This window comes from Barbus barbus (genome assembly GCF_936440315.1).
Source record: "Barbus barbus genome assembly, chromosome: 29".
NCBI classification, from domain to species: domain Eukaryota; kingdom Metazoa; phylum Chordata; class Actinopteri; order Cypriniformes; family Cyprinidae; genus Barbus; species Barbus barbus.
The window spans coordinates 584347-728525 of NC_136757.1; the positions used below are offsets into that span (position 1 = coordinate 584347).

Genomic DNA, 144179 nt, shown 5'->3' on the forward strand with positions numbered 1-144179 from the left:
CAACTAGATTCTAATGAACTGGCAAATTACAGACCCATTTCAAATCTTCCGTTTATGTCTAAAATTTTTGAAAAAGTTGTGTCTGCTCAATTGTGCTCCTTCTTGCAAAAAAATGATCTCCTATGAAGAATTTCAGTCAGGTTTCAGGCCTCACCATAGCACAGAAACAGCACTTGTTAAAATTACAAATGACTTGATTCTTGCTTCAGATCAAGGCTGCATCTCATTGCTAGTATTACTTGATCTTAGTGCTGCGTTCGACACTATAGACCATGATATACTCATAGATTGATTACAAAACTATACTGGTATTCAAGGGCAGGCTTTAAGATGGATTAGATCCTACCTGTCCCATCGCTACTGTTACGAATCTGGTCCATGCACTTCCGTTTACTCACCACCAGAGGTCACCCGCTCACCACATGGACTTTCACACTACACAGCACATTGGACTCCATTTCCCATCATCCATTGCACTCACTAATCACTCACAGCTGTTCATACTGATCACGCCCACACCTGAGAACCATCTCGCAATCACCATCACTCATACACACACTATTTAAGCCTGGGACTTGCTCTTGCTCGCTGCCGAGTATTGTTAGCCAGTCTGCTTTACAAAGCGTTTCCTTTGTAGTCTTGTCTTGTTTATCTTGCCGTGTCTGACCCTGCCCGTGTTTGACCCTGCCTGTGTTTTTGGATTATTCTCTCTGCCTTGCCCTGTCTGGATTTGGTACGCCGATCGTCGACCCACGCTTGCTCCACGGATTGCTCTGTCTTGCCTCTGCCATACCTGTTTGCTGTCTCTCGACCCTGCCTGTATGACCATGTCTTTTAATAAAGCTTTGAAAATGGATCCACACGTCTTACGTCTCGTCACTCCCGTAACAGCTACCACTTTGTTCATTTAAATGGAGAGTCATCTCAATTATCACCAGTAAAGTATGGAGTACCACAAGGATCTTTCCTAGGTCCTCTGCTATTTTCAATATACATGTTGCCCCTTGGTAATATTATTAGAAAATACGGGATTAGTTTTCATTGTTATGCTGATGATACTCAACTATATATCTCAACAAGACCAGATGAAACTTCTAAACTATCTAAGCTAATAGATTGTGTAAAAGATTGGATGACCAATAATTTCCTCCTATTAAATTCAGATAAGACAGAGATATTACTTATTGGACCAAAAAACAGTACACAGAATCTCTTGGATTACAATTTACAACTAGACGGATGCACTGTCACGTCCTCTAAAGTAAAAAATCTGGGTGTTATATTAGACAGCAACTTGTCCTTTGAAAATCATATTTCCCATGTTACAAAAACAGCATTCTTCCATCTTAGAAACATTGCCAAGCTTCGATAAACTTCAATAAACAAGCTACAGATAGTCCAAAATGCAGCGGCTAGAGTTCTTACCAGGTCAAGAAAATATGATCATATTACCCTAATTTTACAATCTCTGCATTGGCTACCTATTCAGTTCCGTATCATTTACAAATTATAATTACTTGCCTATAAGGCCCTAAATGGTTTAGCTCCTGCGTACCTAACTTGTCTTCTACCACGCTACAATCCAACCCGCTCCCTAAGGTCGCAAAACTCTGGACTTTTGGTAGTACCTAGGATAGCAAAGTCCACTAAAGGAGGTAGAGCTTTTTCACATTTGGCTCCCAAACTCTGGAATAGCCTTCCTGATAACGTTCGGGGTTCAGACACACTCTCTCTGTTTAAATCTAGATTAAAGACGCATCTCTTTAGCCAAGCATTCACATAATGCATCTTATAATCTTGTACTGCAGTTATATCTGATCAAATGTATATTATTATTATTCTTTAGCTTGGGTTGAACAAATAATTTCTGCTTAGATGGAACAGCAGCTACGCTAATTATGTCTCTATTTGTTTCTCTGTTTCTGCCATTCTGCCATTAACATCCCGTGGTAACTAGGAATGACAGAAGCTTCAGTCTGGATCCAACCCTTAAATCAGGGGTGTCCAAGCTACGGCCCGCGGGCCATCTGCGGCCCGCTATGACTCCTGTGGCGGCCCGCGAGGGATTTTAAAAAAGATTATATGAATCTGCAGAGGTGGGCAAACTACGGGCGTTTTCATCCAGTCCGTGAGGCAGTTGTTCCAATATGCAATATCAGTAAAATCCAATAGATGATGCTGTAGCCTGTAGTGCAGTATATAACCCCTGATTTACACCATCCCGCCGCTCCAGTCGATCTGCGGCGCGTTTCAGAAGCGGCTCTCCACGCGCGGCTTCACTAAAGACAGGCGCCGCGTCTATTTTTGACGGACGCCGCATTCAAGCCGCACAGCGAATACAAAATAAAAAGTCAAAATGGCTATATACACTACAAAACTGGCACAATAGTAAATAAGTTACATGTTTTAAAAATGTGAAAGTGTTCATTTGTTTTGAAAAATGCCTTGTATTGGAACTGTTTTAAAAATGCTTAAAAGACTTTCCAGTATCAGAACAAATGGCAGTGTTATCCTCCTGCTCACGGGTGCTGTCATTTGGGGAAAATATGGAAATAATTTGACATTTTATCTTGCAAAGATATGATTTCTTCTGTTTCCCACACACATTTTTATTAAAATGGATATAGTACAGTTTTTTCTGGATTACAAATCGCGTTTTTTCATCTGAAACGTGCTGTAATTTCCAAGGTGACTTATATAAAGCAATCAAGGTCAAGCGCAAAGCGTGCTCATCAGGATTGGTGATGAATGAGAAAAGGCAAGTGAGTTTAAATTGTGCATATTCCAGCAACCATGCCGTTACTTTCAGTTTCGCTTTAAATATTTAAGGCTGGGCGTTTATGATATATGTTTATGGTGAATGCCACTATAATTTGTGTTTGTTTTTTACTTATATTTTCGTTCTTTTTTCTATTCTGAACACTGCTAAATTTACAGGACTTTTTGTGGTGTGTAGGGAATATAAAAAAAGTTTCTAATGTTTGTAAACGTTTAATTTATTTTACATTATTTCTGAATGAAATGATAAAAATGTGTCTTATACATAGACTTGTACACCAATGCAACTTATCTGTGTGTCATAAAGTGCTCATAAAAATAGGTAGAGATGGTACAAGAATAGAACTGCCATGTATGTACAAGTATACATAGTACAGTAGTAAGTGAGTGTCAATTTAGAATTAAAAAAAAATATATATCAAATCTTCATGTGTCATAAACATATTATGCGGCCACTCACTTAATGTGGAAAATTTGATGTGGCCCTCGAGTCAAAAAGTTTGCCCACCCCTGCCTTAAATTATCTGAGATGACCGAACACCTGAGAAAAGATAATGCCAACCCCTCAGAGGACCTCAGAGGATGCCAATGCCTAGACAACATACAGAATTACCAAATTTTGCCATAAGTTAAATATATTAAGGTTCTGCAATATAAATATATTGTGGAAACTTAAATTCCTGTAGAGCTGCTTTGCAACGATTTGTATCGTAAAGAGTGCTATACAAATAAACTTGAATTTAATTTAATTATGCTATTATTACGAATAAAACAAACCCTAGACCAGGAGTTATGGGCAGCTTTTCCATCTAAAAGCAATCAGAAGCAACAGCAGGCCGTTGAATGAGTTAAGACTATTATAAACGCTAAACTCAAGTCCGACCGTTCCCCCTTGGTCCGGAGGGGGGCACAGGGATGCCTCTGGCGCTGGGCCTGGTTGCTACATCAAGGCTCTGTTCATTAGAGCAACCTAATTCTGGAATTCACCCTAATTTATTAATATAACTTAACCTTGATGCAAACATAGGCTTCCTTATTGATGCTATACATGTTCATTTGGGAATAAGGGTTGCTATGGCGTTATTACAGATCCAACAAGATGTCACCGCGTATGGCAGTCATTGTGCTTGGCTCTCCAGTTGTTTTAGTGTTTTTGTTCGTTTTTCCTGTTTTTTGTCTAACATGATCAGTTTCACCAAGGAAGAACTGCTGAACATTCGACAGAACACACCACAAAATCTCCAACCGGTTTTCGATTATTCGGATGTTTTGCTGAACATTGTATTCGGTGGAGCTGCAATGCTCTTTAGACGCTTTAGGACGTGCAGACGAGGGAAGAGAGCCGGCACGCTCGTGAAGCTGAGACAGCGTGGATTTCGAATGCCGTTGCCTAGCATCTATCTGGCTAATCTCCGCTCTCTACCCAACAAAACGGACAAACTCCTTCTGCTTTCCCAGTTTAACAAGGACTTTTCAAACTCTGCTGCTCTGTGTTTCACGGAAACCTGGCTGAACAACACCATTCCAGACAGCGCCTTACATCTGCCTAATTTCCAGCTGATCAGAGCAGATCGTGACGCAGAATCAACGGGGAAATCGCGCGGCGGCGGGACATGCTTTTACATCAATGAGAGGTGGTGTACAGATGTAACTGTGTTAAAGAAGATGTGCTGTTCAGATCTAGAAACGCTCTTCATTAACTGCAAGCCATTATATTCGCTGCGGGAGTTCAGCTCGTTCATTCTCGTGAGTGTCTACATTCCACCGCAAGTGCACGTGAGCACAGCTTTACGGAAACTCACTGATATGATCACAGAGAGTGAGCAACAACACACGGACTCTGTTTTAATCATTCTCGGGGACTTTAATAAAGCAAATCTCTCCCGCGAACTGCCAAAATACAGACAGCATGTTACATGTCCCACGAGAGACAGTAATATATTGGATCACTGTTACACAGCGATAAAGGACGCATATCACTCTGTTCCACGAGCAGCTTTAGGACTCTCTGATCACTGTTTGGTTCATCTCATACGACCTACAGGCAGAAACTTAAATCTGTTAAACCTGTATTAAGGACTGTAAAGAGATGGACTAATGAGACAGAGCGGGATTTACAAGCCTGTCTCGACCTTACTGATTGGAGTGTTTTTGAAGCTGCTGATGATCTGGACGAGCTCACAGAGACTGTAACATCTTATATCTGTTTCTGTGAGGATATGTGCATTCCTACCAGGACTCATCTAACTTATAAGAATGACAAACCATGGTTCACTGCAAAACTCAGACAGCTCCGTCAGGCCAAAGAAGATGCTTACAGGAATGGGGACAGAGTCTTGTATAAACAGGCCAAATACACACTGGAAAAGGAGATCAGAGTGGCAAAGAGGAATTATTCTGATAAGTTAAGTATCCAATTGCCATCCAGTGACACGGCTTCAGTGTGGAAAGGTCTGAAAGATATCACCAATTACAAGAGACCATCCCCCAGCACTGTGGAGAATCAACAACTGGCAGACGATCTTAATGAGTTCTATTGTAGGTTTGAAAAAACACCATTCACACCTCCTGCAACCCCACCCCCTCTTAACAGCAGATAAGAGAAGATGACATGCGCCAGGTCTTCAAAAAGAACAAGGGAAGGGAGGCACCAGGCCCAGACAGTGTGACACCAGCCTATCTGAAATCCTGTGCTGACCAGCTAGCCCCCATCTTCACACAGATCTTCAACAGATCACTGGAGCTGTGCGAAGTCCCCTCATGCTTCAAACGCTCCACCATCATCCCCGTCCCAAAGAAAACCAAGATAACAGGACTTAACAACTACAGAGCTGGGGCTCTAACATCTGTGGTCATGAAGTCATTTGAAAAACTGGTTTTGGCTTATCTGAAGGATATCACTGGACCCTTACTGGACCCCCTGCAGTTTGCCTACAGAGCAAACAGGTCTGTGGATGATGCAGTCAACATGGGACTGCATTACACACTGCAACACCTGAACAGACCAGGGACTTATGTGAGGATCTGTTTGTGGACTTCAGCTCGGCCTTTAACACTATCATTCCAGACCTCCTCCTGTCCAAACTAACTCAGCTTTCTGTGCCCACCTCAGTCTGTCAGTGGATCAACAGCTTCCTGACAGACAGGCAGCAGCTAGTGAGGCTGGGAAAATACACATCCAGCACCCGCACCATCAGCACTGGAGCTCCTCAGGGCTGCGTTCTCTCCCCACTGCTCTTCTCCCTCTACACGAACGACTGCACTTCTAAAGTCCCTCTGTCAAGCTCCTGAAATTTGCAGACGACACCACACTGATTGGCCTCATTCAGGACGGTGACGAGTCTGCTTACAGACAGGAGGTTAAGGAGCTGGCTGTCTGGTGCAGTCTTAACAACCTGGAGCTCAACACGCTCAAAACTGTGGAGATGATGGTGGACTTCAGGAGAAACCCCCCTGCACTCCCCCCACTCACCATCATGAACAGCACTGTGAGTCATTCAGGTTCCTGGGCACCACTATTTCTCAGGACCTGAAGTTGGACATTCACACTGAATCTATTGTGAAAAAGGCCCAGCAGAGGTTGTACTTCCTTCGCCAGCCGAGGAAGTTCAACCTGCCACAGGACTTGCTGAAACAGTCCTACTCTGCCATCATTGAATCCATCCTCTGCACTTCAATAACTGTCTGGTTCAGCTCAACTACCAAATCTGACCTCAGAAGACTACAGAGGGTAGTCCGGACTGCTGAGCGAATCATTGGTATAACCCTTCCCACTCTCCAAAAGCTGTACTTATCCAAAGTGAGCAAAGGGGCTGGTAAAATCACTCTGGACCCCTCACATCAGCACACTCCCTCTTTGAACTGTTGCCGTCTAGTCGACGCTACAGAGCTCTGTGCACCAGAACGACCAGACACAGAAACAGTTTCTTCCCTCAGGCAATCCATCTCATGAACACTTGAACTCTTAACAATAAACATGAAACACACAACACTATCATACTTTTACAGGGAAGTCGTGGCCTAATGGTTAGAGAGTCAGACTCTAATCCAAAGGTTGCGGGTTCGAGTCTCAGGCTGGCAGGAATTGTAGGTGGGGGGAGTGAATGTACAGCGCTCTCTCCACCCTCAATACCACGACTGAGGTGCACCTTGAGCAAGGCACCGAACCCCCAACTGCTCCCCGGGCGCCGCAGCATAAGTTGCTGCCCACTGCTCTGGGTGTGTGTTCACTGCTGTGTGTGTGTTCACTGCTGTGTGTGTGTTCTCTGCTGTGTGTGTGCACTTTGGATGGGTTAAAATGCAAAGCACGAATTATAAATCACGAATATCACTTCACTTTTATTTTTATTTTACCCAAATATTTATTACAATTCAAATTTGCACCTAACATACCTGTACACAAGTTCTTTTCTGAACTTGTGTAAGGTTTTCAATCAAACTGGAATCTGAAGAATCCCACCTAAAGTAAAAAAAATATTTTGAAGATTGTGTTAAGAAGAGTCTAATCTATGTTAAATTGCAAAATTGTGGATTTTATTGGTACTTTGTGGAGGTTTTTGGCTTTAGGAGATCTTTGGGCCTAATAGGCCTTGTTGATCAAACCATGCCGCCTAAGGCTACAAACAACAGCACTGAGGAATATGTCACCATGGTGCAAGTGCGTGAACTGTTGGAACAGCAAAAAGATTTCTATAGAACCTTGCTCGAACAACAGGAAAGAAGTTTCAAAACTTGTGTACAAATCATTGTTGACTCCTCAAACAGAAGGATTGATGACCTGTCAAAGCAAGTTTATGATTTTAAGGTGAGTCTAGAAATGACTCAAAATGAACTTGATGATCTTAAAATCTCATGTAAGACATGGTCTTCAAATTGCAATGAAACCAGGACAGATCTGGACACAATCTGCAAAAGTTTGATCACAATTTCAGACAAGACAGAATATCTGGAAGGCCAGGCAAGACGTCAAAATATTGTTGTGGAAGGCATTAAGGAGTCTGTAAGAGAAAAGGTGTCTGAATCAGAAGAAAAAGTGAGAACTCTTCAGTGAAAAATTACAGCTGGATCATCGGAAAATAGAGTTGGATTGGGCTCATAGAGTTGGGAAGTCAGTGGTATCATCAGAGAAACCCCGACCTATTGTTGTCAGATTTTTGCGATTGAAGGATAAACTTGCAGTTTTGGATAAAGCAAATAACTTAAAGGGCTCTGGCATTTTTATTAACGAGGACTTCCCTGAAACCATCCGGCAAAGAAGGAGAGAATTACTTCCAGCAATGAAGGCAGCCCGAGAAAGAGGTGACATTGCATATCTGAAATACGACAAACTTATTGTTCATCCACCTATCCAAAATCCACCAAAACAAAGGAAGGCAAGTTTTCAGAATTTGGTTCAATAGATTTATTATTAGTTATTTGTTGTATTTTGATAAGTTAATCACATCTATTGTATATTTCTTTATATACATTATTGATTCCAATAAATTTGTTTTTGAATCTGAGACCTTTAAGCCATTTGATCTTTCTACAGTTGATTTTTATAACTTGGATGTTGACCCAGATTTAAATTATTTTTCATCATTGAATGCTTCAAACTCTTGTAGTTTTTATACTGAAAATCAGTTTAATGATTTATGTAGATCTTTGCCTTCTAATGTTTTTTCTAGTTTTCATTTGAACATAAGTTTATGTAGGAATTATGATAATTTTTGTTCATTATTTATCTTTACTTAAACATCAGTTTTCTATTATTGCTTTATCTGAAACATGGTTAAATGAAAACTCTAGAGAAATGTTTAAACTATCTAAATATAACTGTGTTCATTATGTTAGAAAGAACAGGTTGGGAGGTGGAGTATCTTTGTTTATTCGTGAAGATTATAAATTTAAAATTAGGGATGATCTTGCCTTAAATTCAGATAGAATTAATGTGGAACATTTATTTGTTGAGCTCTCAATTGGTCATGGAGGAAGAAATATTATTGTTGGTGTTATTTACCGAGCACCTGATTCCAATATTCAATATTTTAATGATACTTTTGCCAATTTACTTGATTTGATAAACAATGAGCATAAATATTGTTATATTTTGGGTGATTTTAACATAAATCTCCTAAAAAAGAAATTTGATACCCCTACTACAGATTTCTTAAATATTCTTTATTCTAGTTATTATTTTCCTCTTATTCATAAACCTACAAGAGTTAAAGAAAATTCTGCAACTTTAATTGATAACATTTTAACACATTCTCTAAGTCAAGGAATTAAATCTGGTGTGTTATGTTCAGACTTGTCTGATCATTTTCCTATATTTCACTGTTCTGATATTAGGGTTAACAGGGTTAAACTATCAAAAGACATTCAGCAAAAGAGAATTATGAGTAAGTTAAATATTTCTAAATTTAAGGATCTGATTTATAGTACCTCTTGGTATGATCTGTATAAGGAATATGATGCTGATAGAGCATATCAACAATTTATGACTGCTATTAGTTCTAGTTTTAATAAATGTTTTCCAGTCAGTAGCTCTGCAAAGAAATTCAGTCAGGACCTTAATAAGTCTTGGTTTACAGTTAGTTTACGGAAAATGTTGAAGACAAAGAACAAACTCTATAGAAAATCTATTTTAAATCCTACTCCTCTCACCTATGGTGTTTATAAATCTTACAGAAATAAATATAACCATTCTATTAGATCAGCAAAAAAGACATACTTTGGTGAAAAAATTAAGAAATGTTCCAATGATATTAAATCCACATGGAAAGTAATAAATCAGTTGCTGCAAAGAGAAAAGACCAACTCGGAATTACCTTCAGACTTTGTGGATGGCAAAAATTATTTTAATGATCAATTTGACATAGCTCATAAATTTAATGAATTTTTTGTTAATGTTGGTCATAAATTAGCTAATAATATCCCTATTGGTAATGGTGTACCCTTGGACTATATATCAGGAAACTTTCCTATTATCTCTATTTTTAAGCCACCTGAAATTCAGGAAATAAGTTAAATTATTGATTAATTAAAATTATCTTCAGCTGGTCATGATAATATGTCTGTATTTCTTGTCAAACGGGTGAAATGTTCAATATTGCAGCCACTTGTTCACATTTTTTCTCTTTCTTTGAAAACAGGCATTGTACCAGAGGATTTAAAAATAGCTAAAATTATTCCTTTGTTTAAAGCAGATGATCCAGAATGTTTTAACAACTATAGACCTATATCTATTTTGCCATATTTCTCAAAAATTTTAGAAAAAATTGTATATAAACGGATTATTTCTCACTTGGACACAAATTCTATTCTTTATAAGCATCAATATGAATTCCGAAAAAACCACTCTACTTATATGGCTTTGCTTCACCTGATTGACATGGTTACCCTTGCACTGGAAAATCAAGAATTTGCTTGTAGCATTTTTTTAGACTTGTCAAAAGCTTTTGATACAGTTAATCATTACATTTTATTGTATAAATATGGTTTTCATAATTTTACATTATAAATGGTTGATGAATTATATTTATAATAGAAGACCGTTTGTTTGTTATAAGGGTTGCTATTCTAGCAAAGCAAGTCTACTCTGTGGGGTTCCTCAGGGGTCCATACTTGAACCATTACTATTTCTTATTTATATCAATGACCTGTCAAATGTTTCAAATATTCTTACTCCAGTAATGTTTGCTGATGATACAACCTTAGTTCTTTCACACTCAAATTTTAATTCATTGATTAAGAATGCAAATAGTGGTTTACTTGCTTATGCAAATTGGTTTAATTTAAACAAATTATCGTTAAATATAATGAAATCAAGTTTTATCATTTTTAGTGGTAAAAAAATATACCCAAAGGATTTATCAAAAATTATTATGGAGTCTATTGAGGTGCCTCAAGTGTCAACTACAAAATTTTTGGGAGTATTTATTGATGAGACTTTGAGTTGGAAAGAACAGGCGGATTACGTGAGCAGAAAAATACATAAATCTACTGGTATAATAAGGAGGGTTAGGCATCTTGTTACTACAGAGTGTCTTCTTATGCTTTATTTTAGTTTAATTTATCCGTATCTTTCATATTGTAATATTGTTTGGGCGAGTACTTTTCCTACTACTCTTCGAAGAATTTTTGTTCTTCAGAAGCATTTTGTTAGGATTGCAACCCGATCAAACAAATATACTTCATCTGCTTCTTTATTTCATAAACTTCAGGTTCTTACCATTTATGATATTAATATTCTTCAAATATGTGTTTTATGTATAAGATATATTCATGTGAGGGTTACATTCCAGAGCAATTTAAAATGTATTTTAAAGTAAATTCACAGGTTCATTGTTATTTAACTCGTCAACTTTCAAATTTTCATTTTCCTAAAGTTCATACTTGTAGAGGACAATACTTGATAAGATTTAGGGGTGTTAAATTATGGAATGATTTATCTCATCTAGCAAAAAAATATGTTATAAAAGAAGAATAAAAGATCATTTAAATGCTGGTTTGTAATAATTTATCTTGTATTTTATGTACCATAGATGGTTTATTTTGAATATATTCTGTTTTTCTTTTTTTTTTTTTTACATATATTGTAATTTGTATCTATATATTTGTTATTGTAATTTAGCTCTTTATTTAGTTTTATGAGTTTAATTGTTTTTCATTGTTTAGGTGGAGGCTCTAAATAAGCTCTTTGGGTTTTCTGCCTCTCCCTGCACAGTATATGGATTTTATTATATATTTATTTAGTTTGTTTGTTTATCATGTTTTTATTGTTTCTATTTACCCTTGTGCAAACTAAACTACATACCGAATTGTCTATTTTGTATATTGTGTTTGTGCTATTTGGCACATTGTCTATTTTTGTATATTTGTACATTATTTTATTTTTTATTTTTATTTTTTTATTATCTGTGTGCTGTCCTGTTGCTGTCATTCTGTCGCACTGTGAAGCTACTGTCACTAAAACAAATTCCTCGTATGTGGAAACATACCTGGCAATAAAGCTCATTCTGATCTTCTGATTCTTCTGATTTTACTGACAAATGTCGAGAGTGCATTTTTGAATGAATGATGCATTTATATAGTGCTTTATTGTGTATTGCTGTACACCCAAAGCGCTTTACAATCATGTGGGGGGGTCTCTCCTCAACCACCACCAGTGTGCAGCATCCACTTGGATGATGTGACTGCAGACACAGCACAACGGCGCCAGTGCGCTCACCACACACCAGCTACAGGTGGAGAGGAGAGAGAGTCATTGAGCCAATCAAGTGTATGGGGATTATTAGGAGGCCATGATAGACAAGGGCCAGTAGAGGGAATTTGGCCAGGACACCGGGGTTACACCCCTACTCTTTACGAGTTTTGTAGCACGAAAGTAGATTAATATAATGCGCTCGCACGTGGATTTCCTTTGCTCTCGCACAAAACCGGACACGCGCTCTTGGATATACACTGCTCTCGCGCAGAGAGAGTGTGCGCGCACTTAAAACGTGTCTCTCCTCTCGCTCAAGTGTGCGTGTATGCGTTCAAACTCTGTCCTGTGCACTCGCACATCTCTCCGTGCTCTTGCGCTAGATATTCATTCTTTTCACATCTGGATTAAACGTCAAAAGTTATCAACCAGTCAGATTTTTCTACGACTGACCTGATGAAAATACTAAGCCTACGTGAAGAGGGAACTGATCCTGGAATTTCTCTACAATTTAATAACATTTAGTCATATCAAATGTATATTAGAAATGGCTAGGAATCGGGTGCTTGGATGATTTATAAAAAAAAAACTAAAAAAAAAACTAGTTTGTCTAATCGTTTGGTCAAACCCCTCTGAGCGATATATTTAAACAAACAACCAAAAAAGTATATGCAGTATTCCCTATATAGCCTACTTATCACGAATCTGGTCTATGAACTTTCGTTTACTCACCACCAGAGGTCACTCACCACATTGACTCTTGCACTACACTACTGTTGCACGTCACCTCTGGACTGCATTTCCCATCATCCACTGCATTGATCACAGCTGTCACCAATCACACATTGCACTGATTACACAGCTGATCTCAACAGACACGCTTTATCAGCATTGGACTTCCTCTCTGTCATGGCCGAGTATTGTATATCGTATATCACTCTCCTAGCGATGGCTATTCTACGGAGCGCACGCAGTTATCGTAGTCTTGCCTTGTGTGTTTTCTCGTGTTTTGATTCTTGCCTGTGTTTCCTGGATTTTCCCTTTGCCTCGCCATTCGGACTCTGTATGCACCTCTCTTGGACTATTGTTCGTGTACCTGGATTATCTCTCTGCCTTGCCCTGTTAGATATTGTTCGCCGATCGTCGACCTACGCTTGCCCTAGGATTACTCTGTGTTGCCTGTGTTTTTCCTGTTTGCCACTGAATGAACCTTGCTTGTTTTGTAACCAAGCCTTTGAATAAAGCTTACAAATGGATCTGCACGTCTCACGTCTCGTTCGCCCCGTAACAGAATACTCGGCCACACAAAGATCCAGCGACTTTTCCAAGGAACATTGGCCAGGTATGGACACGGCAATAATTTTGTTAGCCCTTAAACAAGGCTCGCGATCACTGGAGAACTATATCCGCAAATTTTTAGCCATTGCAAACTACTCTGATCTACCGGACTGTTTGTTAGAGTTTTTTTGTGATGGCATTAATCAGCCACTGCAATCTGAGTTTAGACACGAGGGTCTGCGTTCATCGCTCGCTCAGTTTATGGCATATGCTTTGTTGACTGTTGGCTCTTTGTTTACTGTGGGTTAGGGGTCGACCGATATGTGTTTTTCAGGGCCGATGCCGATACCGATTATTACAGACCAAGTAGACCGATAACCGATATATTGAACCGATATATATATCTGGTGTAAAAATGAAAATCAATGTCAAAATTAAGAATAACAAGGGCTCTGACAAAAACGACCTTCCCTAGTGTTGGTTGCACTTCTTACTCTTGTCTTCCCCCATGCATCCATCTACAATAAGGGTAATATATAAAGAGAGAGTTAAAAGTGGGGCCACTGTATGCTTCATGATTAAGCCTATGAATACTAAATACTACAGCTAAACGTCTTGGGGAAATGTTAGAAATGTATGTGTAATAGCATAACCTCTCATAATTCTTCATTAATTATTTTCAGTTGACTAAATCATAACCTACAAGAGGTGACTATTCAATTCATCATCTAATGCACATCAGTTGATTAATTTAAAAGTGCAATGTATATAATAAGTATAAATAATTTAATTGTCTTCATAGCTCCATTGTAGAAGTTGTGAAGAAGACTGCAACTATTTTAATGAAACTATAACACTAATAGCCTGTTATAGGCTCACTTGGTTCAATAGCCTATTGAAATGTCCCAATTTCTGTCATCATAATCTTGGCCTATGTGACAGTAACTTAATCTTGGCCTATGTGACAGTAATTTCCATTAGTTTTCATTTACAGAGCAGTGCAAATGAAGGCATAAAACATTAATTTAATTTATCTTTTAATCAAATGAGAGTTGAACTCTATTTTTTGGCAAACAAATGGGTTTACTATTAAAATTAAAACATGTAAGAAATAGCGTATTGTGTGATTGTTCTTTTAAACAAAAGTTGTAATAATTGTAGTAGCATTAGTAAATAAACCGAACTTTTATTTTGACGGGTTGCCATGAGGACCTCTTAAGTTTCTGTAGCCTATTTATGATATGACGATCGTTTTACTCAAACGAAACAGTCAAATGCTCATGAAGTAACTCTCAGAGCAGTTCTGGGGATGATGTTCATGTATTTATGTCCTCATTTAGTGGCATGGCAGATGCGGAAAACACTGCGAGCGTCGCGCACTTCAGTGTGTGTGTGTGTGTGTGTGTGTGTGTGTGTCAAAACCGCGCGTCTGTGCCTTTCACATATACAGAGACACGCCGAACATGCAGAATTCATATTTAAATAGTCTTTTAGCAGCTTAATGTTTACAGATAGTCCATATCATGAGTCGATTTAAGTGTACTGACCTACTTTTGATTAATTCATCCAAACTTTGACTAATTCCGTGACTCCGCGTTATACGGTAAATTCCATATGACTGGATTCCGCGATTCCCCTTGCGTTTCCCCCATCTCGGAAATCATAAATAGATAATATTGAGGTTTTTACAACTTCAGTGTAGTGGATTGTAATTTATTGCAACTTGAGCAATGTCTGCTGCTGTCTTTGAGAGAGAACTGATGCGTGATGAAGCAGCACCAGTTAGCAAGCGCTTTCGGTGTGAGAGTGCCTTTAGTCTTCCACGTTGATTGGTCGGACTCCTGACTCTCAACAAATCAGATGCGCGATGGGCGGAGACTGCTCTAGGCCACAGAGTGGTGAGTTCCGACAGGCTGCATCAGAGCCAAATAGCGCGTTTCAAAATTAAATAATTTTATCGGCACATCGGTTTTGAAAATGACCAATGCCGATTATCATAAAAATGCTTAATATCGGTGCCAATAATCGGCCAGGTCGATAATCGGTCGACCCCTACTGTGGGTGTTGCAGAGGAAGAACACGACTCTGCATTTATGACCGAGATAGCAGCTGCGTTAGAGCAAATGGCTGCAACAGCGGATCCCGTTCACAAAATGGCAGCCACAACAACACCCAGTCATGTCATTGCTGCCGCCTCAGAACCCATTAACATCGCGGCTGTTGCATCAGAGCCTGTTTATGTCTCGTATGATCTGCCAGAGTTTGGTCAAGTCACCGCTGATCTTAACCCTCTGGGGTCTGAGGGTGTTTTGGGGGCCTGGAGAACTTTCGACATGCTCTGACATTTGTGCTTTTTTTCAGTTGCTTATAAAAATATAAATGGCTAAAGTCTAATAACACTGTAAACAGCACAAACTGGGCTACTAGGGGTGGCACGGCACATGAAAAAACACCCGAACCGTTCGGTTCGCTTGTCTCGGTTCGGTTCGTGTGTGTGTCGCACAGTTCGATGAATGCGTAATGTAGCCCCATGCTCAGACAGTTTCGCTCGAACATACATATAGACAGTAAAAGTGGAGTAAGGAGTGCTGCAGAAAAGGCAAGTGGAGGAGATAATGAAGGCTGCCCGGAGTTGGCGGATGCCAATAGATTTGTCGTTCAAATCCGGTGTGTGGGAACATTTTGGATTTCATGTTACTTACGATGACAACGGAAATAAAACAGTAGATAGAACTGCGACTGTGTGCAAGTATTGTGCAAAATGCATTCAATATGCTAATGGCAACACTTCTAATATGACAGTTCATTTGAGAAGACATCACGCCAATGTGTCGATAAGCACAAACAGGAGAGAGCCGGTTAGGAAACAACTTCTACTGCCCGCAGCATTTAAGCAACCTCTCAGTGATAAATCGGACAGGGCAATAGTCATAACTAAAGCATTGGGGATGTTTATAGCAAAAGATATGCAACCGTGCAGCGTGATTGAGTGTGAAGGATTTCATCAGCTGATGAATGTACTCGAGCCGTGGTATAATATTCCCTCTCGCCGACACTTCGGCACCACTGTAATTCCAAAACGGTATGACGAGACGAGGAGAAATTGAAAAAGATTTGTCCGACACAGCCCACGTAGCTTTCACTACAGATGGATGGACCTCCAGGGCCACTGAAAGTTTCCTCACGGTGACCGCTCACTATATTACTTCGGAGTGGGAAATGAGAAGCTGTGTTTTGCAAACACGCCCCATTTATGAAAGTCATACCAGTGAGCATCTCTCTGAAATGCTGACAGACGCGGTGGCGGAATGGAAACTGGAGAGGGTAAATAGCATAATTCCTGTTACTACAGATAATGCTAAAAATATAGTGAATGCTATCGATTTAGCAGCAGGACTTGGGCCACAGATCGGGTGCTTTGCACACACAGTTAACCTTGCAGCCAAGAGTGCAATCTCACTAAACCATGTATCCCGACTCTTGGGGAAGGTTAGGAAGGTGGTTAGCATCTTTCACCGAAGCACAACAGCTGCCCATGCCCTGAAAACCAAGCAGGATATGCTGGAATTGCCTGTTCACAAACTAATTCACGACGTAACAACTCGTTGGAACTCCACATATGACATGTTAGAACGTTACGTGGAGCAACAGGCTGCCATCTACTCTGCTGTGATGGACAAGGATATGAAGAAGAAAGTCAAGAACATTGCATTGTTAACTGAAAGTGAGACAAAACTGGCAGAGGGTCTCATTAATATCAATATATTAAAACCTCTGAAGAATGTAATCACCCTCATGAGCACAGAAACATCCCCCTCAGTTTCAATGATTATCCCACTGCAGAAGATGATACTGAAATCCATGACATCAAGTGCAGAGGACAGTACCACCATCAAAGAAGCTAAGGTAGCCATCACTAAAGACCTTAAAGGCAGATACAATGACCCTGGTGTTCATTATCTGCACAGAGCCACAGCACTTGATCCAAGATTCAAGTCCCTGCCTTACCTGGAAGAAGCCTGTTCAGAAAATCTACGAAGATCTAACAACGGACATTGAAAAGCAGGTATTGTGTTTGTTTTTTGTATCTAACTTAAATTTGATTTATTTAATATTTTATAATTTTTTAGTTTTTTATCCTAATGATTAATTAATTGCTGTTTTATTTTTTTATTTTATTTTTTTGACTAAGCCAAGCATATTTAATATATTTGTGCCTTTGTAATATTTTTCTATTCCCCACTGCCCAGTAGAGAATAACTTTTTGCTGCCATGAGAGCTATTTGTTGTTATTAACATTTCCAAAATGTCAATTTTGTCATATACTCATCAGGGTCAAAGCAGTGAAGCCCAAGCATTTTAAAACAGAGGAAAGAAGAACAAAGCCTTTGTCAGACATCATTCATGAAGAGGCCACCTCATACAAGGCCACAGGCTGCATCTCTTTGGATGAAGACCCACTCGCATGGTGGAAGAGCAATGAGCATAAGTATCCTCACATTGCTAAGTTAGCCCAACGTAACCTCGCTGTCCAAGGTACATCTGTGCCAAGTGAACGTGTTTTTTGAAAATGTGGACAAACTGATATTCTTGCAGAAGAATATGAAAATTAAGTGAACAGAGGAGTGTTTTTTTTATGCAACATTTTATAGCAATTTTGATAGCCAGCATTTTTGTTTTTAATATTTAAATATATACAATGGCACTTTAATGTCTAGTTTCCAAATACTGCACTTTAATTCCAAGTGAAAGAAATGTATCCTCACTCTCAGGGAATAGAAGCATTGTTTATACTGTTTTTGTGTTAAGATGGTTAAACTTATGCTTGACTTTATGATTATGGCCTTTGCTATTGTTATAGCCTCATTATATTATGTTATTACATTATATTATATAATTATGTTTAAAGTATTTTGACTTGTTTAAAAGACAGAGCTTGTAAGAGTTCCTCTCTTTCTCTTTTAAAATATTTTTTTTTGTAAGAGCTACACTGAAGTTGGCAGTTTGATATATGCAAGTTAATTTCAATCTTTGTGTGCTATAAAGGCACAAGTTCCTGTAGAGATAACAATACACATTCTCCTTTTTTTTGCCAAATAAACGAAAAGCATGTCATCATCAATGTCTTCTCTCTTGCTGTATCTCAATCTCACCTAGCTTTTACTCAGAGATGGTCCCAATAATGTGCTTAAAGTCAAGTCAAATTCAGTTAGTGCATGATTACATTACAAAAATGTTAATACTGTATCCTAAATTGTGGATAATTAAGCTAATAAGCTATATATCATATGCTGAAGGAAATTTCTGGAGTGTTAAAGATTAAAAGAAAAAATAACAAGAACCGTACAGAACCGAAAACCGTGACCCTAAAACTGTGATACGAACCGAATTGTGGGTTTTGTGAACTGTGCCACCCCTATGGGCTACAATAATATGTTAGCAGCATTTATCTACATGATTGTGTTTTTGAGAAATCAACGTTTATGCGTGGTTAGTGAAAAACTAAAATTTTGAAGTCACTGAAATAAGACCATAAAACACATACAGAACAATTGTTCACAAGACTTTTGAGAACCGGATCTTGTAGCCTAGAATTTTTGCTTCAAAATTATGTGAAAATCATCTTGTTTATTTGCTCACAGAAAACAATACATTGATTTAAATTTTTAAAGACATGTTTTGTGATTGAATGCTAATATGCGAGGGAGTGGTAATAGCCTTGAATATTAAGTGATTCTCACCTGAGAGACAAAGGGCCTCCCCTAAAGCTGCTAATGGGCCATCAGTGTGACTGAGACTGAGGCAGGTAAGAGAGTGTGAGGAGATTGGAAAAAATGTTTTTTTTTTTAATTATTTGTATTTTATTTACAACACAGTATAATCAAAACATACATAATGAAGGTCAAAAGACACATCATTGTGCACACTGATCTACCCACAGAGATGTGAACAGACTTTGAGTCAATCCTGCAACAGATTCTGTTCAACAAGTGAAACAAATAAATCATACCTGATATCTACGTGTGTTATTTGAGTGTTTCTGCTACTTTCCATGGATTCGAGAAGAAAAAAACATTATCAGTAGTGAAGGATCTTGTTTTACCATAGAATATCAGTGTAGTTGAACATCTGATGTTGGTGCAGCGCTCTCAGAGGAAAACAGTTGGAAGAGACAAAGTCAGCAGGATTCATCATCTGTGGTGCAGGTATATGATTCAATAAAATACAAACAACCAAAAAAAGAAAAAACATTTGTGAGCATGTTTATATCAGGAGCATCTGCATGTATATATATATATATATGTATGTATATGTATGTGTATGTGTATGTATATGTATATACAGGTCCTTCTCAAAAAATTAGCATATTGGGATAAAGTTCATTATTTTCTGTAATGTACTGATAAACATTAGACTTTCATATATTTTAGATTCATTACACACAACTGAAGTAGTTCAAGCCTTTTATTGTTTTAATATTGATGATTTTGGCATACAGCTCATGAAAACTCAAAATTCCTATCTCAAAAAATTAGCATATCATGAAAAGGTTCTCTAAACGAGCTATTAACCTAATCATCTGAATCAACTAATTAACTCTAAACACCTGCAAAAGATTCCTGAGGCTTTTAAAAACTCCCAGCCTGGTTCATTACTCAAAACCGCAATCATGGGTAAGACTGCCGACCTGACTGCTGTCCAGAAGGCCATCATTGACAAGAGGGTAAGACACAGAAAGAAATTTCTGAACGAATAGGCTGTTCCCAGAGTGCTGTATCAAGGCACCTCAGTGGGAAGGAAAAAGTGTGGCAGAAAACGCAGCACAACGAGAAGAGGTGACCGGACCCTGAGGAAGATTGTGGAGAAGGACCGATTCCAGACCTTGGGGGACCTGTGGAAGCAGTGGACTGAGTCTGGAGTAGAAACATCCAGAGCCACCGTGTACAGGCGTGTGCAGGAAATGGGCTACAGGTGCCGCATTCCCCAGGTCAAGCCACTTTTGAACCAGAAACAGCGGCAGAAGCGCCTGACCTGGGCTACAGAGAAGCAGCACTGGACTGTTGCTCAGTGGTCCAAAGTACTTTTTTCGGATGAAAGCAAATTTTGCATGTCATTCGGAAATCAAGGTGCCAGAGTCTGGAGGAAGACTGGGGAGAGGGAAATGCCAAAATGCCTGAAGTCCAGTGTCAAGTACCCACAGTCAGTGATGCTGGTGTTGGTCCACTGTGTTTTATCAAGGGCAGGGTCAATGCAGCTAGCTATCAGGAGATTTTGGAGCACTTCATGCTTCCATCTGCTGAAAAGCTTTATGGAGATGAAGATTTCATTTTTCAGCACGACCTGGCACCTGCTCACAGTGCCAAAACCACTGGTAAATGGTTTACTGACCATGGTATTACTGTGCTCAATTGGCCTGCCAACTCTCCTGACCTGAACCCCATAGAGAATCTGTGGGATATTGTGAAGAGAAAGTTGAGAGACGCAAGACCCAACACTCTGGATGAGCTTAAGGCCGCTATCGAAGCATCCTGGGCCTCCATAACACCTCAGCAGTGCCACAGGCTGATTGCCTCCATGCCACGCCGCATTGAAGCAGTCATTTCTGCAAAAGAATGAAATATGAAAGAATATGAAAAGAATGAAATATGGATGAAATATGCAAATTTTTTGAGATAGGAATTTTGGGTTTTCATGAGCTGTATGCCAAAATCATCAATATTAAAACAATAAAAGGCTTGAACTACTTCAGTTGTGTTGTAATGAATCTAAAATATATGAAAGTCTAATGTTTATCAGTACATTACAGAAAATAATGAACTTTATCACAATATGCTAATTTTTTGAGAAGGACCTGTATATGTATGTGTATATGTATATATGTGTATGTATATATATATATATATATATATATATATATGTATGTATATATGTATATATGTGTGTGTGTATATATGTATATGTGTGTATATATATGTATATGTGTGTGTATATATATGTATATGTGTGTGTGTATATATGTATATGTGTGTGTATATATATGTATGTGTGTGTGTGTATATATGTGTGAGTGTATATGTGTATGTATGTGTGTGTGTATGTGTGTATGTATGTGTGTGTATGTGTGTGTGTATATGTGTATGTGTGTGTGTGTGTGTGTGTGTGTGTGTGTATGTGTGTGTGTGTGTGTGTATGTATGTGTGTATGAATGTATGTGTGTATGTATGTATGTGTGTATGTGTGTATGTATGTATGTGTGTATATGTGTATATGTGTATGTATGTGTGTATATGTGTATGTATGTATGTGTGTATATGTGTATGTGTGTATATGTGTATGTATGTATGTGTGTATATGTGTATGTATGTATGTGTGTATATGTGTATGTATGTATGTGTGTATATGTGTATGTGTGTATGTGTGTATATGTGTATGTGTGTGTGTGTGTATATGTGTATGTGTGTATGTGTGTATGCGTGTATATGTGTATATATGTATGTGTGTATGTGTATATATGTATGTGTGTATATGTGTATATATGTATGTGTGTATATGTGTATATATGTATGTGTGTATATGTGTATATATGTATGTGTGTATATGTGTATATATGTATGTGTGTATATGTGTATATATGTATGTGTGTATATGTGTATATGTATGTGTGTATATGTGTATATATGTATGTGTATATATATGTGTATATATGTATGTGTATATATATGTGTATATGGGTTTTGTAGCCATAGACTCATGCATGCTTTGTATTATCGTAAAAAAAAAAAACGCTATTAAATTAGCACGCTATTAAAATCTATTTTTGAACAAAGTAGGCTATTAATCATTAACATGTTCTAAACATACTTAGACTTGTAGCATTCATCATGTTACAATGTACTCTCATATTACTTTTATTGTTTTTTATGGAGCAAGAAAACATACTCGCGCCATAAGAAATTTAAATACAATGAATTGCCCATCATATTCAAAATGTTTTACTAGATTTCAAACATTTTAGTCAGGAATTATAGTTTGGGGAAAACCCAACTATGATTTTGTAGTCATATAGCCATCCTGAACATCATGTATGATTTTATAGTATAGAAGATATAATTCTGCAGTCATAGACTCACACATGCTTTGTACTATAAAAGGATGTACTTCGTACTATAAAAATATATAATTTTATATCTGAGAACTAATTGTTATTGTTTAGCACGCTATTAAAATATATTTGTGAACAGATTATTAATAATAAACATGGTCTAAACTTTCTTAGATGCGTAGCATTCATCGTGTTGTAGTTTGGGAAAAACCCAACTAGTAATGTGTTCAAGTTTGTCACAATAACACGTTAACTAATGCAAAACATAAACATTACTTACTCATCAGATCAATCTTCTCTACTTGATGAACTCTTGTTCTTATTTTGAGGGAAATCCAGCCTTTACTCAGCGCGTCTTCCAGAAACGAACAGTATAGCAGCGATGAACTCTTCACTCCTGACTCCTTGTTTATGTTGGGCGTCTCCACGCGCGCGCGGATCACGTGGTTATTTACATGTGAAGGCGAGGGGGCGGGATCGCATTAAAAATAATGAGTTAGACAGGACAGACTGAACATCGTGTTGGTTTCATACAGATTACTTCATCACAGAATATTTGTTTTCGATATGACTTACATTACTTACGATATTACTTCATTTGAAAGTAGACATTTCAGGCTTTCTATAGATATAACTCCCATGTCTGTGTGTTGAGTATTTGCTGAGTTACAGTTAATTTTAGTGACGCGTTTCTGAAAACAGTTCGCGGAGATGGAGAAGACAGAGAGCGCACCCTGTTTGTTTTCTTTATTCTTCAAAAGCACAAAGATTAGTTGTTATTATGTGTATACAAATAAAAGTAGACCCCTTACAGATTCGAATGGTGTATTGCTGTTATCTGAACGATCAGAAATGGCAGAGTAATTCAAGCTCATTTCTGCCTTATCAGGAAAACGCGTATATGCGTTTGTCGGCCCCAGAGGGTTAAAGATCTATGTAAAGTCACAGTCAATGTTAAAGAGCCAAGTCAAGTTACAGTTGATCGTCATGAGTCAAGCCAAGCCACAGTTGATCATCATGAGTCAAGCCAAGTCACCGTTGATTGTTATGAGCTAAGGTCAAGTCACCGCCGATCTTCCAGAATCTCTTCTCGTCTCAGCTGGTCATCCAGAGTCACACCACGCCACAGCTGGTCATCCAGAGTCACACCACGTCTCAGCTGGTCATCCAGAGTCACACCACGCCTCAGTTGGTCATCCAGAGTCACACCACGTCACAGCTGGTCATCCAGAGTCACACCACGTCACAATTAATCTTCACAAGGCAAGTCACGTCTCCGCCGACCTTCCAGAGTCTCTTCACGTCTCCGCTGACCTTCCAGAGTTTCTCCACGTCTCCGCTGACCATCCAGAACCACATCACATCACAGCTGATCGTCCAGAGTCTTGTGACGTCCTGTCCGTCACACCCAGATATTTAAGGTCAGTGCTTCGATTTTCCAGTCTGGTTTCCAGTGTGAAGGATGCACCGCTGGTGCCTGCACGTGCAGCTGGTATCCCCAAACCCACTTACTTTAATCCTCCTGCTCCTGCACTAATTTCCCTGTCTGACATGCTTCCCATGATGGGGATCACTTTGTGTTGCGTTTGGGCTGCGTACACCACCACAGAACTGCCCGAGGTGATGGCGTCCATTGTGATGTCTCCAGAGGTGGCGGTTGATGCTGCAGAACCTCTTGGGGTAGTGACACTCGCTGCTGTGCTCTCCGACGCGATAGCACTCGCTGCAGCTTCTTCAGAGGTGGTGGCACATGCTGCAGAACCTCCTGAAGTGGCGGTGCTCGCTTCAGCTCCTTGTATGGTGGTGGCGCCCAGCAATGTACTCTCAGCCTGTCGTATTGCGGTCAAAGAGACCGTTACTGAACTCTCCCTGTGTCCGGAGTTTACCACTGTAGAACCCCCAGAGGTGGCGGCATCTGCTGCAGAACCTCCAGAGGTGTTAGTGGTATCCACTTATCTATCCTCGTCCTGTCCGATCACAGCCACTGAGGCCGCTTTTGAACATTTGCCCTGCTCTGAACCGGCAGAGGAGGCTATCTCTGAACTCTCGCCCCATTCTGAACCAACCATGGTAGCTGATTGTGAACTGTCTGTCCGTCTAGCCTCAACTAATGTGTCGGATTTCAAACTGTCTGTCTTGCCTGTCTCTGTCCAGGAATCTAAACCTGAACTGTCTGTCTTGAGCTCAGAAAATATAAATGCACCCCATATCTGTCCCGTTAACCCTATCACTGCCATTGAAGACTTTAATGAACAGCCTACTCATCCTGTGTCATTCACTAGAAAACACACAAGGCAAGGCAAGACTATAATAACTGAGTGGGCTCCGTAGAGTAGCTATCGCTAGGAAATTGATATATGCTATACAATTCTCGGCCGAGAGGAAGAGGAAGTCGATGGTTTAGCCCCCCCCCCCCCCTAAGGAGCGGCTTCCCCGACGTGGCTTGATTCATGACGATCAACTGTGCCTTGGCTTGACTCACGACGATCAACTGTGACTTGGCTGGACTCACGATGATCACCTGTGACTTGGCTGGACTCACGATGATCACCTGTGACTTGGTTGGACTCATGACGATCAGCAGTGTATTGGCTTGATTCAGGGTTGGCAGCTTTGACAGAATGGGATGCTGTTGTGTCTGTCATTTTGTGATCAAGCTCCGCTGTCACCGCCATTTTGTGAGCGAGCTCTGGTGCGGCCGCCATTACACGAGTGAGTAATTCCTCCGCGACACCCACAGTGAACGCTGAAGCAACAGTCAATAAAGCATAGTCCATAAAATCACTTAGAGACTAACGGGGACCTTCAAGGGTTAATCGCGATTTGAGCGGCTGGTTAATGCCCTCACAAAAAAAATCTATGAGCACACAGTCAGGCAAATCAGAATAATAAGTGATCTCTAAATACTCTTGTACATAATCCTCGAGCGATCGCAAGCCCTGCTCGAGGGTTAATAACAGTCTTGCAGTGTCCATGCCTGGCCAATATCCACATGAGAAGCTGCTGGATTCTTGTGTGGCCGAGTATTCTGTTACGGGGCGAACGAGACGAGAGACGTGCGGATCCATTTGCAAGCTTTATTCAAAGGCGTGGTTATAAAACAAGCAAGGTTCATTCAGTGGCAAACAGGAACAACACAGGCAAGATAAAGAGTAATCCTAGGGCAAGCGTTAGAGTTGTGACGTTCGCGAACGAATCGATTCTTTTGAACGGCTCATAAACATGAACGATGGGAGCCGAGTCACGACTGGGGGGGAGCCGTTCTTTCTGTCGTTCTTTTTTTCCTATGCGTGTTTCACACAGATGCACACAAATTAGCTCCTCCGCGAGACAGAACAGTTATAGGGGGAGGGGCGCACCCAGCGCAGGGGTGCTACTGCCTAACAGCATGATGATAGTTGTGCACGCATCCTTCACGTGAGTACTCCAATGGAAAAAAACCCTGCGTGCCTCTGTCATTGGGTAGGAGCGGAGCCATGACTTGTGCACGCTGCCGTCACATGAGGTAATAATCAATATTTCAGAATAATTCAAACTCAGATATTAGTGTGTGATATCTGAGTTTTAATTATTTGACTACAAATCTCACCTCATCATTCCTCCCAGTGATTATTTCCAGGATAAACTGAGATGCCCCCAAGCTGGCTTCTTAAAACTGACTAAATATTTAAAAAGAGCCGTTCTTTTGAACGGCTCTTTGAAAGGAACGGATCGACAAGATCCGGAACCCCTCAAAGAGCCATAAATCCCATCACTAGCAAGCGTGGGTCGACGATCGGCGAACAATATCCAACAGGGCAAGGCAGGGAGGTAATCCAGGTACACGAGCAATAGTCCAAGAGAGGTGCATACAGAGTCCGAATGGCAAGGCAAAGGGTAAATTCAGGAAACACAGGCAAGAATCAAAACACTAGAAAACACGCAAGGCAAGGCAAGGCAAGACTATGATAACTGCGTGGGCTCCGTAGAGTAGCTATCACTAGGAGAGTGATATATGCTGTACAATTCTCGGCCGGGAGGAAGAGGAAGTCCATGGCTGTGTTCGAAATGGCATACTTGCTTACTGCATACTGCTTACTGCCCAGTACACAGTGTATACTGCCTACTATTTTTTAAAGAATAGTGTGTGAAACAGTATACAGTAAGCAACAAATGTTTCAGAGTAGTATGCTTAATTGTCACATGACAAACACTGAATATTAATTCAGCACAGCTGTGAAGGTTGTTACCTTACAAACAAATGTGCTAACTATTATTTTTACAAAGGCTTGTTATTAAGGCTTCATACTAGTAAACAATATTGGCCAATTGAACTAATTTCATAATTGAATAACTTTACAGAGGCTATGAACTGAACTGAATGAGCTGTCTTTAACTGAACAATATTTTTGGCAGTTACACTAAGTGGAAAAAGTGATATAATCTAATTACACTAAGTGCAAATAATGATAAATTATGTTTACAATAAAATAGCAGCATTTTCTTTAGCAACAGGTGTGTAAATAGTAGTTAGGTGGCAGATATTTATACTGTAGTACATTATAAAACAGTATGCAATAACATATTAGACAACAACATTTTAGTGTAAATTATCATAAATTTTATTTGATGAACGCCACTTTATTGGGACAAAAACCTACTAACAGCTAAGCACACTGTATTATTAATGAGGTGTTTAATCTTCACTTTTCAAATATAAATTTTTTATTGAAAATAAATGCCTTTCTGATCTGGTATGGGGTGGTGATGGCGCAGTGGATAAGACACATGCCTTTGGTGTGAGAGACCCGGGTTCGAATCCACTGTGAGACACCAATGTGTCCCTGAGCAAGACACTTAACCCCTAGTTGCTCCAGAGGCGTGCGACCTCTGACATATATAGCAATTGTAAGTCGCTTTGGATAAAAGCGTCAGCTAAATGAATAAATGTAAATGTAAATGGTATGTGATGGGAAAAGGAGTTGCACGAGTTTGAGAAAAGCCGAAATCGAACTCGTATGAACAGCAGCTCGTATCTGTTACTCTCTCCGCCACTGATTCTACAGAAATACACGTGTCTTCTGCAGAGCTGTTTGTCACAGGCAGGCATTGGTGGCTGGAGTTAATGGAAATAGCCTCTGACAACAAATTGGTCTATTTGTCCTTAGAGTAAATACACTCCATTTCTTTTTAGAGCTGTTTGCATCGGAATTTAATTCTGTTTGCTTAATTGAAATATTAATTCTAGTTATATATATAATTTATTTATATATTACTGCAATATTAATATTATTATGTAATATCTTTGAAACAATGTATAAAGCGCAATAGAGATAAAGGTGACGTCATTTGACTTGATCGGAAAAGTGCCGTAGAGATTAAAGTACAATTTATGTCCTACAAATGATATTGTTTTTAAATGCACAGTGATAGTTTGTAGATTACATGTATATGTATAAACATTTATAATTATTATTCCCCGCCTCCAGTTCACTCACGCGTTTGAAGATGAAAGGTCACATGGAGTGCGTTGCATTCTGGGAAACAGTACCCCACGCAGCGTCTTCAGATGCATACATCAAATTTCAGCAAATGTAGCACGTAATCCGGGCATTCCATGCATACAGAAAATTCACATACTATTCACAGTATTCACACAGCATACTGCAGTATAGTAGGAGTTGTATGATAGTATGCCATTCACAGCTTCTGTACTGATTTCAGTGTACTTGAGTTATATTTAGCAGATTCTGCCAAATATAGTAGGTCATCCGGGCATTTCATGCATACAGCAAATGTGCATACTATGAGCAGCATACATACTGGATGCTGCAGAAATAGTAAGAGTAGTATGATAGTATGGCATTTCGAACACAGCCCATGGTTTATGTAGGGTGTGTGATCAGTGCAATCAGCTGTGTGTGTCGTCACTGCAATGGATGATGGGAATTATAGTCTGAAGAGGCGTGCAACAGTTAGTATGGTGCAAGAGTCGAGCGAGTGACCTCTGGTGGTGAGTTAACGGAAGTTCATAGACCAGATTCATGACACATGGACTGTTTTTAGATAAATCGAGGGGTTTGACCAACCATAGTTGGACAGAGGTTATTTATATGTACAAATCATCCAAGCTCCTCATTTCTAGCCATTTCAAATATACATTTGATTAACATTGCTAAACATTATTAAACTGGAAATAAATGACAGATCCTTCTTTAATTGTCAAAATATTTCACAGAAAAGAACAAAATACAAACATAAAGATATAAAGTAAAACAAAGTATCCTACAATAACCAGTGTGTTAAAACAAAAATGAACAAAAAATCAAGGACAGGCCCTAATGAAGAAATCTGTTTCAAGATATTTTTTAAAAGTGCATAATTATAACTTTTGACAACGTTTAATTCAGGTGCGAAAATAATTAATCTTTATATATATATATATATATATATATATATATATATATATATATATATATATATATATATAATATCTCATCCCAAGTACACAATACATGTATGGCCACATGAACTTTAAGAATCATATACTTTTTTGAGGTTTGACCAAATGATTAGACAAACTAGTTGTTTTTTTTATTTTTTTAAAAATCATCCAAGCACCCGATTCCTAGCCATTTCTAATATACATCTGATATGACTAAATATGATTAAATTGTAGAGAAATTCCAGGATCAATTCACTCTTCACGTAGGCCTAGTATTTTCATCGGGTCAGTCCTAGAAAAATCTGATTGGTTGATAACTTTTGTTTAATCCAGGTGTGAAAATAATTAATATCTAGCGCAAGAGCATGGACAGATGTGCGCGTGCACAGGACAGAGTTTGAGCGCGCACACTTGAGCGAGAGGAGAGACACGTTTTAAGTGCGCGCACTCTCTCTGCGCGAGAGCAGCGTATCCGAGAGCGCGCGTCCGGTTTTGTGTGAGAGCAAAGGAAATGCGCGTGCGAGCAGGGAGATTCGTGCTCGTGCATTATATTAATCTACTTTCGCGCTACAAAAATGCGCTCTCAACATTTGGCAGTAAAATAACGCCATAGTTTGGCTCATAGTTTATCCACAACATGCACTTTATATCATGTTTATGCAGATTTATAGATCTGAAAGAGAAACAAAATAATGCATGCATCCTCTTTGATTAAACTGAGTCACTAAAATAAGTGCCCCAGCAACAATGTTTGACCATATTAAATTCTTTAAAATTAAACTGAATATTATCTGAGCTTGCAAGGTTTCACAGATATAGAAAGGATCAAAAGCTTCTCTAATAACACGGTGAACAGCAACAACTAGCTAGTAAGATAGGATTTGGTCAGTAATGTTTTTCACTCACTTGTTACCTTATCAAATAATTATTAATTTTGGACACTGGATATAATATATGCACACTGTCAGATGCCTGGTTACTAGAAATTGTATTTTACACATGACAGATGAATGCACCAAACTGAAAAGTTACATAAGAACTTGTGATTTCATCCAGTAGCTCTCCACCCAAACGTTTGACCCTCTAAACCAATCCAGAAATGTCTGCCCAATGTAAAGCAGAAGTAATAACAACAGAAGACACAAGATCTTTCTTTTCTAGACAAAAGATACAGAGGATATGAGGAGGAGGATAACGTGCTAAATTCACATCATGTGTGTCGTTTTCACAGCATCTCTCCCTTATGTGCTTCTCACACAAACACACGCTCACACTAACATTCTGCTCTTGCACAAGCTGAACCATCTCTCACTTGCCACCCACTCTATTACTGAGCTGTGCAGGCATGAACACACACACACACACACTCCATATATACACAAACCCCTGGCATGCACAAGTATCTCAATACTCAAAGGCAAAGACTTGCACCCTACACACCATTTGCACAAAGTGTGTAACATACACATGCAAGTGAAATGTGTACACACACATTTCTAGAGAATACATTTGTAGATGAAAGGACACATTCCCTCACACACCGCTCTAGTGTTGTCACACGCCAACTAAAACTGCTTCATATCAATATACATTAACAGCATGAGGCATTTTAATGCACAATTTCATTAAACCAAACTATTAAACAAATATCTAAACACACATTATGGTCACATTGATGCATAAGAAAACCTAAAACATACAAAGATAAAAACACAGCTGATGACACATTCCAAGCGCATGTCCACTCACATGGGGACGCGTGCTCTCTCTCTCTCTTTCTCTCTCTCTCTCACACACACACACACACATATTCTCCATTAAAAGCATTTATAACTGCGCAATGTGCTCTGCAAACACGCCCGAAATAAGTAAATCACCGAAATCTGCAGCATTTATAACAACCAGCTGCATTTCACACTCAAACTTATAACATACCTATTAAACCATCACATATATTGCATGCCTATAAAAAACGAATTATTTTAATACTCCTTTCATTACGTATATTTGAATCCCTTTTCATAGTATTATAGGCTTTTAAACACTGCTTTTGTCCTTTATCCCGGCTATAGTTTGTGTAGCATCAGGTATATAGGGTTTGTATACCTACCTTGATGTTTTTCTCTCTGGTGTTTCCCCGTCTTTATGTTGCAGGTTTTAAGATTGTTGAGTTGGCGGTAGCTGGTTGCAGTGTGTCTTTGTCTCGGGAAGGGAATGCGTCTGGGGTTCTGTGTATGTTTTACCTTCTTGTGTTCTTTTCTGTCATTATGTTTGTTGAATTCAGCGTTCTGCAGGTTGTGTGCGATGAGGAAGATGCTTTCATTCTCCTCCCTGAGCGCGCACTGCCCTCCCTCCCAAAATCCCGTAGGAGTGAGTCATCAGCCCTCAGCCAATCAGACGCCGAGAATCTCAATCTAATTACAATCACAAGGAGGCTTGCGAGCAATAGAAGTGGGCCGGGCCGACCATAAAAGCTTGGAAAGGAGAGGAGGATGTGTAATTAATAATGATGATGATGATGATGATAATAATAATAATAATAATAATAATAACAAAAGAAAAGGAAGGAGGGAGGGATAAATTCGAATATAGCATGCAATATCCATTGAAGTGGACTTATAAATGGAAAATAATCGCTCATTTTCAAGGTCATCAAAAAAAGGTAACGAAGAAAAGATAATATACATACAAAACACACTATGTATTTAATAAATATAATACAAATATATGTTTATACTTCCTATTGCAGCTATTACTGTAACACATTTGAAGCTGTACTGTAACTGTCATGCAACATGAATATACTATAACATTTTAGATAAGGGAAAACATATCATTAACTAAGGGTTTTCCCTCTGTAATCTCCTAATTTGATGCTTATTGATAGTAAGTAAGGTAGTTATTGTAGTAGTTATGTTTATAGATATGGGGTAGGATTAAGGGAGAATAAGGCATGTTCTATTATAAGGCTACTAATAATAGTTGCAGATAATACTGTAAGAAAAAGGGAAGAGGACTTTGAAGATCTTGATGAAGAAGTTTATTGCAGCATAGCAGTGACAAAGTACATGTAGTACCTTGGGTTCAATGGAGTCGGAATGAACCCAGGACATCATAAGTTCAAACCTTTTATACATTTCCAGTTTACTACCCTACATGTAAATGAAGTTGCTCCTTTTGTAACAGCTGTAGTCTGTATGTTAATTAAGTTCTGACACCCCTTTGTCTGAGGTGGTTCTCTGTGTCCCACACCTGCTCCCATTTTACACTTGGTCACCTTTTGCTCAGGATGTGATCATCCCAAATGGTCTACAAACAACTGTTGACTTTCTTATTCTCTATAATAATTAAGCCATTTTGGGACATTTTGAGTGGAAGTTGGGTCGAGGCAGACTATAGATTCTTACAATACAAAATTTCCTGTGGTAAATAAAGTAAAATAATAGTCTCTGGTGCTTCTCGCCCCTTTTACTTTGCCATATCTATATTCATACAACAAAATGTGCTAATGTAACATTCACAAGGGCGTGTTTAGAGTTTTCAGGGCCCTAAGCAAGCAGTCCCTGGGTCCCCTTCGGCAGAAATCGTGTTTTTCTGGGGCCCCCTGGACTGTGTGGTTTGCCTGGTGCCTAAACACAGTACTGGACATTCATTACCATAACATTCATAAATACTATAGCTTGTATAATACAATTTATGAAGACATGTAAATTCCACACATCGTTGACTCTAATCTCAGACTCAGAATGCATTTCCTGTCATAGACCCATATTTTGTGTTGATTACGATTACTTGTGTTCATTCAAGTGATGTCTCTAGCAAAAAAATAAGTTTCCTCCTTCTTCTAAAGTCAAGTCTCTCTGGTCAGGAAATTTTGGGATAAATATATAGTATATATATATAGTATTTATATAGTAGTTTAAGGATATCTACCGGTCAACATTAACCTTCCTAACTACACTGCACTTACTTAGTATTTTTGTCTTGTTTCACGAGTTCATCTGCTAATCTGCAAATAGTAAGCATATTTTGGCTTGCTGTCCTGGGGGAGGGCTCTGAGCCCAGAATATGGCTGAACCCAGAGAACTCCCCCTATCACTTATATGGGATAAAAATAGATTAGAGGTGAGGAGTTGGGGTGGAGGAGGGATGCATAATATATATTTTAAAATAAAAGTATTAAAAATACCATTTTTATTTTTACACTTAAAAATACAATGTTAATCTTAACATTTTCATTTTTTTATTTTATCTTTTGTATGAATTTTCATTATTTTCAGACTTAGTTTTTTTCAACCGCTTACACAAATTTTCAAAACTTTGTACGCACAAAATGCAAAATGTCTCACATCTCTTGCAAAATGAAGCACTAAATATCACAAACACATCTCAAAAGCAAACATTTGCAAACACCTTTGCCATAATATTAATTCCTGTTAGATTTGTGTGTTACATAGAGAACTGTGTGGTGTTTTATGCAAAAAGTGTTTTATGAAATTGAAAACCGAGTCAAAGGCAGATTTGGTGTGTGCTTCTGCTGTTGGAAATTGTGTGACAAGTAAAGATTGTGTGTAAGCGGTTAAAAAAAAAACTAAGATAAGCAAGCTGTTACGGGGCGAACAAGACATGCGGATCCATTTGCAAGCTTTATTCAAAGGCAAGGTCATCAAACAGACATGGGTCAAACATTGGCAAACAGGTATATAATGGCAAGACAAAGAGTACTCCTAGGGCAAGCGTGGGTATTCAATCGGCGAACAATATCCAACAGGGGCAAAGCAAGAGAGATAATCCAGGTACACAGCAATAATCCAAACGAGGTGCAAACTTTGAAAGGCTTCCAGACGGCTTGCAGAGCGGCTTCCAGACGCTCCTATACAATCCAGGAGGACGGTGGAGTGGAGGCGGAACAGGGGGAGGGATGGAGGGCCAGGTCCATGTGGAAGTGGAGTGGCCGGGGACCGAGGCAGAGCCGGCAGAGCAGGAAGCCAGGGCAGAGCGGATGGGACTGGAGCCCACCAGGACGGAGCAGCAGATCTCCACGGTAGAGCAGAAGACCACCATGGCGGGCGGAGCAGATGGGACGGAAGACCAACACAGGGAAGCAGACTGAGCAGGAAGCCATGGCAGAGACCGAGATCTAGGGAGAGCAGAGATAGAAAACACAGGCAGTGGGACCGTGGCAGGGAACACAAACTCATCAGTAGGCTCGCTGACTGAAATTGGACAGAATGACAGTTCATAATCGGGTTCATGGGCTGAAACTGGACGTGATAACAGTTCATAAATAGTCTCTATGGCAGTGACAGAGTTAACATGACAGACAGAAAATTCACTTAAAGTTTCCATGATAGTGACAGGCAAGATAGACCGTTCGAACTCAAACACATTAGTAGAGACGAGACGGACAGGCAGTTCACAATATGTTACCTTGGCTAGTTCAGAACAGAGTGATAGTTTAGAGATGGCCTCCTCGGCCGGTTCGGAGCAGGGCAAAGGTTCAAAAGCGGCCTCTGTGGCTGTGACTGAACAATCAGAAAGTTAATATACAGCCTCCATAGCCGTGACGGAATAGGACGAGAGCTCACAGATGGCCTCCATAGCAGTGACAGGGCAGGACGAGGATTCATAGACGGCCTCCATAGCCGTGACGATACAGGACGAGAGCTCATAGACGGCCTCCCTAGCCATGACAGGGCAGGACGAGGACTTATAGGTGGATACCCCTGACACCTCTGGAGGTTCTGCAGCAGATGCCGCCACCTCTAGAGGTTCTACAGCAATACCATCAGAAGTTTCAAATGCAGAGAGTTTAGCATTGGTACCTTCAACCGTGACATGACAGGCTGAGAGTGCATTACTGGGCACCACCACCATGCAAGGAACTGAAGAGAGTACCGCCGCTTCAGGAGGTTCTGCAGCATCAGCTGCCACCTCTGAAGATACGATAGTGGACGCCGCCGCCTCTGGAGACTCAGTGGTGATGTATGCAGCCCAAACACACCAAAAGGCGATCCCCATCAGGGGAAGCGCCTCAGACGGGGGAAATCAGTTCAGGAACATAAGGACTCGAGGGGATAGTGACTGGTTTAGGGGTACCAGCTGCTCGTACTGACACCAGTGGTGGATCCTCCACACTGGATGCCAGCCTGGGGTACTGAAGATGTGACTCTGGGTGATCAGCTGAGACGTGAAGAGACTCTGGAGGGTCGGCGGAGACGCGAAGAGACTCTGGAGGGTCGGCGGAGACGTGAATTGCCTCGTGACGATCAGTTGAGACATGACTTGCCTCGTGAAGATAAATCATGACTAGCGTTGAGTCTGGATGACCAGCTGAGACGTGGCGAGACTCTGGCAGATCAGCTGTACAGTGGCTCAACTCGTGACTATCAGCTGTGAGGTGGTTTGATTCATGATGATCAACAGTGACTTGACTCGTGACGATCAACTGTGAAGTGGCTTGATTCGTGACGATCAGCTGTGAGGTGGTTTGATTCATGACAATCAACAGTGGCTGCATCCGAAACCGCACACTCTCTTGAGTAGGTACTTGTTTTGAATAAGTACATACTTTTCAAGGGTAAAAAAGTGCGTTCTTTCCCTGAATCCGCCATATTAGCTTTGTCACGTGACTAATGACATCATCACAAGCGCAAAGATTTAAAGAGGCCAAGCTAGATTTGCGCAAATACCTTCATCAATTACATGACTTACCTGCTGATTTGATCGCCGCGTTTTCATTTATTATGCCTTTCCAGACCTCAGCACAAAGGAGGCGTCGGGCTGCTGGTCGAAGAGCACGCCTTTGGAGACGTTTGTTGATTTTATATTCAGAAAATGTAAGTTAAAAAGTAGCTATGTATTGCATTCCTGCACCCCCTTACACACAATAATATACTTATTTATGTCACGGTCCTACTCGCCCCGCTCCGAGTGGGATTCGAACTGCGGTCTCCGGCATGGGAGGCGGGCGCTCTAACAAGGAGGTTAATGACCGATAAAGCACCACTTGAGATGGGGAGTGAGGTTTAACCTGCACAGCACTTACCCGCTGGCCTCTGCTACATTTGTAATAGATTGTTTTTAAAATTATAATTAGACAGACAGATGTGTCACATCATGGCAATTTATTGAATTCACAATATTCAACTATAGGCAATTTGAGTAAATGAATAGGTTTAAGATTTTTTCAAGAAAAGACGAATAAAGGTTACTTTTGTTTTACTGAAAAAAACTGAATATGAATAAAATAAAAAAAAAAAAAAGAATAAAAGAAAACATTCCATTGAATAAATACATTTATACACAAGTATTAATTGAACATAAATCAAAACTTACACAGCACAAATGTATTTTTCTAACAAACTATGTACACATCCACAGATGGTGACCCCCACATCATCTTACTGCCACCTGAACAGAACTGTGCCAATCCTGCAGCTGTATTTTGATGAGGCAGTTGACATCCGTAATGTCCTCCGTCTTTCTCGCCAGTCCATCATGTACCTCACTGCTAGGCTGGATTCCGACCATGGGTGGGAAAGGGACATTGAGGTGCTGCTGTTCCTCTTCTGGCTTGGTCATGCGGCATCCTTCAGGGTGGTGTGTCGGACCTTCGATATCCCCAAGTCCTCTGTGCATGTTATTGTGCACAGAGTGAGCAATGCAATCATCAGGATTTTGAGGACGGTGATTGCTTTCCCAACCGGTGATGACCTGGTGGCGGTAGGAGAAGGTTTTGCCCAGCTGGCAGGGTCACCAGCTTCCAGCTCAGCAGTTGGTGCAATTGACGGCCGTCACATCTGTCTTAAACCTCCAGCAACTACTGCACAGTGTTATCTGAACAGGAAGCTGTTTCACTCCATTCAGCTACAGGCCATCACTGACCACTGTGGGAAATTTATTGACATCTTTGTGGGATATCCTGGATCCGTGCATGATGCCAGGGTGCTGAGGAACAGCCCTGTCTACACTGGCGGCCTTTATCCACCTGCAGGCAAGTGCATCCATGGTGGCTACCCTTGCCTGAGTGCACCCATCTAAAAAAAATAATAATATTATATCAATGTTGGTGTATATTTTTTTGATAGCTTATCGTTATCTTGTTTTCATCCAACAGAAGTGATCATTAATTTTTCAATGTGTATAATCGTAGACAAATAAGATCTAAAATTTCTCTTCAGTTGTGTAAATCTGTTTATTTATAATGAGCATTTGTGTGTAATGCAAAGTGCTGACAAAAGCTTAGGCCAAGTCGATAACATTATAACACACATACAGATGTATTTTTTTAAGAGTTTCATCTGCCATGCTGTCTGTAAAATGTCCTCTGTCAAATATTAAACGCACATTTAGGAAATGTTTGTTGCAAAGAGTGCATTCACAATTTTTTATTTTTTTTTTACAAACGTTTATCAGATGTTTGTACACAGTTAAAGCAATCCTTTCAAGAAAACGATGTTTAACAAATCTTGAGAAATATGTGTGCTTAATGAAGCACGAATGGTACTTTAGCTATATGAAAATTAAATGAAATGTTTTACAACAACTTAATATGCAATAAATCAATATTTAATACAGTGTCTTAAAACCAACAGTTTCCTTGTCAGTTGTGAAACTGAAACACAAATAACAGCTTTGTTATACTTACACTTGAAAACAGCTGCGTCTCTGTCCTCTGCCATGTTCATAAATGATGATTCCTTCCCGTTGCCTCATGGGAAATGAAAGTGTCCATCGTATGCACACTTCAGAATCTGGGCGGGAGCAGTAGGCCATCCGGGGATTTCTCGCCTACTGTTTTATAAATACGGAGGTTTCGGACATACTACTCTTTTCACGCACTGTTTTCTCCTACTAATTAGTAGGCAAGCAGGCATATTCGGACGCAACATTAGTATACGCATGTCCGAATCTCGCGAGAATTAGCACATCACCCAGGTATTTCTCGCCTGCTATTTTATGAATACTGAGGATTCGGACATACTATTTGTTTGCCTACTGCTTTTCCCCTACTATATAGTAGAGAAGTATGTGGTTTCGGGAGCAGCCAGTTGACTTGACTCGTGACGATCAGCTGTGACGTGGTGTGACTCAGGATGATGAACGGAGACATGACATGACCCTGGCAGAACAGCTGTCAGATGGGTTGATTCATGACGATCAACGGTGACTTGGCTTGACTCACGAAGATCAACTGGGGCCTGGCTTGACTCGTGACTAGCAGCAATGACATGAAGGGGTGTTGTTGTCACCGCCGCCATCTTGTGAACGGGCTCCGGTGTCACCTCCATTTTGTGAGTGTGCTGCTATCCCATTAGTGAGTGCGGTATCGCGTTCCTCCACAACACCCACAGTGAACGCTGAACCAACAGTCAATAGAGCATAGTCCATAAAATCACTTGGAGACGAACGGGGACCTTCAATTGTTAATCGTGTTTTAAGCGGCTGGTTAATGCCCTCACAAAAAAAGTCTATGAGCACACAGTCAGGCAAATCAGAGTAGTAGGCGACATTTAGATACTCTTGTACATAATCCTCGAGCAATCGTAAGCCCTGTTCGAGGGTTAATGACAGTCTTGCAGTGTCCATACCTGGCCAATATCCACATGAGAAGCTGCTGGATCCTTGTGAGGCCGAGTATTCTGTTACGGGGCGAACAAGACATGAGACGTGCGGATCCATTTGCAAGCTTTATTCAAAGGCAAGGTCATCAAACAGACATGGGTCAAACATTGGCAAACAGGTATATAATGGCAAGACAAAGAGTACTCCTAGGGCAAGCATGGGTATTCAATCGGCGAACAATATCCAACAGGGGCAATAATCCAAACGAGGTGCAGACAAAGTCAGAACGGCAAGGCAAAGGGTTAATCCAGGAAACACGAGAAAACTAACAAGACAAAACTATAACAACTGAGAGGGCTATGTAGAGTAGCTAGCGCTAGGATATATGCTAAACAATACTCAGCAGAGAAGAAGAGGAAGTCCATGGTTTAAGTAAACTGTGTAATCAGTGCAATCAGCTGTGTGTCGTCAGTGCAATGGATTATGGGAATTGTAGTTTGAGGTGAAGTGCAACAGTAGTGTGGTGCAAGAGTCAATGTGGTGAGCGAGTGCCCTCTGGTGGTGAGTAAACAGAAGTTCATAGACCAGATTCGTGACACAAGCTTTTATTTATGCACTGCTGGTTTTAGCGCTGCCAAGTGAAAAGCATAAGTGAAGCGTGTCAGTGAATGAAATGTCAGGTTTACATTTTGCTGTGAAACTGGCATCGCATAGGCTAGATTTAAGATATTAATTTGAATTGAAATATTATACAATATTAAAGTTAGTCGATTAAAAACAGTGATTGTGCATTAACAGCTGTCAAGCATGTTGGTCAGCAAATGAGCGCTCTGAACTTATTTACCCAGTACTTTTTAAAAAAAATAATAATAATTTTTGGTGGTGCATGCACACCTGTACACCTTTGTTCTGTTTCGCCAACAAAATTAGTTAAAGACAAAGCCAAAGTAGAACCGCAGAGTGTCTCTTTGGAACAGTGGTGTTTCATACCTGAATGAATCAGAATGCTTAAACAATCACTCTCTTTGTTCCTTAATGAATTAGCTGGATTGAACAAATTGATTGAATTAATTTTCAATAAATCACTCATTAAGACACCTACTGACAGTTTTAGGGCTGGTCTATATGACAATGTGGCTGGACAGACACACCAAGGTTGAGGATCCAAACACAGTGTTAATTTAAGGGGTGTCTCTTGGTTCTGCTATTAGTCTACATTAGAGTTTAGAGTCTGCTAGTTTAGCTGTATAGTTTCATATAAGTTGTTTAGTTCTGTTGTTTTCTCCTGCATTTCCCTAGTCTTCTGCTTTTGAATTGAAATAAAAATGTTTCTACTTTACATGTGACTATACAGTATTTATACAGGATATGGCACAATGGGAAAAATATCCTAAAATATCTTTTAGAAAACTACAGGCCAGTATCCCTTCTTCCATTCATTGCAAAATTATTGAACGAGTTGTGTTCAACCAAGTCTCGGCTTTTCACACACAGAACAACCTCCTGGGGTGCATTTACCATACAACAGTGTAGCTCGCTGCTTAACTTGCATAGTATGAAGCATTATTAAAGAAATCATCTAGCTCATCTAGGGGATGTTAATCCCGTGGCAGAAACAGAGAAACAAATAGAGACATAGCTGCTGTTCCATCTAATCAAAAATGATTTGTTCAACCCAAGCTAAAGAATAATAATAATGCACATTTGATCAGATAAAACTGCAGTACAAGATTATAAGATGCATTATGTGAATGCTTGGCTAAAGAGATGTGTCTTTAATCTAGATTTAAACAGAGAGAGTGTATCTGAACCCCGAACGTTATCAGGAAGGCTATTCCAGAGTTTGGGAGCCAAATGTGAAAAACCTCTACCTCCTTTAGTGGACTTTGCTATCCTAGGTACTACCAAAAGTTCAGAGTTTTGCGACCTTAGAGAGCGGGTTGGATTGTAGCGTGGTAGAAGACAAGTTAGGTACGTAGGAGCTAAACCATTTAGGGCCTTATAGGCCAGTAATAATATTTTGTAAATGATACGGAACTGAATAGGTAGCCAGTGCAGAGACTGTAAAATTGGGGTAATATGATCATATTTTCTTGATCTGGTAAGAACTCTAGCCGCTGCATTTTGGACTATCTGTAGCTTGTTTATTGAAGATGCAGGACAAGCAGCTAGCAGTGCATTACAATAGTCCAGTCTAGAGGTCATGAATGCATGAACTAGCTTTTCTGCATCAGAAACAGGTAGCATGTTTCGAAGCTTGGCAATGTTTCTAAGATGGAAGAATGCTGTTTTTGTAACATGGGAAATATGATTTTCAAAGGACAAGTTGCTGTCTAATATAACACCCAGATTTTTGACTTTAGAGGACGTGACGGCGCATCCGTCTAGTTGCAAATTGTAATCCAAGAGATTCTGTGTACTGTTTTTTGGTCCAATAAGTAATATCTCTGTCTTATCTGAATTTAACCTGTTAACCTTCGCCCCTCATTTTGGGCCTCACAGGTGAAAATAATCTAGCTAAATTAAAACGGTAACAGTTCCTGACAAAGTGTGCTACACAAACAAATTAGGTATCTTTGGAAAGAAGAGACACTATGCTTTACTATCCATCATCCAGAGTTGATAATGCTCAAAAAGATAAAAAGTTATAGACACTGACGTGCCTTGAAAAACAATTTTGTAGTTCATATACAAATACATGAAATTAGTCCTGGAGCAATCCAGAAAAGTAATGAATTGAAAGCCACATGTCTCATGAGTTTATATTTCAAATTTGAAGAAGATACCATGAAAAATGAGATTCCTGCAATATTGTTTCTGAAACTATTTATAGTCCCCCCCACCCCCCTGTTTGAGGAAAAATAACCACCAAATGGATTGCAGAATTATACAAGCTATTTTAGTCATTATACATGTTCCTGCATAGTTTTTCAATTATAAAATAATAGACAGATTTTTAGACATCATATAAGTGATTTATTTGAGCACTACAAAATACAAAAATAATTATTTGAGTAATAAAAAAAAAAAAAAAAAAAAGAAAAAAAAAAAGCTTTGTATATAGTATGTATACTGAAGTATTCTGATTGCCAGACATGAAGTGATATTGGCAGACATGGTCATACAGTCAGTAAACACACGCTGATGTGCTTCCATTCAGATGATAATCATACAGATGGGCCATATAATCAATAATAGCTGATCAATGAATCACAATGATAGCCGTCATAGAGTCGGTAATAAACACGCTGATGTCCGTCCATACAGATTATAATCATGCAGATACGGCCACATTCCCCACACAACACACACACACACATATAAAAAATGTAGAAGAAAAAAAAATGAAAGTTTTTTATGGAAAAGCAGATCGCTAAGTTACGCCCCGCTCAGATGACAGCTGCGTCACAGCGTGCGTCACTCAGGAGAGAGCGCCAAATTCAAATAAACTATATTCCGCTTTTCTGAGACTTTTTTTTCCGTGGACGGTCTCATTCTGTTTGTAAAACTGTATGCTACAATACCATGTTGAGAGAATGGGTATAACTGTTGTACCATGGCGCAGTACGTTTTTCGCTAACCGTTTTCAATTTGAGGGGGGCAACAGCTTCTAATGTATTAGAGAAGATAGTGCCCATGTTGCTAGTCATTTTGTCTAGTTCATGTGTATTTATGGGTACACAGAGCAGTTGAGATGAATCAGGCAGGTTATTTGTGAATCTGTCTTTGGTGGCTGGAACAATAGTTCTGCCCGGACGATAACGGGGAGCCATATAATTAATATCAGTAATACGCAGCATGCACGATACAAGAAAATGATCAGTAACAGCATCACTTTGAGGTATGATATCTATATCGGTAAGATCAAGCCCATGCGATATAATTAAATCTAGCGTATGATTAAAACGATGAGTGGGCCCGGTGACGTTTCACTTGACTCCAAAAGAGTTTATTAGGTCAGTAAACGCAAGTCCTAACGCATCATTTGTATTATCAACGTGAATGTTAAAATCTCAGACAATCAGCACTTTATCAACATTAACCAATAGATCTGAGAGGAAATCTGCAAATTCTTTTAGGAAATCTGTATATGGCCCTGGCGGTCTATACACAGTAGCCAGAGCAAGAGATAGGCAAGGCAAGGCAAGTTTATTTATATAGCACATTTCATACACAGTGGTAATTCAAAGTGCTTTACATAAAAGAAAGTGAAATAGACATTAAAATCAATAAATACATGGAAATAAGAATAATAAAAACAAGGAATTTTAAAATGATATAGAAAATGATTTAAAATAAATTTAAAGAAAATGATTATACATAAAATGTATTGCAGTCAGTTCGGACATACAGCACAGTGCTCATTCAAATGCACAGTTAAACAGGTGAGTTTTGAGTCTTGATTTAAATGTTGCTAATGTTTTAGCACATCTGATCTCTTCTGGAAGCTGGTTCCAGCTGCGGGCCGCATAATAGCTAAAAGCAGACTCCCCTTGTTTTGTGTGAACCCTTGGTATTTCTAACTGACTCGATCCTAATGATCTGAGTGGCCTGTTAGGTTTATATTCAGTGAGCATATCAGCAATATATTTAGGTCCTAGGCCATTGAGTGACTTATAAACGAGTAAAAGTACTTTAAAATCAATCCTAAATGTAACTGGAAGCCAGTGTAAGGACCTGAGGACTGGTGTGATATGCTCAGATTTTCTGGTTCTAGTCAGAATCCTGGCAGCAGCGTTCTGGATGAGCTGCAGTTGTCTAATGGTCTTCTTGGGAAGGCCGGTGAGGAGACCATTACAGTAATCCACCCTGCTGGTGATAAAGGCATGAACAAGTTTCTCCAAGTCTTGATTGGAGACAAAACATCTAATTCTTGCAATATTTTTGAGATGATAGTATGCTGATTTAGTTATTGCTTTGACATGACTACTGAAACTAAGGTCTGTCTCCAGAATCACCCCAAGATTTCTGACTTGATTTTTAGTTGTTTGACCCCTAGAGTCAAGGTATGCATTCACCTTGAGAACTTCATCTTTGTTTCCAAATGCAATGACTTCAGTTTTCTCCTTGTTTAACTGAAGAAAGTTCTGGCACATCCAACTGTTAATTTCATCAATGCATTGGCAGAGGGAGTCAATGGGGCTGTAGTCATTTGGAGATAAGGCTAGGTAAATCTGAGTATCATCAGCATAGCTGTGATAGGCAATTTGGTTCTTCCTCATTATCTGACTTAGTGGGAGCATATACAGGTTAAACAAGAGCGGTGCAAGAATTGAGCCTTGTGGGACTCCACATGTCATGGCCGTCCACTTAGACTTATGCTCTCCTATACTCACATAATAACCTCTCCCTTCTAAGTATGACCTGAACCATTTGAGTGCCATCCCAGAAAGCCCGACCCAGTTTTCCAGTCTCTCTAAAAGTATGTTATGATCAACAGTGTCAAACGCAGCACTAAGATCTAGTAGTACCAGCACTGATATTTTGCCAGAATCAGAATTGACGCGAATATCATTTATTATCTTAATGAGTGCTGTCTCTGTGCTGTGATGTGCTCGGAAACCAGACTGAAAATTGTCCAGGTATCCATTTGACTTTAAGTAGTTGTTCAGCTGATTAAAAACTACCTTTTCAATAATCTTACCTATGAAAGGAAGATTTGATATGGGTCTATAGTTGCTCAACATGGTGTTATCAAGATTGCGCTTTTTCAGAAGGGGCTTAACAACTGCAGTTTTGAGGGAGTTTGGAAAAGTCCCAGAAAGAAGTGAGGCATTCACCACTTCTAAGAGATCAGCCTCTAAGCAGTTAAGCACATTTTTGAAAAAGGATGTGGGAAGTGTGTCAAGATAGCAGGTTGAAGATTTAAGGTGCTGTACTATTTCTTCCAAAATTTTGTTATCAATTTCTTTAAAAACACACATAGTCACTTCTTTTTGAAATTGCGGTCGAATCTGTGTGACCTCTGCATAACTTGAGGATGTGCCAATCGCCTTTCTGATATTATTGATCTTCTCAGAAAAGAAGGAAGCAAACTCATTGCATTTGCTGTCGGAGAGCATTTCACTGGGAATCTGACTTGGGGGGTTTGTCAGTCTCTCAACAGTCACAAAAAGAGTGCGAGTGTTGTTTAAGTTACTGTTTATAAGGTTTGAAAAGAAAGTCTGTCTAGCTGTGGCTAGTTCCACATTGAAAGCATGAAGGCTGTCTTTATAGATGCTATAGTGAATTTCGAGTTTCGTCTTCCGCCACATCCGCTCAGCTTTTCTGCATTGTCTTTTCATGCTCTGAACTGCTGTTGATTTTCTCCAAATTGATTTCTGTTTCCCCGTCTTCTTGCTGACCTTTATCGGGGCAATATCATCAATAACATTCTTAATTTTTGAGTTAAATGACTCCAGGAGAAGATCAACAGAGTCTGCAGAAATGGTTGGTGTTAATGATATTGCCTCCATAAATAGCGCACTAGTGTTCTCGTTAATGCATCTCTTTCTGATAGAGACAGATCTAGATTCAGTGGTGACCGAGATCAATATATCAAAGAAAATACAGAAGTGATCAGATAGTGCTACATCCTTGATTACAATGGATGAGATGTTTAGACCTCTACTGATGAGTAGATCTAGGGTGTGTCCACGATTGTGTGTGGGTCCGTGCACATGCTGACTCAGGTCAAAAGTGTTTAAAACAGTTATAATTTCTTTTGTAGTTTTGATTTCTGCATTATCTATGTGAATATTAAAATCCCCTGCAATAGCAAAACAGTCAAACTCTGAGGAAATCATTGATAACAGTTCAGTGAAATCATCAACAAAGGCTGGAGAATATTTTGGAGGCCTGTAAATAATGATAAACAGGGTGCGTGGAGCACCTTTCAGCACAATACCTAGGTATTCAAAAGATGAATACTGACCAAATGACATTTGCTTGCACTGATAAACATCTTTAAACAGAGCAGCTACACCTCCACCTCTCCTAACAGTCCTGCAGACACTTATAAAATTAAAGTTAGGAGGGGCTGTTTCATGAAGGACTGTTGCACTGCAGCTGTCTTCTAACCATGTTTCATTTAAAAACATAAAATCCAGGTTGTTTGTGGTTATTAAATCGTTGATCAGAAATGATTTATTTTTAAGTGAGCGAATGTTTAAAAATGCTAACTTGATGGAATTACATTTTGTCTCTACAGCAATCTTAGATTGATGCATTATAGGCCGCAGGTTAGATGGGTTAGCCGTACGGCTTGAGAAGGTCTTAGACTTTCTATTGCTTAATAAAACAGAGATAGAGGAGGCTACAGGCACACTGGGTTCCCGCTTGTTCTGTAAACATTTGTGAATGTTGCTGCTAATATAGCGGGGACCCGACACACATCACTGAGAGCTGTTATCAGTTGTTTTTGGTTCACCTACACCAGATGGAGAGGGGTTTGGGCCCTGACGTTGTGGCAGCGGCCGGAGAGCTCTCGCAGGAGGAGGAGGGTGAGCTGGGCCTGCAGTCTTTGGTGGTTGTGGGGCCCGCCGTTTTTTAGTTGATATCTGGGGGCTTGAAGCGAAAGAGTGGGAGAGTTTGGTCCCAGCATACACCAGTTCCTCCATTTTCTGTGAGAAGCTTAGAAGTGGAGATTCTGGGGAGAGTGATAGTGTATCTGGTGAGCAGGGCTCTGGCTCTGGTGTTTCCGCTGGCTGTGAGATGTCGTTCTGGCTTCCCTGGCTGTTTTCCAGAAGGTCGTCCTTGGGTGCTGAGTCTTGGAGCTGTTGTAGTACGTCACAGTCTGCATGTGATGAGCTCTGTGGGCAGGGCTCAGCTGGGATGTCCATGAGCAGTGCTTGTTGTGGCTGCGTGGTGTTATCATGTTGACTCAGAAGCTGACATGAAGTCCTGTGGTCACTCATATACTGTCCAGGTGTGTGTGTGCCATTCAGGCCGAGTAGATTGGCACACACCGCTGAAGGATGACGGAGGGAGAAATAGATATTGTCCTTAAGCACTCTTGCACCGAGTCTGTTTGGGTGGAGGCCATCTAGTTTAAACAGTTGTCTGTGGCCCCAGAAAAGGTTGAAGTTGTCGATGAAGTTGACTCCTTTTATACTGCAGGTTCTTTGTAGCCATGTATTCAGCCCAAGCAACCGTGAGAACATGTTAGTTCCCCTTGCTGGGAGTGGTCCACTGATGAACGACTGAACTTCAAGATTTTGAAGCGTTTCAAAGAGTTCACTGAAATCCTTCTTAAGGAGTTCTGACTGCTCCTTCCGAATATAATAGATAGGAGAGATTTCTTTTGCATATCTAACAGTGTAACATTAAGCAGAAGTACTTCGAATGAGTTAAACCTCCTGTATCCTGTTTTCTGAGTAACATTGAGAATATGTCAAATCTGGATCCTTATCAATCTGCTGGGCTTGACAATCTGGATCCTTTCTTTTTAAAATTATCAGCTGAAATAATTGCATCCCCTATTACCAGCTTATTCAACCTCTCTTTCGTTTCATGTGAGATCCCTAGAGACTGGAAAGCTGCTGCAGTCATCCCCCTTTTTAAAGGGGGAGACTCTCTAGATCCAAATTGTTATAGACCTATATCTATCTTGCCATGTCTTGCTAAAATTTTCGAAAGCCAAGTTAACAAACAGATTACTGAATATTTTGAATCCCATCGTATTTTTTCTGCTATGCAATCTGGTTTTCGTGCTGGTCATGGATGTACTTTAGCTACGCTCAAGGTACTTAATGACATTATAACCTCTATTGATAGAAGACATTACTGTGCAGCCATTTTTATTGATCTTGCCAAGGCGTTTGACTCTGTCAATCATAGTATTCTTATTGGCAGACTCAATAGCCTTGGTTTTTCAAGTGACTGCATTGCTTGGTTTTCCAACTATTTCTTAGATAGAGTTCAGTGTGTTAAATCGGAGGGTCTGCTGTCCAGTCCTCTGGTAGTCTCTATGGGGGTGCCCCAGGGTTCAATTTTAGGGCCAACCCTATTCTCTATATAAATTAATGATGTTGATTCGTTGATACATTTGTATGCAGACGACACCATTCTATATACATCGGGCCCTTCTTTGGATTCGGTGTTAATTAATCTTCAAACTAGATTCAATGCCATACAATATGCTTTCCGTGATCTTCAATTGCTTTTAAATCGAACATTGCCCATAGTGGCAAACCAGGCTACCATCACTACTCTTGATGGGGCTGATTTAGAGTATGTGGACTCTTATAAATATTTAGGTGTCTGGTTAGATTGTAAACTTAATTTTCAGATTCATATTAACTATCTCCAATCCAAAATTAAATCTAGAATTGGCTTTCTATTTCGTCATAAAGCATCATTCACTTATGCTGCTAAATACGCACTTGTAAAACTTACTATTTTACCAATCCTTGATTTTGGCGATGTTATTTATAAAATGGCTTCCAAAACTCTGCTTGGTAAACTGGATGTAATTTATCATAGTGCAATTCGTTTTGTCACCAAATCTCCTTACACTGCTCATCATTGCGATCTTTATTCTCTTATTGGTTGGCCTTCATTATATACTCGTCGGCGAATTCATTGGCTTCAAGTTATTTATAAGTCTTTATTAGGCATATCTCCGCTTTATCTCAGCTCCCTGGTAACTATAGCAACATCTATTCGTAGTACGCGCTCTTCCAGGTATATTTTACTGGTTGTTCCTAAAGTTTATACCTCTTTTGGTCGCCGTTCCTTCCAGTTTTCTGCTGCCTATATGACTGGAATGAATTGCAAAAATCCCTGAAATTAGAGGTTCCTATTTCCTTCACTGACTTTAAGCATCAGTTGTCTACTGATCACTGTATCTGTTTATAGGTTTATTTTTTTTATTTGTTTTATTTTTTTTTATGTATATATGGATCGGTATATTGATTGTATGTTTATTTATTTATTTTTTTATTTCTATGTGTAACTCTATGTTGTTGTTTTTGTCGCACTGTTTAGCTTTGTCTTGGCCAGGTCGCAGTTGTAAATGAGAACTTGTTCTCAACTGATTTTATCTGGTTAAACAAAGGTTAAATAAAATAAAAAAATAAAAATATCACTATATATTGTTGCAACACCGCCGCCACGACCAGTCTGACGGGGCTCCTGTTTATAACAGTAGCTTGGTGGAGTAGACTCATTTAGACCAAAATATTCATTTGGTTTCAGCCAGGTTTCAGTCAGGCAGAGTACATCAAAATTATTATCTGTGATCATTTCATTTACAATAACTGCTTTGGGTGCGAGTGATCTAATGTTTAGGAGCCCAAGCTTTAAAAATTGTTTTTGTTCATTTATTTTGCGTTTTTCTGGTTTAATCACGATCAGATTTTTTCTAGATCCTGCATTAAATTTATATTTTGACCTCGCTATTCGGGGAACAGACACAGTCTGTATAGATTGGACAACGCAAGTACTTCTATCTTTTAAGTGGGTAGAACAAAAGTCATCATAGCAGTTATTTGAGAATTGGCTTACTAGTCAGATGGAGCGTAGCGTCCTGGAGATGTTGTCCGACAGGAGTTCCGCTCCGACTCTGCTGGGGTGCAGGCCATCAGCACGGAAAAGCCTAGGACGCTCCCAGAAAAGATTCCAATTATTAACAAAGAACAGTTTCTGTTCTTTACACCATGACAATAACCATTCGTTTAAAGCAAACAGTCTACTGAACCTTTTGTTTCCTTGTCGATACGTGGGAAGCGGTCCTGACATGATGATCATCATCGCGGGCGATGTGCTGCGTACCGTCTCGATCAGACTCCTGAAGTCCCTCTTCAGTGTCTCCGTCTGCCGCAGCTTGGTGTCGTTAACCCCCGCATGCAGCACGACAGCACCGATGCTCTCATCGCCCTTCAGGATCGCGGGTATCTGCGCAGAAACATCGAGAACACGAGCACCGGGGAAACAGTGAGGGTGCACTTTACCCTCAGCTGACGTGCCGACTGATGGAGTCTCCGACGATCACAGCGTCGCGTTCCGTCTCACGGAGGGGAGGGAAGAGGTTCCGGGTGGAGATCTCGAAGACCGGAGGCGGCGGTGGGGGACAGGTCGTCGCCCGGGGCTTGGCTCGCGTCTTCCGCTGCTGGTGCACCCAGGGTCCGTGGCGTCCCGGCGCCGGAGTGAAGGACATCTGGGAAGATCGCGTCCTGGGTGCACAGGGTCTGTGCAGAGAAACACATGGAGTAGAGGTGGTGGGAGTGTTAGCAGCGTGCTGTATACTTACCCCGGACTTGTGAGCATCAGCCCGGGATGTTTCCAGCGCGGCTCTCCACTCTCTCAGCTGGGCCTGCTTCTCCACCAGGTCGCGGATCTGCTTCTCCACGGCCTCCAGCTCCAGCTGCAGCGAATGCAGCTCGAATATGTCCTCATCTGCACTCAAAGGTAGACACAAATCTGCCATTTAAGCAAGTAACAGTGAAACAATGGTAATGTGTGTGAATAGAGTATTAGCAATGTAAGCGTGATTAGCGGCAGCCGCACTGGCGATGCTAACGGGCTATAAGCTAATAGCAGACTCGAGAAATCTAAATAAAACTAGTGATAACAAGGCGCTCTGATTGGTTTTGTTCTAGCATGCTATAGGGGATATATTCACACGTTATAGAAACGAAAATGATAGTGTATAAAATAGTTTTTTTTTAAGATAGAAAATAGACGATAAAGAATCAACTTGACGGAGCTCAAACTCAAAACACGCAGTCACAAATCAGCGCATGCCTGATACCTGTGTATAATGACACAGGTATCAGAATCAGAATCAGAATGAGCTTTATTGGCCAAGTATATTTACACATACGAGGAATGTGTTTTAGTGACAGAAGCTCCACAGTGCAACAGAAAGACAGCAACAGGACAGGACACAGATAATAAAATAATAATATCCAAATATCCAAATAGGTAATGTACGAAGCAGCAAAAACACAATATATAATATAGAATATAGACAACTATGACAGGTATTACAAGGAGAAGGTGACTTATGAGGACATTATCCCATGTCCCCAATTTTCAAAATGCTTATAAATCATACAGAGTGAGTTTTTTGGGGGGCAAGCAGAAATGCACAGTCTCCTGTGAGGGGTAAGTTTAGATGTAGGGCAATAGTATAAGTTTAGGTGTAGGGCAATGGTATAAAAACCATTACGCCGATGGGATGTCCCCACTTTTCACAAAAACAAACGTGTGTGTGAGAGAGAGAGAGTGAGTGAGTGAGTGAGTGCTTTCTGCCTTCCTTGCATTTGATCTAGAGTTAATTCAACCTTGCTGGTGACTGGTGGGGAAATGCACTACGACTACAGCATGAAGGCATACTCAAGACCTCTGGGGGGAGCTCTCTGTGCATTTAGGTGTTTCCTTTAATGTGTGTTTAGTTTGCAAAGTGGTGCTGTGCATCTGATCACCTTGAGGATTACTGATTGCAGTACACATGTAGTGTAGTGTCAACCATTGTAATAGAACATGCTATTGTCTCTGCTTGAAATTACACTTGTTCTTGTTATTTTGACTTGATTTCCCCCCTTATTTTCCTTTTAATCTCTCCCTTATTCGTATGTCTGTTTCTTGTCTTCGGTTGACTGTGTACACTGATGTTTGGTTTGGTGTTCTTCCAAACCGCAGTTTTTAGTCCTTGTTTTGTTTTTATGTTTTAATGCGATGTCATTTACTTATGTATGCTGGGCTTTTGTGGTAATTCTCATCATGTATGGAGGGCCTATTGAGGGCTTCCTTGAGCATAACTTTATTATACACTTCATGCCAGTGTCAGGGTTGTACGTAGTCAGCACCGACAACAAAGAAGTCATCAATAATCAAGAAAAACAAATACAAGACTAAAGAAGAAAGTTTAAACACACCATGTAATGACAAGAACTGACAAACACAACTGAAAACACTGGGCCATATATTAAAAAAGACAAACAACTTAATGATAAACAGGTGTAACTAATTAGGAATCATGGAAACACATAAAGGGAGAACAGGACTAGACTCAAAAGCCCTATTCGGACGGTAATTGTTTCTCAGGGGGACGTAAGAGATTTTCACCATATTCAGGGGGTAGTTGGTGATTTAACTGCCGTCCGAATCTAGGATGTCACCACCCCTGCAAAAATCCCCGGCCGAATTACCTACTGTTTTTTGACAAACACCAAGGTCGTGTGGTAATTTAATTGCCGTCCGAATCCACATCTCTGAGTTTACAAGAAGAAATCTATTCAAAATTCAGCGTTTAAACCCTTTTTGAGCACTCCCGAACACCGTAACGTTGTAATTTGCATACATATTTATTTCTGAAATGCTGGAAAGTATTTAAAAGAACAATACTTCATGCTCCACCACAGCGAATGGGAGCAGAAAGAGAAGAAAAGCATTAAAACATTCGAAATGGGTCTTTATTATGGCAGCAGCAGGTATGCAATACAATTTTAAAATGTGTATTATAAACGGATATATATTGCGTATAATTATATAAAACTATAGGGCATCTATTTTCCTATTTTTAAACAGCAGATATAAATAATCAAATAATAAATATGATTATATATTATAAAATATGCTTGGAATAATAAGAATAGCTACATTTTACATAAGTATTTTTAAATACATTTTACACAATAAGAATAAATTTGTAAATAAAATTTATTTTATTTACAGCAGACAATTATGTGATTGGTTCGATGAGCAGCGTGCCCGGGTGCGCAGGATCACAGAACTCACTCCACTGTGAATAAATCTCCATCTGAATCCATGAGTTTTATCTCTGAGGTGATATGCAAATTTATTTTTACAGACGTCCATATGAGAAACAATTACCATCCGAATCGGGCTAAAGACTGGGAAACAACTGAAGGAGATGAAGACCCAGGTGAAGCCAAGAGGACAACGGCCCAGAGTAATACCAATAAAAATGTGAAAATGGTGTTATGTCAGATTGTGCTTGTCTATAACTGTGAGTAAATTGAGCTCAGAACACATTTTATGAGTAATCAATGTAAAATTCAGATACTATCTTGTGTGAATATTCATGAGATCGTGCCATAAAGCTTACAGACAGCAGCTGTTAAACTGGAAAATTGGCTAATACTTGGAGTTTCTGTTTATCAGTGGGCTAAAACTCAATTAATGAGTTAAGCATACAATTATAAACTATATTTAAACTATAATAAGGACTCTTTAAGTGCAAATAATCCTTGCACCAAGGAGCAGAGTGTGGAAAGGAAAACATTGAATTTACAGTACAAAGTGGAGAAAGTAAGCTGACCTATGAACCTTAGTATGTTGTGATCTTCCACCAAATGTTTCCTGTAGCTGCTTATAATATGCTTATAATTCTTTTGACCAGTTTTAGACCATCGCTTCCCACAAATCTGTTAAATTTGATCAAAATGTTGTGGTTGGGTTTAAGTCATGCCACAGCATCTCAATTAGGTCCAGGACTCAAAAGAGAAAAAAAGGCACACACAATAGACTTCTTTTCAGCCATTATTTAGATTAATTATTTGTGTGATTTGGGTCAAAATTTTGCATTCAATTTAGGGCTGGGCGATATACTAAAACGTTGTTCAGTGTAACCCTGTCATGTTTTCAATCAAGTTTGGTCATGTCAAAATCTACTTCAGTTTATGTCACTTTTTTCTGTTTTATGTCACGTTTTGGTTTGTTCTGTTTATGTTTATTAATAAACTGCGCTTGGGTTCAGCTCTCCTCAAGTGGACATTCGTTACACTGTGGCTCCTGAAGATACACTGAAGTCTGTGCAAGAAAATGAATATTATTTACAACATTATTACTTTTAAAACGGTTCTCAGTGCGTTCACAACTGTCCTGTCGCATAATGACACGTGCAAGCGCAAACTCATATGTGAGCTGACGGTTTTGTTAACAACAGAGAGTGAGGACTCGAGTGCAGACCTTCACCAGCAGTACCAACGTCTAAAGCTCACAACGTAAAAGTTACACTGGCTGATGATTTTGATGTGAAAGAGGATGGCATGGAATGCCCTACTTGTTCAAACCAGATGTTAATTAACTTCTTTCTTGTTATTATTCTGGAATAAATGTAGAAATACCTACAAAAAAAAAAAGACTGACTTATAAATTTATACTTGGTTTTAAATACCAGGCAGAACCTTGTTAATGTAAAAATACAAGACAGAATTTTATTGGTGTTTTTATTTATTTTGTCAGTTTAAGTAATGTCTATTTACTTATCTGGGAGAATCTGAACATTAAATAATAAGTGAATAAAGTTACATTGGTAAATTGGTAAAAAAAAATACAGGACTATGCCTTCTCATTTCAGAACACCATCTCCTTCACAGTGTACCGTTGCTTCTTTGCTAACCTTGGAGGCTTGCCTTAAAGCAGCTTTGTTCAATTCCCTGTGACTCTTGGAATTAGCCTCGGTTGAGAATGTCTTTCTGTGTTCACTGAGTATGCGGTACTCTGACATCGCTCTTTACAGAACAACTGTCACTCTGCACTGGGAGCAAGGATCCAGGAGACAAATAAACCTTCTTTATTTGTAGCTAATACACATAAGAACAATACAGGACATGGGAGACAGGGAGACACAGGGCTTAAGGACACTGGGAAATCAACGAGGAACAACAGAAACAGGTGAGGAGTAATTAAACACAGGGCTGGGGACTAATGAACTAATAACGATAGGGAACGAGGACAGGAACAGGAAGACCAAATATGGGCACGAGAGGAGGGGAAACACGAGACACTGGCCGTTTCTCAACACCAAGTTCGCAGAGTCTGGACTTCCGTCCTTTCGAGTTTGGACTTGCCAAGTTCGACTCAGAAGAACGAACTCTCGAGGACGGGAGGACGAACTGAATTCTGGGTTATGGCCCGTATCAAGTCGGCACAAGTCACCTCTCGATGCATCCTCGGTAAAAGGGGCGGATCAAGAACACATCTGTTCTTGATTTGAACTGGACTTGGCTAGATGTGAACTTTGAATTGGAACAGTACTTGGGCAGCGACTGATGACGTTTCACAAGTCCACAAGAACACAAGTACAGACAAGTACGCATATTGAGAAACGGCCACAGTCTGACAACAACACACATCCTCTTCTTCAAACTAAAAGCAAACAAAACCATTGTCATTGGAGAATGTTTTCTGCTCAGCAGGCTTTACAGTGTGGTTATACATATAGTCAGAGTTTACTGTTTTTCCTCTCTTTCTCTCTCATCTTTAATCCATTATAGCTTCAACCAGGGTAAAATTAAAGTCAGAGCTTAGTAGTACATAAGCCTGTTTCCACCACAGAATAAAAGAAAGTTATTACATCTTTTTATTTCACAAGTCTGACTTTATTTCTTGTAATTTTGAGTTTGTACCTCTCAAGTTTGAGTTAATACCTATCTTGCAATTCAGACTTTTTACTCTGTATTCTGAGATTGCATCTTGCTGTTCTATTGTTTTTTTCTCAGATCTCTGAGTTTTTATCTCTTTTAAAGTAAGGTGACCGTGAGAGCGATTCAAAAGCATCTGCTCTGCACCGTCTGCTCTGCTCTATAGCTCTCACGGTACTTAAAGGTACATCTAAAAAAAATTGAATATAATGAAAAAGTTAATTTTTTCTTGTAACTTATTTCAAAAAGTGAAACTTTCATTACATGTAATTTTGATGATTAGAGCTTACGGCTCATGAAGTCCAGTCAACGCAGCCATCTACAAGGAAATTTTAGAGTACTTCATGCTTCCTTCTGCTGACAAAATTTATGGAGATGCTGATTTCATTTTCCAGCAGGACTTGGCACCTGCCCACACTGCCAAAGGTACCAAAAGCTGGTTCAATGACCATGGTGTTACTGCGCTTGATTGGCCAGCAAACTCGCCTGACCTGAACCCCATAGAGAATATATGGGGTATTGTCAAGAGGAAGATGAGAGACACCAGACCCAACAATGCAGATGACCTGAAAGCCAATATCAAAGCAACCTGGGCTTCCATTACACCTGAGCAGTGCCACAAACTGATCACCTCCATGCCACGCTGCATTGCTGCAGTAATTCATGCAAAAAATATTGACCTTTTTCACGATATTCTAATTTTTTTTAGATGTACCTGTAGATGTCATTTTCACGGTTCATGAATTCACTGGTTTCTTCATGTCTCGTGTATTGTTGTTCTCTGTGTGTGTGTGTGTATGTGTGAGTGGGCGTCACCGCTCAGTGCTCATCAGCGCGCCAGCTGATCTCATTCCCCGCACCAGCGGCTGCCAATCCACTCACCTATAAAGTCTCACCGCACTCTCCTCTCATTGTCAGATCGTTGGTTGATGTCCTCAGTGTGTCTTCGCGTGTCGTCTGCTGCCTGGTTCCTGGTCTTTGTTCCGTCTTCGTGGTTCGTCTCACCTGGATGTGCACCTCTTCTGGATTCACCAACATCACTCACCACCTGCACGCTGTCTGTCGAGTCCCTGCGCCACCTGCCCACCCGAGAGACTTTGATTCAGTGTGTTTGTCCTCTGACCTTAATAAATCCGTTTTTGCTTGCATCCTTGCTTCCTCCTGATTATTGCGTGACAGTCATACAATGATCGATCTGCGCAGTGCAAACAACCAACACCTGGTTATTTTAGGCCATTTAGAAATCCTGTGCAGAACGTGTCCCCGGGAAGAGGCACGTCTGGTCACCTTATTTTAAAGCTGAAGTACATAAGCCATCAGTGTTCAAAACTATCACCCTGTCCCAATTCTGGTATAGTTATAATTTGCTGTTGGGTCCGATTTGCTGTTGAGCTGTCGGACCCGGTTTTGTGAGAAATATCAGTTTGACATCCTTCGTGTTTGCATGGTTACATCATGTCTATAAAAACAGAAAGAAGCCCCAGCTACTAAGTGCGGTGCAAGTGTGGTAGGGTTGCCACCTTCAGCGAGGCAAAATAAGGGACACCCATTCACGACGAGCCCAAAAAAAAAAAACACGCTCAAGTATGTAAACTTCCAACAGAACAAATTAATATTGTTATTTTAAATTTTATTATTTCTAATTATTAATTATTGTTAGTCTTCTTTTTTTTGACAGTTCTGCAGCTGTTACGTGGATGGGACAATTTTTTATTATTTTTTTATTATTAGGGCTACATTTATTTGTCCCATTTTTATCTAAATAATTTAGTTCTTTTTTTTACTTTTTAAAATGCCAAATTGTATATGACATGTTTGATTGTTTACTAAGTATAAATGTATGATTAATATAAATGATAAATTAAAAGGGTCTAACATGAATCATAATCTATTAATTCATGTCTAATCATGTCTAGAAATATAATAATTATGTCTACCAAGCTCTGATAATGTGTTGAATATTATATTAACAGACTATCCAAATTTTAATAAAACTATAGGCCTGTACCTTTAGAAGCTCAGATGTGTCTGTCACTTTAAAGGTATGGTTCACACAAAAATGAAAAATTCTGTCATAATTTATCCTGTTTGTTCTAAACCTGCAAAAAGTTCTTTCTTCTGTTCAACACAAAAGAAGATACTTATGTGGGTAACTAAACAGCTGCTGGTCCTCAGTCCTCAGTAAAAATACTGTCAGAACCACTGGGGACCAGAAACTGTTTGGTTTCCCACATTCTTCAAAGTATCTTCTTTTGTGTTGACCAGAAGAAAGAGCTTTATACAGGTTTGGAACATCTTGTGGGTTTGTAAACGATTTTCATTTTTGGGTGAACTATCCCTTTAAGTCAGACAGTCCACCGTGAGCAACTGAAACGCTGTGCGTTCATCATTAGTTACTGGACAGATCCGCTGGTAACTTTCCCATTCATCCTTCATCTGGAGAGCCTGGTGTTCAGAGGGCAGGTGTGAGCTCTAGATGTTTTAAACCGTGCAGGTTTACCGTGATCTGGAAACAAAGATGCCAAAATACAATCAAGCGCAAATGAGCTTCTCTAATACTTCTTATGAAATTGATTGCATTATAATTGATATTAGTATTATAAACAGTGCAAAATACTTATTTATTGATTCAACTATGTGTTGGCATTTGTAAAATACGGGACAAATCGCGTCCCATATTGATTTGATACGGGACGCATCATTTGAACTTTAAATACCAGAGGATTCCGTATTGTAAGGGACAGGTGGCACACCTAGAGTGTGCTAAGAATTGTTTGTAGCTTGTTCTTATAGCAGTTGCTTAGACTTGAAACTTGTCATCTTGATGGCTGCTTTTAATCAGGAAAGTTCTAAATGGCAATCTCTGTTAAGATCTGTAGAACCTGTCAAAACGAAGAAATCTCTAACTGCAGAGTCTGCAGTCAAAAAGAGAAGGTGACAGAATGTGGGATTGAAATTAGCTTTTTTTTTTTTTTGCTGAACAGGTAAGATATTTCAGTGGCTTAACAGGTAGCTTTCTATCATTTGAGCACTTGTTTTCTTGATCAAGATTGTTCAGTACATTAAGTTGGCACTGAGTTTCCTGTGTTGCTTTTTCTCTCTCTCGTTTTGCTATGGTTAGTGAAGTAAATTTCTTGACAACTCTTGAGAGTGATTGGCATGGTAATGTACATGACAATGTAATGTATTTGGTCTTGGTGGAATAGATCGGTAAGTACCGAGACTTGCTGCTGCCAATACATCCACAACATGCTGCTGTGAGCATGTAAGAAATACTGCTGCTGCACATATAACATACAGGTACATGAAATAACCCCCATATAGCATACATGAATCACCTCGTAGCAGATCTATACAGGTGGAGCTGGGGAAGGTGGAGGGTTTCTGAAGCACGCTGCAACTGCTACACAAGCACTAGTCATATACTTGAATGATGAGCAGCGAGCCCATTGGCTGTGCCATGTGATAATGATGTTATTATGTCAGATTGAGTTCGACCTATCGGACTGCGCAATCTAGAGTTTCATGCCAGAACTTTGTATCTCTTTTCTGCAGGTTTTTTTGTTGTTGTGGGTGTTGTTGTTGCTTGCTGTGAATGAGAGTAGTTCTGCTCTGTGATCTGATCTGACTGAACAATCGTTACATCTAAACGTCAGTAATATGATTTTTTTTTTTCAATTTTCAATCGTTTTCAATTTGTTAGCACAAGAGCAACAGATATGTTACTTGTTATTGTATTTTTTTCACAACACACCCCACAAAAAAACCCCCAAAAAGACAAAACAAAAATACTCTGCAAGTCACGTGCAATTTAAGATCCCAGCAACCCGGCAACCCTACACAAGACAAGCAGTTTGGAAACAAGATGGACGGGTGGATGAAGCCAAGCTGAAAACATCAGGTTACACCAACAAAAGTATCAGTTAAGAATTAGATCATGAGGAAATACTAATAAGAAATTACTGAATTTGTCTACTGTTTACATGCATTCCTGTTCAGATGCATTCTGCAAACCTGTTGCCATCCTAGAAAGCCCATCCTGTAGTGACAAGGGCCTCATTTATAAAATATTGTGCAGAAACCATTCTAAATCTTACGATCATCTCTCAAATATGTGTAAGTGTGATTCATAGGATGAATGTACACACAGAAAACACATCTCTTTCAGATGTGAAATCTTGAATGATCTTGAACTTGCGTGCAACTGAATGGTTTCAGCTCTCTGCTTGTAAACGCCTCCTAATTAATGTCATTAACATGTAAAAGATCACCAGTCATTGTCCAAATTCTGTGAGCTGCAAGAACAGTTTAAATTTTCAAAAACCTGCAGTACTCAATCGAGAAAAAGTGCGTAGTCTGCTCAGACCCTGACATGACGCATGTGATCATGTAGCATGTGTTATTTGTAACATATCACCCACAACTGTGACTAAATAAATAATAAAAAAAGCTGCACATGTTCTTGCCAGACCTTTTGAGATTAATTTTTAGTGTCAGTCAGTGTAAAACGCCTTATATTTCAACATTAATTTTGCACTCGTGCAGCAGCACTATTAAATAAATAAGAACAACATATATGAGCTTTTTAAAATGACCAGCCAAATGACTATCTACTGTATCCACTGGGCTGAATTCAATTTGTAGATGAGTTAAAAAAAAAGGATTTGTTTCAGTTGCATCATTTTGTAAACTGGTTTCCAACACACAGTTACTGTCCTGATATGTGTTGTCTGTATATTAATTCTTTAATTTTAATGGTAATTGTTTCACTGTAAAGACGCTTGAAGTAAATCTAATCTGAGCTACACAAAAATTACTGACAAAAAGTTTCTGTTCATACCGTATATTGTTGTCTACTTCAAATTGTGCGAATATTTTATGTTCAGAATGCTAATTGAGACTATACAGACCAATTACAGCCAATCTTTTCCCTGCAGCCCATGCAGTGTGCACTGTAGAGAGACTAGCAAGCAGCTAATGTGCTTAAGGCTCCTCGTTGTAGGGTAACTCTCCTGTAATCTGTAAATCCTCTTCATAAAACCCACCTGTGTGAAATATGCTGAGCCTTGAGCATGTCTACCCAGGCATTTCACAGGGACAAGGGTAGCCTTAGTCCACCTGACACTGCACGATCTACAATATGCAAGAGTGGAAATAAGTTGTGTTTAATGCACTGGTTTTATTATCCAGAATGAAAAATGACTGATGAATGAATTTCTTATTCTTGAATTAATGTGCTTGATTAAATGTGATGATTACTAAGAACGGTAGTTAACTTGGACTATTCTGGTTCCTTCAGATCAACTGTTTGAGAATGGCACTAACATCTGCAAGGTTAGTGAGGTCACTTCCCTGAAAACAAGTAAACTTTTAATGCATCAAGGCCGATACATTCCAGAGCACTTATTAAGGATCATGTAGTGTGTGAAATGTGACCTACTTTTCTAGTGTTCCTCAGGCATATACCTTACAAGATCCCAACATGCCTTGTTGGCACTAATACAGCACAGGTCATCACATTAACATGAAACAGTTTGTGGTTCGATGTCATGAAACTGTATTCATTTTGAATCACTTCAAACCAAACAAACTTCTTATGTCAAATGTTTTTTAAAAACGTGAGTGTGCTGCTATCTTGGTTTGAAATTTTGTTGTCTCACTTGTGCACTTTGAAATGTGTCCAAATCCTTTTCGGGGCCTCTGCATTGGATGTTGCTTGATGGAAGTCAAGTCATATTTATTTATATAGTGCTTTTAACAATACAGATTGTGTAAAAAGCAGCTTAACAGTATTAAATAGGAAAACAGTGTGTAATAATGCAAAAGGACAACGGTAAACACTCAATTTTCAGTTAAAGCCAGTTCATCGACAATGACCAGGGACGAGTCATTATTTAGAATTGGAATTTCTCTGGATTTACACATCCTTGCGAACTTTTGGTATAACATAAATGCACAACTGCATGAAATATATCACACCGTGCAAATAGTTTTTGGATATTTTATAACGCAAATCTTACATATTGTGCCTTTAAAGCCAGTTCATCATTGACTGTGTGCCAAAGGAAGTTTTGTGTGTGTTTTTGTTCTATCACTGCTCAACTGCCTTGTGCAGGTACAACCTTAATAACTTGATAAGTTGCCAGATATGCAGTGCAATGATGGCTAGGATTATTTTATTAGTTGTGGCCTAAATAGACTCGTGCTGACAGCCTGGAAACATCAGGTAATCCCAAGCGAGCCTCTATAAAGCGGGGTGCACGCTCGCCCCGTCAAGTCGTAGCACGGTCCTGCCTCGTTTCTCCACAGTCCTGCCGAGCCATCCAAACACTACCGCAGAAAGGGCAGAGCACAACATCCAACCGCAGCCATGAACGGTACAGAGGGACCGGCATTCTACGTGCCTATGTCCAATGCCACCGGCATTGTTAGGAGTCCGTACGAGTATCCCCAGTACTACCTGGTGGCGCCATGGGCATACGCCTGCCTGGCCGCGTACATGTTCTTCCTCATCCTCACCGGCTTCCCCGTCAATTTCCTCACTCTGTACGTCACCATCGAGCACAAGAAGCTGCGTACACCTCTCAACTACATTCTGCTGAACCTCGCCGTTTCCGACCTCTTCATGGTGTTCGGTGGCTTCACCACGACGATGTACACCTCGTTGCATGGCTACTTCGTTTTCGGACGCCTCGGCTGCAACCTGGAAGGCTTCTTCGCCACCCTGGGCGGTGAAATGGGCCTTTGGTCCCTGGTGGTGCTGGCCTTCGAGAGGTGGATGGTCGTCTGTAAGCCCGTGAGCAACTTCCGCTTCGGAGAGAACCACGCCATCATGGGTGTTGTCTTCACCTGGATCATGGCCTGCTCCTGCGCCGTGCCTCCCCTGGTGGGCTGGTCCCGTTACATCCCCGAGGGCATGCAGTGCTCCTGCGGAGTCGACTATTACACTCGCGTACCTGGCGTTAACAATGAGTCCTTCGTCATCTACATGTTCATTGTGCACTTCACGATTCCGCTCATCGTCATATTCTTCTGCTACGGCCGCCTGGTCTGCACCGTCAAAGAAGCCGCTGCCCAGCAGCAGGAGTCCGAGACCACCCAGAGGGCTGAGCGCGAGGTCACCCGCATGGTCATCATCATGGTCATCGGCTTCTTGATTTGCTGGACCCCCTATGCCAGCGTGGCCTGGTATATCTTCACCAATCAGGGAACCGAATTTGGGCCTCTCTTCATGACAGTGCCAGCCTTCTTTGCCAAGACGTCTGCTGTCTACAACCCGTGCATCTACATCTGCTTGAACAAGCAGTTCCGTAACTGCATGATCACCACCCTGTGCTGCGGCAAGAACCCCTTCGAGGAGGAAGAGGGCGCCTCCACCACTGCATCCAAGACCGAGGCTTCGTCTGTGTCTTCCAGCTCCGTGTCCCCTGCGTAAACACTCGTCCGTGACACACGATAAGCAGCGACGTGCACTGGGCTTCGATGGCGACCGACGACACAGAGACCACAAAGTGTTCAGCCCAGGGAAACGAGCGACCGCTACCACTTGCAGAAAAAAATGTTTGTCAGTTTTCCTTTTTGTATTTTTACAAAACCCAATTGGTTCAACCAAAAGACAGTTTTGAGAGAGGACAGACCATGTCCCAGTTTCTGTACATCCAGCGAGTCCAGCGTAACAGTGCATAAGATTCTTTTTGTTTTTTTATTTTTCTTCCTAAAATGCAGCTAAAGGAAACATATCTTAACTCTCTTACTGTTGGACTCCTTATACTGGCTTTGTTGTGATTGTAGAGGCATGTATTCAAGGCAATGTAACAATAAAAAGCACTTTGCAAATTAAATCGCTCTATTTATGTTTTGATTGAGCTGTAATGTTAATGAAATGTCGAAATAGCATTTTAAATTAAATAAATGATACTGATTTCTGATGAGAGCTTTAATGTATTTAGTGTATATATTCCCACCTTCAGTAAAGGCTGAGTGCTTTTTAATCTATTCTGTTTAATCAACATCAAGACAATAGCTACTGCAGAGTTTTGAATTGAAAAAATTACATACATTCCTTCAATAGTTAACAGCACCATAATTATGGATAACAGGCTTAATATGTTATTCAACGCAAGTGTACAACCGGGGCAATCCTCTCTGTCACCTTGGATTAAAGGGTTTATGAAGGATGATTTGACAGATATGTATGGATGAATTAGGTAGGATCAGAATTGACGTGTTAATCCTGCTCTAGGTCAGAGTGGTGAAAATAGATTATGATTATGTATAGTTTGCCTTTCACTGGCATCTGTGTAAATAGGGACACACAGCCTCACACGACATTTGGTAACACTTTAGATTAGGGAACACCATTCACTAACATGAACTAGTTGCTTATTAACATGCATTTTACTAGCATATTGGCTGTTTATTAGTACTTATAAAGCACATATTAATGCATGTTTTAGATCCCTTAAACCTACCCCATACCTAAACATAACTACTACTACAACTGCCTTACTTACTATGAACAAGGGGCAAATTAGGAGCTTATTGAGGGAAAACTCTTAGTTAATAGATAATTTGTGTTCCCGACTCTAAAGTATTACCCAACGTGGTAGCCTGTAGGGACATTGCTTGCTTTGAGAACACCTCACATGGAATATTGCTGATAGGAGTGGCTTAACAACGCAATTAGCCATCATCATGAGTCTGTGGTGGCCAAAAATATTGCCACCCTTGCACTTTTTCTAAATAATCCTTATTGCTTCCAGACCTGGCATTAAATATTGACACTAAAACATATTTTGGTATACACATATTTATGTTTTTGCTGTGCAAAAGAAGAAGAATTTATATTCCAGATAATTTCATAGAGAAATCCTAAAATATCCTGGACAATGTTATTGGCACCTTCTAGAAGTAGTCATAGATAGCTATAATCTTGTGTCTGACCTTCTTTGTTATCTAAGCGTGGACAAGCTCAAGTCTACAAATGCATGTACGCAATGTTATATAGACATTTAAGACTCGTGGCACTGTGGCCACCCTCACTAGACGTGGCTGCAAGAGAAAACTTAGTGGAAGTTTGCAGCAAAGGATTGTTTGAAGGAAAAAGCACTTTGGTCAGCCTCAACATAGATTAAACTGACCTTCAGACACAAGGTATGACAGTTTCAACTTGCAACATCTCCAAGAAAGGGGGTTGTAAGGTAGGAGACCCAGGAGGACCCCCACAAAGTCACGTCAGAAGTTAGCCAGAACATGCCAGAATCCTTCTTGGCCAAATCATAGAATGACCAAATAAAAGCTTTTTGCTGTCTAAGCCCTGCAGTCAAACACAGAGGACGTTTGCGGGTTGCTTTGCTGCCTCTGGTGCTGGGGAAATCAGGCAAATACAGCTGCTCTGCAGCACAAAGGGTACGGGTCTCGCAGAAGGACAATGACTTTAAACCAGTCCAGTGTTCAAGGGCCTCATTTATAAAATGTTGCACAGAAACCATCCTAAAACTGATATTACGATCATCTCTCAAATATGCATACGGTTGATTCATAGAATGAACGTATGCACAGAAAAGACGCATACGCCTCTCAGATGTGAAATCTATGAATCGCAAATGATCTTGAACTTGCGTGCAACTGAATGGTTTCAGCTCTCTGCTTGTAAATGACTCCTAATTAATGTCATTAACATATAAAATATCACTAGTCATTGTCCAAATTCTTTAATTTAGAACAACGAGCTGCAAGAACAGCTTACATTTCCAAAAACCTGCGGTACTCCAACAAGAAAAAGTGCGTGGATTTAAGCTCACACACACTCTACGATCAAATCTGAGCATACACACGCTTTATAAATGAGGCCCCTAAAGCAGTCTAGATCTAAATCCCATTAAAAACTTGTGGAAAAAAGCAGTTATAAGAAATAGAAAACATAGCTTGCATCTAATTGCAGGCTTTAAATGAAGGAATCAAAAACCCAAGAATAGCAGTAAATAACAATACATAAATCGAAGACTACCATGCTATAGGAAACGACAAAGAACTGATGGCACCCAGGGCTACAACACAAAAGTATTTATTGTATGTTGTGATGATCCAAGGGGCTGTGGTACTTTATTTTGTCCAGCAGGTGTCTCTAGGTAACACTTTTTGTGTCTCCAGGTTAATTGTGTCACAGGTGTGGAAAATTGGTTGATTAACCAGGCTGCTTTTAAGATGCTGGTTTTCACCCTGATGAGGAGAAAGGAAAGGGAACAATTGGGTTTGGTCTCTGCTGGTCTCGCGGCTTGGTGGATATGCTGACTTTTCCTCCTCTCCAGTCCAAGGCTTGATGTTGTGGTTTTTGTATTTGTAGTTTTTTCTGTTATTTTAAATGTAGTTGTGTCTGTTTTATAATTAAAATACTTATGTGCAAATTTGATCATGTGGTATGGCCTCTCCATTTATGTTGCTGCTCCTTGAGCCAAGGGGTTGTAACATATGGGGGCTCGTCCGGGATTAACTAAATTGGCTTAGGGTTTTGGTATAATTTGGATAGTTCTTTAATTAGAATTATAATTTGGATAGTTCTTTAGAATTACAGGTTGGTTTATTCTTTAGGTAAAATTATTGGTTGGGCAAAATAAGTTTTGGGGAGTGCCATATGAAGGTATTTTGTGTTTTGATTAGTGGTTTTGGACTGGAGAGAGAATTGTCCAGCAGTTGCACTAAATTGTTCAGATGTTGCGGTTTAGACTGCATAAGCCAAAAATAACCCCGTGTTAGGTTGAAGAGCGCTTAACGCTTTTTGTTATTTTAGTTTATTTTAGTTTGTTGTTTTTGGTGCGTCGGACGCGGGTAGACTGGTTAGCAGTTGAGCTGCATGTGGGCGTGCCGAAGACTAGGGTTGAGTATAATTAGTAGAGTGTGTATATTATTTAGATACGGGGTGGCTTAACAAATTTTTCTGGCAGTTGAAGTGTGAACTGTTGGGTTTGGTGAGTATTAATATTTTGTTGTTCAAATGACCTTTTAGTAACAAAGTCAGGTAAAAATGGATTTGTTACAGGATTTCTTTGTTGCTCCTACAATGGGTAAATTAGAGCATCTTTCAAAAGAGCAATTATTTAAAGTAGCCGAACATTTTGAGTTTGAATTGGCTTTAGCGAAAAGTACTAAGGTAAAACCTCTGCGTGGGGCTGTAGAGGAGAAATTAAGAGAGCTGTTGGTTTTGACTTCGGAGACTCAGTCTGATGAAGAGGTGATCCCTGAAGGTATTTCCACACCTCAGGCGTTGTTAGATTCTAATAGGTTAACCTATGAGCAACAGTTAGAAATCCTTAAGATACAAAATAAAGAACGTGAATTGGACAGAGGACTTGAGTTACAGAAATTAAGAAGCCAAGAGCGAGAACAAGAACGGAATTTTGAAACGTTTAGAATGCAACAAAAAATGGAAGAGGTGAAATTAGCTCAGGAGGCTGAACGGTTAAAATTGATCGGACAAGGGAAGTTTTCTGGGGGTAATGTTGATTCTTCAAATGGTCAGGAGATTGCAGGGGCGAGTGGAAATCGAATGGCCGGTTTAGTACAGATGATTAAACTCTTGCCTAAATTCAATGATCGAGACCCAGATGTGTTTTTCTCTCTATTTGAAAACTTGGCTGAGGTTAGGGGATGGAACGATGCTGAACGTACACTTTTACTACAAAGTGTTTTGGAAGGAAAAGCTCAGGAAGCTTTCATTTCACTTTCTTCTGAAAATCGAAGGAATTATAAGGTAGTAAAAGGGGCGGTTTTAAAAGCGTATGAACTTGTCCCTGAAGCGTATCGGCGACGTTTTAGAGGTTGGGAAAAGGATGAGCGCAAAACGCACGTAGAAGTGGCAAGAGAATTGACAAGTTTCTTTAATCGTTGGCTTACATCGTTGTGTGTTAGGACTTTTGAAGAGCTTTCTAATCTAATAGTTTTGGAGCAGTTTAAAAACATTATTCCAGAGCGTGTCGCGATTTATGTAAATGAACATAAGGTGACGACGGCTGCTGAGGCTGCCATTCTTGCAGATGAATATGTACTAATCCACAAAAATATCAGTGACTTATGTTTATAAAAAACCAAGAAACAGCGGAAATGCAGGGAGAATGAGTCCGAATAGATCAGAGCATGTTAGGAAAATGGATCCAGAGTCAAGTTGCCGGTATTGTTTGGAGAAGGGTCATTGGAAAAAGGAGTGCCCTATATTAAGAAATAAGTATAAGTCCGTGGTTCCAAAAGCTGTTGGTCTCGTGTCTACTACTGGTTTGATTTTTAAATCCGATGTAGGAGAAGCAAAGACTTGTGGTGGAAATAAGGGGCTTTTGCAAGCAGGGTACGAACCGTTCATAACTATGGGGACTGTGTCGTTGAAAGATTCTATGAGAGTGCCTGTTACGATATTACGTGACACAGGATCATCTGAATCTTTCTTATTGGATTCGAAACTACCGTTTTCTTCTAAATCAGATACGGGGAAAAGCGTTCTAATTCAAGGTATTGGATTAGACGTATTTTCGGCTCCTTTGCATCGAGTTCAGTTAGAATCTGACGTCGTGAAAGGTGAGGTGGAAATTCCATTAAGATCAGTTTTGCCTATCGAGGGGGTGGATTTGATTTTGGGAAATAATTTGGCTGGGAGTAAAATATGGGGTACGGAAGTGTTTCCCGTTGTTAAAACCACTCCAGTCTGCTTGGTCGAGTCAGACAAATGTGTGCAAGAACTGCCTGAAGTTTTCTGTTCCTGTGCCGTAACACGAGCGATGAGTAAGAACAAAGGAATGGACGAGTATGACCAGGAGGGATTTCCTTATGACCTTTCTAGGAATTTGTCTTGGTTTGTTCCATCGATTTCTCGGCAGGATTTGATTGAAGAGCAAAAAAAATGATGTGCAGCTTAACGTATTGTTTGAATCCGTTAAATCAGAATATGAGATGAAAAGTTTGGCTAGCGGATATTTTACACAGAACGGATTGTTACTTCGTAAATGGACGCCGTGTTATGATACAATTCTGGGTGACCCGGTGGTTCAGATAGTGGTACCAAAGGGATTGCGGGAGTTCATTTTAAAAACTGCTCACGGAGACATTGCTGGTCACTTTGGAGTAAAGAAAACCTATCACAAGGTGATGCATTATTTCTTTTGGCCCCGATTAAAGCGAGACGTGGCTGCTTTTATAAAAACTTGCCATGTCTGTCAATTGGTTGGAAAACCGAATGAAGTGTTATCTCCTGCTCCATTGTATCCTATACCGGTGGTGAAAAATCCCTTTGAGTATTTAACGATTGATTGTGTGGGGCCATTACCTCCTTCTAAATCTGGTTCCATCTATCTGCTGACCGTGATGTGCCAAACAACGCGATATCCTGCTGCGTATCCGTTGCGCAATATTACTACAAGGTCTGTAGTGAAGGCTTTGACTCAATTTATTTCCATATTTGGAATTCCTCGTGAAATTCAGTCGGACAGGGGAACAAATTTCACATCACATATGTTTGCCCAAATTCTAAAACAGTTGCGAGTAGTTAATCACAAAAGCAGTGCTTTTCATCCTGAGAGTCAGGGATCCCTTGAACGCTTTCATCAAACATTAAAACAGTTGTTGAGAACGTACTGTACTGAATTGATGAAAGACTGGGAGGAGGGACTTCCTTGGTTGATGCTTGCTGCTCGCGAGGTCATTCAGGAAAGTTTGGGTTTCAGCCCAAATGATTTAGTATTCGGACATACGGTGAGGGGACCGCTTGCGCTTTTGCGTGATGATTTATTGGAAACTGAACCACCAAAAAATCTTTTGGATTATGTAAATGGATTCCGATTTAGGTTGTATTTGGCCGGTAAATTAGCCCGTGAAAATCTGGGTAAGGCACAATCTAAAATGAAAATCTGGTTTGATCGTAAGGCAGAAAGTAGGGAATTCAGTTCTGGAGATCAGGTTTTGGTGTTGCTTCCGAAGACTGGTTCCTCTTTTGCTGCCAGATTTTCTGGACCTTATACGGTGCTTGAAAAACTCTCCGAACAAAACTATATGATTTCCACTCCAGATAGAAAGAGGAAGGCTCAGTTGTGTCATGTAAATCTATTGAAGCCTTATTTGTTTCCAAAAATGGGACTAAATGACGCTGTTGGAGGTGCTGAAATTAAACCTGTTGCGATTGTTGTAGGGGACGAAAGTGGGGTTGAGAAGGATATTTTTGATGAATGTTTAATTGAACCTAGACTTCGAAATTCTGAGCAGTTAAGTAAATTGGAGGTTATGCTTGGGCATTTATCCCAGGATAGTTGTGAGGAATTAATACATCTGATAAAGGAGTTTCAAGCGCTTTTTTCTGATATTCCTTCGTGTACAGACCATAACCCTCTTACCTTCTTACAGTCCTTGGGTAGTCCAAATCAACGACTTATTCGTTGGGCTTTATTCTTACAGTCGTATAGCCTAGATATTCGTCATATTAAAGGGGTAGATAATATTATGGCGGATACTTTGTCACGAGCTCCATTGAACGAGTAACCTATTACATTTTTGTTGGTTCTTGTCTTTATTTATTCCACCTGTTATGTTCTCAAGGCGCCTGAGAGCATTGAGAGGTGGAGTTGATAAGGGGTAGGTGGTAAATGAGAGATGGTAAGTGGAACCAATAATTTTATTTGATTTCTAAATCTGATTAAAGTTTTGTATGTGTTGTTTCATGTATTATGTTTACAGAGTACCTTTTATAAGGGCCTCTGTCTTTGGGAGGGAGGTGTGATGTTCCAAGGGGCTGTGGTACTTTATTTTGTCCAGCAGGTGTCTCTAGGTAACACTTTTTGTGTCTCCAGGTTAATTGTGTCACAGGTGTGGAAAATTGGTTGATTAACCAGGCTGCTTTTAAGATGCTGGTTTTCACCCTGATGAGGAGAAAGGAAAGGGAACAATTGGGTTTGGTCTCTGCTGGTCTCGCGGCTTGGTGGATATGCTGACTTTTCCTCCTCTCCAGTCCAAGGCTTGATGTTGTGGTTTTTGTATTTGTAGTTTTTTCTGTTATTTTAAATGTAGTTGTGTCTGTTTTATAATTAAAATACTTATGTGCAAATTTGATCATGTGGTATGGCCTCTCCATTTATGTTGCTGCTCCTTGAGCCAAGGGGTTGTAACATATGTATTTTCTGCAAATGTGTGAGACTTCTGATTCATTTGCTGCTATACATAAATAACTAGAAGACTAACAAAGTGCAGTAAATGGTAAAACTATAAGACTAACAAATATCAAGTAGCATATCAGAGAAAAATAGATGGACATTTAAGTTACAAATGGATCTGCTTCCAGTAGTTTGACTTGTTTAAAAACAGTCTGTTATGCTGTTTGATATTGCAAACTGGTATTTTAGATCAGGTCCATGTTTATGTTAAAATAAGGCTGGATATGTAGACTACATTCAAGATAATAGAGAACTAAACAAGAAACAGCAGCCAAGGAAACCAGACATAAACACGAGAAAGGGGAATATAATTACAACGGAACAAACTACAACTATAACAGACGTTTGCAAATGGTGTGTGTTTCAGGTTCAGGTCTCACATGATCTTAGTTACGCGCCTATTTGGTTTTTTAACAGTACAGTGTAATTTCATACCAACACAATGAACACAGAATTGTGAATTTGTATGGAAAACTTTATTTGATAATAAAAATAGCATTCACAGACTTCTTTTTGATAGCTACATATACATTGTGATCCATCCAAACAAGAAAAAAAGCTTTACTGTGTAAGTCCACATCTACTTCAACAGACTAGTGTTATGTGTAATTTCATGAGTCAAATAAAGCTATCGACAATGCAGAATTTATATATTTATATATATGCATAGTTTCATAAAAAAAAAAAAAATTAGACCATATACATGTACTGCTTTTATCGACACAGAAAAAAGCATTTAAAATCCATAGAACTTTTCAGAGACCACAGACAGTATACAAGATCTCTAGAAAAACAGCAGGCTATCCATCACAACAGATATTCAACCCCCTTCGTTGAAAAACATACGTTTCCCATCCTTCCTGGAGAGAGGTTTACATACGCCTGATTCTGAGTACACACGTTACCCATAGCCACAGTGAGCAGAGTAGAAACATATTCACATCTTCTTCTAGGTGGACATCTTTCATAAACTCTTTTTAGTACAGAGAAAAGGCAACAGTATCCTTACCTACACAGGTTTGAAGTACATACAGTAATAAAATTTGTACAAAAGACAGCAGCTGATACGTTCATTTTGATACAGTACTATTCAGATGAGACTGAAGGAATTCCCTGTTCTTGGTCCTGTCGAAATGCACGAACCAGCTGTGTTCCCAAACAAACAGGTATTGCGTCTGCATATCACCGAAGCTCGGGAAGTGACGGAAAACAAGTGGTGGCTCAGATTGGCAGATTGCGTCAGTCTCCTGGTGACCTGAATCTTCCGTGCTGCAACTCTACATTCAGCTCAAAATGTGTGCTGCGTCGATGTGTTACATTTATTTTCACAAGCTTGTCAAGGGATTCCATTCGTTCAGAGCATTTCAATCGCCTTTGGTACTTGATTTTATTGTATGGAGGTAAATGTGGCTGCGTAAGGGATGATTCAAAATACTTCAGACTTTTGCTTAAAATGACAGCGAATTAGAACGGCCACCAAGAAATGTTCTCACATTTCATATATCCAGTGTTTCTTCATAGTTGAATGTATTAGCTATGTTCTGGTCTGTGGTTTGTTTCCACTGACATACAGCACTTTAAGTCACTTTTAAAAAGCGTCCGATTCATTCCTAAAATAACTTGCTTTAAGCTAGTGTTGGGTCAGGTTTTCTCAATTGTGCATATGTGCCTTTAGACTAAGTTCCGGTGATTATGAAAAAAAAATTAAATTGTGCCACAACATAATATTTTTTTTCGGCTCTCAGTCCAGTGCAGTGTTAGGACTAACAAAGCCAGATATTATACAACAGACCAAGACTGAATGATGCTTTTTTCATCTGGACATCCCATCGAGTTACATTTCAGTTTTTCAAAATAAATATACAGCTTAAATATATATTACTCAATTAAACAGTAGCATCATAGTCTGAGTTCAGGTTTCGCCACACGTCTACTAAAATGTACAAACAAAGAAATAAACATTGAATGCTTGTGCTCTGGTTCAGTAAATCTCAATTTGAAGAAAAGAGGACACGCAAAGTAGACATATTTTGAAAAAAAAAAAGAAAAAAAAGAAAAGTGTCTTTTAACAAAACATGGATCTCACTTGCAACACAACATGTAAAAATAAACTAGAAAAAGAAGCATAGTTCCGCTGTGGTGAAGCTCAGCCCTGTGGAGCTCAGATGCTGAGGTCTGCGTGGTTCTCCTTGTAAAGCCGTCTCTTGCTCGGAGAGCTCTGGACGAGGCCGAGGCCCACGCCGCTTCCGTTCCCACCGCTGCCTTTCAGTGCGTTGTAATAGTCCCTAAGATGTGGAGCAGCGCTCTCTTCCAGGTAACTTCCGTCGCTGCTGCTGTCCGATCTCCTGCGGAAGCGTCTCTCCGAGGCTCCGTTGATGAAGCATCCCTGTCTCTCAGCTTGACCGGACGGAGCGCTGTTGAGCAGAACGCTCCTGTTCTTTAGGCCACGTTCAGGTGTGCAAGCGAAAGCGTGGGCCGTGGATTTGTGGGATCGCTCAGGGGTGGATGTGAAGTAGCCCTCTTTGCTGTAGTTCCTGCGGGGAGTTTGGGGCTCTTTCTGGGGCAGGACAAGGCTTTCTGGAGTGGAGATCTGGCACAGCAGGTCCTGGGAAGAGGCTTGATAGCTTCGCTCAGGGGACTGATCTTTATATGAGCGTGTCGTTCGCCGGTCCACGGACTTGGCCCTGCGGCGGCCTGGAGAGGTGTTGTGCTTCCGGGTGGAGGAGCGATCCAAGGACCCGCTGCGCACCTGAGACCCCGCGCTACTCTGCGCGTCTACGGAGGGTTTGCGGCCTCGCCTCAGGAGATCCTGTTGGGAGGTTTTCCTCCCAAATCCGCCCTCTTTCCTCAGTGTTTTGAAGAGCTTGGCAATGCCGCTCTCGGACTCTGACTTCTTGACTTTGCGGTGGGAGTTGTTTTTGCTGCTGTCGGGGGACGGTGAGGGGCCGGGGCGGTTGTTCCAGGAGGGCTGGTGTGGAGCGCTGGAATACAGCCCTGTGCTGCGTTCCCTTGCCGGATCGTGCTGCCTGTCTTTCGGTTGGTGCTGGGATGGTGTGTGATGCTCTGATGTATAGCTAGACTTGGACGAATGATGAAAGGGGCCACTGGCCAGCAAGGCCCTCACTTCCGAATTATTTTGTGGCCCGGGTGAGGGAGGGTAGCTGTCATTTGGGCCGTCTGGAAATGAATGAAGAAAGGCATTACGTTAGGCCACTAAAAACACTCGGCTATTAACAGTTAAGACGTCACACAAAACTTGAACAAACAGACAGCACTTGATGTGATCGAGCATAAAAGCAAACATTTCATACAACAACATCTATACACAAGCAGGCAAAGGTTTGGACACACCTACTTGTGTTTTATTCAATCAAGTCATCAAAACGAATAAACCACACAAATGGAAAATGATCAAGCAAATGCAAATCTATCTTATATTTATCTGGGTTTCTGCAAAGTATCGTACCCAGCCTTTGCTCTAGATTATAGCTCTGAAATGTGGGGTAACTCTTCCTAAATGCAAGGGTAAGCGGGGTGGGCTAAAGCTTTCCCCACTAAGAAAGGCACTGCTGTACTGGCTCCTTCCCAGATGGGGAACTCCACTCACTATTGATTCTATTCACGGCACACACTTTACTGGTCACATATATATGTCCGGAAGTCTGTGGACCTCTGGAGGACACCCACAATCATCAACTACGGCTGACAAAAGCAGATTCTCCTCCATAGAGCCTGGTCCTTTGGAGGCATTCAATATCTCACTGCGATAGATGGGCATTTTATGTCAGATTCCTTTTTGAAAGATTTCCTTTCCTTCAGATTATGCAATAAATTGGAATAAATCCTCAATTCTTCCACTACATCAAACCAAATGGGATGTGGCCGCCCAGATATCACCCATCCCTCTATGCACAGGTCACATCACCTATTTAGGCGTTAAGGTTTCCTCCAGGCTGTCAGAGCTGACTGGACTCAACTTCACTCCTTTACTGAAAACATTAGAAGGCGACCTTCAACGCTGGCGCAATTTACCACTTTCCATCCAGGGAAGAATAGCTATAATTCAAATGACAGTACTCCCAAAAATAAACTACCTATTCTCAATGATCCCAACCCAGCCTACTCTCACTTGGTTCAAATCTTTAGACTCCATCATCACCCGATTCTACTGGAAAAATAAACCACCACGGATAAAACTAAGCACTTTACAAAAACCTAAATCTTTAGGAGGCTTAGAAGCCCCACATTTTTACCATTACTCACTAGCAAACCAACTTCAATACATTTATAAATGGACCCACCCCACTCAGTCAGACATCATATGGTTAGATATAGAACAATCACTCTGCGAAAACTTACGAATAACAGATATCCCATTTATCAGTCAGTCCATTAAACACCACCCATGCTTCAAAGCCTTGCCAATAGCTTCGGCTCTGACAGCCTGGTGGAAATATCTCCAAATCACAAACACCAATCAGGTTCCATCTAACCTCACCCCGCTCTGGAACAACCCTGACTTTACAAGCAATAAAAAATCCCCCAATTTCCATAAATGGGCAGAAAAGGGTATCACACACATTAATCACATCTTTCAGTCTAACAACCTGGTTTCATTTTCCTACTTAGTCCAGGAGTACGGTATCGAGAGCAATCAATTCTTGAATTATTTACAGCTCAAATCAGCCGTTTCATCTAAAATCAACACCAGGACCTTCAATCCTCACCTTCCTTCCGCAGTAGCAGATTTAGTTAATATATCCTCCCCGAAAAAATTACTTTCCAAAATATATAAAATTATAACTAATTCAAATAAAACCATAACTTTACCAACAATCAAATGGGAAAAAGACCTTTCTATTGCTCCCGATGCCGATTTCTGGACTCAAATCTGTAAAAATATTTATTCCATGACTAAAAACGCCAACCTTCAGCTAATACAGTATAAAACTCTTCACAGAACACACTATACTGGGGAAAGGCTGTCTAAAATGGGATTCACATCAGAAACTTGCTCGCACTGCTCACAAAAGTGTCCGGACACATATATCCACGCCACATGGCATTGCCCACCCATTAAACACTTTTGGAAAGATGTCACTGAATCCCTATCCTGCCTCCTGGGCTGCCGCATCCCATTATCCCCATTACTCTGTCTACTGGGTGATTTATCAACTCTCAATCAGGAAATAACAAACAAAAGGACACTCCTTGTAGCTTTAGCCATCGCCAAGAAAACTATCTTCCTGAACTGGAAATCCCGAAACACTGTTCACACAGCACATTGGAAAAATCTGCTCACAGAACACATCTCCCTAGAATATTTCTCACCTCCTTACAATACTTCAGAACCACAACACTCCAGATCAGACCTCTTTCAACTCTTACAAATGTGACACGCTGATTCTGATTATTTATTTACCCGCATATTATTATACATATTTATACAAGGTTTTAGTAATACTACGAGTATTTTCATTACTACTATTATTATTATTATTATTATTAATATCTTAGAAACATTGAGCTGTTGATGGAATGATGTTTTGTATGAGGACGGCAACGCTTTAATGAAGATCATAACACTCAATATACTTAAAATATATAAATATAACTAAATCAGATTTGCCCCCAACATATACCATACGTTTTTAATGCACCGCATGCTGATTTTAATGCACCACATCAGCTTAGACATATATATACATATAGTTATCTCATCGTGAATGGGAGGAGAGAAGGAAGAAAGAAAATAAAAACAATATAAAAAAATAAAAAATAAAAATAAATAAATAAAAATACACTGACACAGAAGTTAGAATAGGTGTGGTATGTGTTGGGTATATGCCATTATTACATTATTATTACTATTGTTACTATTATTATTACTTTTAACTCTATTGATATTACTGTTGCCGTCATCACAGGATATTGTTATCATCACCATCTTTAGTATTTTCATTATTATTTTTATGCATGTTAATATTACTTAAATACTACTACTATTATTCAGATTGCCATGACTGTTTGCTTTCATCGCTGTTATTGTCATTGCTGTTTTTTTGTGTTCACCATATGTTGTATGTTTTGCACTCCTACTAATAATAAAAAAAAAAGATTCCTTTTTGATGTACTTTATGGCTTTGACAGAGGCAGTACAAAAGGCTCAAAATCAGGGTCAGGATGAATGGAGACCACCTCCAGAGAGGAGCTACAGTATATCATAGGTCTAGAACCCAGATCAGAAGGTCTTTATGCTCTTCAGCTGTAGAATTCTTAGGCAAGAATAGATGGTTATTGTAAATCTGTGCATACTGTACTCCTAAATCCTAATGAGCCAATAGTATGCAGTCATTGGCAAGGACCTTGTCTTTTAGTGGCTTGGGGGCCAAGCTTATGATGAAGGCACAGTGAATGGGGGCTAATGGGTAGTTTAGAGCAACTACAATTCTTGCCCCCCGTGGTCTTTATGGTAGCTGTTTAGTTCTGTAAGAGAGTCAAAATATATCCTTTTTAACACAGCTTTTAAAACTGATTTCCTGAACGGTTTTATATTCCCAAAACTATGCCAGTTTTTTGTGTTTTCATGGGCTTCAAGAAGTTTGCAGAGAGATTTGAGCCTAATCATAGCGAGGACACTGAATGGCAACAGCCTCACTCGACTTCCAACCTCCAGACTCTCAGGACTTCCAGAACTCCGGCTGGGTCACTGTTAGAGACACAGTCCAGACTGATGGACTTGAACTGGTTGCATCCTATGAGGATGTGCAGTGCTGGGGTCCCAAGGACCGGTTCGAGAAGCACTGCTTTAGAGCATACTATGCCATCATGTTGAGACAAGAAACCTATGCCAAGGACAAATGGACAACAGTGTTAAAGTTAGTCAGGGTAACAACAAGATGGGGTGCTATAGAAAATGTCTTCACAATGAATGTGCATTTCTGAAACCACTGGCCTTGGCAAATCCTTGCACCTGATTACTCCTGGAAACTGCTGTTCACAAGCAGTGTGTGCAACTACAGTAATTGTTCTCATCCACATTACGGTTCATGGTATTTACCTACATAAACAGTACAGCATCTATCAGTTGGCTCCCTATGTCCAATCTAAAGAGAATTCTGTAAAACTTTAGTATATGGACCAATTCTCACTATTAACTAGTTGTTTATTAGCATGCCTATTATTAACATATTGGCTGTTTATTAGTACTTATAAAGCACATGTTCTGCATCCCTAATCCTACCCAACACCTACAATTAACAACTACCTTACTATTAATAAGCAGCAAATTAGGAGTTTGAGACTGAGACTCCTCCTGGTCCATTGAACACAGGCGTTTTTTCTTCTTTATTTAAAGGTTAGATTTTTGAAAGAAGGATAAACACCACATACATTTTTATGGCCTGTTTTGCTGAGATTCATCAAGGGTACTAATATTTGAGGAGGGCACTGTTTGACATTTTTTCAAGTTATATCTTTTTATCACAAGTCCAGAGTACAAAATCACACTAATTTCATTACTTGCTTATGGGTGAATCTAAAAAAACTTGTTCTATGGGTAATAACAAAAGAGACTTTTTTATTTTTATAATGCTATCTTTTTTGTGTGTGTGTGAGCCAGGCAAGTTCTTGTAGCATTCACCCATCTGCGCTATCAGTGACAGTGTCCACACATCCACACACGTCCATCACACAGGCATCTGAGCATGCGATCAGAGGCCAGCGGCTGGGTGAGATGAGAGCGCGTGAGGCAGCAACACGTGTGTGCTGAAGCGGGGCTTATAACGTGTGACAGGGTGACAGGAAGGGTTGACACACAGAGCGTCCTTTACAAACCGTGGCTTGGTTTTGACCCATTAGGTAGAAGCAGGGCTCGCCCAGCTTATCATTCCTCAGACAGGCAGAGAGATGAGGGCCCATCATAGCTGAGGAGCCCGCCAGAGAACGAGAGATCGGGGAGAGAAAGAAACAGAGATGAATAAAGAGAAAGGAAACATGCAGCACTCAGAGGAATCACAACAGTTGTATTGGCTGACTGAAGATCTCACTCTAGATGAACACATCAGACTACCTAACAGAGGTGGATTGATCACCAGGAAGCAACAATGTTATGGTAGAGAGCAAGAAGAAAAGACAGCTCAGGATAGATTAAAACACAAAGACTGAACATTGAAACAAACAGCAGGAGATATTAAGAGAGGGTTAACTTGTTTGTTACCCACCATACTCTGGGACGGATCCGTCTCCTCTCTTCAGCACCAGTCGAGCTCGTCTGCCTCCGGTCTTGATCAGCTCGATGGCGCGAGAATGCCTCATATTTTTGGTACTTTCACCGTTGATCTCCAGTATTTCATCGCCGACCTGTAAACGAAGCGGACACCACCATGAGCTTCTGGGAGGGCATCATGAGCAGCGGCTGAGGAACAAAACTGGGTGCTTCTCACATCAAAAGCCTATCTGTTAAAAGCTGGAAACATACACTTGTAACATTACACTTGTGTTACTGGTTAACATATCTTGACCGATACTGAGTAAAAATAAAAAAGTGAAATGATTCTATCTAATGCACTTTGAGAGTTCAGAATTAAGAGCTCTAACCATGTTCTTAACTAAGAAAACTTCATTCAGAAAAAAAGTCTTGAATTGACTTGAACTTTAAAGGGGACTCAAGCCTCTTTTTATTTGTGATATACCGTCTCAGTCTAATTTACACTCACACTGCTGTTTTAGGAAGACAAACTAATTAGAATATAATAATAACAATATAGTAGCTATATATTGTAAAACAATTGCACTGCAAAATAAATGAAAATGAATATTTCATAGGTCTATTATTTTTGCTTTACCCTGCAGAAGGGAAATTACAATACTTCTTTCCTAGTTTCTACTCTTGAAAGAGAGATGTTGAATCTGGACCGCAGTAGCGTTACTCATTTAAACCGCTAGCTGTCTGCCATTAATACGGCACTTTTCTAAGATTTTATTTTGAAGGACAACTCCAGCTTCAGTGAAAACAGGCTTACAAAAACACATCTCACTACAAATCTAGTGAAATGCTGTAATCATCTGCCGTGAAAATAAAGCCGAACCGGTGGCTGTCGTGTTCCTAAACGCTCGCTAAACTCAGCACGAGCAATAAAGGAGTTGACTGCATTCATTCAGTGTGAACGGAGCCGTTCTGAGACGCAGAAAACACCGGATCACCGGCTGATCGTCTGAATGAAGTGTGTGCTTTACTCTGAAACGCAGCAAAAACAGACTTGATGAGAGATACTGTGCCAAAACATAATGGCCCAAAACAAAGATATTTTAAAAAATACACTTTTTATCCAGAAGACCTATCATTTTATATCGTCATGTGACCACGACAATATCAAGACAGTTTTGAGATCGCTATATTTATAATATCATTGCATCCCTATATGCTACTGTTCGTAGCAGAATGCTAATCTCGGTTTAGAAACTGAAAGAGAACTGAAGCAGTAATGACACACACGCAGGCTTCTAATGCCAAAGATGTAGGTAACCGTTGATTTTGTCCCAACACACCAAGCAAAAAAATCAAGCTGCCAAAATGAGCAGCTGGTGTATGCATCTGAACATCAAGGGTCAGCGGTTTGGAAGAGGACCGGTCAGTTTTCCACACAGCAGCATGAAACGGTCTCTGCTCGGCTGTGGAAAGAGCAAGTGAGGAAGACAAAAGAGGCTCCTTCAGTGCACCAAAGGCTTTGGGGAATGAGAAGACATCCATCAGTGGCCTAAACAGACTGATAGCCCTCACAGACTGCAGTTGCTAGTCATTAAAAGACAATGCTCATGTCAGTCACGACATCTGCTGACCTGGAAGTACTTTGTTATACTTCACGTCTCATTTGAACAGTTTAAGCAGCTGATATGTGACTGTTGTGGACTGCAGTGTGTGTGACGTTTAGGCGCTGTCCTCCAGGAGCGGTCATTCTGCCGTATGTATTTTATGCCCCTTTCTTTCTTTTGTATCAATATATCAAAAGAAAAGCTTTTGTTCTGTACAAAGAAAAATTTTTGCCTTTTGTTTCAAAAGAAGTCAAGTCAAGTCTGCTTTATTATCAATCCTTCCACATGTACAGCACATACACAGAATTGAAATTGTGTTACTCTCAGACCCTTGGTGGAAACAGTTAACATTAAACACGTTCAGATACAGATAATACGGTTTAAACATATGTACATACAACTCTATAGCTATACAAGTAAGGACATTGTAGAAAAAAAATAAAGAAATAGATACGTATGTTTGTCTTCAGAAGCTGTTTTTTGGAAGAAAAACTCCTTACTCTTACCCTCATCTTGCCGTTTTTGACAGCGGCTCCATCCTCAGCTAATCGCAGCACGTACAGATCCATGTTGTACTCCTTCCCGCCTCTCAGACTGAAGCCGAAACCTTTACTCTCCCTCTCCAGATCAACCGAATAATACTCTGCCTCCTGGACACACAAACACAACTAAATCACTAAACAAACCTGCCGACTAGTTCATTTCACACTTACCCAACAGACTACGGAGTAATAGAAGCTAACTACATGGGTCAGGTTCAGGGCTACTACCTAGTTATTATGTATTAAGTGCATATATGTACAGGCAAAACAGGACTTTTTAAGAGAGGTGTAAAAAAACATTTTTGATGATTTATCTGTAAGATGTTTCTCTTAGACAGCACTGTGATCAGATGGAGGAAATAGACCTCATGTGTTTCTTCTTGCCAAACTTGTACTGCGTGCAAGCACAGTACAGATGGTCATAAACACTGTTTGGAATCAGAAAACATGTGCAATGCTAAGCCTCCACACATCTAATACACCAAATCAAACTGAGTTTGTGCAATCTGGGACCCACAACAAGTCTAACCAAACAATATGTTTTACATTGTCATTTGCTAACAAAAACAAAATAGTGTTCAGCCTGATATTTATGCCAAATGATGTGCTCTCAATAACGTTAAATTGTCGATATTTCAATTTTGATGTTTGAACTCATCTCCAGATTTATATACTATCCTGGAGGTGTAAATTAGGACATTTGTGTTTAATACCTTACAAGGATGGAATAAATAGTGAATTCTTCAATCTTTTAGAGTAGACATATGATGCTGACATTTACATTTAAAAAAGGAGAATATTGTTACACTTTTAAAAAATGATAAATTAAGATGATAAATACAACAAATATTAGCGCATGTTACGTGTTTTTCAGTGTAGTGTTAGGATTAAAGTTACACATCTGTTATTTCAGTGTTTTTTGTCTTAATAAATCTGCCAATCTGTTTTGTTTTGTCCATTATGAAGTATTGGAGTGAAGACTGATGTGAAAATGTCTTTTAGGCATTTTAGCATTCACATTGATTCATTAAAAAAAAAAAAAGTAAAATCTACAAATCATCAAGAAGTACAAAAGTAAGTGCAGATCCTGTATTTTTCATTTGAAGTCATTGCTATTTGTATTGATCTACGCACCCTAGTATTGTTTGAGCACAGTAATTCCACATCTTTTTGATGGGTCCTTCAGAACAGACAGTACAACATCAAAAAATAATAAAGGTTACAAACCAACTAGTAATCTGCTAGTAGGACTAGTCCTGATCCCCGAAAACATTTGTATCCCAGTTTAATAAAGACTTCACAACCTGTCCCTCTTCATCTAGATGTAGTACTCAACACAAATCGAGAGGCTCTCACCTGACTGTAGGATGCTGGCTGGGTCAGAGCTTGTTTGGGTTTGTTATTCCTGCTGAACAGAAAAGAACTTATGTTACTAATAACGTTTTTATTATCATTATTATGAGTATCATTACTAAATCAGGGCATACATGCTGTACATCCATATGAATGTATAAATATACTCTGAGGTGTGTGTGTGTGTGTTTCACCTGGACTCTGTGCTGCTCTGAGGTGTGTGTGTGTGTTTCACCTGGACTCTGTGCTGCTCTGAGGTGTGTGTGTGTGTGTTTCACCTGGACTCTGTGCTGCTCTGAGGTGTGTGTGTGTGTGTTTCACCTGGACTCTGTGCTGCTCTGAGGTGTGTGTGTGTGTGTGTTTCACCTGGACTCTGTGCTGCTCTGAGGTGTGTGTGTGTGTGTTTCACCTGGACTCTGTGCTGCTCTGAGGTGTGTGTGTGTGTTTCACCTGGACTCTGTGCTGCTCTGAGGTGTGTGTGTGTGTGTTTCACCTGGACTCTGTGCTGCTCTGAGGTGTGTGTGTGTGTGTGTTTCACCTGGACTCTGTGCTGCTCTGAGGTGTGTGTGTGTGTTTCACCTGGACTCTGTGCTGCTCTGAGGTGTGTGTGTGTGTTTCACCTGGACTCTGTGCTGCTCTGAGGTGTGTGTGTGTGTGTTTCACCTGGACTCTGTGCTGCTCTGAGGTGTGTGTGTGTGTGTGTTTCACCTGGACTCTGTGCTGCTCTGAGGTGTGTGTGTGTGTTTCACCTGGGCTCTGTGCTGCTCTGAGGTGTGTGTGTGTGTGTTTCACCTGGGCTCTGTGCTGCTCTGAGGTGTGTGTGTGTGTGTTTCACCTGGACTCTGTGCTGCTCTGAGGTGTGTGTGTGTGTGTGTTTCACCTGGACTCTGTGCTGCTCTGAGGTGTGTGTGTGTGTTTCACCTGGGCTCTGTGCTGCTCTGAGGTGTGTGTGTGTGTGTGTTTCACCTGGACTCTGTGCTGCTCTGAGGTGTGTGTGTGTGTGTTTCACCTGGACTCTGTGCTGCTCTGAGGTGTGTGTGTGTGTGTTTCACCTGGACTCTGTGCTGCTCTGAGGTGTGTGTGTGTGTTTCACCTGGACTCTGTGCTGCTCTGAGGTGTGTGTGTGTGTGTTTCACCTGGACTCTGTGCTGCTCTGAGGTGTGTGTGTGTGTGTTTCACCTGGACTCTGTGCTGCTCTGAGGTGTGTGTGTGTGTTTCACCTGGACTCTGTGCTGCTCTGAGGTGTGTGTGTGTGTGTGTGTGTTTCACCTGGGCTCTGTGCTGCTCTGAGGTGTGTGTGTGTGTGTGTTTCACCTGGGCTCTGTGCTGCTCTGAGGTGTGTGTGTGTGTGTGTTTCACCTGGACTCTGTGCTGCTCTGAGGTGTGTGTGTGTGTGTGTTTCACCTGGGCTCTGTGCTGCTCTGAGGTGTGTGTGTGTGTGTTTCACCTGGACTCTGTGCTGCTCTGAGGTGTGTGTGTGTGTTTCACCTGGACTCTGTGCTGCTCTGAGGTGTGTGTGTGTGTGTGTGTGTTTCACCTGGGCTCTGTGCTGCTCTGAGGTGTGTGTGTGTGTGTTTCACCTGGACTCTGTGCTGCTCTGAGGTGTGTGTGTGTGTGTGTGTGTTTCACCTGGGCTCTGTGCTGCTCTGAGGTGTGTGTGTGGTGGTGATGGTGGCGATCTTCTCCGCGTTGGTCAGCAGCGATGCGTTTGATGTCTCTGTTTGGGCAGAGAGAAAGACAGCTGTTTTAAAGCACTGCTAAATCACGTTGGAGCACAGAAACTGCGTGAAATGCAGCTACAGGTGGCAGTCATCGGGGTCTGAGTCTGTGAGGAGAACACGAGCAAAACAGACAACTCTGAAGAGAAAGATGCTGTGGATTCATCTGTACTGTTGACCAACAGAAGCTGAAATCTGATGGGTTTTCAGATTGTTCTAGGTTTTGTGATGTATTGATTATGCACCTTGACTATTTTTTATTAGTTGTGTCCCCAGCAGCAGTCAAATCAGAGAGACTGCCGATCTGCTGGGGTCCTGTATCCTCTCTAGATACAGGCATACTCCAGAATTCAGATTCTAGGCCATAAGCCACCTGAAATATGAGTAATTAATTCATCACAGCACCACCTTGTGGCCAGTATTTATAAAAAATGATAGAAAGGACAATAACTATATATCTGCATGTGCATAAAAGTTTGAGCTGAGCACTGCCTGATCTTTGCCCTCCTACCATCTCTATGTGTTTTCCCATGATAGCCTTCTTAAGATCAAATCAGTCATCCTAAATTAAACTGCCCATGAGAACTGCATGCGTTCATGTGTGAGAGTTCAACATATCCTGATGTTTTTTGATGATTGCTTTAAGGCTGTTTCTGTCCTCTCAACAGCATTCACAATAAACAGTCAGAGCATCTTTCACAGAATTGGATGTTTTCATCAATATGTGATGATCCTATGAATATATGTGTACTTTTCTGAACATTGCAGTGCATACATTAGATTTTACTGAAACAATAAAACTGAAGTATAAAGCCACAGGTGAATCCTGTCAGAACTGTAATAGTCCAGAACAAACAGTACAGGCGCGAGAGTTTAACACAATCATATGATTATAAACTAATTCCGTAAATAAGGGGAATAATTGTAAGAATAATTTAAAACAATTACATAATAATGTCATTTGGATGTAAAATACTGTAAAGTTTTGGGGCATACAAATAGAATTTAGGGAAATACATGAACTTTACAGTTCGTTTTGATTTCCGCCATTTTAAACGGTCAAAAACCCCAAATTAGGATCAGGTCATTTTGAGACATTTCTTCAGCTCCTTACAGCTTTCTTGATATTTAAAAGCGTTCTTGTGCTAGAGGAACCCAAACCAAACTGCAGTCTCTTCCACGATCATCAGGTTCAGATTTACTGGACAGGAGGAAATACGCCTCTGTTTTCCTGAAGACAAGCTTAAAGAGCGCTTTGGTTTGGACTGGATTCAGCTCTCAGTTCTGAGCACCATATTCATATTGAAGCACACAGAGCACTGCTTTCATTATGAAGACTCAATCGCTCATCTGATTCGAGGTGATGTTTGGTGCCTGGTCTGAACCACTGCTTTAAACTGTTTGATGCCATGAACCTCTCAGTCTCCGCTTGAGTCTTGTTCATAAATGCTTTTTCTTCATGGGAATTATTAAAGAGGTCAGCAGCTGCATTTACACAGACAGCGTTCGCTTCAGTCATAATGAAGTCATATACAGAGTTTTCAAGATATGCGTAGTAGCCATCATCCAGCTTCTGTTCTTTGTTTTAAAAAGCAGACATCATATTGATCTATTGCAGGTCTTAACTAGGAGACCACGAGCATATGAAGCTTTGTGCCGTGCTGCTTATATTTATTATGCAGTAAAACGCTGTTTCCCAGTCTCAGAACAGCTAAAGGAGAACTTTAGACTGACACGACAGTCATTTATGACAACACCAGCTCGTTCTGTAATACGTCATTACACTGAACATGCACTAGGGCTGCCACTAACGACTATTTTTATTTCGATTAATCTATCCACTAATTTTTTGATCAATCTAAACGACTATTTTCCTGCAAAAAAAATCTACAATTTTACTTAAAAATACTGTATTAAACCAAATGAAATCCAAATTTGTATGAAATCCTTTTTTAAAGCAAAAGTGAAGTGTAACAGAGTGCAAGAAGAAGCAGGTGTCCATCTCATAATCACTGAAATCAGTTCAGTATTATAGTGAGAGAATGACATCATATCCACCTGTTCTAGTCTAATAATAACATTATCATCAAAAAACACCTTTTAAAGAAGCATTTACCAGAAATATTATTTACCAGAATTTATTTAGGTGAAAAATGTAAATGTGCAGTATTTCTGAAAAAATACTTTAAATATAAAATCAATTAATTGGAGATGCTTTTTATTATTAAAATTTAATGGAACAATTAAAATGGAATCCAGAAAATAATGGAAAACTGAATTTGGTACAGATAAAACTGAAAAACTCAATTAATTAGACAGGCTTTTTGATTAATACAATTTAAAAAACTGATTTTGGAAATAAAATGGATTTCATAGGGCCCTATAATTATAATATTTATTTTGTGGAAATAAAAATGGATTTAAGTGAACAATAGCTTTTAAAATGACTTAAAGTACATATATAATAGCAATGATGCAATAATAATTAGTTCAAATAAAGTATCAAAAGCAAGAAATCATATGGTTTTATTGAGCAAAACTGTTAAAATACATAATATATTATAAACAATAGAGCTAATGTAGATTACGCATCACAACAAAGACCTGCAGGAGCGCCAGCGGCCTGATGATTATTATTACACATCACTGTTTAATATTGACCAAGCACTATTTAATTCAAACGTACTCTTAATCTTTAATATTTGATGTATTCTCCTGTGTTTGTGTAGATTTATAAATGATTGACCTCACAAATCTGATCAAATGGCGCATGCTGCGACGAATCGACGAATCGCGACAGCCCTAATGCACAGACATGTCCAGTTTCAGTTTTCAGTGCGGTAGAGTGTTGATGGATTAGAAAAGGCTCAAACTACCCCTCACCTTCAGAAATAAAATGAAATCTCAGTCGCATGTGGTCCATTTATTCTGACTGATGTGGTGTCATCATGTGACTTCTTCATTCGGGCTGAGCTACTAGATTACAAACAGCCTTCCAGGGTCTATCTAAACACAGCTACCGTTTCTCAACAGATCTGTTCAGAGTCATTCATTCATTTTGGAATTCATCATTGCATTGATTTGCAAAAAACTGTGGCAATGATCAGAAAGTACAAATCTGTTCTTCATAGGAGGTCAGCAAGGAAGATGAACCGTTCACTTGCCATCATACCTCTCCACATCAGACCAGAGTGCTCGAGGAGAACAGACTCAGCGTAATAATGACCGAAACAAGCACATCCCCACAGCAACGGTGCAGGGATCTCCGTCCGGAGCGTTAATCTCCCAACTCACCGTCTCCGGGTATGATGCGCAGCGAGACAGCGTTGCCGGCCTCTTTGATGAGGTTGACGATGTCCGAGTGTGATTTGTTGGTGATGGAGCAGCCGTTGACCGCCAGGATCCGATCACCCACCTTCAGCTTCCCGCAGCGGTCAGCCGGACTGCACTCGATGATCCGGCCTATTTTATGAGGCATGGCCGTGTTCCCTGCTGTGTGTGTGTGTGTGTGTGTCACAGTTCAGAGGCAGGAGACAGAAAAGGGGAAAAAAAATAAATAAGTGATTTCAAACTAAAATAATTTCTTAACAGCATTTTCTCATGTCAAGTAAAGCCTGCCAACCTTCAATGACACAATCTGAACAGCAAAAAACAAATCACCGTCATGAATCGATCACAGCCATTGTTCTAAAGGTAGGGATGGGCGTATCAATACGGATGCCAATATCGGAAGTATCAATACTCAAATATAATGGATACTAAGGTGTGTTTCATTTACCAGTCAAATAATGCATGCAATATGGATTAAATTGGACAAATAACCTATGTCAGCAAATAATTGTGTTGGAAATAACTATTTTCCTTAATATAAATATACACTGTCAGAACAAAAAGGTTGCATTTTATACATGCAACAGCCTATCACTGCAGTCCCTTATGAAAATGAACCATGGTTTTATTAAAGTGACCACAGCTTAACTAAAGTATTTGTATATATTTCCATGGTTACCATTACAGTAAACATAACAACAGCACATATTGAATGCTAAAACGTGTTTCAAATATATAGTTAAGTGTGTGTTATTACCCATTTTAGTCTTAGTAATTAAATAAATGTAATAATTTAGTTTAGATAGTTTTAATAGTTTAGTTTAGAAGTATCGTATCGGTATCGACGGTACTGGCCTTTAAAAGTGTCTGTATCGTATAGAGAACACAATGAGTGTTGTCGCCCACCCCTAGCCGTGCGCACACTAACATCGTACCGAAGGTGGAGCCGGCGTCAGGCCGAGACACGGACGACACGATGACGAAGCCGAAGCCCTCGTTCTCGGCGCGCTGGATCTCCACGTCGTAGGGCTGCAGGGCGGCGGGCGTCATGTTGACCACGGTGCTGCCGGAGCCGCCGCCGCCGCCGCTGCCGATGCCGCTGGTGCTGCCGGAGCCCGAGCTGACGGTGTTGAGCGAGTTCTGGCTGCCCTGCGGCGTGCGCTTCTCCTCCGTCAGCGACGGCGCCTGCGTGCTGCTGTGGTGAGAGGAGGCCGGGGACGGCGGCACGTCCGCCTCGCCCTTATACACTGCGCACACACACACACACACACACACAACGAGGCTCGTCAGTGCACCTGCATCATCTGTGATCCTACACTGAGGTCAGTCTCTCACAAAGTCAACATTAATGATGTAAATGTCCTATTTAATAACAGAAGAACTGACACACTGTGGTTTAAATAGTAAATCAGGGATGTGAAAAAGGTGGAATTAGCAGGAATTATTTGACACAATGTGTTATTTACAGGCAAACATTTGACCGTATGGTGGTCTAGTGAAATGATAGTTGTGCATGCCTTGTGTAAATAACACATCGTTTAGCATTTGATTGCATATCTGTTGCTGCCATAAGAGTGGCCCTAAAGTTTGTGATTTTGTCTTCTTTTTTTCCACTCACTATTGTTCTTGAAATCAGTTCCCAGTAGGGCTGTGAATCTTTGGGCGGACAGTGAATCGATTCAATCCATGATTTATAGGTTTTCGATTCGAGTCAAGACTGATTTTTTGCAAATTCAGAACAACTCTATTCGAGACAAGAGACAATTAAATTCGATTCTGCATTCTTTAAGTGCATTCACAGGACTCTTTAAATGCTTGTTCAGGGTGCAAATAGTACAGCTGCCTTTATTGAGTAAAATAAAAAAAACACTTTTGTCCATAGTTATGTGTTAGTTTAAAGGGTCAGTTCACCCAAAAATGTAAATTCTGTCATTAATTACTCACCCTCATGTCGTTCCAAACGCGTAAGACCTTCGTTCATCTTCTGAACACAAATATATTTTTGATGAAACCCAAGAGCTCTCTGACCCTCCATAGACAGCTCTTCTGAGTCAGCTGTGCCACACAGATAAGTAGTTTTCGCTCAAATCAAAGTGTACACAACGTAGAAAACCTATCTGAGTGGCGCAGCTGACACAGAAGAGCATACGCTGCTTAACTATGTGTGTTCATACGTAGGCTATCATTTTATGTCACATCTTTGCATGATGTGAGCTTCTTTCCCAGCATCTCAGTAATAAAAGTGTTCATATTTAATATGTGCACATTACCATGAAGTGCAGCATTTACAGTACGGTGCTTGCCAGAGGTCTAAGAGAATTTAAGAACGTTTGTAAAGATCTCTTTGATCTCGCTGAACTCTAATGTGGCAATGAAATTACCACACAACCTTGTTTTCTCAATATTCCAGAGTTGAAATGTTAATGTGTTTAAATAATGTGATTGACTTAGATTACAAAATGTGTAAATACTACTCTCAATATGAACACGCATCATAGCATTTCAGATTTCAACACAGATAGTAATGCTCTTGGGTTTGTTGCTTTGGGCCTTTGCTTACTCCTGAAGCCATTTTTTTTAAGTTATGCTTCAGTAACTAAATAAGTCCAAATAATAATAATAATACATGATGATGCATTTCAGCAGTCATCAACATCATAAATCCTCCTTTTTTATATTTTATTTTTTTAACTGAATGAATGAATGAATGATGCATTTATATAGCGCTTTACAATCAAATGTACATTTATAACACTATGCTTTGTATTATATTACCTTTGCATCAAATTACAAAAAAACTAGTTAACGCTAATGCAAGGGTGTTTCAGAGCGTCTACGGTAAATATTGCATTGTTCTCTCTACTGTTATCAGTCTCTCTCTATTTTTTGAAAGTTGTGAAAACATTATCATTAAGTGTTTCTTTTGCTGTTTGAACCCTGGAAATGTGAGGAAGGTCCATAGGATTTTCAGCATGTTATGCTGTAGTGTTATAAGTGATGAAATATTAAATAGAAATACATATGAAAAGAACTATTAAATGAACTACAATGAAAATCAAACTAGAAAAGGAGATGGCAGTGCAGGCGTACCTCCGTAAGCGGTCTTGCGGCGGACGGTGAGGTTGACGTGACCCTGTTTAGCCGCCTGCTGCATGAGCTGCACCACCAGCTGGTGAGACTTCCCCACCACCGCCGTGCCATCCACACAGATGAGCTCGTCTCCGGAGCGCAGACGGCCGTCCTCATCCGCTGAGCCGTACTTCACTATGTGCCCTATGTAGATCTGCCATGCATTTCATGTGAAGAACACTGGTAAGAGGACAGCTCTTGCAGGCTGCAGACTGTGACATAAGCCAATTCAGGTAAATCATTGCCTCGCTGTGTTTCTCTGATACCGGGACCCTGTCCTTCATATCACGCTTCACACACTGGAGGTGAAGCCTGCACATAGCAGCTGTCTCCATTCAAATCAATGCAGCAGTGATTGGGACAGACTTGCAGTATCAGCTCTCTCTTACATACAGTTGTTGGAAGGATGCATGTGTATTTGAGTGTGTTCTCTGACTCACCGGTTCTCCGGGTTCATTTCCCCCCAGGATCCGGAAGCCGAAGCCTGTGTCTTTCCTCCAGAGGAAAATGTCTAGTTCTTGAGAGTCTGGTACTGAAAAAAATGAACAAATCTGTTTACTTGCTAGCATGCCTCTATGTTACAAAGGAGATACACTGATTGCAATGCAGATATATTACAGACAAGTTTATAAGACTTCTATTGTCAAAAAGCACACATACTTTTACCAAAGCTCAGTTTTGTCAATGATAAATTCTTAATACAAAATGAACACACCTGTTCTATAGATAGCACTAGGATTCTACAGTTATTGTATTGTAAAGACTGCAGATGGGTGAGGTGTCTAATGCTGTTCCCCTGCCTGTTCCCACACTGACTGTCAGACGAAGCCTCGGCCAAGCAGTAAGTATGAGCAGAATGCTCACCTCACCACACAGGGAGCAACATAATGTTAACCACAGACGCTTAGCATGGAGCATTTAATTGGCCCGTTCACACAGTTCATTTCAGAGGTCTGGATCTGCCAAGTTCACTCCGTGTGGAGCATTTAACAGGCCTGGCTGGGAACTGGCACTATGAGCGGGAGGCATCAGGAGTCGCCCAATAGTCTGGCACCAAACCGGCCTGTGAGCACATGGACATCTACTCAGGTTCATCCTAAAATCAAACTGACATAACCGTCCAAACTACAGGCATACACATTAGATATAACAGAGGCGGGGGTACAAATGAATGCAATATATATGTCCTCTGTAGGGCACCAGGATGCAGTGTGCTTACATTGAGTCTTCCTCTTCAAATACTCTAGAACCACGTGTAACTGCTGAGAATAGATAGTATTTTAAATACAATTATTTAGTATATATTAGTGCTGTCAAACGATTAATCGCATCCAAAATAAACGCTTTTGTTTATAGAATATATGTGTGTGTGCTGGGTATATTCATTATGTATATATAAATACACACACATGCATGTATATATTTAAGAAAAAGAAAAAGTTGTTTATATATTAAATATATTTTAAATTATTTTAACATAAAAATATACATGTAAATATTTTCAAAATATATACTGTATGTGTGTGTATTTATATATACATAATGAATATACCCAGCACACACACATATATTCTGTAAACAAAAGCGTTTATTTTGGATGCGATTAATCGTTTGACAGCACTAATATATATATATATATATATGCAGATAATACTAAGGTTTATTGCTCAGCCCCTTCTGAGCAACATTGGCAGAGTACAAATGTTTGAGTATTATTATTGATTATTATTATTAACACACTACGTTTTGGTTCACACATTAAGTATTTGAGAAAAAACAAAATGTAAGAAAAAGTTAGGGTTTTAGTTTACAAATAAGTCATGTTTTTCATGTGAGGAAAAAATGAGTGTCGTCAACTTTTCTACCGGTCCTGGATTCTGGGGATGTAGTCTACCAGCATGCCCCTCTGACCTTCTCCTCTCCTCGGATGCTCTGAGATTTATAACTGATTCTAAATGTTCAGCTCATCATTGTGAACTATACACAAGATTGGCATGGCCTTCTGTGAGCGTTCAGAGAAAATGCATTGGTATCTGTTGATTTATACAGCCATAATGGGTTATTTGCCATTGCATCTCTGTTATTTCCTTCAAAGGGCTTCATCTGGCCATTACTCTTTATGTTCTCAATCAAATTATAATCTTTGTGTGCCCTTTATCAGAACTGAGCTTGATAAAACCTCTTTTTAATTATGCTGCCATTTCAGATTGGAAGCTTCTCCAAAAGTTACAAAACTTGGCCTTGTTTTAAGTTATTACATAATCTAGAGAGCGAGTTAGTGGTGCGTAATTGTTTTTAATAGGTTATATGTTGGTTTTTGTATTGAATGTTGTAACTTTGTTGTTTATTTTGTATATGCAAACTTGACATCTATCTTGGCAAGGACACTCCTGAAAAAGAGAAGTTAATCTTTTTTCCTGGTTAAATAAAGGTAATATATGTGTCCCTGCAGCACAGAAGCAGTCATGAGTAACACAGGTATATCTGTAGCAATAGCCAACATTGTATGGGTCAAAATTATACATTTCTCTTTTATGACAAAAATCATTAGGATATTAAGATCATGTTCCATCAAGATATTTAGTAAGTTTCCTACCATAAATATATCAAAACTTTAAAGGAGATTTTCTCAATATTTAGATTTTTTTGCTCCCTCAGGCAAAGTATTTGGTCTTCAGTTTTCTTCTGCATTGATCATCTGTTTCCTAATCGATCTGTCTACTAAACATGCCATTGCATACTTGCATATAATTGCTTGCTTTTTTGTAAGTTGCTTTGGATAAAAGCGTCTACTAAATAAATACACTTTAAAGGTTAAAATAGGTCATATCGTTATTTTGGCATAACGTTGATTCAAATGAAAGTGTAAAACAAGAGTGGTGTGATACTTTCGCTGGTATCGTACCATGAGATATAATGTATCGTGACGGCTCTAATACAAAGTGTTATTTCTGCGTAACAGAATTTGTTGTGAGACTCTATTTTGAATCCGACTGTACACGATCAGCTTCTAGTTCAAAATGATGAATATGATAAGTGTTTCTGGAAAAGAAACCTGGATCTTAAGATAAATTGAACTGAATTGAAGTGTGTAGCTGTAACACACATGCGAGAGAAGAGCGTGCTAGCATGTCACTTTACAGTAGTTGCTTGCTTAAACAAAAACAGGCCCAGCAGGCTACTCACCCCGGTTCTCGTACATGCTCCTGGACTGCGCCCAGATCTTGAAGGGGTCTGGTTTCTTCTGGAGCGTCCCATTGGCTGCAGAGGTGTCAAAGGCGGGCAGGACGGGCAGCGGCTGGGTGGGAGGAGGCGGCATCGGCGGAGGGCCCCCCAGGGTGTCAGGGGGCACGATGGGCCCCGGGCGGCCGGGCGAGTCGGTGTGTGTGCTGCGGTGACTGCATATACTGTGCTGAGAGCTGCCCTGACTGTCCTTCCTTTCCAACTGCTGGGAGACACAGAGATTTACAGGTTAAGGCCATTGCACACCGAGTCCGAAATTTTGGCACGTTGAAAAATAAATACGACCTCCTGCTGTGTCAATCACATTTACACACGGCCTCTGAAACTTTCGACCGTCATAAAAAAGATATAGATTTTAGATTAGATTATCTGCATTTTTCGCATCCGTAGCAAGCATTTTCAGAGGTGTTTTTACAATTCAGAGCCACCATACAAGCGAACGCCAAAATCCAGAATGGCGATTGTCAAGTTCATCGTCGTCTTCTTCATCTTTGCACACCAAATTCACAGAAATTGGTGGTCTTCTTTTTAATATGTGGCTCTAGTATCGCTAGAATGAATCTCTACCCACTCTCATGTTATTTCACACTAGCATGAGTGTTTTTTCCACAGTGGAACATACAGGGTGCTGCCACACCGCCGATGACAAACCCCTCCCAGTACTACAGTAAAGTAGTTTATATAAAGCCTTCTGAAGCCATATGACACCTTATATGAGAAACAGATCAGAAATTAAGGTGTTCACAGACAGTTGCCTGTCGCAGTGGAGAATCTCATTCACGCTTGTGGTTTTTAGACGTCACACAGTGTTTGTTGTCAATTAAGTCAAACCGGGGGGTGTGTCTAAAGCAGCAAACATGTGCGGAGCTTGCGGGGGGCCTGCCCCCTCCCCTAACGATTAAAAGATTTGACCAAATATTTGTTCATTAATAATGTTTTCAACTCAAAAGTAAATATTCACATAATGTAGTTTTTTAAAATATATTTTAAATGGTTATTTTGTAAAAAAAAAAATCTGACAATCTAACTTACTAATGGCTTCTCCAATATCATTTTGCATAAGAAGTTGTCGTGTGACGAATCTGGCAGACACTAGCCTGCTTGCCTGTTGCATGGCTTACATGGATATATAGCTTTTTACAACATAAAACAACTGCAGTGGAATCTGGACCTAACCAAAATACCAATACCAAAAACCTTGAGGACTCCAGACCAGACACCTCATAAAGGTGATCTGTAGCAGCTCAGTGTTTTACATCTACGTCAGGAAAAGGGCTATTTACATCCAACTGTAATTTAATGCACACAGAATAAAATCAGAATATAAACTGCTTGATCGGCCATTTTCAGTAAGATTTAACGTTACTAAATATCTTTGTGTGCCTGCTTTTGTGTGTTTAACTAGAATCATGACCAACAGACATCTGTTTAAAAGCAGTGGGTAATTCACTCGCTGATTTGCTTAAAGTGTACGATTCTGTTGGCAAACATGTTTACAGTGCATAATATTTGATGTGTTTATTGGTAGCACAGCAAAAATAGACAGCGCAGCTTTTACAAGTAATTTACGTGCACTGTATCTGGCTACCATAGCAACCTCACACGCCAATCATAGTAAAACCGCTTAAATGGTACACAGTGTGTAAATCTGTACGTTTACTACAAAAATGCTAAATGTATTTAAAAATTTGACTGAGTAAATCGACTGTCTTGGTTTGGCCCCCCAAGCTCAGACGTCACCTGTGGTGCTAATGTACTCTATCATTGACAGACTGATGGCAGATACATTTCTATTGATGAGGCACTGCTGCCACTGCTCAATGAGCACCTGACGACAAAACTCTTAATCAGCCAAATCCATGTATTGTTCTGATTGTGGATGAGTGATTGAGAGATAATGGGTTTGACCTAGAAAGAAAGAATAATATGCGTAGAGAGGAAGAAAATTCAATTTGGTGCAAGTGAGGGGATAGAATGAGAAACTAACAAAAAAGAGGCCAGGCCTAAAAATAGACAGTTCATAGAGAGAATGGATAGACAGGAGACAACACAATCCCACAGAGTCGATACGATGAGTGTGTGCCAACAATTCAAGCACATGCCTCTCATTCAGAAACTACACACACACACACTCACAGACACACACACACACACACACACACACACACACACTCACTCACTCACTCACAGACACACACACACACACACACACTCACACACACACACACACACACACACACACTCACACACACACACACACACAGTGCAAAGAGTTTGCTGCAAAGCCAATACTTGTCTTGATTTGATACATTATTCACATTTCTTATTATATATTTATAATCTCATTCACCTGACATGATAATGCTTATTAAATGCTAATAACAATTAGATTATTACACTCCCAGATAAAAACATGAGTGGAGTTGTTTGATGCTACTGTTGCTTCTTCCACCCTGCTGGAGTGTTGGCTGTCAGCTCGTTGTTGTGCGGTGGCTATGCTGTGGTGCTGTTTATAGTGCAGTGCTATTGGGATACAGGGGTACATGGGGTGGATGCAGGGCGTAATTACATTCACAACAGCAGCAAAGTGAAGAGCTAAGCAAGCAGAAACAATCAGGAAGCATGGTCATTTTTTGACATATCACTTTTCAATGCAATGTAGTATTATTGCCAAGATATTGCAGAAAACACTATGCTGCGCTTTTATGTCAGCTTTTTATTATATGATAACAGTTTGAGACAGAACGTTTTTGTAACTTCTTGCCAGCATGCTCCAATGACGATCTGTGTTTATAGACTGGACAAACATCTAACACCGGTTCCTGACCAGACGTGGCGTGACAAGATTCCAGCGACAAGCAATTTGTCTGTCCAGACCACACGCAACACGGCTACGCGATGTGACAGAATCAATCAAATATCACAGCCAATCAGAAGTGCATGTGGGCGGAGCTTCTCTGTAAATGCACAGCACTCCCAACCAACTGGATTAATCTAATTCATGAATATTGTATGAGCAAATTATATTTGAACTCACATTAGCCACTTTTAACTCCTAATACCTAAGATTATTACTGTCATAGTTCGTATGTTGTTGTTCCAGCCGCAGAGTTGCAAAAATACAGTAGAAACCGTTTCTCAAATACAATCCCCTGTCGTTGTCGTGGCAGGTTAGCACACACATTTGGATTACCAAGGAAAAGATACCCTTATCGTGTGTCGTGTTGTGCATGGTCTAACAATGGATTGAATGGTCAAGGAAGAGTTAAAAAAGTGTTTGACATCAAATGGCAAACAGATTAAAAAGCCAACTGTGAAAGGGGATCTAAGGCAAGATGGCCAGTGAATTTACCAACAGGGGACCCACCGCTCTGCACATTTTGTGTCTCCCTCATTTAACAGCCCTGATTCAGATCATCAGCTCGTTAGGAGAGACTACTTGAACTGAACTCAGTGTGTCAGATAAGAGAGACGCTGAGTCTCCAAGAACCACTGTACTAAATGATTCTTTAATCCTGGGATTACCAATCTTTTGGGTGGTTTTCCCACCAATACCACAACTTACATCTTAAATGCATTGTTTGAAATTGCTGTGTTATACATTTTTCTAAACAGGCATTCATTCTCAAGTGAGGAAGGTTTGTTACTTCAAGTGCACAGACCTACAATGTCCATTTACACATATCAGCTCAACAGATAGACACAGATGAGACACAAAGATGAAAACAATTTGATTGCAACAGACTGTCTATTTTGATAGAAATGAGGTGAGAAATGAAAGGGAAGTTGTCTTACCAGCACTTTGGGGCTTCTCTTAGGCTGCAGGACTCCTGTGAGACAGCGGCAGAGAGAAAGAGAAATCATCACCCTCATATCACACACACGGCTCCTCATATCAGAGCAGAGCCTCTGTCTGTGCGCTGGAGTGCATGTGTGTGTGTGCTCATGCATCAGCTGCTGCTGAGGATCCTGCTCCACCCACCCACGAGTGTGTGTGTGCATCTCTGATTCACACACATGCACACACACACACACGATAATCCAGTGAGACTCATGTCACACATCTTCTACATGCTGCGAATGAATATAAAGAGTGTAAAATCATGCAATATTTACACACATGAATCTATGTTTATGTCTATATTTAATCAGCATTCATGAAATTCATGTGGTTTAAAAAGAATAAATGTATTTGAATTTGTTTTCTACCCAGAGAGTTTTAAAAGCAAGCATGTCATAGAATTGGCATTTCTTCATGCTTTAACCTTAATCAATAGTCTCACAATTAGCAACCCAAACCTGTCATTAGATCACAATCTAAGATCCTGTATAATGTGGGCAGGTGTATTATTTATCATGCACAGTATTCCAGCAGAATGTCTTGTGTTGTGACACACAATATTTTGGAGTATTTTTTAATTTGATGTTGATTTGATGTAATGAAGTCAAGTCTGTTTCAGTCAGATCACTGCCTGAATGTCTGCAGCAGTATAAAACTGGCGATTCATAATCACAGTTTTTAATGCATTGATAAACGGATTCATGGCTGGTGTGGTTCTCCACCTGGAATTTGGCTAATACATTTTAATATTTTTTTCTACATGAAGCTGAAATGAGATTGACTGATGGCCTCAACAGAAGCATAAAGCATTGCTTCATAAGCTTGAAGCTCATGGTAGTTCAGTCTTTATGTGAATTCATTATGAAGGAAAGGAGTGGGATTTTTCTTGGAGTGCTTTCAGTCTCTCCTCCCTATTTTTAGCGTAAGAGTGGCGCGGTTGTTTTACACGTGAACGTGTGCTGCTCCTGGAGTCAGTCGCTTCCAGTTATTTCAGCTGTCCAATAGTTCATTATGCTGCAAACTGCCATTTCTCATCATATTAATTCAAAGTATTGTCATAATTTTATTTTCAGTGATTTACAGTTTCCTGCACTCATTCTAGTTATTCCCTATAGTGGCTAACGGATCCTGTGCATTCACAGAAATAGCTCAGCTCTACTAACAATCAAATATGTTTGTTTATTATCTACATTACCCTCACTTCATCCGTTTCCTTGGATTTATTGTTATTATTATTATTGCATTCTGGGATTGTATTCTCAGCAAAAGATATGTGTCGCATTAGACTTTGAGCCAAACAAGCTCTCACTAACCGATTTATACTTTGTGTCAGGAATGCACACGAGGACTTATGATGGATTCTACAGAACGTGTGCTTTACATGGTACAAAAATATACCCTCATAATGATAACAAAAGCATAGAAATTCCAGCTGATTTCTGATAGTCTCTGTATCAGCTTTCTGTTTGTTCTCCATCTCACTGGAAATAATCTGAGTATCGTCATGGAAACAAACGAAGGCATGATACTGAAATTCATGGCATTGCACAGATCTTAACGTGTGTGTGTGAGAGAGTGTCAGTGTTTGAGTGTGTGTGTGTGCGCCTGTTCCATAGGCGTAATGTTTTTTTCTGCTGTAAACACTGTATTTTCTATCCTCTTCCTCTAAACCTCTTCCTCTAAACCAGGTCTCAAAAAAGTTGGCACGGGGGCAACAAAGGGCTAAAAAAGCAAGACATTTTGAAAAGATTCAGCTGGGAGAACATCTAGCAACTAATTAAATTAATTGACATCAGGGCCCGTATTCATAAAGATTCTAAGAATCCTCTCAGAGAGTTCTTATTTTAGCTTTAAAATACATAACTATGAGTCTTAGCTTAAGAGTGATTCAGGACCAATCTGAGAGCAACTCGATCTAATGTGTAGCGTCTTATTTATTTATTTAGTCATTTAGCAGACGCTTTTATCCACAGCGACTTACAAATGAGGACATAAGAAGCAATCAAAACCAACAAAAGAGCAACAACGTGCAAGTGCTATAACAAGTCTTGGTTAGCCTAACGCAGTACAGATAATTATTATTATTATTGTTATTTTTAATAAAAAGACATAGATAAAATACAATTAGAATAGATAGTGCTAGAGTTAGAGGGTCAAGTAAAGATGAAACAGATGAGTTTTTAGCCGTTTCTTGAAGATTGGTAAGGATTCAGCTGCTGGGATCGAGTTGGGCAGGTCATTCCACCAGATGGGAACAGTTAATGAAAAAGTCCTTGAAAGTGTTTTTGTGTGTCTTTGGGATGGTACAATAATGCGTCGTTCACTTGAAGAACGCAGGCTTCTAGAGGTCATATAAGTCTGAAGTAATGAATTTAGGTAAAGGGGTGCAGAGCCAGTGGTGGTTCTGTAGGCAAACATTAAAGCCTTGAATTTAATGCGAGCAGCTATTGGTAGCCAGTGCAGATTGATGAACAGAGGTGTGACGTGCATTCTTATCGGCTCATTAAAGATTAATCTTGCAGCGGCATTTTGGATTAATTGTAGAGGTTTAATAGAATTGGCTGGAAGACCTGCCAAGAGAGCATTGCAATAGTCAAGTCTGGACAGTCTTATTAACTCACTGTCATGCATTGTGTGCAACACATTTCTTCTTCTCCCTCTTCATGTTTCGTCCATTTTCTCCACTGCTAAAGAAACTCTTAAGCCCCTTAAAAGTCCTCGTCCGTACTCCTAACAATTTTGGACCTTAAGACCTCTTTTAGGGTTAAGATGCTTTCTGAATTACTTTTTTCTTAACTAGGATCTTTTCTGTTGGATTGTTTTGTTGGATGCCCGTGGTCTTCCGGCCCTCAGACGACACTGCATCACTCATCAGCATGATTCTGTCATTGACATCACTAAATGGGCCCAGGAATACTTCCAGAAACCACTGTCGGTAAACACAATACACCGTGCCATCTGCAGATGCCAACTAAAGCTCTATCACGCAAAAAAGGAAGCCATATGTGAACATGGTCCAGAAGCGCCATCATGTCCTGTGGGCCAAGGCTCATTTAAAATGGACTGTTTCAAAGTGGAAAAGTGTTCTATGGTCAGACGAGTACAAATTTGACATTCTTGTTGGAAATCACGGACGCCGTGTCCTCCAGGCTAAAGAGGAGGGAGACCTTCCAGCATGTTATCAGCGTTCAGTTCAGAAGCCAGCATCTCTGATGGTATGGGGGTGCATAAGTGCATACGGTATGGGCAGCTTGCATGTTTTGGAAGGCACTATGAATGCTGAAAGGTATTCTATATATGTTGGTACTTTTTGAACATCTCCAGCACATTTTAAAAATACCGTGATAATACTGATAACCATGATCATTTTGGTCACTACAATCGTGATGAGAAATTTAGTGCCTTATTATACTAATTGTATTCATTTAGTAAGACATTAAGATTATTGATAAGACATTTCTCAGGCAGTAAAGGTGGCTCTTTCAGGTGAATTTGGTTTGGTCTTGGTCTCAACACACTCTGGTCTTGGTCTGGGTTTAGGTGGTCTTGACAACAACCCTACCCCTCATTTTTAGATTCTCAAAACACTTCTTTCTGTTTGATTTATAAGCTTGTTTCCTCATGGGAACCAAAAAATGTTAAAATTTACTGCTATTACTATACTTGTGGGGAAATTTGGTCATCACGTAATGAATACCAGCACACACACACACAACTCTGAATATGGACAGAAATATGACAGAAGGCATACTTCTGTTCAGTCCTCCACTCTGCTAGATATCTGCTTAATGATCACAGCTGACAGGCGTTTATAGACTTTGACAAACATAAGCAAGTGTGTGCTATCAGTGAAATCAATGCAAAGCTGATTGTGAATATAGATGAGTGGCATGTTTCTGCCACAATGATTCCCAGAACTGATGTACGGTTTGTACAGTATATTTGGACAGACACTGACGCATGACAACAACAGAAAATATACTGTTTTATGGCTGGAGTCTGAGTAGGGCTGGGTATCGCGTTCGATACTTTTTAGGCACCGACCGAATTGCCTCGATACCACCGAGTATCGAAAAACGTCTTGTCGTTCGGTACCAAATTTCGATACCTAAGGGGTTAATCTCATCACCGTCAGTGAGCCAATAATCCTGCAGCACTAGGTGTGTTTGACTAGAAACGGCGACGTGCTGATTGATCAGTGTTTGACATCCGCGAGAGCGTTTCGAAAGCGCACGGAGCAGTCTGCTCTCTATATCGCGCAGTTTGTTTGCTATACACAGACTGAAGCTCGCGGTCATTTCAGCGTCTGCCGCCTCACTACATGAGGACATAAACACATGAACAACATCTCCAGAACTGCTGTGAGAGTCAATTAATGAGCATTTTACCGTTTGATTCGAGGAAAACTAGCGTCATATCATATACACACAGAACTGTAAAGGTATTCCAGGCAACCCGTCAAAATAAAAGTTCGGTTTAACTCGGAAGACACTGCGGCAGAAATATATTAATATTGTTCAGCAGACAGTACATACTGCTACTACTAGGCTACTATTAAAATTATTAAAACTTTTTTTTTTTTTAGTAATGATCACACAACAGTTATTCCATGTTTTAATTTTAATAGTAACCCCCCTTTGTTTGCCAAAATAAATAAACTTTGATTTTCAATAATTTAAAGATAGATTAAATTAATGTTTTATGTCTTCATTTGAAAACCAGATACAGAACACAGAATTTCTGAGGAAAAATAAAACATTTCATAAGGCTATTTTAAGAATAAATTTAAATAAACTTAGTTGTTTTTATGCATTCAAATAATTAGACATACTACACCAGAATTTAATAACAATAAAACATGTGGTGAAAGAAAATAAAACACCCACTTATGAAAGTGGATGAAGATTTTAAATTTCTTGAAGTCTTTAACAACCTAGAAGTGATGATGTGTTTTAAAATGAACACGCACTAATGTAAACGTAGCCTAACAGATGGTTAAACTGAAAACAATTTGAACTTTATTAAAATTATTTATTTATTTATTGTGTTGGATATATTTTGTTCCTTTGTGCAGTGGCTCAGGAGATGAGGCTTTGAGTCTGTATAAATATCAACAAGCTAAAAAAAATAGTTTTTTAAGATAATGTAATCTTATTAATGGTATCGAAAAAAGTATCGTTCAGGAACCGGCATCGAACTCAAGGTATCGGTATCGAAAATTTTTGAACGATACCCAGCCCTAAGTCTGAGTGAGTCCAGCAGAGCCCAGAAAGGCAATCAGATTTAAATTATTCAAAACGCCAGTTGTAAACTGTAAATCTGCAAAATGTGAAATATTTTCACAATATAATTGCATGTTATTTTATATTTAGTAAAGCCTAAACAAGCAATTTCTCATAAAAATATTTACTGTACACATAGGCCAGTTTTACTAACAGCTTGCGCCAGCGCAAACCATCTTTTGGCATTAAAATAGTACTGTCAGGTGGTACTAAAGACTAGGGGTGGCACGGTACACAGATGTCACGGTTCGGTACGTACCTCGGTTCGGGGGTCACGGTTCGATACAATTTCGGTACAACAGGGAAAAAAAGACATCTACTTTGCTCAGTTTCTTTTATTTTGATGTGAAAATGCTAAATATTATTACATGTTATATATATAAAATCTGTTTTGTTTTCATTGTGAGTGTACACAAATAAAAGCAGACCTTTAACTACAAGCAACAGCACAAATAAAAATACAATAGAGTAAAGATACAAATAAAATAATCAGTGATTTTCAGGGGGTTTTTTAGGTACAGAAATTGAAGTACGATTAAAGTAATCAAAGGTAAAACAGCATTGCATATTTGACTGTATAAATTAAAGATTACTCTTTATTAAAGTTACAAAAGCGATTCAATCAAGAGCAGTGAGTGATTTCTTTGTTGTTGCTGTTTATTTAATATTAACTGTCACTTTAAGAGAAAGCACTGATACTGTACGCCCAGCCGGCTATGTCTGCTATAGGATACTTACCAAGACGGGCATTTTGACAGAATTTTGTGTGAATTTATCCATTAAAACACAATACTTCAGAGAGAGCTTCATATTTGCGCGCGTTCTGAGGCGCAGGTTTGCACGCTTCTGATGAGCGCACGCACAAATCTTCTCACTGCGCGCGCGAGCTCGCGTCCTCTGGCTCTTAAATATTTGAGCTGGCAAAGCTTACATGACTTTAGTCTAAACACCGATATCAACGTGTGCTGTTCAGGTCTCACCTGTGCGCGCGCTATCAGCACCCGGGTGATGACGGAATAAATGCTCATATTCCAGCATACGCACTCGCATTGAACAAGAGTGAATGATTTGTCCACTTATTTTTTACTTTTTCTTTCTCATCGCTGTTGTTATAATGTACTGGGAAGCCAGAATGCGCATCCATTAACAGAAACATACATTAGCCGAACCCTATTTGTTTTACGTGTTATTTATAACAAACCACATGCGTTGTCAGAATTCAGTTGAACCGCGGTCCTAGCGCGTGCCGAACCGTGTGTGGAGAACCGTGCGGTTCGGTTTTTTTCCGCGAACCGTGCCACCCCTACTAAAGACGCACAGTGAAGAATTAGCGCTGAAAAGGCGTGGACAGTTATTTTTGCGCCTGACATTATTGAATATGCATTTGTAGGAATTTCTGGGCGGAGATTATTCAAATGAATCACACAACGAGATTTACTAACGTTTGCGCTCGTCAAATTACTGGTATTTGCGCCATTATATAACACCCCAAAAAAGTATGTCTTAAAATATTTTGCGCTTGAAATGGCTGCATTTGTTGCTGCGAGGAGGCACAGAGTGCGTGGTATAAGGGAGAGGATTTTTTCCACATGTATTAATTTATTTGGAATGCCAGAAGAACACATTATCCAAATCCGAACATATCCTTACGCTAAATAGCGCTGCGCTTGGTAAATTGCGTTGGTCATTATGTAAATGAGATGTTGCATCTGTGTTCTTTCATTTGCGCGTTGTCAGTAAAGAAACTTAGAAACCCATTGGTGCCGTTTTGAAATTGCGTTCTTGTGGTAAGTTGCCCTGTTTAGTAAAACGGGCCCATAGTCCATGAGACTAATAACTAATAATAATAATAATAATAATAATAATAATAATAATAATATGTAGAAACTGGTGAAAAAGCCTCTGAATGGCCGCTGCGTTCAGACATGCCTGCAATTAGCAACAACGCTCAATGCTGCAAAAACACACTGCGAGTAGTTCTATTACTCAATCATACAAATATGTGTCCCTGGAGCTCAAAAGCAGTCATAAGTAGCACAGGTATATTTGTAGCAATAGCCAACAATTCATTGTATGGGTCAAAATTATCCATTTTCTTTTATGCCAAAAATCTTTAAGGATATTAAGTAAACATTATGTTGCATGAACATATTTTGTAAATTTCCTACCGTAAATATATCAAAACTTAATTTTTGATTAGTAATATGCATTGCTAAGAACTTCATTTGAACAACTTTAAAAGCTATTTTCTCAATATTTTTATTGAGGACTAAATAAATGGCGCCGATGATGGCAGCTACTGTGCGCGTTGCTCCTCAGTGTTCGTATTGTTTTTGTTTGTTTTTCCTGTTTTTTGTTTTTCAGATAAGATCAGTTTTACCAGGGATGACCTGCTGAACATTCAGCAGAACACACCACAAAATCTTTTACCGGATTTTGATTTTTCGGACGTTTTGCTGGACATTGTAGTTGGCGGAGCCGTAGCTCTGGTCAAACGCTACAGGAGGCGCAGACGGGGGAAGCGAGCCGGAGTGCTGGAGTGCTCGTGAAGCTTCGTCAGTGCGGATTTAGAACGGCGTTGCCTAGCATCAATCTGGCGAATCTCCGCTCTCTACCCAACAAAATGGACAAACGCCTTCTGCTCTCCCGGACAAACAAGGACTTTTCTAACTCTGCTGCTCTGTGTTTCACGGAAACCTGGCTGAATGGCGATATACCGGACAGCGTGCTACATCTGCCTAATTACCAGCTGATAAGAGCAGATCGGGACGCAGAATCAACAGGGAAATCGCGCGGCGGCGAGACGTGCTTTTACATCAATGAGAGGTGGTGTACAGATGTAACTGTGTTAAAGAAGATGTGCTGTTCAGATCTAGAAACGCTCTTCATTAACTGCAAACCGTTCTATTCGCTGCGGGAGTTCTGCTCGTTCATTCTCGTGAGTGTCTACATTCCACCGCAAGCGCACGTGAGCACAGCTTTACAGAAACTCGCTGATATGATCACAGAGAGTGAGCAACAACACCCGGACTCTGTTTTAATCATTCTCAGAGACTTTAATAAAGCGAATCTCTCCCGCGAACTGCCAAAATACAGACAGCACATCACATGTCCCACCAGAGACAGTAATATATTGGATCACTGTTACACAACAATAAAGGATTCATATCACTCTGTTCCACGAGCAGCTTTAGGACTCTCTGATCACTGTTTGGTTCATCTTATTCCGACTTACAGGCAGAAACTTAAGTCTGCAAAGCCTGTATTAAGATCTGTTAAAAGATGGACTAATGAAACAGAACGGGATCTACAAGCCTGTTTCGACCTCACTGATTGGTCTGTTTTTGAAGCCGCTGCAAATGATCTGGACGAGCTCACAGAGACTGTAACATCATATATCAGTTTCTGTGAGGATATGTGCATTCCTAACAGGACTCATCTAATCTACAACAATGACAAACCATGGTTCACTGCCAAACTCGGACAGCTCTGTCAGGCCAAAGAAGATGCTTACAGAAAGGGGGATAAAGTCTTGTACAAACAGGCCAAATACACACTGGAAAAGGAGATCAGAGTGGCAAAGAGGAATTATTCTGACAAGCTCAGGAAAAAAATTATCTTCCAGTGATCCTGCTTCAGTGTGGATAGGAATGAAGGATATCACCAGTTACAAGTCACCATCCCCAAGCACTCTGGAGAATCAACACCTGGAAGACCACCTGAACGAGTTTTGTCGTTTTGAAAGATCACCCCACACCCGCCCTGAACACCCCTCCACACAACCATTCACACCTCCAGCAACCCCTCTCTCCCCAACACCTACAATTCAAATCAGTGAAGAAGATGTGTGCCAGGTCTTCAGAAAGAACCAAAGAAGGAAAGCACCAGGCCCAGATGGTGTGTCACCAGCCTGTCTGAAAATCTGTGCTGTCCAGCTGGCCCCCATCTTCACACAGATCTTCAATAGATCACTGGAGCTGTGTGAAGTCCCCTCATGCTTCAAACGCTCCACCATCATCCCCGTCCCAAAGAAACCCAAAATTACTGGACTTAATGACTACAGACCTGTGGCCCTAACGTCTGTAGCCATGAAATCATTTGAAAGACTGATTTTGGCTTATCTGAAGGATATCACTGGACCCTTACTGGACCCCCTGCAGTTTGCCTACAGAGCAAACAGGTCTGTGGATGATGCAGTCAACATGGGACTGCACTTCACCCTGTAGCATCTGGACAGACCAGGGACTTATGTGAGGATCCAGTTTGTGGACTTCAGCTCCGCTTTTAACACCATCATCACGGAAACCCTTCAGAATAAACTAACCCAGCTCTCCGCCCCCACATCCGTCTGCCAGTGGATCAACAGCTTCCTGACAGACAGACAGCAGCTAGTAAGGCTGGGTAAATTCACATCCAGCACTCGTACCATCAGCACTGGAGCTCCTCAGGGCTGCATTCTCTCCCCACTGCTCTTCTCTCTCTACACCAACGACTGCATATCTAAAGACCCCTCTGTCAAGCTCCTGAAGTTTGCAGACGACACCACACTGATCGGCCTCATCCAGGACGGTGACGAGTCTGCTTACAGTCAGGAGGTTAAGGAGCTGGTTGTCTGGTGCAGTCTCAACAACCTGGAGCTTAACACGCTCAAAACTGTGGAGATGATCGTGGACTTCAGGAGAAACCCCCCTGCTCTCCCCCCACTCACCATCATGAACAGCACTGTGACTGCAGTGGAGTCATTCAGATTCCTGGGCACCACCATCTCTCAGGACCTGAAGTGGGATATTCACATAGACTCCATTGTCAGGAAAGCCCAGCAGCGGTTGTACTTTCTTCGCCAGCTGAGGAAGTTCAACCTGTCACAAGACTTCCTGAAACAGTTCTACTCTGCCATCATTGAATCCATCCTCTGCACCTCAATAACTGTCTGGTTCAGCTCAGCTACCAAATCTGACCTCAGAAGACTACAGAGGGTAGTCCGGACTGCTGAGCGAATCATTGGTACAACCCTCCCCACTCTCCAAGAACTGTACTCATCCAGAGTGAGCAAAAGGGCTGGTAAAATCACTCTGGACCCCTCACATCCAGCACACTCCCTCTTTGAACTGTTACCGTCTGGTCGACGCTACAGAGCTCTGAGCACCAGAACAACCAGACACAGGAACAGTTTCTTCCCTCAGGCAATTCATCTTATGAACACTCAACAATAAACGTGGAACACACAACTATAATACACTATCCATTCACCACACTCACTAATTTTATCTTTATTTTCTCATTTCTAATTTGCACATACTTGACCTGTACATACATAGTTGTCTATATTATATATTGTGTTTTTGCTGTTTTGCACATTGCCTTTTGGTTAATTGTTGTTATTCTTTTATTATCTGTGTCCTGTCCTGCTGCTGTCTTTCTGTTGCACTGTGAAGCTTCTGTCACTACAACAAAGTCCTTGTATGTGTAAACATACTTGGCCAATAAAGCTCATTCTGATATTTACATTTTTTTGCACCCTCAGATTCCAGATTTTCAAATAGTTGCATCTCAGCCAAATATTGTCCTATCCTAACAAATCATACATCATCTGAAAGCTGAATAAATAATATTTCCATTGATGTATAATATATAAGGTGACATATTGTACATTTTGCAGTTTTCTCGACCGGACTGTGTTCAGTCCTAACTGGAGCGGAGCAGCTCGCCGCTGGTCAGTAAAGCAGGTTCTCTGTGGGAATTCATGCGCTCACCTCTTTGCACCAGTAGAGTAACTTCGCTCCCTCGCGGACATTTGCTGAGGAGATCCACGATATGGTTGTGGCCCATGCCCTGCACGCTCCTCTTGTTGACCTCGAGCAGGATGTCGCCCTCCTTCAGCCCTCGGCAGCGTGGGTAATCCACCACCTGCTTCACCTTCTGCCCTCCGCCTGCCAGACTGTCTGTGATGGTGAAGCCCAAGCCCTTGTCACCCTTCTCGATGTGGACCGTGATCAGCTCAGGCTGCGTGGCTATGGAGGATGCCAGCGTGACCACGTCGCTGGCGTAAGCCGGGCCCCTCAGAGCACTGTCTGGGGCTGGGCCGAACGAGACAGGCTCAGGGGCCCCAGGGCCGCCACCGCCGGACCCCAGGCCGGGCATAGCCTCAAAGCCCTCCTGACTGTTCACTATGATGGGCTCTTTGTCCAGGATGGCCACTGAGGTCACCAGGCTGGTGTTGGGGTCGTCAGGGTCGAAGGGCAGAGGGTAGCCGCGGCACAGCTCCAGCTGGACCATGGAGCCGATGGGGATGGACTGGAATATCTTCACCACCTGAGCGTGAGTGTATCCCAGCACGATCGTGTCGTTCACGCTGACGATGACGTCGCCTGAGACACACACACACACGTTAGAGACAGCCTCAGCGCTATACTTATGATTTTTTTTGTAAGCTATTTTCTCAGGATGGCAGTGGTGACAGGAATAGTAACAAAAAAAAAAAAGAAAAAGAAAATGTTATTTTTATTATTATCAATAATAGCAATGTGTACATACTGGATCTGCTTATATTATTATTATTACTTTTTATTACCACTACTGTTATTATTATTTGTTTATACACATTTTCTCTTTTCACATGTATTAGAAGGCTGGGGAGTATTGTTGCACAACACATTGCATGTTTGGTTTTGGTATATTCCTTCTGTTTTTCTGCGGTCTTCTGTTATGTTGTCTACTTTTAAAAAAATTAATAAAAAATAAAAAACGTGACGTGCCATTAAGTTTATTGATGTCTTAATACAACACTGATTGCATCAGTTTCAGGCCTCCAAAACCTTTTTGGGCAAAGACTAAAAATTGTTGTTTTAACCAAATATTTTCTGTTGCTGAAATTGATGCATCACAGTCTAATCGTTCCTCTGAACAAGTTCCCTTTAGCGATTAACCGATTAGCAAACTCTTTGTAAATCCCTTGTTTTGGAGGTGTGAGGCTGATATACTGAACCAAATGTTTTTTGACATAGTTTACTTCAAAGTCAGTCCTTTACTCTTCAGGTATCATTCAGGACGGGTTACAGAAGAAAGGGGCATAAAATGCTGCACAGGGACGATTAGCTAAAATGATTCACTTCAAGTGAAACACAAACTGCATTTCTTAACCAGATTCTACTCACATTTAATGCAAAAGTGATGCCACACAACAGAACTCAACAGAAATTTTGTAATTTGATATGCAGTTTGTGTGAAGCACTCTCTAGTTTTGGATGATTAATATGTAAGAAGGGCGGAGCTTCGATTTCAGTGTGGGTGGGGCTAAAGAAGCGCATGCTCAGATGAACATGGAAGAGAAAGTCCGGACCTGTTTCCATTTTTCCGTCCACAGCGGCTGGTCCGTCCAGCACCAGACTCTTGATCTGCAGGAATTCGTCCGGTTCATCTCCGCCGACCACAGTGAACCCGAAGCCTCGCCGGCTCTTCAGCAGCTTAGTGCTTATGAAGGAGCCCTTGAGTTCGGCTGGATTACGGGTAAAGAACGGCTTTCCTCCTGCTCACACACACACATACACACACAGAGTTATCCATTATTCAGACGTGTCATTATAAATAATTATTGAGTCAGTGTGAGTGAAGTCTCACGCCTGGGGCCCGGGGCCTGAGGGGCCGACGGAATGCTCTGAGGGTCTCTGTATGTCTCCAGATGACTGGGCACATAAGAGCCAATCGTAGCGCCGGCGGACGAGTGCTCCTCTATCCATTCTAACACAAACAACAACACAACCAGAACAGAAGGGAACATTAAATAAAAAACTATAAAAATCATTAAGAAGCACTACTTCAATGTTCAATGGGAAAAGAAAAATTTAACTTTTTACTACACACACACACACACACACATTACATATATTGGCATTTCTCAAATAATGTGATGGGCAGTTTTTTTTTTTCAGTTAAATTGATATTTTCATTCAGCAAGGACACATTAAATCGACCAAAAATAACAGTAAATACATTAATAATCAGAAAATTACAATGATTTCTGAAGGATCATGTGACACTGAAGTTTGGAGTAACGATGCTGAAAATTCAGCTTTAAATTTAAATACATTTTAAATAAATTACATTTTAGAATATATTCACATTGAAAACAGTGATTTTAAATTGTAATATTTCAGAATATTACACTTTTTAATGTAATATCAAATAAGTGTAGCCTTAGTGAGCATAAGAATCAATTCAAAAGAATAAGAAATAACAGATATATTTGAAATGATTTTGTGATTTAGGGTCTTGTCAATTCATTTGATGCTTACACTTTATTCTGATTGTTCACTTTAGTCATTCTACTAACTATCAGTAACTTTATAATCTCAACCAGCAGTCGTTAGAGTATTTACCGCCTGCTTCAGATCTTTATTTTGATGGATATTCAGCTGACTGTAAGTCACTTTGTTATAAGTATGTCCATTTATCCTACTAACCCTAACACTAACCTCACAGTCCACATGAGAGTTAGTTGACATGCTGTTGCAAAGTTACTTACAGTTAGAAGAAAGTCTAGAGTAGAGATTGATCTAGAAAGATGATCGATTGCTTCTGTCTGTCGTGCTGCTGAGAGGTTTGAGATTGTAGCTCTGTGTAGCTTCGCTTTTTTTCTGTTGAATCTCTATCTTACTTTCACCCTCTGTTGTTTAAAGTGATAATATATAACTTAAATTCCCACCATATTTCTGGTATTATCTATCAAACTAATTTGATCGTTCACTTTTTAAAACCGCTAGCGTTCGTTATCCGGTTAGCTTGTCACTGTAAATACTGCTTTGGTTCGACTAGCTCAGCGAGTTCTGTACATTGTCCGGTTCCAGTAGATCCCGTGCAGCAGGGCAGCTGGGTGACTGTAAGGCGGCCTAGTCGCGGGTCAAAACACCGCTCTTCTTTTCCGGTCAGAACATCAAACAGGTTCTCCCCACTCAGTGAAGCACCCACTGAGAAACCTGATGAAAGTGCTCTGGTTATTGACGATTCTATTGTACGGAACGTAAACAAAGGAATATTCATCCTTATTACGACATTATTGTTTCGCTGGACTAAAAGTGCTCGCTGGGATGTTGTTCTGTGGACCCTTACCTCTCTAACTAAACTGGGATTTCAGCAGTGGACGCGTTTGTGGCTCGTTATTACAATGATAAAGGTACGTACTGCTTTTTTACTCTGCCTGTTTTGATGTGTACTGCTTACACAAATGTAGCAAATACATTCCTTATAAGCTTTCCATCGAAAAACAGCGATCTGTCGTCGATGCTTGAGGCTTAGACCTTCAGAATGATATATAGTTTGTCAAGATTAATGATATTCTTTCACGTTAAATTCATTCATAAACATTAAACTAGTGGGGAAAAAAACGCTTCAGTGCGCCGTCGCTCTGGTGAACGTTAACAGGTTAAACATCGTATACATTTTAAGATCTTGCTAATTACCTATAAGGCCCTGAATGGTTTGGCACCTCAGTATTTGAGTGAGCTCTTATCGCATTATAGTCCTTCACGTCCGCTGCGATCTCAAAACTCTGGCCATTTGATAATACCTAGAATATCACAATCAACTGCCGGCGGAGATCCTTTTCCTATTTAGCACCCAAACTCTGGAACAATCTACCTAACACTGTTCGGGAGGCAGACACACTCTGTTAGTTTAAATCTAGATTAAAGACCCATCTCTTTAACCTGGCTTACACATAACACACTATCACATTTCTATAATTCAAATCTGTTAAAGGATTGTTAGGCTGCATTAATTAGGTTAACCGGAACCGGGAACACTTCTCAAAACACCTGATGTACTTGTTACATTGTTAGAAGAATGACATCTACGCTAATATTAGTCTGTTTCTTTATTCAGAGGTCACCGTAGCCACCCAGATCCAGACTGTATCCAGATCAGATGGTGGATCAGCACCTAGAGATGACCTCTACAGCCAGGACACCTAGATGAGCCCCAGAGACTGACCCCCAGTGAAGACCCTGTCTCCAAGACAGCCATCGGGACAAGACCACAGGAACCAGATGAGTCCTTTGCACAATCTGATTCTGCTTTAGTCTAGATTTAAACTGCTGATTTTGTCTGGCCAGAGGAGAATGACACTATTTCTACAAACTATTTCCCGTCTAAATACTGTAAAGCTGATATAAAGCCACCCAGCTTCATATCAAGCCGATGTAAAGCTGCTTTGACACAATTTGCATTGTTAAAAGCGCTATACAAATAATATTCACTTGATTTGACTAGAGCAGAAATAGGAAAGGAAAAGGAAAGTCGAAATTAGCAATTGAGTAGAAATTTATATAAAGTGTAACCCATTTGATATATGTGACACTGGACCACAAAACCAGTCATAAGGGTCAATTTTTGGAAATCACATCATCTGAATAAATAATATTTCCATTGATGTATGGTTTGTTAGGATCGGATAATATTTGTCTGAGATACAACTATTAGAAAATCTGGAATCTGAGGGAGCAAAAAAATCTAAATATTGAGAAAATCTCCTTTAAAGTTGTTCAAATGAAGTTCTTCGCAATGCATATTACTAATCAAAAATGAAGTTTTGATACATTTACGGTAGGAAATTTACAAAATATCTTCATGGAACACGATCTTTACTTAATATCCTAATGATTTTTGGTATAAAAGAAAAATTTATAATTTTGACTATTGCTACAAATATACCTGTGCTACTTATGACTGCTTTTGTGCTCCAGGGTCACATATGTAATCAAATTACACAACGCTCACAGTGCTACGGAAGTAAATACTACAGCATTACACAGGTAATAGTGTATATCAGTTTTTGGTGGTGTTTCACTCTCTGTTCTAGTTGACTCTGAAGTGATCCGCACCTCTGATGTAGCGTCCGTCCTCCGGCGACTGCTGTGCATCCAGCTGCTTCTGCCGCCGAGCCTCCAGAACCGGGTTCTCGTACTGCGTCTTACGGTTAATGTGACTGAGACACAGAGACACAACTGGTCAGCATCAGCATCTTCAGACGGATCCAAGCTCTGCTGATTATAATTCTCTACACTAAACCATACAGTGCCTGAAGCTATCTGAAATGTGCCGTGATCCCGTGTGTTTTGTTACTGAATGATTCCTACAGTAATTGTTTTCAAAAAGATCAAGCTGATAAACCTAATACAGCAGTGTTGAACAGAATAAAGTCCGGGCCCTACATTCACACACACTGGGAGTTTCTGTAATTCAGTCAGTGACCTGGACTGATTGTGAGATGGAGGGATCTTACACTTACTCAACATAATAGACTCCATACACCGGGTCGTTGATCTTCTCCCAGCCAGGAGGCAGTTCTGACCACAAACACAGACAAATCAAGAGTCACTGAGCAAAGAGATGACAGCTATGTGCTCTTGGAGTTTAGTAAGTATTGAGAAAGATCATTCAGCACTGTCACACTTTTTTGGTAGTTTGAGAAGCAGCATTACATTCACTCTCTATCTCACAGAATATCTCAGTACTAAAGACCTGACAAGTGGCGTCTTGCTACTGAAAACACACACACACACACACACACACACTCATACTGCATGCAGAGAGAATCATGCTAATAATATTTAATAATCAAACCTGGCACAGGCGATAGGAGAGAGGTACAGAGATCATTGTCCAGCTCTTCTGTATGTACACCCTCTTCTCCAAGACAAGAACAAACAGACAACTGTGAATATTTGATGATCAGTGACAGAATAAGAGTGCAGAATTATCATGATCAGTGTGCTGCTTGCATGCAGTTCCTCAAATGATGAACACACAAGCGCTTATTTGGATCAATTCATTACCTTCAAAAATCATAATATTTTTACATTTATGTCCATACATTTTAAACTGTCTTCAGCTTTGCTGTTTTTCTATGACTGAGAATGTGGAGTGGGGGGTTGTGGGTAATAAATGAGTGTCTCTATTTGTTTCTCTGTTTCTGTCACGGGATTAACTAGGAATGACAGAAGCTTCAGTCTGGATCCAACCCTTAAATGATCTGAGACGACCGAACACCTGAGAAAAGATAATGCCAACCCCTCAGAGGACCTCAGAGGATGCCAACACTTAGACAACATACAGAATTACCAAATTGTGCCATAAGTTAAATATATTAAGGTTCTGCAATATATAAATATATTGTGGAAACTTAATTTCCTGTAGAGCTGCTTTGCAACGATTGTATCGTAAAAAGCGCTATACAAATAAACTTGAAACTAGTCAAAAGTCCTGACCTGAATCCTATTGAGATGCTGTGGCATGACCTTAAAAAGGCGGTTCATGCTCGAAAACCCTCCAATGTGTCTCAATTACAACAATTCTGCCAAGATGAGTGGGCCAATATTCCTCCACAGCGCTGTAACAGACTCATTGCAAGTTATCGCAAACGCTTGATTGCAGCTGTTGCTGCTAAGGGTGGCCCAACCAGTTATTAGGTTTAGGGGGCAAGCACTTTTTCACACAGGGCCATGTGGGTTTGGATTTTCCCTTCATAATAAAAAACCTCATTCAAAAATGCATGTTGTGTTTACTTGTTATCTTTGATTATTATTTAAATTTGTTTGATGATCTGAAACATTAAAGTGTGACAAACATGCTAAAAAATCAGAAAGGGGGCCAACACTTTTTCACACCACTTGCATGCTAAACAAAATTGGGCCCAATACTGAACCCTGAGGAACTCCCTGTCAAACAGGCCCGGTATCAGTTCTATAATTTCCCATGCTAACAAACTGGGCACGATTGGTTAAATAAGATTGAAACCAAGCAAGAACAGTTCCAGAGAGACCCAGCCAACTAGACAGTCTGTTAAGCAAAACAGAGTGGCATATGGTGTCAAAAGCGGCAAGACCAATATACTGCTTGTCCCTGAATCAACTGCAATAAGAAGATCATTTATAACCCTCACTAAAGCAGTTTCAGTACTATGCCCTTTCCTGAAACCTGACTGAAAAGGTTCAAGAGAACTAGGTAATTGTTTAACTGAGTGGCCACAACACGCTCCAAAACCTTAGCCAGAAATGGAAGGTTAGAAGTTGGCCTGTAGTTAGAGAAATCAGATACATCACTGCCAGTCAGGCTTTTTGGGGACTGGGGTAATGGCAGGAACAACTCCAGAACTCAGTCATAAATTCACAATTGAAATGATACGAGGACAAACAGACTCAAGACAGTTCTGAATGACTGAACAAGGAAGTGGATCGAATGTATTATTAATAGTGTTCATAGACTCAACTGTACTTGCAATAAAGTCAATTCCAACCATTTCAAAATTCAAAAGAGTTGTGATTGGAGGATTTAGAGGCTGAATATCAACAAACTCCACTGAGGTACTAGGGATTAACGAACAGTATATGCTCTCAATCTTGCCAGTGAAGTAACTGAGAAACTTATTACACTGATCAGCAGAAGAGTGAACAATGTCCTTAGCTGGTTTAAGAACTTAATCAACAGCCCTAAACAGAGACTTGGGATTAGTTGCAGCATCACTAATTATATTTGAATAATAATTCTTACGTGCCGTGTTTAAAGTAGAATGATAAGCAGACTGTTGTTGAATATACATAAGCCTATCATCTGTCAGACCAGATTTACATCAGATCATCCTCAGTAAACACATCACACATCTCCTGAAATACATTTAATGTATATTTATACAGTTCTTACATAAGAACTGCGTATTTTTAAGTCAAGTCCATTTTAATTTGTATAACACTTTTCTCAATACAGACAGCTTCATTTAATAATCAATGCTTTGAGTAAAGCAGCAATCTTCCAGTTTCCTTTAGCCTGAATATTGATGTGTTTGTATGTTGAATATTGATGTTGAACACAGACAGAGATGCGTCTCTGTTTAAAGCTTGTTTAGAAATCTTTTTTCCACATGATATTCAGATTTTGGTGTTCAAGATGGCAGTAATGGGCACTGCTGAGGAAGGACGTCCTCTGCTGGTCACAGCGTGCAGGGACTCGCTCTTCCCAAGCCCAAACCGCATTCATCAGGTCGGGCAGATCTTCAGCGACGCTCTGATGAACCAGTCTGACACTGATGTTACCAAAGACAGCTCTGCTCCAGGTCCTCAACAATATCTGAAGGCCCTGCTTTTCCAGCTGTTTGTGAATTACTGGACAAAGATTAAGGGCATTGTAATTAAGGATTTTGTAATGTTTAATTTCTAACCAGTAAAATAATTATTTTATAGAATTCTAAGAGTTTATTCATTTCCACTCAGGTCTAAAATAGCACTGTTAAAATTCCCTGAAATATCCAGGTTTTCCAAGACTTTGGGAATCTCCAGTGAAAAACGCTTGTTGGGGGGGTTAACAAAATAAGGACAATTTTGATTTCTAATTGTTTTATCTTATTTTCATGGTCATCTTGAGGCCCTCTCTTGGGCCACTGCTTGAGAGCCACTGCCTGTGGACAAGTGTGTGAGAATTTAAGTGTGTCTCCCATGTAGTGAACATACACTAAATAACATGGTTTCATAAGCGTGAGATGATACTGGAACAGAGCGGTCCAGCGGTGGATGATGATGGATGATGCTGTCTTACCATCGTCGTCACAGTCCTCTAGAGGTTTGGGCTGTTTGTCCTGACATCGAGGGTCAATCCACGAGGTGGTCTTTGTGTTGTGGCTGTAAACAACATCACTGGTGTGAGTATGACAGTAATGAAACGGTCAGTCACAGACTTCTGAAGCGTGAGCTGAGATCATGTCAAACACATGATCGGTGACAGTACACCAGCAGACCTAAAGGACAGGACACATCAAGCCGACTTCAAAGAACTAGCAGCGACGGTGTTGTCGTCTAGACCAAAAAGCTGCGCATGAACACACTGCTCAGACTACAGCCAACTGCACACTAACATCTGCGTTCTGCGCCTGTGTGAGAGAGGAGCTAGCTGTCTATATCAGCAGATATCAATACTAAATATCCATCATTTAAAATGAGAAACCGAAACAAGGATATACAAGATTAACACAGATATACGAAACGAAAACAAAGCAGCGCTTGCTTACCATTTTGAACATGAGTTTTGTTGATAACTTAATTTTAAGCGGCTTATGTTGTTATGAAAATATTCACATATTGGAATTATGGGTAAGATCACACAACATTAGAGCAGCCTTCTGTCTGTGCTGCCTTCGTTTACTCGTTTTCATCACTTTCACTTTAATTCTCAAGCATCGACTCATTCGCTAAACTGAACGTCCAATCAGAGTTCCCCGATGAGAGCTGACGAGTCAAACACACTGAACAAACAAACTACACACATGAAAAAATACTATACTATATAGTAATTTATAGTAAATACTATAGTTTTTTAACCATACTATAGTAAAGTGTATTATACTGTATATATTATAGTATTTACAACACATTGTTAATGAATGCTACAGCATGCTGTAATATTAACTATAGTGAACTGATAAACTGTAATAAATACTGTAGTATACTTTAGTTTTTACTACAGTAAACTATAATGTATTGTAGTATAATATACCCTATAGTTGTAGAAAACTCAGTACAGTATTGGGTAATGTATTTATATTACTATGGTTGTTATATTACCACAGCATCTATAGAATTACCACAACAAATTAATTCTTGTAATTTACTATAGTATGGTTCAAAACCACTACAGTAATAACTATAAATTACTATAGTATTTTACAGATGCTCACTGACGGCTTGGTGTGTCCCGGGCTTAATGTGTGTGTGTGAGTGTGTGTGTGTGTGTGTGTGTGCGTGAGTGTGTTTGTTTATCAGGATGTGTGTGTGTGTGTGTGTGTGTGTGAGATCCTGTAGTGTGGCTCTGAGTGAAGTGTCTTACTCGATGAAGTAGATCTCTCCGCTCTCAGTGTAGGCCATCTCCCAGTTGTCCGGCAGCGCTCCAAGGGGGTCCTGGTCTGGAGGAAGGCCTGGCGGCGAGGTGGCCATGTTGTTCAGCACATAGCTGGGGGCATTGTCTCGCACCTCCGGCCGGCTGGAGTCTCCTGTGCACAGCAGGGGAGAGGGGAAGAGACTACGAGCTAAGAACTCTGGGTAAAACACAGGAGGAGTGGGAGGAGACACAAGAGAAGAGTCACAAACGCATGCACACGCTCCTCAAACACAGCCCTGCTCTGAGTACAGCTGGGTATCCAGAGCCAGCTCCAAATTAAGGATGGGCGATACCTCTTATTTTGTTTTCGATCCGATACCGATATTTTCAAGCCCAGTATCGTCGATATCGATACCGATACCTGCAAACTAAAATGATCTTTTAAATTATTAAAAGAATATAATCAGTAATTATACTCACTTAATATTAGTTTTTTTTTACATTTCACAGGCCTTTTTTTTTTTGTTTACACTGTCAGAAATGAAATGTACTAAAATGGTATGTTAGCCCTTTACTGGGGCAGTAACCTCAAAGATGCACCTATACCCCTAAAAGGGAGCATATTAGTACCGTACAAGTATGCATGCTTTACGGGTATATATAAGTTATAAAGGTGCACCTTTCAGGGTACCTCATGAAAAATAAACATGGTGTTACATACAGTAAGTACTAAAATGAATTATTATTATTACCATGGTAAATTTGTGCTTACTACAGTTTTACTACAAATACTGTGGTAAACTGTGGTTACTGTAATAAAACCATGGTAAATTATTTTTAAAAGGCTGCCAGAATGCTGTACTCCTAAAGATCAAACTTTAGCATATTATTTTTTTCTGACAGATGTATTATCAGCAATTACAGATCATAACAGAATCCATTTGAACGTTTAACAACAGTTTAAATTTGCTTACACAAACTAGCCTATTTATAATAAATATTACATGTACACAAAAGTTTGGGGTTAGTAAGATTTTGTAATATTTTTTAAATAAGTCTCATGCTCACCAAGGCTGCACTTATTTGAACAAAAATACAGTAAAAACAGCAATATTGTGAAATATAACCATTAAAATAACTATTTTCTATTTTAATGTAGGCCTATTTAAAAATGTAATTTAAAATGCATCTGTGATCAAAGCTGTATTTCCAGCATCATTATTCCAGTCTTCAGTGACACATAATCCTCCAGAAATAAATTAATATCATTTGCTGCTCAGGAAACGATTATTATTGCTGCTTCATATTTGTGTAGAAATCGAGATGCATTTTTTAGGATTAGTTTTATATATAGTAATAATGTGGCAATGGTTTCTTCTGCTTCTGATGCTTTTGGGAAACGCAGCTCTATTTGAACAAAGGTTCTGATGAGCCATGCGTCAGCAGCGAACGCTGTCTGTGATTGGTTGCTTCTGTCTTTCAGCATTTGCATGTGTTCCAATGAGCAGGAGAAAATAGCTCTATCAAACACAATTGTTCGCTAATATAGTCTATTTTTCTATTTAGAAGCTTATTTTATGCACAGAGTTTCTTGATAAATAAAATTAGTGGTTAAACAAACGCACTTTAGAACCGATATTTTAATGTGAGGATCGATCCTTTCGATACAACACCAGTATCTAAAGTATCGATACTTTAGGATCGATCCGCCCATCCCTACTCCAGATTACCAAGAACCAGGGATTGGATAAGACACGTGCATTCGATTCAGTGTTCGATTCCTGCATTTGCTGTAAGTGCAGGAGGAGAAAGAGCTTGCGCACACATCTGAAGCACGGGTTCCCGGCCTGTGTCCATTCTCAAACCGCTCCATGCATTTCCACTGCACCACTACTGACTTCTCTTTCACATTTACCCACCAACATGCACAAAAACACATCAGTATTTCATCATAAACAGCTGTTTTTAAGTGAAACAGACAGCTGCCTAATAAACATGTGCTTCCTGTCACTGATGTTAATCAAAGAACAAAAGAAAATCATTCAGTGATGTTGACTGAACATCTTTCCTAACTAATGAGGATTGATCTATATTTTATTTATGAAAAGAAAACTTTGTAGTGTTTTTAAACTGTTGATTTCATTTTCTGTACCTGAAATTTGTTCAGTTATTAATGCTACTGCTTATTGACTTGTTTGTTCCTATTTTATTACTTACTGTTTGCTTGTGTTTAACTGAATGTTTGATATTTATATTAGTCTAGTTGTTTTTGCTGTGGTATTTTTGTTAAAACCATAGGCAAACGTTCCTAAGTGTAAAAGAGCTGCTGCTGAGTCTTGCTGATGTTATTCAGCTGCAACACAACGCTTCATAAAAAGACAGAATAAATACGTTTGACTTGAATTCAGATTTTTTTAATCTTATTAGAATCGAATTGATAAAAATCAGAATCAAATAGCAAAATTGGAATCGATATCGATAAAATTTAAATGATATCCAAACCTAGCCATGGGCCTGTGCCTGTCCAATTGTCCAATTAGATGAATTAGATTAAAAAATATATATTTTTATTATTATTATTATTCAGTTTTCTGTAGTCACTGAAATGCAAATTGATTCCTGTAAGGTTTTATGAAGAGCTTCTATGGATCCTTTTGGTACTGAATTAAATGTAAACCGATTCTTTGATTAGACTGAACTAACTGACTGTTCAGTACAGGAATACAGTAAGCTCATATCATCGGATCTTCATGTGTTTCGTTGGTCACGGTGCCTTCAGTCGTGTTCATCCCGGCTCATACGACTCTGTTGTCCAGGACTGCAGCTGAGACGAGAGCGCAGCAGAATGCTAATAATACACAGCTAGCAGTGTTCAGAGTCGCTACAGACGAGACCCTCACAAAATAAAGCCTTCAGTCAGTAGAGCTCCAGTGAAGCAGCCGCCTCTCTCACGGTCACACGAGATTCTGCTCTGCTCTGTTTATCCTGCAGTTACAAACTCAAACTCTAGCAGTAATGCGCTCTTAAACACACACACACTCAGAAACAAGCCCGCCTGATCTCAGCACGTGATCTGATCATTCTCACTCACACACACTCCAGCCAGTAGACTTTCACACAGAGACAGTGAGAGCTCCGTCAGCGCACACACACACACACACTCACCTGTAAACGTGTTGTTCATGTCTGCATCCTCCTGCAACACTGTCTGCTCTACTCCTGCATGCTTCACGCAATCGCAGCACTTCTGGGAACCAGTGCAACTGTGTCGCAAAGCATCATGGGTAATCACTGTCCTACTGAGAGGCTGGATGGGTGGCTTGGGTGTCCCATAATAGTTACCTAGGCAACCAGGAACCCATTAGCATGCTTGAAAAGAAAGACGAACAGAAAGCATGGCAGAGAAAGAGAGATTTGTAAAACACACACACACACTCGGCCCAGTACAGGAGAACACAGCAGAGGCGTCTGTAGGCTTTCCTCTAAAACTGACGCTAGAGAGTGTGCTGGTGTGTTTGCAGAAGCACACTCAGCACCAATCTAATGGCCACAGCATTCATACTGGAGTCTGACACACAACAGCAATGCAGCTTGAAGAACACTTGAATAATAAATGGGCTTCATCTAACATGTCGCCATCAAATTCATTTAATGCAATCATTTTTTACATTATAATTGCGTTTTAAATTTTGTTGTCAAATTGTAAATTTGGACACATGCACACAAAAATCAGTGAATGAGTTAAAGACACAATCTTACACATTATAAAAAAGTTCAGTTCAGTCATACAAAGACTTCTGGATATCATTAACGTCAGTAATTCGGTCAAGTATTTCTCTGTCCTATACTGATCAATGGGTGTTTGTCAAATGTTCCTGTAAATATTGTGCATCCATCAAAGTGTCTGAGATGCTCAAGGGTGAGTTCTCTCTGCTTTGTTTTTGGCTCTGCTAGCATGCTAATGCTATCTTTGGGCATGTGCAAGGGTTTTATGGCGATCGTTCGATAAGCTGATGTGAAGCTCTGTGTGGTGATGATGATGGACTGAGGGTTTGTGACTGACCGTCATACGCTCCTATCTCTAGCAGTCCTCCGCTCCGCTCCAGCTCCAGGAAGTCCTCCACAGACAGGAAGTTATAGTCCACACCATGGAGCTCTCCGTCACGAGGAGGACGGGTCGTACCTGCGTGAGAAACACGAGGAGGGTCAGATCTCCAGACCGACAGACGCTGGGAGTCTGAGAGCTTTTCACAGTATGCTGATTTTATTTCTTATGTTTATGGATGACTGGAAGACTAGTAGCGGTGTTGGAAGTAATCGATGCTCCGATGCATTGTGATTCTCTCTTCAGTGATTCTAGAATCGATCGAGCTTGTTTTTTTCCTCCACATATGGCAAGTGTGTGCAAAACTCACGTAGTGACAGAACTTCACAGCGCTTTGTGTTTGTTCGTCCTGAAGCTTGCGGCTGCGGTTAAACACACTCGCATCTCTGAATACTTTTATGAAATTGATGTAAGCACCCATAACTGTCACGGTGCACACAGCAGGGAGGACCAAGGACACGCAGACGAGGACGTAACTCAAACAATAGACTTTACTGGAGACAGGGCAGGACAAGGCAAACTCACAGACATCACACACCGGGGGTAACGAGTACACCAGACCAAATAACACTGAACAGACAGAACTATAAATACACAGGATAATTAACTCAAACACACCTGGAACAGAATAAACTACTAATGACATCAAACGAGGACAGGAAACAAACCAAATATGGGCATGGAAACACAAGACACACAACAGAGGTCTGACATAACTATGATTGTCTGTAAACTTTCAGATACTTTACTTTATCACTTGTAATTGTCTTTATCCCCCTTTATTACTCTATATTTGCTGATGTTTTGAAGCTATGTTTAGTTGGTTAAATTCATAACAAATGTTTTGATTTATTATTCATTTATATTTATTTTAAAAAGTAGCATGCTTGTATAATTGATGAAAACATTTTCTAAATTAATTTGATATAAAATTAATATGAAAATGTAGCCATGTGCCGGATTAAAAATTGCGGATGGGACGCATCGTGATGAATTGTGATATAGAATCGAATCGCTTCATTCACAAGATAATCATAATCAAATCGAATGGTGAAACAGATTCAAGTTGCATTTCTTGATGCAGCAGCAGACTGTCGTAAATGACTAAATAAATAACTCCTGAACCCATGTGACTATATTTAACATTAGCAGACGGTCAAACGGTCATGCATCTGCAGTTGAAGCTGTCGGACACACAGATGAGTCTGCTTCTCGCTGTGCAAACAGAGCCTGACCTCCAGCATGCAATCAGATAAAAACACAACAAGCACAACACCGGTGCAATAATGCAGCAAAACAGTTCTGTTGGTCAGTTGTAGGAAACACCAATTATTAATAAAAATATTATGTGGTGAAATAACAGTTCCTACTGATGAATATCAAACAATATCCAGTTTGTACAATACAGACCTCAGGGGTCAACTGTATAGTGACAGACCAGCTAAAGGTGTACAGTTAACAACAAACCCTAGTGTGCAATGAGGTGAGATTTACATTACAATGACCCTGACAGTGTGACTGGACCCTCTATGTCCACTGTAACGGGCAGACGTGTTCAGACTGAGCTTCACAGACGTGCTTACAGAGCAAGATGCAGGCCATCATAGCACTTACAGCCATACAGACTCATCTGATGAGACTCAACTCTCAGTCATCAGCCGAGGCCGATTAATCATCAGTCATAAACACATCTGCTGATTAAATCACAGCATGTAGGACCAATCATGATTTGTTCATGGCAAGAACAGCGTCAGAACACACAAGCCACAATGACTGAGCTCATGAAAACCATTACTACTGAGAGAAATGTTCAAGGCTTCATGAAGAATGAGAGTGAAGCTTTTACATTACCGAGCGGTTTTAAATACACCAGTGACATTTCCTCTCATAAATGGAACAGTAACCGCAGGAATACAAACTCAGGATTTGTTCCTTTGGAAATGAAGTTACATTTCCGTGTAATGTTCAATTAGCAGCGATTCCACAGTCATGAAACACCTGGAAATAGTAGGCAATTTTTTAAAATGGTCCTTTCCAGACCTAGAAAAGTTCTGTAAATTAATCAAATCTTCAAAGCGATAGAAAAATCATGTTTTTTTCGTTGTTTTACACCAGCCTCGGCGTCCAGGAGCGCTACATTTTTTCATGGACAACTAAAACATTGTGAGGTGGTTTTTTCACTCCTGTACTGCAGGAAAATCAGACAAAAATCTGATTCACAGGAGCTCTGCCTACAGAAAGAAACTCAGACTGAGCAAAGAGTCACACACACACACCCCAACACTGTGTTTTCTATCCTCCTACCCTAACCCTACACCTCTCTGTTTCCCTCTGCTGGACAGGCAGTGATTTGACAAACAAAAACTCTCAGTTCTGTCATGACAACTCTAGGAGGGATTGGCATGGTAATGTACATGACAATGTTAAAGTGTTTGGTTTTGGCAGAGTAGATCTGCTACGCTGCTGCTAATACATCCACAACCTGCTGCTGAGAGCATGTAAGAAATACTGCTGCTGCACATAAACCCCGTAGCAGATCTGTACAGGTGGAGCTGGGGAAGGTGGAGGCTTTCTGAATCGCTGCATCTGCTACAGCAAGCAGGAGAGAACCAATCAGCTGTGCCATGTGATGATGTCATTAGGTCAGACTGAGTTAGACCTATCAGACTGCGCCATCTAGAGTTTCATCACAGAACTCTGTATTTAAATGAACTGTTAGTAACATTAAGCAAGAAACCTCCATAATGTGAGTGCTTTAAAGTTACAGTATACAATAATTTTATAGGCACTGTTATATCCACACAAGTTTGTGATTTATTTGAAAATATCCCTGAATAAAATTGCATAAAATTGTAATAACTGTAAGACCTGCTTTGGTTATAAAGTTTAATGTGTGAATATGAATAAGACATACTAAGTTCACCTTTAAACACTTAAAACGACACTGAATTAGAAAGGGTGCATAAAGTGAAAAAATCACTAGCAAAAACCTAGTGTATCATGATGAAGATGATATCAAACATGAGAACTGAGGAAAAAACCGGTCTCTCTGTAATGCACTGGTTAATGATCAGCATATGAGTCTCATCCTAAACATAGCTCTGAGCCTCCAAAACCAACAACAAGCTAAAATGCAAATTTGCTGTCATCCAGCTTTCAGTAGGTCAGTGGCATGTAAATATGGCAGCATTCGTCACACACGGAGCAAATGAGGCTGGACGTGACCGTCGGGTGATGCAGAAACACTGCTCAGAGACTGAAGGCGAATTAACAGCCATTTCATTAACATTTCATCATCAGCAGTCATCAAGCTTGCTTTCACACACAGACTCCACCCATAACACCCTCTCTGAGCACAACACACCAATAATGCCTCTCTGGATCACTGTGCAAACACACACAACAGGAGTCTGGAATGTCCCTAGCTAATCATAAATACTAGAACACAATTGAAGATGTGTGCTCAGAGGGGCATTTCTGCAACACTGACATATTACATACCTTAGAGCACACTTCACAGCAGTTTCTAAGAAAAATGTCCAGTGAGTGGCGCTAAAACACATGTTCAATACATGACCGTGACCAGAGCTGGGTATCGTTTGAATTTGAATGATTCTGATTTCAATTCTGTTTATCGATTCAGATTCTTATTGATTCCTAGTTTTGATTCCAATAAGGTGAAAAAGAAAAAGAAAAACGAAATGATGAACATTTAGATGTCAAATGCACTTTGATTGGCCAGCTGACACAGTGCATTGTGATTGGCCGAACACCACAAGCACGCGTCGGAAATGTAATGCCCCTTTCCATAATCGCGAGCTTCAGCTTTCAAGTTAGTTTTATCAGTTCAAGCCCGAGAGCGGAACAGAGTCGCGTGACAGACACAGTGATGATGCATGTATGTGTTTGCACACAAGCCACGATTAAGACAATTTCTGACGGGCTACACACTCCGCTGTGATGTGACCCTGTTCCCCTCACACACACTCACCAAGGCCGTAACAATGTCTTGAACATCGGGGGGGACCAATATTATATATATATATATATATATATATATATATACACACACACATATATATATTTTCTATGTGGATTTACGCTTTGATTTGAATGCAGACAGCGCATCCCTATGTCGTGGCTGACACGGAAGAGCATATGCATTTTGCGTGCAGCGGTACTCTCCCAAATGACGCTACGGTGATGTTATGGTGCCGAACTGTTGAATAAAGTCGTTATTTTTGTTTTATTTCTGTACGTAAAGTATTCTCATCTACTTTTCTGTGCCTTGACAGGGTTATTTACTTGGCAGTCAATGGGACAGTCACAAGCCTTTTGGGGTTTGGAACGACATGGGGGTAAATGATTAATGACAAAATTTTCATTTTAGGGTGGAGCATCCCTTAAATGCTAGGGATAATTAAAAACCACAGGTGCAAGGAATCATGATAAACTAAACGAGGAATAATGAATTAACTAAACAAGAAAAGAAACATGACCAAATAAGGAAACAGGAACAGAATCAGGGGCAAAGCAAGGTAAAACGGGCCCAAAACCCTGACAACGTGCTTATCAATGATAGTGTGGAGGGTATAAATGTGGTCAGATGTTCTGTGTTTGGGCAGAAATACAATTTGACTTTTCTCCAAGATTTTGTGGGTTTTGAGAGAGTTTTGTAATCATATATTAATAATCGAACAGAATATTTCTCCAGGTTGCTATTGACACACATGCCTCTGTAACTGCTTGGCTCGAACTTGTCTCCTTGTTTAAAGATGGGTGTAATTAGGTCTTGATTCCAGGGGTCTGGAAAATATCCTACACTCAAAACAATGTTCTCTCTCTCTCTCTCACACACACACTCTCTCTCTCTCTCTATAGCGCGTAACTTAAAGTTCACTGGCATTTGCATCCTTATGTGCAGATACAAGTGGTAATGTTACAGATAATGTTATGTATAGAGATCGACCGATATATCGATTTACCGATATTTTTCCCGATATTTAAGCATTTTTCCATAATCGAATATCGGTTTTGTAATATCGGATTCCCCGATAAACACCGCCATCTTGTGGACGTTTTCAGAATTGCGCGCAGGATCGCAATTGCAGCGCATCTGAGGGGAGACGAGACAGCAACGGCGTGCAGGTACTTGATTTGCTGTAGTTAGTAAACTATTTAATATTACAGGCATTAATGCACAAATTAGATGTATTACATAAATGCCTGATATATAGTTTAAATGCAACTTGGCTCTAAGAAATATGATAAATAAGATACTCTGTCAAGCCCTGTCCCTATAAAGATAGGCTATAACTTTGCCTGAAATAACACAGCCATGAATTAGCACATGGTGGAAATAAAAGCGCTGAATTTAATTCTCTCTGTGGTCTATTAGTCTCGTGAAGTCGGAGTCACATAGATAATCCGTCGAGTCCTCTCCCAATAAAGACGTAACTTTGCATGAATTAAATAATACAGCCATGAATGATTGCATGTTGGAAAGAAAAGCATTGAATGTAATTCTCTCTCTGTTGTCTATATGCTCATCATTAGTCTCGTGAAGCCGCTTTCATATTGCAGTTCACTCAGCAGGTGATGCTCAAGAAATGCTCAGCACGGCCACCGCATGTAACTTAACAAGATTCACTTTTTTGAAGCACCCTAAATTGTATTAACACTTACTATATAACCATTATTTCGTTTATAAACATCTAAATTAATACAACTCTATGGAAATTAATTATTTATTATCTCCGCGATCGATCGCAGTTTGAGTAGCCTATAGTTCTGTGTAAATGCAGATAAACCGCGCTGTCAGCAGCATAATTTAGAGCATGCCAGTTGAGAAATGCAATAAAATACAATGCTTGTTATATTCCAATATTCCAGAGAATATTATTCCGTGAATTAACATTATCCAGTGAATTATTCTTCACTCTTTATCCTATTAAACAGCTTATAAACCTACTAAAACTGTAGTTAAAAATGAAGTTGATATGACTCGTGTCCTTTATTTTCTCCATTTGAAAACATTAGACTTTCTATGTTCATTTTGCTTACTGCTAATATTAGTGTTGCTGCTAAAGCTTTTTATAAATAAAATGTTTTTTATTGTTGTAATATGAAGATTAAATTTAACATGACAGGGCTCTAGACTGCGACCAAAATGGTAATTGTTTGCGAGTTAAAATTTGACGTGGTCGCATTTGTACGAGTGCCAGGTCTGCGCTACTCCAAAGCGTCTGCTTCATACAGCGCGCGCTGCCAGCCGCAGCACATTATAGCAGGAGTCAGATTTCACTGATCACGTGAAGAGAGGTGCTTTCAGCGCGAGCGCTTAGTGGGTAGAGCCTGGTTTATACTCGCTGCGTCAGCACGAGCGTGAAGGTGCGCGTCGCGGATGGAGCGCAACGGATGGATTTGTTTTCAAACTAAAGTAAAAGACCGCTTCTTAAACCAGAGAAGGTGAACGTGGTGGTATTCTTGTAGAAAAACATGCAAGTCCTGTCAGCTACAGCCAGTTTAGTTTTGCTTTTCTTTTTGTTTTCGTTTTGAGAAGCTTGTTATCTTTGCTGTTTACCTCAGGTTATGCTATGGAGGCTTTCCTTAATTAAAAAAAAATATATATATTAATATTTATTTGCTTCCTCAGAGTTTGCTAAACATTCTGTAATATACTCGGTATATAGTACAGCATGTGATGTGTCCTGTGCCATGCCTCGTCTTATTCGTTTTTGTTGATAAATGTTATGTAAGAGTTTGTCATTGTCAACGTACTGTTTTATTGTTGTTGCGCTTTTTAATTAAGAATAACAATGAATCCATCTTTTGTTTTAGTCTTAAAAAGTTAAAGGTGTATAGATATAAGCAAAACAGACAATGATCTTTTCTTGTAAAATGTGACACCAAGATCGCAATTTGAAAGTAAAAAGCGCACGAAAAAAGGAAGTCCTGTTCACAAAATTTAAATCACAAATAATACAGATGAAAAAGAACGAGTTGAATGTTGAAAACTTTCGTTACCATATAACTATAAACTATGATAAAAGTTCATCAGCATGCATTGATTAATCAAATGTTGTAGCAAAAACAAATTGCAACCAAATTACGTGCTCGTGTGCAAAAGTGAGATCAGTGGGAAGAATGAGTCTAGAGCCCTGCATGAAGGACTGCTAATTCTCAAAACATGTTTTGTTAAGATGACTGAAAGGAGATAAAACCAAAGTGAAGTATGGACTTACTTCACGCAGTCATTTATTTACTTTATAACAGTAAATAAATATCGGTTCTGCATATCGGTTATCGGGCACATAGACATGCAAATAATTGGTATCGGTTATAAAAAATCAATATCGGTCGATCACTAATTATGTATCTAAGTTATCTGATTAATATCATAGGAAGTGTCGTAGAACAGGCTTCAGTTTCACTCAGCTTCACCTCTGGCAGCTGTTCCTTTAGAGATGCTTCTTTTTTAAATAACATTGCCGCATCATAATCATAATCTAAAAGGGTTCTCATAGACAGGTTTTATTTTTATTTATGTCATATTTTTATTTTTAACATTTATTTTCATAACAGTTTTTGGATATTTTCATGATCTCCATTACGGCCATGCCATTATTATTATTATAATAATTATAAGTGAATACATTTGACCCTCACGAGTATAGTCAAAACAAGCCCCCCCACACACACACACACACACACACACACACACACACACAGCTGTATAAATCGAGCAGTAGTCCATGAGAGGATCATTAAACAGATGAAAGCAGAGCTCACAAGCCTCCATAAAGAGCTCAAGATCACTGCTCTCGTGATTCAGACAACTAAGACGCTCATGAGAGTGTTTATGATTTTAACCATATGTTTATAATTATTCTAAATGGAGTGAAGAAGAAACTATGATCACTATTAAAATATATATGAGTGAGATTACAGCACCACCTAGGACGGGACGGACGAGTGCAGATCCTGCTGCTGTTCTCTGTGATCAATGCTCAGTTTAATTACTACAAACATACACATCACATGAAAGAACAACACTTTGTTTTCTAGGCTGTAAAACAGGGCAGGGCAAACACTAAAGAAACTAGAGAGCAAGAGTTGAGCAGATCCAGTGTGGACAACGACTGCATAAACTGAGCTGATATCTGAAACCTGCGTCTGCCTGCTGTCACAACATCTGCCGCTCTTAACCCGTCACCACTGTGTGTGAGTGTGTGTGTGTCTGAGTGTGTGTGTTTGTGTGTGTGTGTGTGTGTGTGTGTGTGTGTGTGTGTATGTGTTTGTGTGTTTGTGTGTGTTTGTGTGTGTGTGTGTGTTTGTGTGTGTGTGTGTGTGTGTGTGTGTTTGTGTGTGTGTGTGTGTGTGTGTGTGTGTGTGTGTGTGTGTGTGTGTGTGGGCGCATCACTGATTTGTTGACTCCTCCCTCTTTTTGTGACAGGCATCAATGTATCTTGCTGCTAGTGAGATACAATCTTGTTTTTCACCTAATAAATACTGAAGTTGTGTTTTCTTGTTTAACATTTTGAAGTCAGGGTAAAGTGTTTCAAATTGTGGATCAAATGCCTCTCTAATGTGTTGATAGTTAGGACAGCTGGTGAGGAAGTGTTGCTCTGTCTCCACTTCTCCATGAGTACAGTATGGACAGATGCGGCTCTCTCTGGGCAGCCAGTGCTGTCGATATCTGCCCGTCTCTATAGTCAGAGTATGACCGCTCAGTCTGTACCTCGTCATCTGTCTTCTTAGTTTACAGTCTTTCACTGTACTCAGATATTCTGCAGTTGTGGAATCTCTATTTAGGGCCAAATAACATTCAAGTTTACTTTTCTTTTTTTTTTTGTGCAATTGGAAGTGTGCTACACACAGGTGAGTGGGCCTGTACAAACCACCTGTAGTAACACACTCTCCTCTATGTGCAGTAGACACTTACACACACTGCTGCGTGAACACAATCCCACAAAAGACTCAGCAATATATGTATGTTTACATGCTCATGCACTACAAATCATCCTGCACTGTAGTGTTGTCACGATACTGGAATTTCTAACTTCGATACGATACCTTGAAAAATATCGATATTCGATACCATTTTCGATACCACGGTGAAAAAAACTGCCACAATATTAAGGGGGTAATTTTTTTAATTTAAAGATAAATGTAACAAGTCGAGAACATGCGGTATATTTTACATGAACAAAAAAATGTCTTGAGGCACTGCATTTGTTGATTTATTTATTAATCGTTTATTAATCTTAGTTAAATGTTAATTGAAACTAACGTTTACTAATACATGTACTAATTAAAATCCAAAGTTCTATTTGCTGATATTCTCATTTGCTTCATAACCAAAATATTTCCAGATATAGGGCCCTATGAAATCCCTTTTATTTTTCCCCAAATTCCGTTTTATTTTTTTCTACATTCAATTTTTTATTTTTCTGGATTCCGTTTTTTTCCCGTTTGAATTTTTCTGGCCTTTTTTTTTTTTAATGGTCAAATTAAATGCTATTAATCTAAAAGCATGTCTAATTCATTAAAATCATGAAAATTATACAATTTAATATTTAATTTATTAAAAGTGTAACACATGACACGTTTAGGGCCGTATGAAATGTTTTATTATTTTCTCACCTTATGTTTTATTGTTACCATATTCTGTGTTTTAGCATGTCTATTATTTGAATGCATACAAACTATTTTTATTTATTCTTACAGTAGCCTTATGAAATGTGTTTTCCCCCTCAGAAATTCTGTGTTGTGTATTTAAATTTTACTGGATATCAGATGAAGGCATAAAACAATTTTAATTGATTTATATTTGAATTAATGAAAATTAAACATTTACATTTTTGGCAAATGAAGGGGATTTACTATTAAAATAAAAATATTTTGTGATTATTTCTTTTAAAAAAATGAACAGTAGTAGTAAGTAGTAGTATTATGTACATTCTACTAAATAATAGTAATATAGTCTATTTCTGGCACACGGTCTTTAATAGGCTAAGTTAAACCGAACTTTTATTTTGACGGGTTGCCGTGAATACTTCTAAAGTTCTGTGTGTGTATGATATGAAGCTAGTTTTACTCAAATTAAATGGTAAAATGCTGGTAAAGTGCCTTTCAGATCAGTTCTGGAGATATTGTTGATGTATTTATGTCCTCATTGAGACGGCAGACGCTGAAATCACCGCGAGCGCCACATTAGTAAACACAACCGCACGTGCAGCACATTCACACAGAGACGCGCAGAACATGCAGGATTCATATTTAAATCCACTTTTGCAGCTTAATATTTACAGATACTAGTCCATATCGCGATTTGATTTAATTGTAATGACCTACTTTTGATTAATTCATCCAAACTTTGACAAATTCCGTGACATTCCGTGTTAAACTGTAAATTCTGTGTTTATGACTGGATTCCGTGGCGTTCTCTGCATCGCGGAGATCATAGATCCTACAGATAGCGCTCCTGCTGTGTTCTTTAACAACCAGAGCAGTCATCTTTCTATTCGCTTCACTTGTGCTATTTAACCAGAGCGAAGGAGACGAGTGCGGTCACGTGTGGTGCTTGTCCAGCGCCTTTGGAGAGAAGTGAAAGTGACAGCTCGACTAGTATCGGTGTATCCATACTTCGGGAAATTAATATTGGTACCGTTCAGATATTTCAGTATCGATATTTATCGAAATATCCATATTTTTGACAACACTATTGCACTGTTCCCCAACCAGCTGCTGACTCAAATGTCTCTCTTTGCACATGTACAGTATTTGTGAAGCATTCGTATAGTTTGTATTTTTTATCTTCTATTCTTTTAGTTTGTATAGGGTAAATACTTATATATAGAGGTGGGTAGTAACGAGTTACATTTACTTCGTTACATTTACTTGAGTAAATATTTCTAGAAGTACTTTTACTTTTACTTGAGTACAGTTTTTGGCTACTCTACCCACCTCTGCTTATATATAGTATACTTCTAGTTAAATCTGTCAGTAGGTTAGTTGTGTATAGGTTTATAGTGTTTGTTACTTCATTGTTGTATGTCTGTATTTATGTAGGTCCTGCGAGACACGACATTTCGTTCCACTGTATGTCCCCACATGTAGCGGAATGACAATAAAGCTCAACTTGAACTTGAACTTTGTTTTCTGTTGTTTCTTTCCAATAGGTTAGATAATTTTCTTTTTGTTCTTTTATAATTTGGTTGGGCCAAATTTTGTGGATGACTATTTCGGCGGCGCGATCGATCGCTGCGGCTGCTCCGGGTCCCAAAGACGGTGCTTTTATGTCGTTTAATGTCGTCTGTTCGTCTCCAAATAGTGTAAGTTTACCGCTAACTCTTAAGGAAATCATCCCAGAATTCATCTATGATCGCCAAAGTCTTCTGGATATCAGCAACGCATACGAGCATCAACTCTCGCCGGCGGCTACTGAGAAGCTACGAGGCCTTTGTTTACTGCTGGAGCCGGACCTCGAGACCGCGGCCTCGCCTACTGACGCTACCCGCACAAGGCAGCGTCGCAAGCGGTGTGAGAGAGGATGGAAGCGCGGTAAGCGCGGAGGTATACGAGCTAGGCTAAGAGCTAACCCCCCAAGACCGGCTCTTCCAACACTCATGCTCTCAAACGCTCGCTCTCTGGAAAACAAACTGGACTTAATTCAACTCAGTCGATCTACACAGCATGAGGCAAGGGACTGTTGCGTGTTTGTTTTCACCGAAACATGGCTAAACGACAACATGCCGGACTCCGCCATTCAACTGCACGGGCTATCCAACTTCCGAGCGGACAGAGATTCATCACTGTCTGGTAAGACACGCGGAGGTGGCTTGTGTGCGTATATCAACAAAGACTGGTGTAACAATGCTGCGGTATTATCAAAACACTGTTCATCGCTGGTGGAGTTTATGGTTGTGATGTGTCGACCGTTCTATCTGCCGCGGGAGTTCACGGCCATTGTTATCGTTGCGGTTTACATCCCCCCGTGTGCAAACGCTAAAGACGCGCTTCGTGAACTGTATAGCGCCATCAGTGAACAACAAACAAATAACCCCGATGGCTTTTTCATCATAGCCGGTGACTTCAACCACGCAAACTTAAAGACAGTTTTGCCAAAGTTCTACCAACATGTGAACTTTGCAACAAGGGGAAACAACACACTGGACTTTGTTTACACAACAGTTAAGAACTCTTACAAGGCTGAACCCCGCCCCCACCTCGGGTACTCCGATCACATCACTGTTATGCTAATCCCAGCATATAGACCACTTCTCAAACTCACCAAACCGGTTGAAAAGCAGATCACAGTATGGCCAGACAATGCCACCTCAGCACTGCAGGACTGCTTCCAGGACACAGACTGGAATATGTTTAAAGAGGCAGCCACCTACAACAACCACACAGACCTGAATGAGTACACTGAAACTGTGACTGCTTACATCAAAAAGTGCACTGATGATGTGACAGTCACCAAGACCATCACCACACGTGCAAACCAGAAGCCATGGATGACAGCAGAGGTTCGTGGGCTGCTAAAGACCAGAGATGAAGCATTCAGATCAGGAGATAAAGCAGCCCTCAAAACAGCTAGAGCCAATCTGTCCTGTGGCATCAAAAAAGCAAAACGGTCATATGCCCAAAAAATCAACAACCACTTCACAGACAGCAGAGACACACGGAGCCTGTGGCAAGCCATTCAGACCATCATTGACTACAAGCCCCCGCCACAGGCCTGTGACACACCTGCACAAAAACTGCCCACACCTCCCAACGACCGGGCGCTCTGTCTGTCTCCAGCCGACGTAAGGAAGACCCTATCTAGGATTAACCCACGCAAGGCTGTGGGTCCTGACAACATACCTGGCCGTGTTCTGAGAGACTGTGCTGCACAGCTGACAGATGTCCTAACAGATATCTTCAACACCTCGCTGAACCAGGCAGTCGTCCCCACGTGTTTCAAATCCACAACAATCATACCGGTACCAAAGAAATCACCTGTGTCCTGTCTCAATGACTACCGTCCCATAGCACTGACTCCAATCATGATGAAGTGCTTTGAGAGGCTAGTCATGCATAACATCAAAACCAGCCTCCCCAACACACTCGACCCGCTCCAGTTTGCATACCGTCCAAACCGCTCTACGGACGATGCAATTTCCTCCACCCTCCACCTGGCTCTTACCCACCTAGAAAATAAAGACTCCTATGTTAGAATGCTGTTCATTGACTTCAGCTCGGCATTCAACACAATAATCCCACAACAGCTCATAAATAAGCTAAACCTGCTGGGCCTTAACAATTCCCTTTGTAACTGGATCCTGGACTTTCTAACTGGAAGACCTCAGTCAGTCCGTGTCGGCAACAACACCTCGAGCACTACAACACTGAGCACAGGTGCCCCACAAGGCTGTGTGCTTAGCCGCTGCTCTTCACACTGCTGACCCACGACTGCACTGCCAAGTTCAGCTCCAACCACATCATCAAGTTTGCTGATGACACAACAGTGGTAGGTCTCATCAGCAACAACGATGAAACGCACTACAGAGAGGAAGTGGCACAGCTGGCTGAATGGTGTGGCACAAACAATCTGTCCCTCAATGTGGAGAAGACAAAGGAGGTTGTGATGGACTTCAGGAGAAACTCCGTTGACCACCCCCCACTGACCATCGACAGCTCGACTGTGGAGAGAGTCAGCAGCACTAAATTCCTGGGGGTGCACATCACAGAGGATCTCACCTGGACCACCAACACCATGTCACTCTCCAAAAAGGCACAACAGCGCCTACACTTTCTCCGCCGGCTGAAAAGAGCAAGTCTCCCTCCACCCATCCTCACCACATTCTACAGAGGCACCATTGAGAGTGTGCTGACCAGCTGCATCATTGTCTGGTACGGGAACTGCAGTGCTGCTGACCGCAAGACCCTCCAGCGGACAGTGAACACAGCTGCAAAGATCATCGGTGCCCCTCTCCCCTCCATCCTGGACATCTTCCTTACACGATGCTCCAGCAAAACCAACAGCATCGTGAAGGACTCCACCCATCCCTCCCACAGTCTCTTCCAGCTCCTACCATCAGGAAGACGGTACCGGAGCATCAGAGCCCGCTCCGCCAGACTGCTCAACAGCTTTTTCCCCCAGGCTGTGAGAGCCCTGAACTCAAACCACCCCACCCCCCTCTGAAACCCCATGCAAACCCCTACCTCCTGAACATGGACCACCCCCCACCCCAAACCTCACCACACCAAAGAAAAAACTGTATGGAACTTAAATTTTTTTTAAATTTATTTTATTTTTATTTTTGTGCAATTCAAGTGTGCTACACACAGGTGAGTGGGCCTGTACAAACCACCTGTAGTAACACACTCTCCTCTATGTGCACTATGGACACTTTACACTATGGACACTCTCCTCTATGTGCACTATGGACACTTTACACTATGGACACTTACACTTTACACTATGTGCACTATGGACACTTACACACACTGCTGCGTGTGCACAATCTCACAAAAGACTCAGCAATATATGTATGTTTAGATGCTCATGCACTACAAATCATCCTGCACTGTTCCCCAACCAGCTGCTGACTCAAATGTCTCTCTTTGCACATGTACAGTATTTGTGAAGCATTCGTATAGTTTGTATTTTTTATCTTCTATTTTTTAGTTTGTATAGGGTAATATTTATGTGAAGCATTCGTATAGTTGTATTTTTTATCCTTTATTCTTTTAGTTTGTATAGGGTAAATACTTATAGTTAAATCTGTCAGTAGGTTAGTAGTGTATAGGTTTATAGTGTTTTTTACTTCATTGTTGTATGTCTGTATTTATGTAGCACCGTGGTCCTGCGAGACACGACATTTCGTTCCACTATATGTCCCCACATGTAGCGGAATGACAATAAAGCTCAACTTGAACTTGAACTTGAACTTCAGTGTCCTGCTGTTGGATGTTAGTCATGTTAGTCTGTGTTTGCAGCTTCAGGACCATCTGAATCATGGGACTTTTTTCAGGGTTCACTTCATGGTTTTTAAGGGCTTTAAAATGATAAGAGTTGGGGTCGCTCATTTTTAAGTGTTTCCAAAATTTGATGGCTCATTTCTCAATGTGCATTAGTAGAGGGTATTGGCCTAATTCTGCCCTGCATGCGTTGTTGGGTGTGCTCCTCTGTATTCCGAGGATACTCTTACAAAACTCAGCATGCAGGGCTTCGATCAGATTTTTGTCCCATTTTTCAAATTGGTGATTTAGGAGAGGACCCCACACTTCACTGCCATATAATGCAATAGGTTCTATGACTGATTGGAATATTTTGAGCCAGATTCTTTTGGTATTTCAATTTGGATAGATGTTTTGATGGCGTAAAAGACCCTTCTTGTTTTCTCTTTCAGTTCATTCACAGCCAAATTTAGCTTACCAGTTGCACTTATCTTCAACCCGAGGTATGTGTAGTTTGTCGCATATTCAATTTTGGTCATACCAAGGGTGAAATGGTGTCTCTTTCCCTGACATCTGGGTCTTTTCTGAAATGTTAGTACTTGTCACGGTGCACACAGCAAGGATGAACGAGGAACACAGAGACGAGGATAAACTCAAATCAACCAGTCTTTAATGACTCCAAACAAGGCAGGGCAAGACAAGGCATGGTAGACACGGACTGGAACACCGGGGAGTAACGAGTAGACCAGACGAAAACTAACTGAACAGACAAACTATACATACACATGATAATTACAGATAATGACTAAAACACAGCTGGACAAGAATCAACTGATAATCACACTAAACAAGGACAGGAAACAAACCAAATATGGAAACAAGAGGCGGGATCACATGACACACACGACACAGGACTGACAGTACTTTAGTTTTGTTAGGATTAATAGTCAGGGCCCAGGTCTGACAGAACTTGTGCAGGATGTCCAGGTTCTGCTGTAGACCCTCTTCTGTTGGAGACAGCAGAACCAGATCATCTGCAAACAGCAAGAACTTAATGTTGGAGTCATGTAGTGTGAGGCCTGGTGCTGCTGATTGTTCCAAGACTTTCGCCAATTCATTAATGTGAATATTGAAGAGGATTGGTGATAGTGAGCAGCCCTGCCTCAAACCCCGCCCTTGAGTGAAGAATTTGGTTCGTTTATTTCCAATTTTAATTGCGCATTGATTATTTGAATACATAGTTTTTATAATATTGTATGTTTTACCCCCAATACCTGATTCTAGAAGTTTTGACAGCAGACCTTCATGCCAAATTAAATCAAAGGCCTTTTGGAAATCTACAAAGCAAGCAAATATTTTGGTTTTGTTTTGGTTAATGTATTTGTGGATCAGGGTGTGTAGGGTGAAGATGTGGTCTGTTGTTCTATAATTTGGTAAGAATCCAATTTGGCTTTTGCTGAGGACATTGTGCTCTGTAAGGAAGTGTACAAGTCTTGTGTTGATGATATTGCAGAACAGCTTCCCCAGATTACTGCTCACACAGATGCCTCTGTAATAGGGATGCGCCCGAAGCTGAATACCTTATTCGGAAAGGCACGGATAATGGCTTCAAAACTAATAACGGATTTATTCGAATAACAGAAAAAATATGCGGCAGACACAGACTTGTTAAGATTTGTGCAAAAGTAATGGCTAGTACTGCTTTGATAGCGTTTGACACAGTTTCGTACAGATAATATCATGGTGATCATTGCGTTTGTCTAACGAATGTGGTCTCCTCAGCAATAAACTCTCTGCGCGCTCCTTTTTTGATTGCTGCCTGTCAATGCCGGCGAAGCAATATCTGGCAACACTGCTACAAAAAACAAACACAACCAATCTCCTGAAAAATGCGAGATGGTCCTCACTGCAGAACACAAGATCCAGGGGGTGTGGTTAGATCTAGATCCAGCTCCTCCCACCTTACATATAACTGAACCTACCCGTCTCCATCCCCTGATCCCTAAACCCACCCATCTCCACCCCTAAACCTACCATCTCCACCCCCAGATGTGGATCCAACCCCGCCCCCTGGATCTTTGTTCTGCAGTGAGGGGCTACTGAAAAATTCACCAAAATAAGTTTAAATCTTGTATTTTGCAAATAGGATACAGAATCTCTAACCTCAGCCTTCATCTTTCCACTTTATTAATGCTCTAATTACTTTATTAATGCTGTTACATTAAGTATTAAAACAAGTCCAGCGACGCTTATAATAACTAGATCTGGCAACATGGCGGAGCGAAGTGGAGTCAGCCACATGAATTTATTCAGTCTCTCAGAAATCAGAGTTTTGTCTGGAGTTATATCAACTCAACAAAAATATCCTAAAAATCCTTTTCGAAATCCAACTAAAATTACATTACATTAGCCCTTTTCGTGAATTTAATTATACAAGACGAAGAAAAGCGATGTTTGATCAAGGCTTTTGGAGGGTCCAAATGATTTGTTGCGAATATTAAATTTTAAAGGAATATTAAAATGTTCACTGTATAAGGAATAATTTTTATGATTATTTATATAACATTATTACATATGTTATATAAAGCTTGAAGCATCAGAATCGGCATCGGTATCGGCCGATCACCATGACAAGAAATTGGTACTCGTATCGGCTGCAAAAATCCTGATCGGAGCATCCCTAGTACAAAGCCTATAATAAATAATATTCTAGCATCCCGATACGTCGAGAATATGGAAACATTTGGATTTGTGCCGAATGAGAGAGGTAGGCATCAGTTTCACCTTTAATTTGTTTTTGGATTGACATTTTTATAGCCTATAGGCTATAGCCTTAAGTTTAGATGATTTGTTGTGGAGAGAAACTAATAACTGTATTTATCATGTTTGTAAACATTTTGATTTACTGGCATTTTAGCCTACATCATTTCTGAATAATAGCTTAATAAAATGCGACGCAACATTTTTTTTCCTCAAAACGCAATTTTATACAAGTAGCGTTTTTATTTTTAACAATGCAGCAAACATTTTTAAATATCTTTAAAAAATACTTTAATGTCTTTAAAGCATTAATAGATTTTTTATTTTGTTTAGTAGCCTACATTTAGGCAATTCTAGAAAAGATGATGCTGTATTGGCTGTGACTAAGCGCAGCGGGTTATGATACCATCTCTTCCTGTTTTATTTTCCTTTATTTTTCTTTTGTGTAAAGAAAACACTGTACTTTATTATTATTATAGGCAAAGACAATTTAAAAAAATAACGTTATTAACTGTTATTTTTTCTACTCGAACCGGTTTTGGAACGGTAATAATACAGAGGAACGCAGGAACGGAAACGTTAAAACATTGATTCTGCTCGGAGTGAACCGATTTACTTTTTTTTTTTTTTTCAGGCCCTGTTTGTAACACAGACTGTCCAATGGTCAAAACTTTGTATATTGCGTTCATATCTTTAAAGAAGCCTTGCATTTGCAGAAGCATTGGTTCAAAATACTCATTTATTATAAAATATCATAGGAACATTACCTTAGATCACCCACACACAAGATACTCATAGATTCATTGTGTAGTTGTTAGTACAATCATTAAATATAGTTGTTCAAAACACATGATGCAGCTTTCATTAAGGTTCTACCATAGACTGTAAAAAAAGATGGACGACGCGTCTCCGCTTCCTTCCATTATAAAAAAGTGAAGCGAATACATCTCAGTATGGCCGCTGCCATTGTGAGTAAATGACGTCATTTGTAGCCCGAGTCTGCGCAGTAGAGCTTCGTTTGTAGCCCGAGTCTGCGCAGTAGAGCTCCGTTTGGAGCCCGAGTCTGCGCAGTAGAGCTTCGTTTGGAGCCCGAGTCTGCGCAGTAGAGCTTCGTTTGGAGCCCGAGTCTGCGCAGTAGAATCGTGAGGCGGAGCCGCGGAACCAAACTCCCGCAGACCCAATCAACCATAACGACACGCCCCGTTTTTATAGCATCAAATTACTAGCTAAAATCAAACTTACCACAAAAACGAACAATTGAACATATATCAGCGTGATAACAACTACCTTAAATGACCAAAATCATATTTTGGAAAATTGTATTGGAAGTGTAATTAATTTTTTTGTTATGACTCAAGTCCCATTCGTTTACATGGAGAGGGCGGGGTTTATGACCTGTACTGCAGCTAGCCACCAGGGGGCGATCAAAGAGCCCGCAGCTTCAGTTTCCAGTTCGAGTGAGACACACCCGGGTTCTACACATTCATACATCATTGAGAAAAGTACAGACACTGGAATCATTACAGTAAACATTTGAAAATTATTGATGAAATAATCAACTCACAACAGGTAAAAAAACTACTTTAAATAAGAAAAAAAATAGATTAGAAAAGTCACAGTTCCTCGCTGCACTTCTATGTTTTTATCAACCCTGTCTAGTGGATTTGGCCACAGGTTCTCATTCACATCATAATGGATGCTTTCACTAGCTAAACATCTTGAAAAAAATCTTCCTGCATGGCAAATACAGGCCTGACATTAGTCCCCTCCTGTGACGTTATTGCAGGCATCATCTATAGCCTGGAGAAGAGAGACTTATTTGTGAGGAGCCTATTGTGAACCTTCCATATCCATGTGGAGAAAAACTCTTCAGTCAGGTTACAGTAAGGAAAGGGGAGTATGGGGTAAATACAAGGTGATAAACTGTGGATGAGCCTGAAACTATGATTGCTCTCCGTGCTGTTGCTAGGAAATCTGGGCCCTTTGCACTAATTTTGCTATGGGGCCCCTCAAAATCACATTCAGTGGGGGGTGTTCAGGCCCCCAGCAAACATCGTTCTGGGCCACTCTCAACCGCTGGGCTCTCAATCTGCCTGACTCATCCAAAAATATGAATGGTTTTCATCAGCTTCCAGCTCTATCATCCTCTAAAAATACATTTATTGTAGGAAAAACAAATACTGATAACAACACTCTAAAAAATGCTGGGTAAAATATGGACGAACCCAGCGGTTGGATTACTGCCTAACTGTTGGTTGAAAACAACCCAGCATGTGTTCTGTCCAATATTTACCCAGCACTGGGTTGTATTTACTGTAACCCAGCATTTTTTAGAGTGAATGATATAAACGTTTTTGGGGGGGTAGGTACACCCAATCGCCCAACCGGTACATTGGTACACCCAATCGCAGAAATCATGTCAGAGATTGAACTTTTTACCAACGAAGATTCCTACGAAACCACGGATCCTCCTGCATCACCAGCTGCTGTTCTCTGCACCAGCGCCAATGCAGGACATCGCATTCCAGCCCACGGCTGCAACACAGGGCCGCCGGCCTTCCCGTGCAGCACCCGCTCACACATCCAGGCGTCGAGGCACGCCGTCATCTTCATCTCCAAGGCGTCAGCCACCTTCTCCAGCATCCTCCTTCACGTCAGCTGTTTCCTATGCCCCAGCCGCGGAAAATTGGACCGTGGCAGGACTTCGCCAGGTACTCACCAGTGCCATTCCAAGCCGTTCTACCAAGCCAGATCTCCTCGCCTTCTACACTTCTCTCCAGTCCGGGGAGCCTTCAAACTCTTCACCTCCGTCCAAAGCAGTGACTAAAGCAAGTAAGGGCAGCGGCGTTCCTTATTCACGACACGAACAATTCACCACTCCTTCGGGGACAGGCCTCCGGCCACAAAGCCACACCAGAAGGCCTTCAGCAAGCCTAGGCCGCACCCCGGATGCCGCTGCCACCAGCAGCCGCCCTCCTCCTCGAGCCACCGAACTTGTAACCCACCCTGGCGAAGAGCTGGCCTTCGCCTCCACAAGCCACCACGTCCGAGCGAGCACACCTCCGCTAATGGCGAGGAGCCACCCAAAGCCCCGGCCCCACCCCACTCCCAACCCCCTCCCCTACCCATGGCCAGTAGCCCCACCACACACGTATAGCACGAGCATGCCTCCGCAATCGGCGCAAGCCCCGGCGCCCGCCATTCCCCCTCTCTTCCCCTCCCTTTCCCCACAGGAGACGAGAGCTCTGCGACTATCTCGCGATAGTTGCCGAAATCACATTATCATACGGAGGCTCCCACTTCTATACGTACCACAAACTCTTTGCAGCTAAATGCGCCATTCGAGTGGCCCAGTGGAATCAAGCCCCTTACTGGGCTGCCCTGGACGCCGAACTCCATAACATTTATAACATTATTACTCCAGAATATTTTTAGGCTGCTGTAACATTACATGCGCGGTCTGCCGAACCATTTCCCACTCCACCACCCCTTCATCAACCCATCCACTCCCCCCTGCCCAGAATCATCTCAGCCCAAATCCACCAGCTACATGCCAAGCATTCCAAACGTCTCATCCAACCCATCTCCTTTACTTCGCCACCGCCCATTTTCCTCTGACAGCCAGGTCTGCATCAGTTTCAATACGGGTAGATGCTCAAGACAGCGCTGCCGGTTTATGTATGCTTGTGATTGTGGCGGTGCTCACACCCGCTTGATTTGTCCAGTTAAAAAAGCTGCAAATAAAAATACAAAAAAAAAAATTTATCGACTCCTGTAAATGTTTCTCGTTTATCCACAGAACTGCTCCATCACCCCGACCCTTAGGTCTCTCACACGGTTTCCACCCCGGCGTCGGAAATCTCCCCACCCAAAGCCTCATCTGCCCCAATCTCAAGTCCGCTCTCACCGAACCCGAAACCGCCGATATCCTAATCAAAAAAGAAACAGATACAAATTTCATGATCGGCCCCTTTTCCGTTCCCCCCTTCAACATTTTCCGAGTTAGCCCCATCGGCATAACCACCAGAAAATTTTAAGGTAAAAACGCCTCATAACTGATTTATCATCACCACACAATTCCCCGTTCCCGAGCATTAACAGCCTCATTCCGCTCGAAGAATTTTCCCTCCACTATCACGACATTGACCAAGCCATTACCCTGATCAAAATCGCGGGTCGTGGCACTTGGCTGGCGAAAGTCGACATAACTTCTGCCTTTAAAGTAATGCCCATCCACCCAGACTTTTGGCATTTATTCGGCATCCGCTGGCAGGAAAATTTAACTTTTCCGTCCGCCTCACTTTCGGCTGCAGAAGCAGCCCCAAAATTTTCGACATGCTGTCAGAAGCTATCTGTTGGATCCTCTC

At 40.3% G+C, this 144179-nt stretch overlaps 3 protein-coding genes across 3 annotated transcripts in view; 1 reads left to right on the plus strand and 2 right to left on the minus strand.

Moving 5' to 3' along the window:
* Positions 1–60984: 60984 nt before the first annotated feature.
* On the plus strand, positions 60985–62690 carry LOC306849802 (rhodopsin). The gene has a single exon (XM_079385123.1). The coding sequence runs from the start codon at positions 61078–61080 to the stop codon at positions 62140–62142; it is 1065 nt and encodes a 354-aa protein (XP_079241249.1). The 5' UTR covers positions 60985–61077; the 3' UTR covers positions 62143–62690.
* A 7655-nt stretch (positions 62691–70345) lies between these two features.
* LOC306849916 (membrane-associated guanylate kinase, WW and PDZ domain-containing protein 1-like) lies at positions 70346–113981 on the minus strand (the record flags this gene model as incomplete). The annotated part of the gene is made up of 18 exons (XM_079385300.1): positions 70346–73066; positions 78112–78250; positions 80209–80352; positions 81601–81652; positions 83227–83314; positions 86610–86807; positions 87581–87892; positions 89736–89928; positions 90215–90306; positions 92961–93222; positions 96813–96847; positions 107894–108508; positions 109480–109665; positions 109758–109877; positions 113015–113118; positions 113422–113479; positions 113757–113819; positions 113969–113981. The coding sequence occupies 18 exons, from the start codon at positions 113979–113981 to the stop codon at positions 72051–72053; spliced, it is 3690 nt and encodes a 1229-aa protein (XP_079241426.1). The 3' UTR covers positions 70346–72050.
* A 2558-nt stretch (positions 113982–116539) lies between these two features.
* The window catches only part of LOC306849917 (membrane-associated guanylate kinase, WW and PDZ domain-containing protein 1-like), a gene marked incomplete at both ends in the record, with an annotated part of 77332 nt that continues 49692 nt past the window's right edge, over positions 116540–144179 (minus strand). The window contains 5 exons of the mRNA XM_079385301.1: positions 116540–116583; positions 116721–116803; positions 118005–118212; positions 121161–121337; positions 122059–122178. Of these exons, the coding sequence (XP_079241427.1) occupies positions 116540–116583; positions 116721–116803; positions 118005–118212; positions 121161–121337; positions 122059–122178 (632 nt within the window). The remainder of the gene's footprint in view (positions 116584–116720; positions 116804–118004; positions 118213–121160; positions 121338–122058; positions 122179–144179) is intronic.

Bases quoted from the DNA above. Each gene is read 5' to 3' on its own strand.
- LOC306849802 (XM_079385123.1), top strand. From the start codon at position 61,078: ATGAACGGTACAGAGGGACCGGCATTCTACGTGCCTATGTCCAATGCC.